Here is a 138,385-nt window from a genome sequence, read left to right as displayed (position 1 = left end):
CCCAGAAGTTCAGAAAGTTTATGGTAAATTTGCCCTTGGTGGTTGGTCTCATTACAGCCCTCTCTGAGGAACTGCAGTGATCAAAAGAGAAAGGAATTATTCAGAGGAGTGTGTAACAAGGAATAATGTAGCAGAGAGGGGAGATGAGAAGTGAGAGGGTAGCAGGAATAATAATGACTATCTCTAAGTGAGTCATTTACCCAAGGGTTTGCTTTCTGGAGTGAAAGACTCAATTGCTGATGGGGTACTGTAGGAGCCCAGATGATGGACATGGCTTTGGGATGCCCCATGCAGGACACTGGTGCAGAGCTAAGCACTTTTAGAGGTGTCTACAGATGCCTGCTGCCAAGCTGTGCCACCTGGCTGCTCCCAGTCCTGGCAAGAAACTGCCTGAGAGCGTGGGGATCAGATTTGGGCAGTCTCCAGCCATCCCCAGCACAGCACCAGAGAGCAGTGCTTGTCTCCACAAGCCTCCTAGAGGGTCTGATGCTGCTGCCTTGCTGGGGGAGCTCCACACAGGCCCTGTTCCAACCCAGCAGCTTTGCTGTGACTCCATTAACAGGCAAGCACAGCAGCTAAATTACATTTAATAAATACCTAATGAGAAGATGACAGCCACTTCTGGACTCTCAGCAGTCCCTTTGGTTATTCACAAGCTCAGAAATGTACAACTCAGCTTCAATAATTGATAGTCCACTAATGCAGAGCTCAAGGGTGGAAGAGGTCCCATTAATTACTACTGGGCACCAAATGCCACCAAGCAAGAGCTAATAAATACAGCAGCTCTGCAGGCTGCAGAGCAGGAGCAGGTCCTCTCTGCTCCCTCTGGAGATGGGGCAGTGGTCCAGAGCTCAGCAGGAGACTAGAGCAAAGTGTAACTAAAATTAAGGTGGTTAAGGTAAACTAACCTGGCTGCTGGCTCTGGATTTGCAGTGAATTCTTGGAGGCAAGGAGGGCTTGGGGCCAGGCGAGCTCCCTCCAGCCCCAGGTGTCCAACCCAAAGCCATCTGCTGCTGCACAGCCTTTGTTCCAGGGTGGAAATGGGTCTGAAAGGGCTCTGTGGCATTTTCCTGTCTTAGAGCAGGGTAATCATCTTCCTGTAATGCTTTTAGAGCCACTTGAACTATGGCCAGCAGCAGGTTGTTGGCATTGCTCTGGGTCTCCAGGGTAGGTTTCACACAGCCCCCTCCATGCTGGCTGCAAGGTTAGGGGGGAAAGGGAACACTGCAGAGTAGATGATCCAAACAAAAGGAAAACAGAGGTGGAAAGAGGGGAGCTGCTCTGCAAGCCCCCGAGGTGACTGATTCCCTCTTGCCTGCTCTGCTCCCCCAGCATCCTCTGTCCAGCATCAGCCTTCATCTGCAGGATGGAAATGGTGACGTTTCCATCTACAGCAAGGGAGGAAGAGGGATGGCTCCCAAATCTGGAAGGAGTTATAGAGCAAACGATCAAAGAGTCATTGTAAATCCAATCACATTAAACCCTACCCTTCAGAAGTGTTCAGGCATCCTCCTAAAGCCTTCCCCTGCTGTGGTAATGAATCTCAGGGTCATTTGCACTGCACCTGTCAATGAGACCATTTTCACCTTTCAATGAGCTTTCTGGAACGTTTCAGTCAATAGGATTTTCTGGGAGTAAAGGGGGGAGGGAAACGTGGCAGGGGCAGAGGCTGCTGATGAGCCCAGAGTGCCTCAGGTGAGCGATGGGCTCCTGGCTAGCCAGCACCAGCCAGGGTTGTGATGGATGTGTCCTGTCTGCCCCGGAAAAGCCTTCCTCCCCCTGCTGCCGAGAAGGGCTGCTCTTGTGTTTTGGTGGAAGAAAGCAATGTCTGCAAGAAAAAAATGTGTTGAACAGGAGAGGAACTGAGGAAACAACAGCAGGTCTGGAGGGGAGGGGGCTCAGCACGTCCCCACGGAGGCTGTGGGTCCCCTGTCCCCTCGGCGATGCTGGCTCGGGAGCTCCTGTGTCCCCAGCACCTCCCTGCTTGCTGCCCGTGCTCCCTACCCGCCTCCTCCCGAGGGAGGATCTGCCCAAACAGAGGCCTTGGCAAAACAGCCTGGTGTTTGAAGATGGGAAAGCACAGAGGAGCAGAGATTAAAGGCAAGCAAATAGTTCCCACTGCGTGCCTGGGGCTGGCGCAGCGCCGGGGCTGCCTCCAGCACCGCCGAGCCCTGCAGCAGTTTGCCAGGAGCGTCCTGCTGCCAGCATGTGCTGGGGCTCTGCAAATCCAAACAGCTCCTGCAGGTCTTGTCTGGGCTCAGACGTTTGCTTGTCCCTTTAAATCATAGAGTGGTTCGGGTTGGAACGGACCTGTAGAGCTCATCCAGTCCCACCCCCTGCAGCCAGCAGGGGCATCCCCAACTAGAACAGGTTGCTCAGAGCCCCAGCCTGACCTGCAACGGTTCCAGGGATGGGGCAGCTCCCTCTTCTCTGGGCAACCTGGGCCAGGGTCTCACCACCCTCAGTCTCAAATTTCTTCCTTCTCTCGACTCTAAATCTCTCTCAGTTTCAAACCACCGCCATTTGTCCTGATAAAAAGTCTGTCCCCCAGCTTTCTTATCAGTCCCTTTAAGTACTGAGAGGCCACCAGAAGGTCTCCCTGGAGCCTTCTCTTCTCCAGGCTGAACAACCCTAACTCTCTCAGTCTGTCCTCACAGCAGAGGGCTTCCAGCCCTCACATCACTGCTGTGGTCTCCTCTGGACCTGCTCCAACAGGTCCACATCTCTCCTGTGCTGAGGACTTCAGAGCTGGACCCAGCACTGCAGGCTGGGTCTCACCAGGGTGGAATAAAGGGATTTTAACTCCCTTAAAACCAAACCCAGAAGTGTCTGACAGCAACCACTCAGACTGGAGCCAGGCAAGGTATCCTGGAAGAGAAGGATGTTCAGTAAACAAGCTCTGCACAGGCACTCAGGTACCCCCCAAAGGTTAGGAAGGAGTTATGAAGGCATGTGAATAAAAATGCCATTTCATTAGGAGCCCAATCAGACCTCGGGCCACATGCAGCTATATTTACCATCCACAGGTACAGCACAGCCCTTGCCAGCTCTGAAAGCTTCTAGCTGAAAAGAGGGTGGAGGTGATAATGGATTTTCAAAGAGACAATTATTTGCTGGCTCTGTTGTGATTGGAAGATCAATGGCAGATGTTTCTGCTGCATCCTCACCCATTTTTTTGATCCTGAAAACAAGAAGGTGTTGGGGCTGCCTGTCCCATTCTCACCCATTTTTTTGATCCTGAAAACAAGAACACGTTGGGGCTGCCTGGTTCTGTACAGAGCTTGCAAAGCCAGTCTGGGAATCAGCCCTTTCTCCTGGTATTTGCAGCTTTGGAAGGGACAGGAGATATTTACTTGTAGCAGGAACAGAGTAGGTGGCACTGCTGGGACTGGTCCAAACTGATGCCCCATCCCTGGAACCACTCCAGGTCAGGTTGTTTGGGGCTCTGAGCAACCTGCTCTAGTTGCATATGTCCCTGCTGGCTGCAGGGAAGTTGGATTAGATAAACTTCAAAGGTCCTTCCAACCCAAACTATGATATGATTTAAGGTTCCACCAAGTATCTGAACCCAGGTAAGATGTTTGAACCAGGAGATGTTTGAGTGGCATGAGGGGGATCCAGAATCCCTCCAGCAACAGGAATGGGGCTGTGGGAAATCCCACCCCAACGGGAAACATCCTGCTACAGGCTGGCAGGTCTCTGGCATGAGCTAATGAAGAAGAAATGCAGCAGTTCACTTTCTGGGACTGTTTCACATCTGGACTGAGAAAGTCTTTCCTGGCTTCACTGTGGATCAAGCTTTAAATAAAAGTTTTGGCTGAAAAAACCTCTGATCACAGCCCTCATGGGGAAGCTGGGCTGCCCAGGGGGTATGTGTGTGATGGATGTGGATCCAGACATGTGCACACACACCTCAGGCAGGGAGAGAGTCTGATCCTTTCCTTGGGAGGTGAGGCAAGGGACTGGGTAAGGGTGAGGAGCTGTGGAGACCTCCCTGTGTGGCTTAGCCCTGGGGCTGTGGAAGTCCCTCCCCAGAGCAGCCCAAAAGTCACCATCTTGCCCCTGGGGTGGTGTCACTTTGTGGGCAGAGTTTTCAAGTGGCTCCAGGCTGTGTCCTGCTTGGATGCTCTTTAAATCTCCATCCAGCTGAGGAATGTCACAACCCATCTCCCCCAGCTGTAAGAGAAGAGATTTACAAGAAAAGCATTAGAAGGAAGAGTAGGCAAGGCAGAATCCTCTGCCCACCTTTGGCTGTTCAATTAAGAGGGCACAACTCATAAATTTGACAAATCCTCCTCCAGCCCATGCTCAGACTCACCTAATGCCCAGCTGAGCAGCTCATCTTTGGCTGGGGGAGGACAGCAGCTCACAGGTCACTGCTCTGGGGAGAGATAACAGCAGAGAGGTGATTCTGGGGCCAGGGCTGCTCCTTAAATGAGGATAGAGGAAGCAATAAGGCACCCCAAGCCCCATGCAGGCATCCCAGCAGATACATCACCAGCTCCTCCCCATGCCACCTACACCACAGACCTGGGGCTGTGCTTCCTGAGGACCTCACACCCCTGCCAGGCTCTGCAACAGCAAACTTTGTCCATCCTTGCAGGAAGAAAGGGGTCCCTTAGGGGATATGGGTGACAAATCCCTCCATGGATGCACCCAGTGCTGGGGTAACAGCTCCTGGACATCTCCCAGCACCTGCAGCCCCTTGAGGGAAGAGTTCCCTGCCTCACCCCCAACCCCTTGCAGGAAGCCCTGTCTGGGTGAGCAATTCTTAAGCATCACACTGAGGTGCCTTGGGAGATGATGGCAATTCAGACAAGCAGATGCCTCCCTAGATCAGCTTCCTGCTAAATTAGCATTAGCTTTTTTTCCAGCACCAACAAGCTGTTGGCTGCTCAGAAGCCCCATTCCCAAGGCACATGATTCTACTGGGCTTTAAAAATGACTCTGCAGTGCAAAAAAATGGCCTGCATCACCTCCAAGGACAAATATTTGGGGTTTAAAGAGCCCAGAGGTGCTGTGTTTAAAATGGTTAAGGAATGTAGGACAACTGTGGAGAGCAAACAGCTTCCTTGGGGTCTATATCTATATCTATATCTATATCTATATCTATATCTATATCTATATCTATATCATATCTATATCTATATCTATATCTATATCTATATCTATATCTATATCTATATCTATATCATATCTATATCATCTATATCTATATCCATATCATATCTATATCATATCTATATCATATCTATATCATCTATATCTATAACTATATCTATATCTATATCTATATCTATATCATATCTATATCATATCTATATCATCTATATCTATATCTATATCTATATCTATATCATATCTATATCATCTATATCTATAACTATATCTATATCTATATCATATCTATATCATATCTATATCATCTATATCTATATCTATATCTATATCTATATCATATCTATATCATATCTATATCATATCTATATCTATCTATATCTATATCTATATCTATATCTATATCTATATCTATATCTATATCTATATCTATATCATATCTATATCATCTATATCTATATCTATATCTATATCTATATCTATATCATATCTATATCTATATCATATCTATATCTATATCATATCTATATCATATCTATTATCTATATCTATATCTATATCTATATCTATATCTATATCATATCTATATCATATCTATATCTATCTATATCTATATCTATATCTATATCTATATCTATATCTATATCTATATCTATATCTATATCATATCTATATCATCTATATCTATATCTATATCTATATCTATATCATATCTATATCATATCTATATCATATCTATATCTATATCTATATCTATATCTATATCTATATCTATATCATATCTATATCATCTATATCTATAACTATATCTATATCTATATCTATATCATATCTATATCATATCTATATCATCTATATCTATATCTATATCTATATCTATATCATATCTATATCATATCTATATCATATCTATATCTATCTATATCTATATCTATATCTATATCTATATCATATCTATATCTATATCTATATCTATATCTATATCTATATCTATATCTATATCATATCTATATCATATCTATATCATATCTATCTATATCTATATCTATATCTATATCTATATCTATATCTATATCTATATCATATCTATATCATCTACATCTATATCTATATCTATATCTATATCTATATCTATATCATATCTATATCATATCTATATCATCTATATCTATAACTATATCTATATCTATATCTATATCTATATCTATATCATCTATCTCTATCTCTATATCTATATCATCTATATCTATATATCTATATCGATATCATCTATATCTATATCATCTCTATCTCTATCTCTATCTCTATCTCTACCTCTATCTCTATCTATATCATCTATATCTATATCTCTCTATCTCTATCTCTATATCTGTATCATTTGAACAATTCACACCAGGGCTTCCAAGCCCACACTGTGCTGCAGGCTTGAGGACAGAGGCTGGGGAGGGGAAATTAAAAAAACCCAAATGTTTGATTCAACACAAACCAAACTGTTTGACTTACAAAGCAGAGCCACAGGAAAGTTTTGAGAACTTCAGAGTGTTTTCCCAATGCCTTTCACCCTCCATCCTCTTCCTCTTCTCTCCTCCCTCCTTCCTCCTCTCCTGGAAGGGAAATATTGAGTGAGGTAACGCAACAGAGCTGATCTTTCACCAAGAGCTTAGTGTATTGCTCCAGGATGCAAATTCATCAGGAAACAGAGTCCATAGTTCCAATTCCCTGGGTTCTCAGGAGCTGGTTTGGCTTCAGAGGCTAATGGAAAATCACTCCTGTTAAGAAGTCAGACTGCACACTGGTGCTGACATTCTCAGGGTATTGACCAAATAGCCAATGCTCCAAAAACAAAAATATTCCCCCAGGGTTGGTTTCAGCATCCAATTAAAAAAGATCCCTGCCAAACTACCAGTCCTTCTAAAGCTGCAATTACAGAGGCAGGGGATCAGGCAGGTGCTGATGTAGGGACAGGTAAGGTCAGCTGCTAGGCAAAAATGTCTCCTTAAATTTACTCTTTTGTCATGAAATGAGAGAGAGATGAGGCAGAGATCAGCAGTGGGAAATAGCAGTCAGTTCACTTGGGAAGAATAAAAAGGTCTCTGAAGGTTTGCACTTAATCAGCATCCTCAGCTAAGGAGGAAGGAAGCTTCTCCCCAGTGATGTTAGGGCTGATTCTGATGCCATGGCCAAGGTTAAGGCTGATGCCAGCACCAGTGGTGATGCCAAGGTCAGCTCAGCCCTTGTGACCATCACTCTCCTGACAGAGCAAGAAATCTCTCTCTTTTTTTTTTTTTTTTTTTTCCCAAGGAAAGCCAGAGTTTTCCTTCTGCATCACTGCTTTGGGAGCAGGGAGGGTTTCCATCCCAACCACGTCACCTCCTCTGGATGACTGCTGCCTGCAGAGGGGCTGCCAGTGGTGTGGGGACAAGCCAGCAGCTCACTCCCTGCACCATGAGCTCACCATGAGCTCACCACGAGCTCACCACAAGCCTCCAGAGCTGATGGCCTTTGAGGAAATACACAGGAGGAGCCTCACGGCCAAACCAAGGCTGAGCTGGATGTTTGGATGTGAAATTACTCTGCCTGTCAACACATCTCAGCACAAAGTGAGTGGGCTGCTTCCCAGCTCTTTTAGCTGTGACCCCCTTTTTCACTGTTTGAAATGTCTGTTTGTGTATTTGTTCACAGTTCTTTTCAAACCCACCTCGAGGGAATTTGCTTTCCTCCTCCCATCCCAGCTCCAAGCCATCATGCTGCAGCTTCAGCACCACATCTGTGAAGGCAAAACCAGCAGCAGAGGCACTGCCTGCATCCCGAGGTCCAAAGCATCCTGAGGGCAGTGCTGGGGATGTGTTGAAGGTGTTGTAGGTTCTCTCCCTGGGGGTAGTTGACCATGCAGGAGGGGAAGAAGCATTTGTAGTGATGTTTAGTTCTCCTCTGATTTATCCAGTGCTAGAGCAAAAGGGGTCTGGGGTGTCCAAGGCCAGGCTGGATAAGACTTTAAGCAACCTGGTCTAATGGGAGGTGCCCCTACCCACTGCAGGGGGGTTGGAACCAGATGGTTTTTAAGATCCCTTCCAACCCAAACCATTCCATGATGATTTCTGTGATATTTCCTTCGTTTCCATAAAGGAAAAAAAAAAATCCCTGCAGGTTGCAAACTGCCATGGATGTCTTCAGCTGAGGAGTCTCCACTGGGAAGTGATGAACTTGCTGGGGTTTGACAGGTTCATTTGGGGAAGGAAAAAGGCATTGAAATGGTGTGGCAATGCCACCTGGTCCATGGTATGGGATGGTTTGGACTTGGCAGTGCTGCTTTAATGTTTGGACTTGATGCTCTTTCTCCAACCTAAACGATTCCATCGTTCTGTGATGTGGTTTAGCTTTTTGCTGTCCCTGCCAGCAGCCCATAATGTGCTGGCAGCTGTGATGCCAGGGCCAGTGATGCCTCTGCTGTCCCATCCCCTACCCCCAAAGAACCTTCACTGCAAAGAGCATTGAAATGATTAATTGGAAAGAGAGCAGGATGGAAATTGTCACCACCGCAGCAGCTGGAGGATCAGGAGGGCTGTTCATCTCCTGGGAGCAGGAGAGTTCTATGGCCACTGTGGTTTTGGGGTTTATTTTCCATTTTGTTTGCCTGCAATGCCTGGAGACAGCAAGAGTGAACATCTGGGAAGGAGGAATCTTGATAATTCATATTCCAGGACCATCCTGCTCCCAGCCCCAGCAAGTTTCTCATATTTAATTAAAAACTGTAAAATATTTACACCTATTGAGCACGGTGCTTTCTCTCCCTCCCCAGCCCCTCTCCCCATCTGAGAGGGAGGGGGAATGGAGCAGGGCAGTGATATTTGTGCAGGATCCTTCACTGAAGTACCTAACACACTACAACAAATCACAGCCTGGGACTTCATGGCTGAGTCGTTTTTCCTGCTGGATGTTTCCATCACTGCTGCTGCAGCTCCAGACTTTAACACAAAGCACAAAGCAAAGGGAGGTTCCATGCAGTGCTGGAAGAGTTGGGGCTTTAGCAGGGGAGCTCTGCAAAGCTGGGAGAAAACCAAGGCATGGAAAAGGCAGTGGGTGTTCCCTGTGACCCAGCTGGATCCAGAAGGATGAGGCTGTAGGATGTAGCTGGGACACAGCACAGGAGAGGCAGCTCAGGAGCCCCATTCCAGAAGCTTCCAAGTGCAGGGTCTGGGTTACAGCATTGTCACTCAGTCATTCCTTCCCAAGTTTCCCAGGGCATGGAAAACTGGAGAAAACTGGGACAACTTTGGGTTTTCCCCTTCTTTTCCACTGTTTATTTTAATTAGTTTAGTAAAAAAAAATGTAACATTTCATCAACTGAGCTTTTCTTGTGGGAGAAGAAGATTGCTGAAGACAAATTTATTCTGCAACAGAAAAATTCGTTTGGAAAACTGGGGTGGGTCCATTCCCAGACCCTGGGAAGAGGCTGCTCTTGTTCTCAGCTGAGTAAATGTCACCAGCTGCAAGCTCAGTGCTGGCACAACCTGGCTCTCAGGGCCAGACTCATCATAGAATAGTTTTGGTCCCCAGGAAAGGCTGTGCTGGAACCAGGGGCTCAGGAGCACCAGTGGAGAAGGAGCTGGGTGACTCAGGCTGACCCTGGGTGCTTTGATGGAGACATCTTTCAAGGAATCCTAAAGAGCCTTATTAGATGTTTTATTCAGTTTCTCTAAGTATTCCTTGATGTAAAAGAGTAAATGAGGAATCCTGGGGCAATGCCAAGGGGTCTCTTTTTGTTCCTCATGGCAGTGCTGCAGCTTTCAAATGATTTTTGCCATAAGGATATATCAGATGCAAATTCAAGCCCCTCTCCCTTTTATCTCCCCCTCCCCTCTCCACCCTGCAACCACTTGCCTCTTCCTTCTGCAGATTCCCCCTCTTTCAAATGCAGATCAGCCCTGACACTCCTCATTCACTCTCTCCCTGCCGTTGGGAGGGGGCAACAATTGTATTTTTCCAATTTTCCTTCCTCCTGACCTTGCTTTTCCCACTGTAGGCTGTGGGGAAGGACCTGGCACACGAGCAAGGCAAAGAAGTCACCAAAATAAGGTGGGGGTGATGCATGCCTGACACCCTGCATGGTGTGATGACTGAGCCAGCCTGGTTATTGTCGGGGGGGTGGATTTCAGCTGCCAGAGTTTAACTTAGAATCATAGAATCAGTCAGGGTTGGAAGGGACCACAAGGCTCATCCAGTTCCAACCCCCCTGCCATGGGCAGGGACACCTCACACCAGATCAGGCTGGCCAGAGCCTCATCCAGCCTGGCTGCAAACACCTCCAGGGATGGAGCCTCAACCACCTCCCTGGACAACCCATTCCAGGCTCTCACCACTCTCATGGGGAAGAACTTCTTCCTCATGTCCAGTCTGAATCACCCCACTTCTAGCTTTGCTCCATTCCCCCCAGTCCTATCACTCCCTGATGTCCTAAAAAGTCCCTCCCCAGCTTTCTTGGAGCCCCCTTCAGATCCTGGAAGGCCACAAGAAGGTCACCTCAGAGCCTTCTCTTCTCCAGACTGAACAGCCCCAACTCTCTCAGTCTCTCCTCATAGCAGAGCTTCTCCAGCCCTCTGCTCATCCTCCTGGCCCTTCTCTGGACATCTTCCAGCATGTCCATATCCCTCTTGTAATAGAGGCTCCAGAACTGGATGCAGTACTCCAGGTGGGGTCTCAGCAGAGCAGAGCAGAGAGGGAGAATCACCTCCCTTGCCCTGCTGGCCACACTTCTCCTGATGCAGCCCAGGCTCTGGTTGGCTTTCTGGGCTGCAAGTGCACATTGACAGCTCCTGTTGAGCTTCTCCTCCACCAGCACCCCCAAGTCCCTCTCCTCAGGACTGCTTTCCAGCCAGTCCCTGCCTCAAACAGCATGACCTGCTTGAATCCAGCACCATGACCCAAGCAGGTAGAGGAAATAATTGCTGCCCTCAGCATGCCAACAAGGAGGGAGAGCAGGGCTTGGCTCTGTGCTGCAGGGTAATAAGCAGAGTCAGGCTTTCCACTGATGGAAATCCATCCCAAACATGAAGTCCTGCTCTCCAAAGCACCAACTGTGTTTCCCTGAGAGCACAAGGCTGAGAAACCCTCTGCTGCTCTTTTCTTCACCTGTTTGAAAAAGCCGTTTTAAAATAAAATAAACTGCAGACATCTATAAAAGCTTGAATAAATCATAAAAGCAACAGAAGGGAAAGGCAAAGAGGAAAACCCCTCAGTGGCTGGGAGGTGGAAATGAGCTCCCAGGGCTTGCAGCAGCCCCTGGCTCTCTCCCAGTTATGTTTGAGATGGGACTCACCTCTCCATCTCTGCATGGCTAAGAAGGCTTTGGGTAAGATCAGATCTTCTCTTCTGATCCTGCCTGGAGAGCCTGAGTCAAACACAAACATTTCTCAAAGCACAGCAGGAAGAACCCAACCCATGAGCTGTCTGACAGCCTGGTGGTGCTGTGCCTGGTGGGACTGCACCCCAGACTGCACCCACTGCTGTGGGTGCCTGCTGACAGCATCCCAAGCTCCACAACATGCTGGTGCAACCATCCACATCTGAGCTGGGATTTGAGTCTCCTTCCAGTATTTGAATTCCCTTGAAACCCTGAAGAGTTAGCAGCAAATCTTTCCTATTTACCCAGGAACCAGAAGAGGTGGGAGTGCTGCATCCCCAGCACCAACCCTCCCCTTGCCCAGTAATTTCCAGTGCTCAGCTATGGTCAGGCTGGGAATACATCCAGCACTGAGCAGCTGGGTGGGTGGCTGCAGCATTAAACCAAAGAGCATGTTCTTGGCACCCCTGGGTGGCTGGGTGCTCTGGGGATGGAGCAGGATGGAGGCTGGAGGATTGTGACCTTGCTGTGAGCACAACCATGGGAACCCCAACCCTTACACATTGACTGTGGGAAGAGGCTGAGTTTGCAACCAGCTTTGGCTCAAAGTTGTGATTTCTGAGCTTCTCCACCCTCCAGCCTTCCTTTCAGGGAGCTGTAGAGGGCAATGAGGTCTCCCCTCAGCCTCCTTTTCTCTAGGCTGAACAACCCCAGGTCCCTCAGGTGCTCCTCACCAGCCCTGTTCTCCAGACCTTTCACCAGCCCCTCAATGTCCTTCTTGGAGTGAGGGGCCCAAAACTGAACCCACTATTCAAGGTGCAGTCTGTTGAGGGCTCTCAAAGGACCCTCACTGGTTTTTGTCACCCTGTCCAGGCAGCATCTTGGCCAGCCTGTGACCAGTCAGCCCAGGTGGGCAGCGAGATCACACACAAATTCCCAAGCCCAGGAAATATCCCTGGAGTCCCTGTGGTGCACTGCTCCTTCCAGGGCCAGTTTGATTTGCAGTTTGGCATCACAGGATCTGCCTGGGCAGGTCAGAGCAAGCTCTCAGCTCCTGGCAAGAACTCCTCCACTGCTCTTGCATCAATACCAGCCTCAGCACAGTCAATTGGTTTGTGTGTCTCTTCCCAATGCACTGCAGCACATGTACAGACACATAAAAACACAAACCAGGATAAATTAGCTTCCAGGCAAAGCCTCAGGACTTAGAAACTGCTTAAAAATCAAAGCACATTCCAGGGGGGGGGAAATGTGCTCAATTAGAAGGGGAAAAACGTTCCTATAAAGGCTTTTAATACAAACAGTGTCATGGAGGAGTCTGAGGGTCCTTTCAAGATGTTAATTGAGACAATTCCAGGACACTTCTTCAAGGTAGGGAAGAGTTAATGCCCCTAAGCATTTTCCAGATGGATGTGGACGTCAAAGCCTGCTGAAACTCCCCATCCCACGGAGGGGGGAGCACCCCGGGGAGCTCTCCTGCAGCACTGGAGAAGCACTGAGCAAGACAAGAGCTGAATCACAGGATCCCAGCGTGGTGGAGGTTGTACCTCTGGAGATCATCCAGTCCAATGCCTCTGCTCAAGCAGGGCACCCACAGCAGCTTGCCCAGGATCACACGTGGGGTTGGAAGCTCTCCAGACAAGGAGACTCCACAACATCTCTGGGCAGCCTGCTCCAGGGCTCCAGCACCCTCACAGCATTTGAGTTCTTCCTTCTGTTCAGGTGGAACCTCCTGGGTTCCAGTCTGTGCCTGCTGCCCCTTGTCCTGTTGCTAGGTGCCAGTGACAAGAGCCTGGCCCCATCCTCTTGCCCCCCACCTTTTCTATATTGATCAGCACTGAGAAGATCCCCAAGAATGCAGCTTACCCAGGCAATGTGAGCCCACAACAGCTTTGCCAGGGAAAGGAAATAGGATCAGAGGGAAAATATAGTTTGGAAGAAAAGCAAAAGTGTCAACTGGAAAAAAAAATAAAATCTAAATGAAAAATATAAATTTAAAGTGCAACCCCAGCTTTTCTCATTTCAAAGTGATTAGGTTTTAATGTTGGAAGCTGGAAGACAACCAGCAAGTGATGGAAAGGAGGTTGAGCCTGAATATCCCTGTTGGGAAAGCAGAGACCTTCACAGTGGCTTGACTTGAGGAGCTGGAGCTGTGATCAATACACCAAATATTGCAAGCTGGGTGATCATTAAACATTTGCTTTAATTACTCAACATCCTGCAGCAGGAACAGGCTGCCCAGGGAGGTGATGAAGTCACCATCCCTGGAGGTGTTCATGAGGTGGTCATGAGGATGAGCAGAGGGCTGGAGCTGCTCTGCTATGAGGACAGACTGAGAGAGTTGGGGCTGTTCAGTCTGGAGAAGAGAAGGCTCTGAGGTGACCTTCTTGTGGCCTTCCAGGATCTGAAGGGGGCTCCAAGAAAGCTGGGGAGGGATTTTTAGGATATGAAGTAGTGACAGGACTGGGGGGAATGGAACAAAGCTGGAAGTGGGGAGATTCAGGCTGGATGTGAGGAAGAAGTTCTTCCCCATGAGAGTGGTGAGAGCCTGGAATGGGTTGTCCAGGGAGGTGGTTGAGGCTCCATCCCTGGAGGTGTTTGCAGCCAGGCTGGATGAGGCTCTGGCCAGCCTGATGTAGTGTGAGGGGGGGGGGTTGGAACTGGCTGATCCTTGTGGTCCCTTCCCACCCTGACTGATTCTAGGATTCTGAATGTGTGGCCATGGCACTTCAGGATGTGGTTTAATGGCCATGGTGGTCTTAGGTTGATGGCTGGACTCCATGATCTTGGAGGTCTTTCCCAATCAAAACAATTCCATGTTTCTATAAACAGCAAGCCCAGATGGAAGACCTGCAGCCTCTCTGGAGGTGTTGGTGGCAGCCTTGGGAAGAGTCAAAGTGGCTTTGCCAGGCAGCCCCTGGCCTGGACACCACACAGAGGGAGCAACACAGGGCTTCTGCAGTCACCATGCTGTGTTTTGCTGCCATATTCACCCTGGATCCAGCCTGCTGCTGGCTTCCCCAGCAAGCCTGAGTGTTTTCCTGGCTAATCTTAGCAAAGAGGGCTGGATGTGTGAACTGGAAGGTGTTGAGATATATTCTGAATGTATAGCCTGGAGCACTTCACGACGTGAAGCCAGCAGTGTCTCTAGCAGTGTTTTGGTTTTTTTCCCCAGCCTCAATCCTGGCAGACTTTGGCTTTGCCTCCCAAGGAGCCATTAGTCACTGCTCAGAATACAAACCAGGCTCTGGTGCACGCAGCAAACCCCCTCCCAATTCCTTCAGTCCCTCCAAGGCTCCTCACATTGTCATTCCCAAATAACATCAGGCTTCTTTTTAATGATCAATAGCAATTACCAAGTCATTTATATCCAATAAAGGCTGCAGCAGGAGGTCTGTGTGATACATTGCTGGAGGAACTCACACTATGAAACAGATTAACAAAGCATTATGAAAAGCAAGCTTATTATTTGCATGAGCACGAGGCTCAAGAGCTAATTGAAGCAATCCAGCAAAATGTCAATGACTTCTTTTTTGGGTATGAAATATTCATTAAAGACCAGCTCTGATGTGTGAGCAGTTGTTTATTTATACCTTTTCATTTGCATTCTGCTGCAAAAGCTGCTGCCTTCCTGGTTAGGACACAACCACCTTCCCTTTACCTGGTTGGAAATGTTGGGGCTGAAAATTGCCTCTTGTCTTGGGAGGGAATTTGTTCCTAAGCAATGGTTCTGCCAGCTGCATCAGGGCTAGGTGAGGAGGGAAGGGGAGCAGCTGCAGGAGTTGCTGGAAGGAGGTTGGAGTGAGACACTGGAACAGGTTGCTCAGGGAGGTTGAGGATGCTCCCTCCCTGGAGGTGTTCAAGGCCAGGCTGGATGAAGCCTTGAGCAAGCTGGGCTGGTGGGAGGTGTCCCTGCCCATGGCAGGGGGGGTGGAACTGGATGATCTTTAATGTCCCTTCCAACCCAATCCATTCTATGGATCTGTGAACCACAGAACACCAGCTTAGAAGGGACCCCAAGGATCCTCTGGTCCAGCTGTTCTAGGTAATTATTTAGACAAAATGAGCTGGCCCAGCACCCTGGCAAACTGAGTCCTAAAACTATCCCATGCAGGGGAATCCACTGCTTCCCCTGGGAGATGGTTCCAGTGTGGTGAGCCCAAGGCTGGTGGGTGCATGGGGTGCAGAGGTGAGGCTATGCTCAGCCTAGAAAGAGGGACAATTCCCCTTCCCTCCCTCCAAGCCCACTGGAAACGGCTGGTTGGGTTTCATTGCTGCAAGCTGTGGGGCAGTGAGTGCTGAGCATGGGGTTGGGGAAGGTCCCACAAATCCATAGGGAAAAACATCCTACAGAAAGGGAGAAAGCTGAAGGCACAGCCAGGGTTTTATACCCCCTTGTGCCATGTGTCCCCAGGGAGGTCAGGCTGCAGGGTCTGGGCACCATGCCCCCTCCCCACACTTGCTGATTTCTCCATTTGAAGTCACAAATGAAGTTTTTTCCAAGCCCATCTGTTTGGGAGGACAGCTCTCAGCCTACAAATCAATGAGCCACCCTATCTTATTTGCTCAGCAGCCAACTGAGCAAAACAATGTAGCACCAACAGAGACATGAATCTCCTCCATTTATCTTCCCTCTAGAAAAAAAAATCAAGGCTGAAGCTTTTATTTTGTTTGGGCTATCTGGCAGCACTGTCAGGAGTGTGATGTGTTACAAATGGCTGGATGGAGCCTTTGGATTTGTTTTCTCCCTGTTTTCCTTGGTCTAAATTGCAGATTTACCAACACAAGTCCCCAGTTACCAGAGAGACAAATGTTTGACCAATAGCTTAGGACAGGATGGGAGGATTAGTCTTGCAGCATTTCTTGGAGGGAAGCTGCAGAGGAGGTGAAATTATAACTATCCTTAATAACACCAAAGGGAAATGCACCAGCAGAAGACCTCATGGCCAAGGGCCAGCTCTGAGAGGCCCAAGGACCTGCATGGTGCCAGAGGGTCACACAGAGCAAGTTGCCCATGATCACAATGTCCAGGGAGGTTTGGAATTTCTCCAGGGATGAGGTGCCCTGGGGGAATGAGGCTTGGTGCCCTGTCCCTGAGTAGCTGGTGCTGCTTAGGATGTCCTGGATCCTCTGAGCTGTCCTGGATCATCTGAGCTGTCCTGGATCATCTGAGCTGTCCTGGACTATCTGAGCTGTCCTGGATCATCTGAGCTGTCCTGGATCATCTAAACTGTCCTGGATCATCTGAGCTGTCCTGGATCATCTGAGCTGTCCTGGATCATCTAAACTGTCCTGTATCATCTGAGCTGTCCTGGATCATCTGAGCTGTCCTGGACTATCTGAGCTGTCCTGGATCATCTGAGCTGTCCTGGATCATCTGAGCTGTCCTGGATCATCTATACTGTCCTGGATCATCTAAGCTGTCCTGGATCATCTGAGCTGTCCTGGATCATCTAAACTGTCCTGGATCATCTGAGCTGTCCTGGACTATCTGAGCTGTCCTGGATCATCTGAGCTGTCCTGGATCATCTAAACTGTCCTGGATCATCTGAGCTGTCCTGGACTATCTGAGCTGTCCTGGATCATCTGAGCTGTCCTGGATCATCTGAGCTGTCCTGGATCATCTGAGCCATCCCATCCCATCGATGCCTCACCTTAAATTCAACCTCAGCTGTGGCTCTGGAGGTTGTTTCTCCTGCAAAAGTGCCCAGGAGGCATTGCAGGGAGCTTATTGTCTTCCAATCTGAGAAACAGAAACAACATAAAACTCTGCAGCTGGCCCAGGCCACCAGCAAAATATCATCAAAACCACTGTTGAGGTGCTGGGCTGCTCTTGTGCTGCAGCTCTCCATCTCCCCAGACCCCAAAACACCCCACTGGAATCACAGAGTCATAGAATAGTCAGGGTTGGAAGGGACCTCAGGGATCAGCCAGTTCCCACCCCCCTGCCAGGGGCAGGGACACCTCACACTAGATCAGCTTGCTCAGAGCCACATCCAGCCTGGCCTTAAAATCCTCCAGGGAAAACCCCTGCTGGACATCAACTTCTAGGCTTGCAGCCACAGGCATTTGCTGCTCCCCTGAGCTCCCTCTCCCGTGGAGTGGGGTTTGCCCAGACTCCATCCAATCACTCACCCTGCACCAGGAGCAGGCAGGCTCTTGGCTGGCCCTTCCCAGAGCTCCCAGCACCTTAATGGACCAGCATGGGGACTCTGGCCACGTTGCACAGACGTGCCTGGTCCTCACAGGTGGGACTACAGCTTCCATTTCTTGAGCATCAGCAGGAAAGAGCAGACAGAGACAGGCAAGAAGCCACTGGTCCCACAGCCCCCACACACCCATCCTGCCACTAACAGCAGCTGGTGTTTTTATTGCCACTTTATTAGCACAGATACCCAGGGGCAGAGGCTTCATTTCCTTTCTGAAAGAACTCAGCAAGTCCTGCTCCATGCTCTCCCCAGAAGGGGAAGGCAACAAGGAAGAATGTGATGGAAAATTGCATGTCCCTGTCGTGGGAGCCAAGCCCTGAGTGCTGGAGTGAGCGTGAGGATGCTCTGCATGAGCCCCCCCAAGGATGCAGAGGATGTGTGCTCAGGAATCAAAAGATGAGGATCTGGAGAATGAAAGAGATGAAGGCTGAGAGGGGATCTGGTCAATGCTGATCAATACCTCAAGGGCTGGGGGCAAGAGGCTGGGGCCAGACTCTTTTCAGTGGTGCCCAGAGACAGGACAAAGGGAAATGGGCACAAACTGGACCCCAGGAGGTTCCACCTGAACATAAGGAAAAAAACTGCTTTGGTGTGAGGGTGCTGGAGACCTGAGCAGGCTGCCAGAGTGGTTGTGGAGTCTGCTTCTCTGGAGAGATTCCCCCTGGACATTGTGATCCTGGGCAAGCTGTTGTGGGTGACCCTGCTTGAGCAGGGTTGGGTGCAATGGATCCTCTCCAGAGGGAGATGCTGGGATCCTGTGAAGTGCCTGCTGGTGTAGGAGGCAGGAGGTGCCCACACCGCAGAGCTGTGGGAGGGGAAGGATCTGGGAGCTGCTGAAGCCACAGCAGTGAGCAAATGGCTTTTGCAGCCACACAGCCCTGGGAAAGTGCTGACACCAGTGTGCTGGCTGGGCTCTTCAATGGCTTTTAAATCACAGAGCTTCACCTGGGAAAACCCAGGCCCTCATGTTTACTCACACTTGTGCAGTCCCTTATTTGCATGTAATTGCTTCTGCTCACAACACACAGCAGCCAGCACTGCCTTCACTACAGCAAGCAGAGCTGCTGCTGTGCTCTGCAGTGCTGCCAGACCACTCCTCTGCTGCCCAAGGAGCCATGGCCATGCCCTGTGACAGTGCAGGGCCTCACATGGACACAGAATCATAGACTCATGGACTGCTTTGGGTTGGAAGGGACTTTTCAAGCTCATCTTGTCCAACCTCCTGCAGCCAGCAGGGACATCTGCAACTAGAGCAGGTTGCTCAGAGCCCCAAACAACCTGGCCTGCAATGCTTCCAGGGATGGGGCATCTCCCACCTCCCTGGGCAGCCTGGGCCAGGGTTTCACCACCCCCAGTGTAAAGGATTTCTTCCTTCTCTCCAGTCTAAATCTCCCCCTTTTAGTTTCAAACCATCACCCCTTGTCCTGTCACAATGGGCCCTCTCAGAAGTCTTTCCCCATCTTTCTGATCAGCCCTTTGAGTACTGAAAGGCCACCAAAAGGTCTCCCTGGAGCTTTCTCTTCTTCAGGCTGAACAACCCCAACTCTCTCAGCCTGACCCCACAGCAGAGGTGTAACACTGCAGCAGGGGATTAATTATAGAGAGGAACTCAACCAAAAACCAAGGCAGGTGCAAACAGGGGATCCCCTTTTGCTTTTGACTGACCCCTATCAATGGAGGGGATCTCAGGGACACCCCCTGCCAGCACCTGAGCACAGCTCACTTCTGCAGCAGACTTTTTTCCTTGCTCTTTACCATGCAAACCTCTATCATTGAACTTCAAAAGCAGATAGACACTCCCCAAGCCTCACACCAATTTGCTATGATTACACAGAGCTGTGACCCAGCTCAGCCCCTCTCTGTGTGCACACCCACTGCCTCAGCCCAGCCCAGCACCCTCCAGCCCAGCACCCCAATAATGGCTTTGATGGTCCTTTGCTGGTGACCTCAGCCCAGCCCAGCACCTCAGTAATGGTTTTGATGGTCCTTTGCTGGTGGCTTCAGCCCAGCCCAGCACCTCCCAGGCCAGCACCTTCCAGCCCAGCACCTCAGTAATGGTTTTGATGGTCCTTTGCTGGTGGCTTCAGCCCAGCCCAGCACCTCCCAGGCCAGCACCTTCCAGCCCAGCACCTCAATAATGGTTTTGATGATCCTTTGCTGGTGGCCTCAGCTCAGCTCATCCCAGCCCAGCCCAGCACCTCAATAATGGTTTTGAAGGTCCTTTGCTGGTGGCCTCAACCCAGCCCAGCACCCCAATAATGGTTTTGATGGTCCTTTGCTGGTGGCCTTAGCCTAGCCCAGTACTTTCCAGCCCAGCACCTCAATAATGGTTTTGGTGGTCCTTTGCTGGTGGCCTCAGCTCAGCCCAGCACCTTCCAGCCCAGCACCTCAATGATGGCTTTGATGGTCCTTTGCTGGTGGCCTCAGCCCAGCCCAACCCATCACCCTGCAGCCCAACACCTCAGTAATGATTTTGATGGTCCTTTGCTGGTGGCCTTAGCCCAGCCCAGCACCTCCTAGCCTAGCACCTTCCAGCCCAGCACCTCAGTAATGGCTTTGATGGTCCTTTGCTGGTGGCCTCAGCCCAGCTGAGGCTTTTCTGCTGCTTGTGTTTCTCAAATTAGAAGACAAAAAACCTCCCTGCAGTGCCTCCTGGGCCTTTTACAGGAGAAACAACCTCTGGAGCCCCTGTTGGGTCTGGATTTGAGGTGAGGCATTGATGGGATGGGAGAGTTCAGGACTTCCCAAGCAGCAGCAGCAGCCCAGCCCTGGGTGGGGGGAGGAAGGCTCGTGGCACACTTCGTGCCTGTCCTACTTTCCAGCCCATGTGATGGTGCTGATGATGATGATGCACTCACGATGCATTTTTTAAAGCCCCAAGCCTGTCTGGAGGATTTCACTCCAGAGACTTTTGCTGAGGAGGATGTTAGAGATGTTGGAAAACATCCTTTCCAGGGAGGGCTGAGAACCAGCTGAAACCAGACCTCTGTGGATCTCTGAAGCTGTTAATTAGACAAGAATTAACACCTGGGGAAACATCTGATTCCTAACAAGGGCAAATCTCTGCTTCCTCAGGATTAATGTCACCTGAGCTCCTCAAGCTCAGCAACATCCTCCAGTACACAGATCTGCTTTTCTCCCTCTCCACCTCCCTCAACACATTGACTTAAGAGAGATTAGGTGGGGTTTAGGGCTTTCAATCTCCCTCTTTCCTTTCCCTAGAGCATTTGAGGCTCAGGGAGAACGTGGAGAGAACAGTGTCTGTGGGAGGTTGCTCTGGCCATCAGCCTGTGAGATGGAGGAAGGACCCCAGAAGAGCAGAGGATGGTGCTGGGGACACTCTGTGATCTCTGTAGTCTTGATGGCCTTACTGCACAGCATGGAAAATGAGTTTCTCTTAGGATCAGCACAATCCTTTTTCTTCCAGCAAGCAGCAGGAGGTCTGCTGGCCTCTCCCTGCAGAGGGGAATACAACCCAGCTCCTTCTCAGGCCGATTTTGTCATTGATTTTCACTCCTATGCCAAATGCTGATGCACATGAGCAAGCCTTTGATTCTGCCATTGAATATTCCCTTCTGCCATGACCACCTGCCCCTCAGATGCACTTGCAAGGCAATCAGACACTTAACTGGAGCAAGCTTCAGCTCCATGGCACAGCCTGTTGAGTTTTAGAGCATCTCTTGCACAAAGTTTTGAAGGTGTGCTGCTCTCTGCCTCTCATTTCCAGCAATCCTCTAGCTCTGGGGAGAGGCACCACAGTCCCAGGACTTCAGTGTTTCACCTAACTCTGGTTGTGCAGAGACCATGAAATTTGCAGTGAGTGCTGCTGGTGGCTGAGGCAGGCTCCTGCTTGGAAGGGAAGGAGGAGGAGGAGGGCACAATGGATGGGCTGATGAGAGCCAAACCAGGGCACAGATTTGGGCTGCTGTGTTACAGGAGGTTGAGATGAGCTAATTATTTCCCTGACAAAAGCTCTTAGGGGGGGAAAGTGCCTTGAATTGGGTTTTATTGCATTTTAATTTGCCTCTCTCCTAGCCCCCCTTCCCTCCCTGCACAGACATCCCTGGAAGCCAGCACACATGTTAGCTCCCATGATTTATTCAGGAGCCACAGCAGCCCTGCCTTCCACTCTCAGGATCTCAATATTTCATATGGAAATCTCCAGCTCTCTGCCCCTCTTCCCACTTCCAGCTGCTGGGTTTGCACACTCATCTCCAGGGTGCAAAATCCCTGCAGCTCCTCTGCTCTTCCCAAGTTCTTTTTTCAGAGTTTTCTGGATGCTTTTGAATCTCTCCCTCCCTTTGGTCTCTCCAGCAGTCCATCAGCAGTGTGACAGACTGTGTGAGGAAGCCAGGATGGCACCCTGTCCCCTGCCAGTGCCACCCTGTCCCCTGCCAGTGCCACCCTGTCCCCTGCCAGTGCCACTCTGTCCCCTGCCAGTGCCACTCTGTTCCCTGCCAGTGCCACTGTGTCCCCTGCCAGTGCCACTGTGTCCCCTGCCAGTGCCACTCTGTCCCCTGCCAATACCACTCTGTCCCCTGCCAGTGCCACCCTGTCCCCTGCCAATGACACCCTGTCCCCTGCCAATGCCACTCTGTCCCCTGCCAATGCCACCCTGTCCCCTGCCAATGCCACCATGTCCCCTGCCAATGCCATTCTGTCCCCTGCCAATGCCACCCTGTCCCCTGCCAATGCCACCATGTCCCCTGCCAATGCCATTCTGTCCCCTGCCAGTGCCACTGTGTCCCCTGCCAATGCCACTCTGTCCCCTGCCAATGCCACCCTGTCCCCTGCCAGTGCCACCCTGTCCCCTGCCAGTGCCACTCTGTCCCCTGCCAATGCCACCGTGTCCCCTGCCAGTGCCACCCTGTCCCCTGCCAGTGCCACTCTGTCCCCTGCCAATGCCACCATGTCCCCTGCCAATGCCATTCTGTCCCCTGCCAATGCCATTCTGTCCCCTGCCAGTGCCACTGTGTCCCCTGCCAATGCCACTCTGTCCCCTGCCAATGCCACCCTGTCCCCTGCCAGTGCCACCCTGTCCCCTGCCAGTGCCACTCTGTCCCCTGCCAATGCCACCGTGTCCCCTGCCAGTGCCACCCTGTCCCCTGCCAGTGCCACCCTGTCCCCTGCCAATGCCACTCTGTCCCCTGCCAATGCCACTCTGTCCCCTGCCAATGCCACCGTGTCCCCTGCCAATGCCACTCTCTCCCCTGCCAATGCCACCCTGTCCCCTGCCAGTGCCACCCTGTCCCCTGCCAATGCCACCATGTCCCCTGCCAGTGCCATTCTGTCCCCTGCCAGTGCCACCACCCCCATTCTGTGCCTGCAATTCATCCCTGAGCCACTTCTCTGGGATGCAGCAGCAGGTTGAAGCCAAGCAAGATGGTGCCTGGAGTTAAGAAGTTTTACCTGGCAGTCACCTCCCCTCACTGTGCTCTGACTCTTCTCTTTTGGGTGAAGAAACTCCCTTTCTTGGAGCTGAAGAACTGACCCTTTCCAGAGTGGGTGCAGGGGGTGGAGGGCAGGTTTTGGTGTCTTCTGCACTGACATTCAGTTGGTGGCTGGTCGCCAGTGGCAGCCCTGGGGCTTGGTACAGGTGCCAGCTCTCTTTAATATCTATACCAATGATCTGGATGAGGGCATCAAGGGCATCCTCGATGACACCAGGCTAGGCAGGAGGCTGATCTACTGGAGGGGAGGAAGGATCTGCACAGGGACCTGGACAGGCTGGATCAGTGCCCCAGGGCCAGTGGGATGGGGTTCAACAAGGCTAAGTGCAGGGTCTGGCACTTAAGTCACAGCAACCCCTTAAAGGGGCTGCTCAGAAAGCTGGAGACAGACTTCTTATCAGGGCCTGTTGTGACAGGACAAGGGGTGATAGATTTAAACTAAAAGAGGGAGATTTAGACTGGAGAGAAGGAAGAAATCCTTTGCACTGAGAGTGGTGAGACCCTGGCCCAGGTTGCCCGGAGAGGTGGGAGATGTCCCATCCCTGGAACTATTCCAGGTCAGGTTGTCTGGGGCTCTGAGCAACCTGCTCTAGCTGCAAATCTCCCTGGTGACTGCAGGGGGCTGGGCTGGATGAGCTTTAATGGCCCCTTCCAACCCAAAGCAGTCTGGGATTCCATGACATTTGGGGTTTGGTTGTAAGGAGTGAGGGATGTCAACCAACACAAGCAAAGCAAACCAGGAGGTTCAACAAACTGGAATCTCTTAAAGATAAGAGGGAGTAGGGAGGATGTCCCTTCACTGGGGACACACAGCTGATGTCTGCTCCATATTCACATCCCACAACATCCCTCTGAAACAGGGTCTCTAGAAAGGGAGGTGAGAGCAACCAGAAAGTTATGGTTGAATTGGAGAGGATAAAGGAAAGGACCAAGAAGATAAATTAATTTCAAGAGGGAAAAAAAAAAATCCTCTTTTTTACTGCTCTCCCAACAAAAACATAAACCACAAACAAATCAAAGGGCTGCAAGTGCTTCTAGTCTGGGACATGACCTGACTGAGCAACAGGCTTTAATGTGGAGGGAGCTCCCAGGTGGATGAAACCCCTGCTAATAAATTATTGAGCAATATTAGGTGACAGAGAGGCCTGACACCAGATTGATTCACTGCAACGTTTGCAAAGAACAAATGCAAAAAAAAAAAAAAAAAAAAGGCAAAGCAAACCCAAAATGAAAGCAAAAACAAAGCAGTGACAAGAATGTGAGCTTTGAGAGGAGAAAAAAGGAGCAAAAGCCTCACCCAAAGGCTCTCCTGGGACACAAAAGGGACCTGGGCAGAGGTTTGTGTTTACATGGAGGATCTCCAAATGCCCAGGGACACAAAGGGGCAGCAGAGCCTGAGATTTCCCCCATCCTCATCCTCTCTACCATGGGCAGCTCCAGCTTTGCTCCAGGGCTGGTTGTTCCCAGCTCTGAGCTCTGGATTCTCCTTGATTTGGCTTGAAAAGGTGCCAAGGGGCATGAAAACTGCTGGGTGCCTACACTGCCAGGTGTAGGGGGTAAGGGGTAAAAGCATCCCAGGGGTAAAAGCATCCCAGGGCCATGAGTATCCCAAGGGCACTAACATCCCAAGGGTAGAAGAATCCTGGGGACAGGAGAAAGAAATTCTTTCCAGTGAGGGTGGTGAGACACTGGAACAGGTTGCTCAGGGAGGTTGAGGATGCTCCCTTCCTGGAGGTGTTCAAGGTCAGGTTGGATGAGGCTTTGAGCAACCTGGGCTGGGGGGAGGTGTCCCAGCCCATGGCAGGAGGGTTGGAACTGGATGATCTACAAGGACCCTTCCAATGCAAACCATTCCATGAATCTATGAATCTACTCTGAGCATCCCAGGGGCATGAGCATCCCCTGGGTACAAGTATCCTGAGGGCACAAGCAACCCAGGGTCACAAACATCCTGAGGACATGAACATCCTGAGGCACCCAAGCATCCCTGGAGGCAGAAGCACTCTGGGGGTGTGAGCATCCTGAGGTCATGAGCATCCCAAGGATATGAACATCCTGGAAGCTTCAGGCTGACCCTGCCTGCACCCTGGCTGCCTGCTGTAATGAAGGGAACAAAGAAGCCCCTCACAGACACAGCCATTAAAGGCAGCTGGATGAATTTAATTTAATTTAATTCTTTCTTCTCTCTCTCTCTCTCTTTTTTTTTCTTTTTTTTTTTTTTCTGTTAATGTTGTTAATCACCATAGGCTCACATCCGAAGCCTTATGCATATTTAAATTGGGCCAGGAGCCAGCAATTTCTTGTCTGCAATTTCCTAATGTTAATAATGTTTCCATTAGCCATATTCAGGAAATCTGCCTTTTTTTTTTTTTTTTTTTTTTTTTTTTGGTCTCCTTCTGGCCCATCCTTTTTTAGCTTTTAATTATGACCAAGTGTCAGCTATTGAATAAGTTGACACATTTGAAGAGGCTGCAAAGATTTCTTTTTAATAATGCAATTTCTTGGCTCTAACAGCCCTGTAAGTTGGGTAATTAATGAACCATGCAGGCAGGGTGCTCTCAGATGCTGCCCATTCCTTTGCACCCAAACTTGCTGGTGCAAAAGATGCTTCAAACCAGGAGAGATCCAGCCAAAAAAAAAAACAAAACCTCCAACAGGGACTGTTGCTCCCCCTTTCCTTGGAAAAGCAGAGCTGAGTGTCACTAAAGCAGCCTTGCAGATGATGCTCCAGCTGCAAATGGGGGTCTCACCCCTCTCCCCACCACTTCTTGTCCCAGAGGATGGCCTGGGAGTCTCTCTTCCTGCTCCATCCCATTGCAGCAGGGGATGGCAGCGGGGGGACAGAGTGGAGGGACACCCTGGCAGGGCTGCCCAAACGGTTTCTGGTGGCTGTGCTGAACGTGGAGCATCCCAAGGAGTAGGAAATGGTTCTGGGCAGTGGGTGGCACAGTGCCCACTGCCGCCCAACCACCGGTGCCAGCACTCCTGCCTCTTGCACCAGCATCCCCCAGCAGAGGGAAAGCAGCCCCTGCTGCTGCTCCAAGCTTCTTGTGGCCACAGAGGGGGAAGCTTTGAGCCATCCTTGTGTGTTGAAGGGACACTGGCAGCATATGTCCTGTCCCTGGCAGCCCCAGCGGGGTGGTGAGGGCCGTGCCAAGGCAGCCAGCCGGCCGGGTGATGTGTCACCAGCCCCTGGCACACGGTGTCCTTTCCTCCACAGAGCTGCCTGCAAAAATTCACCTTGGTGCATGAGGAGGCTCCAAAATGGGAGCTTGTCCTTCCTGACTCATGCAGTGTCCTGCTGAGCAATGCTCCCAGCACTGCAGGAGTGGGGATGCTCCTTGGGGCTCCCCCCATCAGCCCTCACACCTCAGCTCCCCTCAGGTTCTCCTTCACCTCATGCTAGAGGCACCTCCAAGCTGCCACCAGCCCCACAGGAGGGACTGAGGAGGGATTGAATGATGAGAAACCTTCCCTCCTGGTTTTAAAACCCATGGATTTGGGCTTCAGGAAACAATTCCCTGGGAGCTATAGGGGAATGTTTAATTCATAGCTGTGTCCCAGTTGTCTGATTGCATTGCTTTGCACCACGGACTGAGGTCTGGGGAGGAGCTGGGGAGGTTTAGTGTTCTCCATAGCCTCAGTCCCTTCGAGCCTTGGTGCTTGCAGCTCTCAGTGCAGCTTGTTTCAGAGCTGCTCTTTACACTGCCCCAGCAGAAGCTCTCACTGAAGGAAGTTGTGTAAGGAAAGGAGTGAAGGAAAAATCTATTGCTGAGTGTATTGATCTGCACTTTTATTTTTGAGGCTGAGATGGTGGCAGCTGCTCTCAGTGTCTGCAGCACTTGGGACTGCTGGGGAGGAGGTGGGAGGGAGAGAGACTCTGGTAGAAATAGCAGCAGGCAAAGTGGGACCAGGATGCCAAAACACAGCACCAGGAGCTTTCTCTGCCAGAATCCCAGAATCATAGAATGTTCTGGGTTGGAAGGGACCTCCAAAGGTCATCCAGTCCAATCCCTTCCTCACTCAGCAGGAGCATCCTCAACTAGATCAGGTTGCCCAGAGTCCTGTCGAGCCTCACCTTGAATACGTCCAGGGATGAGGCCTCAACTACCTCCCTGGTCAACCTGTTCCAGTGTTCCTCTACCCTGCTTGGAGCCAAGGGACAGTGGCCCTTGGAGCAGTGGGGCCTTGTGTCCCTATTGCCATCTTTGTCCCTGTCCCCACCTTTTAGGTACAAAGCATTAGAGAGGGTCTGCTGGGTACACTGCATCCTGTGCAGCCCCTCAGTGATAACCTCAAGCCCCTCAGCTTCAATGATAACCTGAGGCCACCTTCCCAACCCCCTCCCAGGCACACCAAAAAAATCAAGGCTCAGGTAAAATAGGGCAGCAGGAAAAAAAAAAATGAAAATAGTTCATAGGGAATTGCTTCCCCATGGCAGGATTTATCATTTATTTTGTACTGCTGTGGCAGTTCCCTGTGCTGGTGGGATACAAGGGATTTCACCTGGCACTTTGCCACCTAGAAAAATGTCCACGAAAGCAAAAAAAAAGGAAAAACAATTAAAGAAGCCCTAAAAGGAAAGGCCTGGGGGCTCAGAGGGGGTCTCACTGTGCTGAGCAGGAGGGTTTGGGCTTCAAGCTGCCAGCACCATTGCTCTCTGCAGTGTTAGCACACAGCAGCTTTCTGCTTCCTCCCATTTTTCTCCTGACTGCTCAGCTGTGTGAGACAGCTCATTAGAGTGGCCACAGATATGAGCAGAAGAGATGATCAAGTTGTAGGAAAAAAAAAAAATAAAAGAAAATAAAAGAAAAAAGACACCACTTAAAAGTGGCTGGGTTTGGTTCACAGCTCTCTGTGGTGTTAATAACATCATCACAGGCCCTGTCCCCACTGCCCAGGCACCCTGGGGGATGGGAAGGAAAATTTGGCTGTGCCCAACGTGATGCAGCCACATCTGGGGAAGCAGCTGCAGGAGTGGCTTTAGGGAATTACACTGAGTTTTGAATGGTGGAGAGGAAGGTTTGGACTGGGGATATAAAATTCTTTCTCTCCAGGGCACTTTCTAGTCTGTGGAAGGGCTCAGGAGCTTGAGCCTCAGCTGCACAGTTCGGACAAGACTCCAGCAGCAGGGATCAGCCAGCAAACTCAGCCCCCAGCTCCCCTGCCACTGGGCATGGCTTGGTGTGGAGCTGGGCTCTGCCTTGGCAGGCAGGGATGCAGCATGTCCCTTGGCTGGCTGCCTGGGAAGCACCAGGGAGCCAGGCTGGTGACACCTCTTGGCTGTCACAAGAGGTTGGGATGTCCTAGATGAATTTTTAAAACGTAGGGGAGGAAAGCAAACAGCTCCTGTTGGCTCACATCTGCTTCAGTGCTTTACCACTGAAGCCCTGGGGACATCCAGCCCAGGGTTGTGCTGTCATTGTTACCAAAGTCACCATCTGAGGGGGAAAACAGCCACCAGCACCTGGTGGGCTGGTGCCTTCCCTGGTACTGCACCCACACTGGCATCTGGAAGCACTGTCCCTTCCCAGACCTGTCCCTGCTCCCAGCTGATGGGCAGAAGAACACTGATAAAGCACATCAAGTGTGGGGAGAGGCCAGTGGAGGCCAGGGCTTGTGGGTGAGCATCCCACCAGGCCCCTCCATCCCACCAGTCCCTGCAGCCATCAGTTCCTCCATCTCACCAGCAACTCCATCCCACCAGCCCCTGCATCCCACCAGCCCCTACATCCCACCAGCCCCTGCATCCCACCAGCCCCTACATCCCACCAGTCCCTTCATCCCTCCAGGCTGCTCCATGTCATCAGCCCCTGCATCCCACTAGTCCTCACATCTCACCAGTCCCTGCATCCCACCAGCCCCTGCATCCCTCCAGGCTGCTCCATCCCATCAGCCCCTGCATCCCACTAGTCCTCACATCCCACCAGTCCCTGCATCCCACCAGGCTTCTGCACCTCCTTGTCCTCATCACCAAGCCCACATCCCTAGGTCTGATGCAACATGACAGCAAATGTAAAATTAGGCTGTAGGGAACCAAATGGAAGTTTTGCAGCACAGAGTCATGAATCAGACTCCTTGTTGGGAGCTTTCTAACTTGCCCTGTCTTCAGACACTCCATGCTGAATGTCATGGCAGGACACACCTTGTATGTGTGTTACTAAACCAAAGGAGCCAAAACCCACATTAATAAATAATCAGCTCTCCAGTCCCCTTGCCTGGCTTATGTCTTCAGAAGGAGCTGGGTGTACAGAGCTGGGGTGTGTAATAAAAAACCATTTTTATTACCATGTCCTTCACCCTCTGCCCCCTGAGCCAGACCATGGTCCCCAGCAGGGCCAGGGCTCCTCTGGATGAGCCATTTGAATGAATCAGGTAATTTGTCAGTGCCTCAGACATGGCAGCACTTCACTGATGCCCCAATCCTCTGATCTAATAAAAGCTGGTGTGCTTGCAGGGATTCAGGTGTCACCAGCAGCAGTGGCAGCATAGGGACAGCTGAGGAGGTGCCACAGGACTCTCACCCCAGGCTACAAACCAGGAAGTTGCTGTTTCTTCCCCTACCACAGTGAGTGGCACAGAGATGTGGGGAAAGGGGAAAGACCTCTCTCCCCCTCTATTCCACTCCGGTGAGACCCCACCTGGAGTACTGCATCCACTTCTGGAGCCTCTGTTGTAAGAGGGATATGGACATGCTGGAAGATGTCCAGAGAAGGGCCAGGAGGATGAGTAGAGGGCTGGAGCTGCTCTGCTATGAGGACAGACTGAGAGAGTTGGGGTTGTTCACTCTAGAGAGGAGAAGGCTCTGAGGTGACCTTCTTGTGGCTTTCCAGTATCTGAAGGGGGCTCCAAGAAAGCTGGGGAGGGACTTTTTAGGGTGTCAGGTAGTTATAGGACTGGGGGGAACAGACCAAAGCTGGAAGTGGGGAGATTCAGGCTGGATGTGAGGAAGAACTTCCCCCTGAGAGTGGTGAGAGCCTGGAATGGGTTGTCCAGGGAGGTGGTTGAGGCTCCATCCCTGGAGGTGTTTGCAGCCAGGCTGGATGAGGCTCTGGCCATCCTGATCTAGTGTGAGGTGTCCCTGCCCATGGCAAGGGGGTTGGAACTGGCTGAGCCTTGACTGATTCTATGATTCTATGATCTCCTGTGCCAGGGAGGATGGAGAAGCTGTTTCTGGGTGGTGCAAGTTGGGGCATCACACTCCATGCTTGGTAGGAAGTTTGTTTATCTGAAATGCAGGCAAAATCAAGGAACTCTCTTCTTTTCAGCAACCAGATTCCAAATGGGCAATGTTTCACTGTAAGGCTGAAAAAACCTACATGGCCTTGGCAGTGCAGTGCCCAGGGAGCAAGGACCATCCTTCACTGCAGCAGCATCTGATGTGCAGGATGGAGAGGAGGCAGGGGGGTAAATCCCAGCTTCTCCAAGCAGCTGGCTCTGCTCAAAGCTGATATTAAAAAGAGAGGGAGAAGGGAAATGAAGAGACCCCTGAGAAGCCTGAAAGGTAATTAAGGTAGAACTCATTAATATTTCAAGCCAGTGCTGTGCCTGTTCCAGCAAAAGGCCTGGCTGAAGATGGGGAAGTGACGGGAAAGGGCTTGTCCTGTTGCATAACAACACATTATGGGATCAAAGCACTCAAACTTAAGAAACCTGCTGGAAACCCTTGGAGGGTGAGGGTGGACAGTGCCTCTGGAAAACTCTGGGAGAGCAGAAAAAAAAATATCAACCCTGCCAGATCTTGTTAGACTCAAACAATTCCGGAGAAAAATTCCCCCGCGATCCTCTTAGCACTTTGCTAAGTCTCCCCCAACTGAGAGAGGAGCCAAGGTGGAGAAGGAGGATACTGCTCCTGGGCTGTGATAGTTTGGGGATCTATTGGGATGGAGCTTGGCTTTGGCTGGTGAAGGGGGTGGCCCAGGGTGAGGGCAGAGCTGGAGGAAGCAGCCAGCTCCTCCCTGAGACCTTCTGTGCCCCCCAGAGGAGGAGCTGCTGGGGCAGCCCAGCCTTCAGCAATGTTGGTGGAGATCAGTTATACATGAAGGCTGAAGGGGCTTGGTGAATTATTTAGGCTGGAGGGGCTCAGTTAATTATTGGAGCTGGAGGGGCTCACTAAATGTCAAGATTGGAGGGGCCCAGTTAATCACTGGGGTTAGAGGGGCTTGGCTGAATATCAGGGTTGAAGGGGTTTAGCTAAATGCCAGGGTTGAAGGGACTCAGTTAATTACTGGGGTTGGAGGAGCTTGGCTAAATATCAGGGTGGAGGGGACTCAACCTATCACCGGTGTTGGAAGGGCTCAGTTAATTGTTGGGGTTGGAAGGGCTCAGTTCATTATCAGGGTTGGAAGGGCTCAATTCATTAGCAGGGCTGAAGGAGCCCAACTCATTATCTCTTGCAGTCGTTGCTATTCCGTGGCAGTGGTGAGGGCAGCTCAGATCTCCTGAGCAACTCAAGCTCTGTTTTAATCTCCACGAGGAGGGGAGGGGAATGTGGCTTTTCCTCTGCTTTACAATTTGCCAGCAATCTCCCAGTCCCTGCTGTCAGCACAGGCTGCTCACCTCCTCCATCACCCCCAGGAGGGGAGGTGGCAGCAGGTCCTGGATGTCCCCAGCCCCTGGTCAATGCCTGTCCCCAGGACTGAGCCCACTCCAAGGGAAAGTTCTTTTTTTCCAGAGGAGAAGAAAAGCCCACCAAGGCCCAGTGCTTTGGGCTTCCTGGAGCCACCACAGGATTTTTCCAGTGGCAGAAGGTCCCACAGAAGGGTTGAGGCTGGGAGCAGAACCCAGCACCTCCTGGGATGGGACTTTCCCACAGGATGTCCCAAAATTCAGCTTCATCTTCCTGTGCAATGCTTTCAGCACAGGCTGTCCCCCACATATTGGCTTAGCAGATAGGAGAGCAGGGACTTGCCAAGGTGTAGAGTGGCTTACAGGCACTCCAGTGCTCTGCTACCCAGTAATTAATGTCCAACATTTGCCAAGAATGCATCAGCAAATGTTTGCCTATTAAGCAAACAAACTAAATAAATATTAATCCCCCACGCCCTGCATCTCTGTGCAAGGGTCCTGCTGACGACAGGCCAGGGGCGAGGGATGCTCACATCCATCTCATGCCATGCAAAGTGCTAGGCAGAGCTGTGAAATTCCCAACTTGCCATGATTTATTGATGCCAGAGATCTCCACTCCCCTCCTCTGCGGCTTCTCTGAGCGGAATGATTCCCAAATCAAATTGCAGCATTTTCTCCAGCACCAGGCTCCCCTGAATGCACAAGGAACGAGGGGCAGGCAAGGAAAACAACACAATCATCGTGGAGAAATTACAGGATGACTTCTTTATTTGTGCCTCAAAACAAGGGGCTGGTCTCATTCAGCTCAGGAAAGGAGCATGGTGCTGCAAGGATCAGCCTTGCCAGCCACAAGGAAAGAAATGTGGGAAGAAACTGAAGAGGCTTGGAAGGGGATGGGGCTGGGGGATCTTCATAGGATCATAGAACCACAGAATTGCTGGAGTTGGAAGGGACCTTAAAGCTCATCCAGTTCCAGCCCCCCTGCCATGGGCAGGGACACCTCCCAGTAGCCCAGGTTGCTCCAAGCCTCATCCAGCCTGGTGCTGAACACTTCCAGGGATGAGGCACCCACAACCTCCCTGGGCAACCCATTCCAGTGTCACACCACCCTCATAGTAAAGAACTTCTTCCTAATGTCCAATCTAAATCTGGTCTGCTCCAGTTTTTCTGGGGGAGTCTTTAGGAATGGAGAGAAACTTAAAATGCATTGAAAATATATAATAATATAGAACATAATATAATGTAATGTGATATATGATATAATATGATATAATACAATATAATGTAATATGATATAATATGGTATAGTATGATAGGATATGATATAATATGGTATAATATGATATAATATGATATAATATGGTATGATATGATATAATATGGTATGATATGATATAATATGGTATAATATGATATGATATAATATGATATGGTATAATATGATATTATATGATATAATATAATATAATATAATATAATATAATATAATATAATATAATATAATATAATATAATATAATATAATATAATATAATATAATATAATATAATATAATATAATATAATGTAATATAATATAATGTAATGTAATATAATATAATATAATATAATATAATATAATATAATATAATATAATATAATATAATATAATTAATATAATATAATATATATGTAAGTTTTAATAGCTGGCAAACTGGTGGCATAATGGCCATGGTCCATGGTAGGACTCAATGATCTTAGAGGTCTTTCCCAACCAAAACAATTCTATGATTCTGTAAGTGATGGCTGAGAGCCAGCAGCAGGGCAGAAGGGAAAGTCTCTACACTGGGGTGTCCTCCCAGTCCTAGCCTCAGCTAGGCAAAGCACAGCGAAGGATCTGGCCCCTCTGCATGAGGTGAGGAAAGCAGGGAGGTGATCTTCCTGCTGCACTGGAGATGATACCCAGAATATTCTGCTTGGATCCCTCCAGCCTCCGTGAAAACCAATTTCCCTTGCACCAGCAGAGGAGGGTTTTATTAACAGCAATTTGAGCTCCCCGATAAATCTCAGCACGGCACAATTTCTCTGCAGATGGCATGGCCGCATCGTTACTGCCTCCTGCTCTGAACCATTTAGGACAATACTTGCTGAATGGAGTCTATTAAGCAGGATATTTCGGGGGATGTGCAACAACTGCTGTCGTTAAACCTTCTCAGGGCTATTCATTCACAGGGCAACGGCTCCGTGTGCGCTGGAACCGGCAGGAGGATGTGCACTCATCCACCTCGGGGGAATGGGAGAGAGGCACAAAGGTGCCGAGGAGATCCTGAAGCATCTCTCTGAGGAGGAAACACTGAGAGACCGGGGGATGTTTAGCTTGGTTCCAATCTCCTTTCAGTGAGATGCAGACAGCCAGAAGGTCTCCCCTCAACCTCTCTTTTTCCAAGTCTTGACTTCCCTTCCCTTCCCTTCCCTTCCCTTCCCTTCCTTTCCCTTCCCTTCCCTTCCCTTCCCTTCCCTTCCCTTCCCTTCCCTTCCCTTCCCTTCCCTTCCCTTCCCTTCCCTTCCCTTCCCTTCCCTTCCCTTCCCTTCCCTTCCCTTCCCTTCCCTTCCCTTCCCCTCCCTTCCCTTCCCCTCCCTTCCCTTCCCTTCCCTTCCCTTCCCTTCCCTTCCCTTCCCTTCCCTTCCCTTCCCTTCCCTTCCCTTCCCTTCCCTTCCCTTCCCTTCCCTTCCCTTCCCTTCCCTTCCCGTCCCTTCCCTTCCCTTCCCTTCCCTTCCCTTCCCTTCCCTTCCCTTCCCTTCCCTTCCCTTCCCTTCCCTTCCCTTCCCTTCCCTGACCTCCTTGGACCAGCCCAAGCTCCCAGGGGATGATGGCTGCTGCTGCTCAGCCCTTCCCCAGCAAATGCAGCTCTCTCAGGAGAGCTCAGAGGCCACTCCAGGCAGTGCCATATATCTTTTTTTAATTTGAAGAAGGAACAGTTTCCAGGAACTGCTCCGAAGTTAGAAACAATATGATGCTGCTGGTGAATAAGTCATGAGGGCTGGAGCCTGAATCTACATATTTATGTGCACACTCCCTCATCTGAGGGGATGATTTATTTAATTTATACAAGTCAGAAGGCTCTGATGCCAAACTGCAGCCCTCAGAGCTGCCCTGACAAGGGTCCCACTCGCACCCAGGCTGGGATGTGCCCCCCAAAAGCCAAGCTGCCCCTCCAGGATCCTGCTTTTAAGGTTGGCACTGGCCCCCTTGCTTTAACCCTCTGCCTGTGTGGCAGGAGATGGTATCTGTAAGACCTCACACTGGAAGTTTCCACCTCCCAGTAGCGGAATAGGAGGAGGAGTGGAGAGGAAAGGAAGGGCATGGAGAGGAGTGGAGTTTCCACCCTTCCAGTGCCTGGAGAAGAGAAGCCTGAGGGGAGAACTTTTCACTCTCTAGAACTCCCTGAAAGGAGGTTGGAGTGAGGCAGAGGTTAGTCTCTTCTCCCAGGTAACAAGCAATAAGAGGGAATGACCTCAAGGTGCACCAGGGGAGGTTCAGGTTGGAGGTGAGGAACAATTTCTTTCCTGTAAGAGTAGTCAGGCATTGGAAGAGGCTGCCCAGGGAGGTGGTGGAGTCACCATCCCTGGAGTGCTCATGTGTGGACATGGCAGTTCAGGTTTAGTGAGCATGGTAGCATTGGGTGATGGTTGGACTTGATGACCCTAGAGGTCTTTCCCAACCTTAATGATCCTGGTACTGCCAAAGCCACCAACTAGAGCTCCCTTATCAAAGAAATGTAAATTATTGCAGCCAACCCTATGGCAGAGCAGGGAATTCAGCAGAGCTCCATATTCATTTGCATTCCAACATTTATTATTTCCCCCCCTTTTTTTTTTCCCTTTTTTTTTTCCTTTTTTTTAATTATTGAACATTTCTGCTTCAAGAAGCTCTCCCATACTCAGGGAGGGAAAAAAAAAAAAACAATCACAATAAAAAGAAATTAAAAAGGCTTTTTGCTAATCTCTGCCTTTAATGTGTGGTGGGGTTGTGCAGTTATCCTTGGGAAAGCTTGCCTCCTCCCCCTCTGTTTTCAGCAGCATCAGGAAGTCCTGTGCCTAAGGGGTTTGCTTGTCCCACTCCCCACCATGAGGGAGAGCAAACCTCATTAAATTGCAAAATTGCAACTGGCACTTTTCCTTTATTTTTGCTTTTTTTTTTTTTTTTTCTTTTTCACTCAGTGCTTGGCTGTGCCTTTAATTACCACGTTCAATTACTTGTCACTTCAAGGCCCAAATCCCACCTTTGAAAATCTTTTTGCTTCAGCCAATGGGAAAAAAACTGTGGAAAGCATTGGGGTTACAGCAGGGGATGGGGGGAAGACAGCTCTGATGGACCCCCTGGGCACTAGCTTAACTTAAGCATGTGCTTAAGTGTTTCAAGTGCTTTGCAAGGCTCAGAGCATCTCCTTGCTTCAGTCCCCTCCCATCACCCACAGCAGGCTCTGTCCCTGGGGCTGGGTTGGTTCTTTTCTCTAGGACTGGAGCCATTGTCACCCCCCTGCAGGGTATCCCCTCTCACTGCCCTGCAAGGACCAGCATAAGCAGCTGGAACCCTGACTGGGGGGCACACTAGAGTCCCCTCAGATCATTCTGTCCTTCTGGCAGTGCTGGAGCTGGTGCCTCTGTTTTCCTGCTCCAGTGTCAGCAACAGAAATCACAGAATCAGACTGGTTTGGGATGGAAGGGACCTTTCAAGTTCATTTTGTCCAGGGATGCAGTAAGCAGAGACATCTGCAGCTAGGTCAGGTTGCTCAGAGCCCCAAACAACCTGACCTGGAATGCTTCCAGGGATGGGGCATCCTCCACCTTTCTGGACAACCTGTGCCAGTGTCTCACCACCCTCAGTGTCAAAAATTTCTTCCCTCTCTCCAGTCTGAATCTCCCTCTTTTAGTTTCAAACCATCACTCCTTGTCCTGTCACAACAGGTCCTGCTCAAAAGTCTGTCTCCAGCTTTCTTCTCAGTCCCTGAAGTACTGAACGGTTCCCAAATACTTTTTCCTTCTCCAAGGACCCCCCCAGGACCCCACCACAAAGGACAGCCTGCAAGAAGGATGTTTAAAGCCAGCAGAGAAGTATTTCTCCTGGAGAAGAGTTTCCTGAGCAGGCAGCTTCAGAAGCATCTCAGGCAAGAGATGTCTCACCACAATCACAAAAACATCAAGAACTTGGTTGGAGATGAAACACCTTCCCAGTCTGCTTTCAAAGACCACTTGGGGTAGCACTAAAAGCCTGGGCTTTCTCTCCCAGCAAGTATCCTTCCCTCCTCCATCCTTCTGAAGCAGCTCTGTGCTTTCATGTATCCATCAGAGCCCCCTCCCTGTGCTAGCAGGACTGGGCAAAAAAAAAAAAAAAATCAAAAAATGGAACTACAACCTCTCTGAGAAACTTGTGGGCTCTTGAGCCAAGCCCTGGCAGTTGCCAGACCTGTCTGCAGGCTGCCTGTCCCTGCATGGCACAGAGAAGGATGGGGAACAGCAGCACGGTGGCATCTTTGGGGTAGCCTTTGCCACTCCAACCAGGGGGTGCCCCAAGGCTCAGGCATCAAGGGATGCTGAACAGCAAAGGGCTCAGGGACCATCAGGAGCCCAGATTGCTGTAATTCCTGGCTTGGAGCAGCCTGGGGAGCTCCTGGGTGAGGTGTGCTTGGATACAAGGAGCAGCCTGGCTCTTCGTTGGCCTGTGCTGGGGAGCAGGGTTGAGTGCCTGCAGGGAATTGTTCCCCCCTGGTGCCCCTGATGATTCCCAGAATCACAGAACAGCACACTGGAAGGGCCCTCAAAGATCATCTGGTCCATCTTTCTTGAGATGCAGGTGTTTGGCATGCTGGGGTTAGGGGGTGAGAGCTCACCTCCCTCTCAGCTCCCTCCTCTGCAACAGTAGGAGATGTGTTCTCCACCCCAACCACCTTCCTGCACCTCCTCTGCAAAACAAAGCCCCCCCCCCAACCTAAACACTGCCTTTGAGCCCTGCAGGTGGGCAGCTTCTGGTTCCATCTCTTCCTGTAAGATCGGGGGGGGGGGGACAGAAAGAAGGAAAAAAGAGCTTGTGCAGGGAGCAGGGAGGAAGAGGAGGCATCTCCTGGTAATGAATCCTTTGCATCAAGTGAGGAAGGAGAACTACGAAGGATTAGCACAGAGAGGAAAATTAAGAGCCAAAAGTAATTAGCAGAGCCTGGATCACTGCTTAGCCCCAGAGGAACCCCTGATAAGGGTGTGGGTGCTCATTAAAGAGATATAATTAGGACTCTGAAGCCACCAATGAGCCATTCTGCATCCCCAGCACTGCAGCCTCTGCACAGGCAGCTCCCCCTCCTCCCCCTCCTCTCACAGGCCCCTTCACTCCATGGGGCTGAGGCACAGCTAGTCCCTCCACAGCCCAAATCCTGCAAGATCCTCCTCAAAGGCAATAGGAAGTGAGGAGCAAACCTGAAGTATCAGCACGGTAGGACACCTCCCTGCCTGCTCTGCCCTACATGGCTACAGGGTCGCTCCACCCATCTGCATTTTGCTCTTTGCAGTGAGATGCCAACACCACTGCAAGGACTTTGGCTGCCTGGGGGAGGTGCAGCAGTGAGCAGGAGCAGGGATGTGAGAGTTATTCCTTGGAATGATGGCTCCCAACCACACCCAATGGCAGCAGAGCAGGGGCTCATCACCTCGGGCAGGATGCCACCCCAGCTTTCATGGCATAAAGGGAGTGCTGGAGCTGGCCTTGGCAATGCCAAGGGGGCAATTTGTGAGGTCACAAACCCCACAGAGCTGAACCATGGCCGAGTGAAGCTATTTTGGTGCTTGCTGAGAGGTTCAGCTGAGGCTGCTGAGGTTGGTCTCGGGGAGCTGCTGTGCCATGAGCTCAGCCACGCAGCTTTGAGGTGGTCTCTGATGAGGCTCTAAGGATGAAGTATTAACCCTGAGGGCAGCCCAAAGCCTGGCAGGAGCAAGGCAACACATGGCCAAAATAATTGAAGGGGTCCCACTCACGCCCTAGCTGGACACGACCCTCGGTCTGCCGACAACTGACAGCACAAGGATGTGATGAATTGTTTGAACACAGGATGAAAACCCTTGAGTGAGCTTAAACTCAACAGGATGTTGTGAGGCTTGATTAATTTATGTCCAAAAGCACTTTGAGGGCATCAGATGAAAGAGGTTGTTAGAGAAGTGCAAAGAGATCCTTTATCCAGCAAAATGGAAGCAGGAACAGCCCTGGCCCATGTCCCTTTTTTAAAGAGCAGAGGCTATTAGCACAAAGGCCACTGATGAATGGGAGCTGGTTTATTTTTTTAGCTTATGGAAATGATCCTGCAGCTTCTTGCGATGACACATCATCCTGGCACAAGAGGGCACAGAGAGGGAGAAGCTCCTGGTGAAAATCAGAGAGCTAATTAGTTCTTCTTCAAAACCTGCAACCAGCAAATGCTGGAGTTTGGACCAAAATTCTCTTTCTCACAGAGCAATTGCCTCTAGCCCAGCATCCCACTGAGGTGACTCAGGGTGTTCTGAGGGGGGCCTCACCACCTCCAGCTCTTTGAGGGGGGAGAAAAGGATCCTCCAAAAAGTGATGTGGAGCTTGGTGGGGCTCTGCCTCGCCAGCACCATGTAGCCTAAGGGAGCCAGGCTCGTGCCTCACCCAGGGTCCCCTGAGCTCCCACAGCCACTGACTGCCACATGCTCTGCTTAGATCCCCCCATCTCTGTCTTCTCCTTTGTGGTTTTGAGGCAAAAAGCTATTTTGAGTGCCCTGGACTGGGGACAGTGGGTGTCACCTCTCAGGAGGTGCCAGCAGGCATTTGTTGGTCGGTGGGGAATGAGCAGAAATTGGATGGGCAAAATTAAATCAGTCCTGGTTCCACCTGCACAGTTGTTTTTCTCTGTCCCCTTCCTCAAGCTGGTGGCTCTCTGGCTGCCAGGGCAGGATCAGGCCCTTTTATATCTTACTGGTGTGGCTGTAGATGTGGGGAATTGAAACCTGCAGGACAGATTCCTTCCCAATCACCCTCAAAAAAAAAAAAAAAAAAAAAAAAAAAACATGGGAACTAAAATCACCCTCACACAGCAGCCCAACACACACACAACCCTCTGTGCAAGCCTTCACACAGCTCCAAGGGGTCAGCAGCACCCATCCTACCCTGGGGAGCTCAGGGTATGGGGGAGCTGGCAGAGGGATGAGGACAGGGGCAGGAGGCACAGTGGGGCAGGAGCTGCATGGTTTTTCATTACACTGCTACTGCAGCAGAGGCAACTTTAATTGCAGCTCCACAGCAGAGATCCTTTGTAGGGCTGAACATCATCCTTGGGGGCATTCATTTTCCTCACCTGTTTATGTGAACAGAGCTTCCAGGTTGATACTTCCCAGCTGCCAAGACAGCACGCTGGAGGCACACATCCAGCTAGGAACACCATGGGGAGACCACCTCAGCCACCCCTGCACCAGGCAGCAGCACAGAGATGGACTTCAGGGATGGATCCTCCTGCTTCTGCTGTCAGTGGAGAAAATCCCCTCAGAGACATCTCTTTCTGCTGTGTTGTTGGGAAAAGTCCCCCCAAGGACAGGCTGCTGCCCCAACCTCCCACATTTGTAGGGCAGGTGCTTTAGCAGGGAGCTGGTCCTGCTCTGAGCTGAGCTGGGTGCAGCATGGCCCTCCAGCACCTCAGCACAGCTTAGGTCCCCGTGTGGGGTAGTCTTGTGGATGCAGTTGCCATGGAAAAAGAAAACCCCTCCTCAAGATGCAGAGGAAGCTAAGGAAATAATTAACAAGTAAAAGAGAAGGATCACTGAGGTGCTTCTGTTGAGTTTCCCATGGTGGGTAACTGTGGAGGGGAACTGATCCTGAAAGCAAAGCAATAGCAAAAGCAGGGAAATGAATCTCACCTAAATCTGAGCTGGACCAGAAGGAGCTGGGATTGTTCTGTCCCAAAAGCAGAAATGAGAACTCCAGGAGAAACTGTGTCCACACAACAGAGAAAGCAACAGTACAGCCCTCTTCTGAAGCAGGCTTGCAGTGCAGGTGGTGAGGGACACTGGCCTGGGACTTGGCAGCCCCCAGGACAGGCCCAAGGGATGGGAGATCTCTGTGACTCCATGAGACCTTCAGCTGCAGCTGGGACAGGGCTCCTGAGAACCAAGGGAGGACACTGGGATGACCCACCAGTAGCATTCAGCTGAGGCAACTGGGAATTGTTACAGAAGGAGCAGCTTTTAGAAGTGAGGAACATCCCCATGGCAAAAGGCACCAAGAAGAAGACAAATGCTCTGCCTGTCCGAGGGCTCAGCACGGGGCTCGAGCAGGGCACAGCCCGGACACACCACCACCGCCGTTAGCCCAAGGCTTCTTTCCACCCTGCTATGAAACACAGCCTCAGATCTCTCTCTGCACCAATTTATGCAGCATTGCAATGTGCTCCTTCCTTCTCCCCTAGACACCATTTGGCAGATCTGTGCTGTGAATGTCAGAGCAGTCTTTCATAAGAACATCTCCCACCATCCCGTCAGGCGCAGTGAGACTGGTGGACCATCTGCTGAGCACCATGCTGCCATGTGCACAGCCCTCTCTGGAGAAACCCTCCAACCCTTTCCTGCTTTCCTGCTTTCCCACACCCCCACCCCATTCTTTCTTTCCCACTTCTCCAACCCTCTCCTGCTTTCCCAACCCCCCAACCCATTCCTTCTTTCCCACCCCTCCAACCCTCTCCTGCTTTCCCACCCCCCCACCCCATTCCTTCTTTCCCACTTCTCCAACCCTCTCCTACTTTCCCACCCCCCCAACCCATTCCTTCTTTCCCACCCCTCCAACCCTTTCCTGCTTTCCCACTCAGCCTGTCTCAGGGAGTAACAGATCTGCACTTAAGGAGTCTTTGCATTTCTCCCAGAGGGGGCAAGCAGTACATTTTTTGTTCCCCTTGCAGATTCATAGATCCATGGAATGGTTTGGGTTGGAAGGGACCTTAAAGATCATCTAGTTTCAACCCCACTGCCATGGGCAGGGATACTTTCCACTAAACCAGACTGCTCAAGGCCTCATCCAACCTGGCCTTGAACAGCTCCAGGGAGGGGGCATTCACAACCTCCCTGGGCAACCTGTTCCAGTGTCTCACCACACTTACTGATGTCCCTCATGTCCACAGCAACAGTCCCATGGGTGAGAAGGTGACCAGGTCCATGGCTTAAAGCACCTTCTCATGTACATCTTTAGCCCTAACACCATCTCCCAGGGTAAAACATTAACAAGGGCATCTCTGTCTACAAGACTCCTTCCCTGAAACAAGTAAGCAGCAGCACTCCAAGCCATCAGGGATCAGAGATGCTGTAATCTGCTTTTCTCAGGCAGGAGCATGTTGTTCACCAGGGGAGAAGGATTTGATAACTTTGCTGAGACAGGTGCTCTGCTCAGAGTGAGTGACCTCTGCCAAGGAGGAAACTGCAAACCTGGCAGGGACAGGGAGAGGGCAGCTCACCTGGGGACAAGCCTAGCCCTGGTCCCATCACCCATCACCTCTGCCAGGCCATATCAGCACCGAGGCTGACATCAGACAGGAAACAGTGCAGGGAAAGGGAAGGGTTTGAACCATCAGTGGCTGAGGGTTTATCCCAGCTTGGAAAAGCAGACAGAGCAGGGAGCAGCTGTTAATTCAAGGAAAACAGGCTTCCAAGAGCTGATTAAAAAGTGTTCTTGAAAGCAAGCACCTAAACGAGAGTGTGGCTGGCTGCAGAAGCACTGAGCATCACCACAGAGCCCTCCTTTTGCTTGAGCTGTACAAAACCACAAGGACAAGGTGATTTATACCTGTGTTTGCACTGGGGGGTAGGAAAAGCCCAGCCCAGAGAGGCAATTAGTGCAGGAGAGGAAGATCTCAGAGTGTTTTAACGTGAGCCTGTGGCTGATGTTGTTGTTGACAACGTGGAGGTTGGCACGAGCTGGGAAAGGTCACTGTGGTCCTCACCCCTGAGAAGCTCATGGCTTCAGCAGCGTGGATAATAAGGGGGGGAAAACATGCTTTCTGAGAGAAAAGAGGTGAAGTGCTTCCTTTGCCATGAAGGGCTGGCTTTCTTTAGGCTGCTTCCAACATTTCTCATAATTAAAATACAGCTGTAACGTCACCCAGTGCTTTTTGATGCTTGCTCTCTCTAAAAGTATGATGTGGATCAATGAAAATGTCCTAGGAGCTTATGGCAACAACCTTGCTCAGCAGCTTTTTCACTTGAAAGAAACCCAAAGGGAAGAAAGGTTCAGGGCTGTGCAAGAAGAAAGATTTTCCAAAGGGTTGCTCCTCCACCCCAGAAAAAAAAAAAAAAAAAGCAATAACAACCTCACACCAGAGTTTCCCATCGAAGTTAATTTGCATAATTAACACTAAAATCAGTCTTAATTTTGCCCTAGCAATTAGCAGAGCTTGCAAAGGGAGCATGGCAAGAGCAGAGCTTCACCCAAAGGCAAAACAGGTCCCCACAGGGCTGTCCCTGGATCCCCATGGGGATGTCCCAAGGTCCCCAACACGGGTGGCTGGCAGAGCCAGCACTGACCTCATGCTTGGCAATGCCCAGCTCCGAGTGCAGCCCCAGCCTGGCGTGCCCAGACACTCTCACAGCGCCGAGAGCAGTGCTAATAGCAGTTAGATTTGATTTTGCCTTGAAAATGCACTTTTAATCAAACCTTATTGGATTAGCACTGAATTCCCAGCATTGCTGGAGAGGAGAGCTGCTGTTTCTCCACTCCAAAGTCCTCCTGGCTTTGCAGCTGGGATCTAGGGTTTTAACACTCTTCCTACCAGCAGCAATTGTGCTCAGAGCTGAATAATCACCCCAAAAAAAAAAAAAAAAAAAAAAAAAGGGAACTTTAGAACCAAAGCAAGAAAATAAGAACCCTCAACCCCAGCCTCCAAAGCTGCGAAGGCTCAGCCGCGCTTCTGCTCCAGCGCCTTCAGCATCACAAGGATTTGCTTTCTTTCTCCCCTTCACCCCACCCCTCCCAACAAAATGTCAAAAATGCACTTAATGAGAAGTTCTCCTCTTACAAATGAAGCAGTAATCTGTCAGAAGGGAAGATCTGCTGTAAACTTAGAGCTCATCCCCTGATTCCTCGCCAGCATTACAGCTCGCTGGCAGCCAGGCGGGGTGGCAGGGCCGGAGTGCCACCTACAGTGGTCGAGGAGAACTAAGAAATCCAAAACCCTGCAGCAGCTCCAAGCTTTGGGGTGCTTCCCGAAAATTAGAGTGAGGAGATGGATGGCAGAACAGCAGGGATTGTGACAGGGATGCAAAGCAGGTCATAGAATCATAGAATGGGTTGGGTTGGAAAGGACCTTAAAGATCATCCAGTTCCAACACCTGCACCGTGGGCAGGGACACCAGGTCTAGACCACATTGCTCAACCTGGCCTTAAACACCTCCAGGAAGAGGACAGCCACTGCCTCCCTGGGCTCCAGCAAGTTAATCAGCTCTGGCAAAACCACCCCAATAATAAGTGCTTATTTTGCAACCCGTGCTCACAGCAGGGACTTCATGAAACACGTTGGTGTTTGGGCACAGGGGTATGGGGAGTCCCAAACGTGGCTTCCTCAGTGCTGCAAGGAGGAATCAGGGCACAAGGCTCTGCTCCAGCTTTGGCACCGTGGGTGGCACAGCAAAACACAGCCAGGCAAGCCGACAGTGCAGGGAGGAGGAGATCCAGTCGAGAGCCACGCTGCAGCAGCTCCCAGAAAGATCCACAGGAGAACATATGGTGTGGTTTTAAATGCACCCATAACATTTATTTAAAATACAGGCTCTAAAGCTTGCCAGCAAAGCTTAACAGGAGCAAATCTTGCTGTATGCTGGAATCTCTCCTATTGTTTCACTCAAATCATGAAGCTCGGATTTATGTGGGGTTAGCCTAAACAAATGGGGAGTAGAGAGAACCATGTCTAGGATCTCCCTTTGGTCTGCAGGGACCCAAATCCAGTCTGCTCAGCTCATGGATGGCTCTCCTCATCTACTCAGCAAACCCAGCCAGTCTCACTCTGCCCTGATGCAATCCATAAGCCAGAAATGCCCTGTGGCTGCGAGGAGATGGACCTGGAGGAGAACATCTCTGCGTGCATCCTTCTTGCTGCCATCAGCTGGGTGCAGAGGCAGAGGGCCCAAGTGGGACAGTGTGGTTCAGTGTGCCCCAGTCTTGAGCTGCCCATTGCAGAGGCTGTTCTCCTGCCCAGCCCTGCGGGTTTGGCAGCCACATCCCTCCTCGTCTGGAGGTGAGTCAGGGGATGGCAGGCAAGCAGGGAGTCTAACAAAAGCCTGTGATGATGGCATTTGCAGCTTCACACCCAGCACGAAAGGAAACAACCTGACTGCACCCTGGGGTCACCCCTAGGATCTGTCCCATCTCCTCCACCTTCCGCTGTGATCTGCCAGCATCTCCCCCGGGCACTGCCAGGGACATGTTCTGCCAAGGACAGAAATGCCAGGAATAGCAGGAGACAGATTTCTCATCCCCTTGGTTCCACACAGCCCTGTGCCCACGGCTAGAGGAGGGATGATGCTCCACAGGTATCTGGAACAGATCCTCAGGTGGAGAATCTGTGAGGGTCCTGCCAGTATGGGAGAGACCTGGAATGAGTCGTGGGGAGCTGGGGACAGACACTAGGGCTTGCTGCACCCCACATTCTGTCGCGGGGGCTGGGGGCTGGCTGCAGCTCGGTGCTTTTTTTGGTGTTCAATGGCAGTTGCACCATCTAGAGGAGAAACGGGAACTGGTCCCAGAGCAGAGGCCAAATGCATGCAGACAGAGAATGAATCCTTTTCCTATGACCCACAGGAAAAGGATGAGCAGAGCAACCTGGTCATGAGGAAGATGCAAATCTTCCAGTGAGGCAGGGTGTGAGGGATTTCAGGGCATCATGAACGAGCCCTGGTGGCCCATCTTTGCCCAGAGAATGAGACCAGGGGGACCAGGATTCCAAACTGCTGGCCCTGCCTGCTTTACATGTTACCGATCTCTGCTGTCTGCAAGGAACAGGGCAAGGAAGAGGAGAACAAAATAAATCACAAATCCCCAGCCTGCAGTCAAGCTGACCGCACACCCCCAAGCTGGGAATCAGCAGCTCTGAAAGCAATTTCGTGGCTCAGCTGGACCTGGATTACTTCTCTCTCTCTGAACAGATGTGCCAGTGACACTTCTACGAATTACCACGGCAGAGATGCGAGTGGGTGATGAAGAGCCATCCCCTCCTCCCTCCCTGGCAGCAGTGCTGCTCCTCTCTGTGCTCCCAGCTCCCCTTTCCACAGCGTGCTGAGGCCAAGCCACTGCCCAGAGCTCCAAACAAGTACAGCAGCTCTTCCCTTATGGAATCATGGAATTACGGAATGGGTTGGGTTAGAAGGGTTCTTTCAAGGTCACCTAGACCAACCCCACTGGTATCCAGAGGAAAAGGAGGCTGCACACCATGGGGTTGGCAGCACCCATCAGCCCTGCGTGCCCCAGCTCCCTGCACAGGGGGACTGCCCACTGCCACCCACCAACTCACCCAACTCTTGCCCCCATGGCAGCCAGAGGAGCCCATGTTCTGACTTGCATTGCCCTTGCACAGGGAGTGAGGGCTTCAGCCTCCTTTTTGCAGCCTCCTTTTTGCAGCCTCCTGCAGCATAAGAAGATGTAGAAGCTGCACTCCCACTGATTTTTATTCTTTTTTGTACCACTCAGGCCCCTGCAGATTGTGCAAGTCACAAGGAAACGTTGATCATATCCCAAATACAACCACTAACACATCTCAGCTCTCAATCTGCTGACACCCAGTTTCCTCCTCCTCTTCCTCCCACGAGCTCCTTGCAGCCTGTTCCTTCCTCCTGGTCTGCAGCATGTACGTCTGCAAGCTGCTCCGGCTTCCCCAGCCCACGCCTGGCTGCACGCTCAGCTCACCCGAGATGCTGCTGGGAGCTTGGGGTGCTGCCTCCACTCCTTCCTTTCCACACTCCTGGGCTTCCAGAGCCTCAGCCAAGCTGGACTGATGGCAGGGAAGCCTGCACAAGGGTCAAACCCAGCCCTCACCCTGCACTGTGTGGTGTGCAGCAAGGAGCAAGAAAAAGCAGAGCAGGGATCGAGCCAGGTACTGGTGCATCTTTGGACCTTCTCTGTGAGCCCCAGGTTGGGTGAAGTTTGTAGTCCCACACTGTCACCTCAGCTTGGCAGCTCCCAGCCTCCTGGTGCCATGAAGCCAGCTGCTCTAGGGGTGCTGGATGGATCAGAGAGGTTTTGGGTCACAGAATCATACAATCACAGAATCATAGAATGGTTTGGGTTGGAAGGGACCTTCAAAGGTCATCCAGCCCAATCCTCATTGGATCATTCTCCAATGGTGATGTTTAAAAGATGTTTGGATGAGGTGCTCAGGGCCATGGTCTAACAGTTGTGTACAAGGAGATGTTAGGTTATGGTTGGACTTGGTGATCTTAAGGTCTTTTCCAACCAGGCAATTCTATGATTCCAAGGGGCTCAGACCACTGTCAGAGAATTCAGGACCAGGGTGACGAAACTGTTCACAAGGGCTCTCTGTCAATGCCAGCAGCACAAGCCCCACCCAGGAGAAAGTTCCTCTCTAAATACCATGTTTTTCTTAAGCAGAAGGACAGGATTTGATCTCCTCCTCTGTTTCCAAAGCTGTTATGGATCTGTTGCATCAGTCAATACTCCTCCACTCCTGACAGCTCTGCAGGGAGAATCTGACACTGCACTTAGTCCACAGTTGCCATCACTGGACAGATGCCATGGCCCTAAAAACCCCACGAAACACCAGGAGTGTACATGGGTCTGATTGTGGAGTGTGTGCAGCTGCATAGCAAGGGTGGTCGGGACTCCTGCCCTCCATTTCTTCCGAAGCACTGGGAGGTGACTTTGGCCCACAGGGAGAGCAGAATAAGGACTGAGGAAAAAGAACTAATCCAAATAGCTACTAACATGCCTGCCAAACACTGATTCAACGAGCCTGAAACCACTCCTGGGAGGTCCCTTCACCCTGCAGAGCAGCAGGAAGGCTTTTGCTCTGCCTGGCTGTGCTGCTTGAGGGTGATTTGTTCTGTGCTAGTTTGCTGGAGAAGAACCCAAGGCAAAGGATTGCAGGGACTCTCTCTGGCCAGCATGGGTTTTTGTTTTTTTCAGTTTGATGAAAATTCAGAGCAGTGGTGATCTTCAGTTTGATCCAAAACTCATTTAAGGAAGCATTTTCACCACTGAACCAAGCAGCAGCGGTTTGGAAACCCTTAATCAAAGCCTGCTCGAGCAAAGCACATTTTGCAGTAGCAAAAGTGTGGGAAACCTGCTGTGCACCATGGCTGTGGCCCCTGCCCTCCCTGCTACCCACCTCAGGATGACCAAGCAGGCAGTGTCCCGTGGTGGCAGCGTGGACTCAATCCACTCCTTGGGGACAAGTCAGTCCCTTGGTGGCAGGCTTCAGCTGGAGAGTTTGAATACCAGCCAGTCGCCCTGTGGTGGATTCACTGCAGAGAGGTTTCGCTTCTTTGCAGCCCAGAGAGTCCACAAAGGCTAAAAATAGAGTGCTCCTTGAAGGTGATCTGAAAAGCTGTGAAGATGCCTTTTAAAAACACTGGCTTAAAAAGGAATGGAGGCTGGGACAGTGCTCAGGATGGCTCAGCTGGGAATTGGAGATGCTCCACGCTTGTGGTCCAGCAGCGTCCTGCCTCACGGGTGGCTGCAAGGATGCCCCTGAGCAAGCAGCCCGGTCAGAAAAGGTGCTCTGCAAACATAACATGTGCACCTTGCAGATGGACAAGTCCTTGGCTGTGCTGGGACTTCTCAGCAGAAGGGTTGGAGGAGCAGTAATGAGGGGAGCTGGAGTGCTGTGTGTTTTCTTCTCCTCCCTCAGCCCCCTTAAAGCTCTCAGCAATTGCCGCACAGAGTCAAAGCAGAAGCATTTCCCTTTGAAACACAGCAAGCACAGCATCTCAGTTTCATTATGGCTTTCCTTGGTGTAGCAGGGAAGGAGGCCATCCCACTGTGCATCTTTGATCTTGCCCTTTAAATAGGCCATTTAAAAGCTCACAGACCCCTTTTCATCACCCTCTACCTTGCCTCATGGCACCTAATGCCCGTGTTTATATCCCAGCTTGCAGATGAAATCAAAGTGTTGCTGCAGGAAACTCTGCACATGGTTCATTAAAGAAGAAAAAAATGGGGGGGGAAAGCCTGACTTTCCACCTCTGAATGAATCCCAGTGTGTTCATCAGTGCTCCCAAGCCCTGAGATGCAGGAAATACCTGAGCTACCCCAGCAGCTTGTATTCATAGTGCTGGCTTGGCTTGGCACCAGCCTTCAACACTCCACTTCAACTGCTCATCTCCAAGGGGTGAGGGATGAGGTGGAATGACACCTGTCACTGCTTTGGCAGTGCTTCACTGACCCTACAGACCTGAGAGAAGAAGGAAGGAGCTATTGCAACAGGACAAGCTGATGTGAGGAATGCAATTACATGTGATCTAAAATATAAACACCTGCAAAGCCCTGCAGTATCGGGGCAGGAGCAGGATGCTCAGTCTGCAGCTCCAGAATCTGCTGGCAGTGGCTCCAGAGGAAACCACAGATAGTCAAATCTGGGAGAAATCCAGCAGTAAGTCCCTGTTTGGTGGCCCAGGGAGCACCACACCACCCAGTCTGCTCGTTTTGGGTAGGACTCATAGGTGAGCATGCAGCCAATGCCCTAAACAAACCAGCCCAGCCCCCGGCTTCTCAAACTCGCCTCTTCTCCAAACCCTAAAAACTGGAGAAGACTCTGCCGATAAGAGTCTGACACCTAATGGGCACAAGCAGAACTGTGACAAGAACAAAATCCAGCTGGAAATGTCCTCATGGGAGTACAGACAGCATTGCCTGGCAGCAAAAGCCCACAGAGCTGGATGGAAAGGGAAGGCTTGTGCAAAGAACACTCTTCAGGGCCCATAGGACACATTCCATGTTTGTACACGTGGGAAAAATGTCTAATTTAACTGAGATGGGAAAGAGTTAGAATCACAGAATCATTTGGTTGGGAAAGACCTTTAAGGTCATGGTGCACAACCGTTCTCTAACTCTACCAAGTCTGGTGCTAAACCATCTCCCTCAGCACCACATCTCTCTGTCTCTTAAATGCCTCCATTGGGGATTCAATCTGGGGAACCTGTTCCAGTCTTTAAGAACCTTTTCAGTGAGGCATTTTCTTCTAACATCCAACCTAAACCTTCCCAGGTACAACTTGAGGCTATTTCCTCTTGTCCTATCCCTTTTTACTAGAGAGTAGAGACCAAACCCCACCTCTCTCCAACCTCCTTTCAGGGAGTTGTAGAGAGTGAGAAGGTTTCCTCTGTACAAAAACTATTCAAAAGTTCCAGGCACAGGATGTGAAAGAGGTGCCTCATTTCCCTAGACATTTCAGAGGTCTCTGCCATATAGATAGCAAGGAAAGGTCAAGGTTGCAATCAAGCCTCTGGGCACAAAATATTTCTCAGGATATGTTTTTATGCCAGATACACTGGGAGTTACCACTGAAAGGGGACCTTTTATATAATGGTCAGTAATGAATGGGAAGTTCATCAGATTTGACTCAGAAACATCAAACGGATTCTGTAACGTAGCCTCTGTGCTGTGCTTTCCACTTGATGTGCTTCACAGAGCTGCTGGGTCTCTTTTCTTAACAAAATCTGACATCCAAAGGTGCTTTACAGCAATGATGTCTTCTAAGGCAAGGCACAGCAAAGCATTCCAGGAGCTAGCTCCACTGAGAACTGCTCCTGGATCTCCTCCTGCCCTCAGACCTCCTCCTGCCTCAGATGCTGCTTCCCCAGGCAGCATGAAGCCCTGCTGTGAAGAAGCTCACATCATTTCTGCTCTGTTCAGAAGGCAAATAGAAATGTTCAACACCCAGCACTGTTTGCTGGCAGCTTTCACGGGTATCTCTGCTCCTTTTTTTCTAAATTAGATCTTTCTATTATAACTTCAAGGCCTCATGAGTCTCCTTGGCATTTATTAAATAACAACTAAACTCTTCAATTTACCATGTTACTACATGAGCCAGTTGTACTCCATCTATTTCACTGCCTGTGATCAACTAGAAGGAGCTAAATGGGGAGGAAGATGTAGGAACAGGGCCACCACCTTGACCTGCTGCTCCAAGAGACCTGCTGCATCCCAGGAATGTGCCCTTAACCTGCTGCTCCAAGAGACCTGCTGCATCCCAGGATGTGCCCTTAACCTGCTGCTCCAAGAAACCTGCTGCATCCCAGGATGTGCCCTTAACCTGCTGCTCCAAGAGACCTGCTGCATCCCAGGATGTGCCTTAACCTGCTGCTCCAAAAGACCGCTGCATCCCAGATGTGCCCTTTACCTATTGCTCCAAGAAACCTGCTGCATCCCAGGATGTGCCCCTGATCTGCTGCTCCAAGAGACCTGCTGCATCCCAGGATGTGCCCTTAACCTGCTGCTCCAAGAAACCTGCTGCATCCCAGGATGTGCCCGTAACCTATTGCTGCAAGAGACCTGCTGCATCCCAGGATGTGCCCTTAACCTGCTGCTCCAAGACACCTGCTGCATCCCAGGATGTGCCCTTAACCTGCTGCTCCAAGAAACCTGCTGCATCCCAGGATGTGCCCTTAACCTATTGCTCCAAGAGACCTGCTGCAACCCAGGATGTGCCCTGTGCTCACTGCAGCTCTTAACGTGAGCAAATTCATGCAAGAGGGAAACAAGTGCTCAGGCCACACCTGAGCCCTGCTTTGAACCAGAAGAAGCCTGCTTGGTTTATTTTAAAGCCAACACTGGCACTGCTTTTCCCAGAGGAGTTTGGAGCCTCCTGAAGCTAAGTGGACCCACGTAATAAACAGACCTCAAATACTGACTGAGCTCAAAGTTCAGGCTGGGCTGCACCCACAGCCCTTTCCCTGCTGCTTCTTCCCCAAATCCCCTCAATGGTCATAGCAGAATTTCACTTTCGTGGATTGTTTTGGCCCCAAAACTCAAAGACATGCTTGGGGAATGCAAAAGTGGCACCAGCAGAGGAAAGGGTTTGCAGAACCTGAGGCTATCGACCTCCCTCATGTCCTGGATGTGGCTGTGCCCGCAGCTGGCATCAGCTATGACTCATATCAGTGTGGCAGGAGAGCCTGGTGTTCTAACACAGCTCCATGTAGGAACTGTAATTGGCCACGAAGCCACAGGTTACCTGTCAAGAAGAAGATCTGTGAGCTGAATCCTTTCATTCTCACTGTTTTGATTTTAATCTTCTCCTTTTTCCTGCTAGAAAGAAAAAAAAAAAAAAAACACCATCACCTGAACTCTTGATTTCAGCCTCTGATAACCCACAGCAGCTTTTGCCTCTAATGTATCCAGAGCCATGTCTAATGAGTGCCTGTTCCTACCCCCTGCAACAAAGCTGCAAAGGGGATGAACAGATCCTGAGGTTGGGGAAGATGTTTCCCTGCCATTCCAGCCACCCTAACGAGGGGACCAATTAGTGCTTGTGACTTTTGTCATCTGTCCAGTGGGGACACAGGGACCACTGCTCTCATTTCCTCCAAAATCGTGGATCAGGAAGACAAATCATCCCTAATGGGACCTCAGGGAGATGCTCTGCTCTTCTTTCAACTCAGGAGCTGAACATAGAGGCAAGTTGCCCTGCAGAGCCACAAAATGCCACCTGCCCTTCGCTCTCTAGCAAGTCAAGTCTCCCCTCTTCCAAGCAACTGCATGTGCACAAAAACATTTACCAAGCTTCTAGACACAGCTTTGACTTTAATTTGATTTTTAAAGAGCATTCACGTGTAAATTGACTCGGCCCAAGGGTCTCTGTGAATACAAGAGCCCTTTCTTTCCTCCAGAGTAGCATTAGGAGGAATATGGTGAAGGGAGCAAAGTTTCCTCACCTCCAGGCTGCAGTTCTGCAGCTAAGGAATAGCGAGTTCATTGTTTCTTCCTGCACACAGATGCTGGCTGTGCTGTTTTCAGCAGGTTTGTTCAAGCAAGCCATTTTGGAATATAAAAGCACATCACAGATCCCAGGGACATGAACACACAGTCAAATGTCTTATTGGCCTCTGTTTTATCTACTGTAAAATCAGGAGATAAATCAGGGCGTCTATAATGTTGTCTGACCTTTTGAAACATGGTCCTGTCCCACACCCCCAAGGCCAGGCCTGGTTTGGTAGGTAGAGGACTTGTAGGGAAACAAAAAATTAGAAGGTGAGGTTGGAGTCTAGGAAAGGACACAATTCTCCAGGGCAGGAAAGCACACATGCTCCTCAAAGCAGACACCTCTGCAGTAAAAGCAGGTGGAAATCTGTTCCACAGCACTTGGCATATGTCAGCCTCACTTCTTGTGATGTGTTACCACAGAGTGAGCACAAAAATATCTGAAGGGGACCTACGGAAAGGCTGGGGAGGAACTTATCAGAAGGGCTTGTAGCAACAGGACAAGAGGCAATGGTTTGAAACTGGAGCAGGGGAGATTTAGGTTGGACACTGAGAGAAAGTTCTTCACAGTGAAAGTGGTGAAATACTGGAACAGGTTTCCCAGGGATGTGGTTGAGGCCCCATCCCTGGAGACATTCACGGTCAGACTCGATGTGGCCCTGGGCAGCCTGATCTAGTTGGAGATGTCCCTTCTCACTGAAGGGGAGGTGCACAAGATGAGCTTTGAGGGTCCTTTCCAACCTGATGCAATCTGTGAATCTGTGAAGAGGCTTGCAGCTCAGAGTCACCGTGTCCAGCACCTATCCTGCACCAATACCGGGAACAGGGACAGGGCAGGTTCAGCCTAGCCACTCTGCCATCTCTTTCTGCAAGCACAGAACAGATTCACCTCAGAGACAGGCTAGATTCTCAGCAGTGTTCAACACTGCATTGGGAAACTGCCCTCCAACTTTTGAGTTAAACCTCTGAGCTGTGCCGTGGTGCTGAGATGTGCTGTCAAAGCTGTGGCAGAAACAGCAACATCACTGAAGCAAAGCGTCTGGAGCTTTGAATGAAAAGTGACACAGAAAATGAGTAATTGCATGTGAGAACATCTGTTAAGCATAAGGGGCCTGATTCTGACATCCACCACATTCTCATGCACTGGCACTAGCTCTCCTTATGGCAGAGGTGCCCAGTGGGGTATGAGTAGTGTCTCACCTGCACTCCCAAGAGCTCTCATCCCATTTTCAGCCTGAGACCCTTTAGTACCTGCTGCAACCCATTGCTGTTCACCTGCTATTTCCTAGCCTGAATATTTCCCCTAGGATTTTGGCAACACCCCAGCCTAATGATGTAATAGTACCCTCTGCAGCACCACAGGTGTTCAAGGACCATGTGAATAAATAAGCAACTCACTAAATAAATAAATGCATGGGCAAAGCAAAAATAGGCAGCACTTTGGGTTAAGGCACCAGGTTTTCCTTTGCCAGAAACTAGGAATGGGAAACGCTTGTGAAGATTTACAAACCGAGAGTTATGACTCACTCTCTGGTTTCTAGTGAATGAGCAGGTTGAAACGAGTGTCCCAAAAGGAAATTACTCTGCAGCTTGGCTCAGCTCTAGAAGCAAAGAGACAGTCGGATGCAGCTGGCAGTGCACCACGGGGGAGAAGCCTCCTCACCAGCAGAACAAGCAAGAAGCAGCACTAAAAGTTTATTGTTCCTCTACACGAAACGTCCATCGTCCTCCTGAAAACTTCAGGAACCAAAGCACCAAACGCTTCAGCTTCTGGGGAGAAAAAAAAAAAGGAAAAAAAAAAAGCAGAGGCCTCGGCTCTCTTAACATCGATTGTAGTTTTGCATCCCCAGACTCCGGGTTTGGTGTGTTTGGCCCATGCTTGGAGTTTCCCCACACACCTTTTCATCCCCAAGGGAATGAGACAATCTCTTCTCCTCCCATGCCTCGCACTCAACTCTTGCCCCAAAAGTAAACTGTGTGAACACCGGCTACGTGTGTTTGCAAAGTCCCTGCCGGGTCCGAGCCGCTCAGAGTTTCTAGAAGCTGCCTTTAGGGCCCAGATCTTGCCCTGGGTCTGATAAAGGCCTTGGCTTCACACTGCCGGCGGGGTGCCCCTTCCTCCCCGGCGGACAAGCGTTAAACAGGCTCCAGCCTCCCTGCTTCCCTTCCCTCCCCTCCGCGCCGGCTCCCAAGCTCCGGCGAAGCGATCGCAGCCGCGCCTGCCTTTGTGCCCCGGCGGCACAACCGCCCGGTCCGGCCCGGTCTGGTCCTCTCCCCTCTCGCCCGGCCGCTCCCTCGGGCAGAGCCGGCGGCCGCAGAGGCCGAGCGGTCGCCCCCGCCTCCCCGGCGGAGCCCTGCGGCGCATGCCTCCCGCTCCCCGGGGGCAGGGAAGGAAGCGCCGCCCGCCCCTGCACCAGCGCGGCGGGCAGCGGCGGAGCGGAGCCCGGCTGGAGCGGCGAGCCCGGGCCGGTAGCCGCCATCACCTATCCCACCTCCCGTTCTCTCTCGGCCTCCCCCCGCGGCGGCGGCGGCGGCAGGTGAGCGCCGGGGCGGGGGGCGGGCGGGGTGGTGCAGCGGGGACCCACCGGCGCCCGAGGCTGAGGCCCAGGTCCGGGCCCGACGCGGCCGGCCGAGGGCGGCGGAAGGCGGGAAGGGGGAGCCATGGCGGCGCGGGCAGGGCCCGGCTGGCCGCGGGCAGCGCAGGGCAGCGGGCGGGGCGCCCCGCGGCGGTGGGACCGTGTACGGCGGCTCCGGGCGGCCTGCACGGGTGGGTGTCCCCTCATACAGCCTCTGTGGGTGCCCCCCGAGTGGGTGTCCCCTCGTGTCCCCTCACACAGCCTTTGTAGGTGCCCCCCAGGTGCGTGTCCCCTCACACAACCTCTGTGGGTGCCCCCCTTTGTGGCTGTCGCCTCGTGTCCCCTCATACAGTATTCGAGGGTGCCCCCCAGGTGGGTCACCCCTCGCACAGCCTCTCTGGGTGCCCACCGAGTGGGTGTCCCCTCGTACATCCTCTGTCTGGGCCCCTCAGGTGGGTGTCCTCTCGTGTCCCCTCATACAGTATTTGTGGGTGCCCCTCGGTTGGGTATCCCCCAATATCCCCTTACAGAGCTCCAGTTAGTGCCCCCCTGGGTAGGTGTCCCCTCATTTTCCCTCCTAGAGCTCCAGTGAGTACCTCACCCCAGAAGGGTGTCCCCTCATGCCCCCACATAGCCATTATGAGTGCCCCTGGTGAGTGTTCCTTCCTGTCCCCACATACAACCCTTGTGGGTGCCCCCCGAGGGGACTCTCTGGGTGCTCCTCAAGGTGGGTGTCCCTTCACCCTCTGAGGGTACTCCCCAAGTCAGTGTCCCCTCGTGTTTCCTCACATCCTCTCAGGTTCCCCCCTCTGAGGTGGGTGCTCCCTCACACCGTCTGCTTCCCTCCAGGTAGGTGTCCCTTTGTGTCCCCTCACTTTCCCTCACAACCTCTGTTGGTGCCCTCCCTGAGGTGGGTTTTCCCTCACACCCTCTGGATGTCCCCTGGTTTATGTCTCCTCACATTCCCCCTCACACAGCCTCGACGTGTGCCCAGGTGCTCCCTCACGCCCTCCACGAGTGCCCCCTCAGAGCCTGCACCCCTGGCTGGGTGCCCTGTCCTGAGGCAGGAAGGTTCATCCCAGTCCTATCCAATGTAATCCATGCAGGGTGACTGCAATCCTGGCATGGGGTGATGGGAGGTACCTGCCTCTTTCCCAGAAACTGTGGAAATAGGTTAATAGGAAATAAGTTAGGATTTGTTTAATGAAGCTGGGAGCTTAAGTGTGTTAATTGCATTTCTTCAGGATAATTAGGTATTCTAATTTCTGTCTTTTTGATCCTTAGATGCTTATTACAAGGAAAAATGGTTTTAATTTTACGTTTGCCCCAGTGAATGTGTTGGAGGCTGCTTTAGATACTGTGGGTTTATTCAGGTGTTTCTGAAAGGTGAGGTTCAGAGCTGTGCTTTGAGGTGCTTCCCCAGGTTGTTCATGGCTGAGTTCACGAGTGGTGGTGAGCACTGCAGAGCACAGGTCGGGCTAAACCGCCTCCAGTTGACCAAAAGGCGGAGGTTAAACAGTCTTGTTTGGGTTTCTCTGGGTACCAGCCAACGAGGAGAAATGTTCTTCTTCACTACACTTACTTAGTTATGCAGGAGTGACGTTTTGAGATGAATTATCACTGAGGACAAGTAAATCAGAAATGGATGTCCAGAGCTTGGGTTGAAATGTCTTCTGCCAAGATGTTCTGTGGCAGGGAACCAGTGAATAAAATGGCAAAAGAAATATCAGTGGCGTGTCCAGAGCTAACTGCTCTGTGGGCATCATGTTGACAACCATCTGAACATGAGCCAGCAGTGTGCCCAGGTGGCCAAAAAGGCCAGCAGCATCCTGGCCTGTGTCAAAGTAGTGTGGCCAGCAGGACTAGAGGGGTGATTGTCCCCCTGTACTCAGCACTGGTGGGACAGCATCTTGAATACTGAGTTTGAGTTTTGAGTCCCTCACTCCAAGAAGGGCATTGAGGTGCTGGAGCAGCTCCAGAGAAAAACAGCAAAGCTGGTGAAGGGTCTAGAGAGGATCTGCTCCTATGAGGAGCAACTGAGGGAACTGGGGTTATTCAGGCTGGAGGAAAGGAGGCTGAGGTGAGACCTTTTTGCTCTCTACAAGTCCCTGAATGGAAGTTGGAATAAAGTGGGGGTCAACATCTTCTCCCAAGTAATAAGGGTTAGGACAAGAGGAAGTGGCTTCAGGTTGTGCCAGGGAAGGTATAGGTTGGACATGAAAAACAATTTTTTCCCCAAAAGGGTTGTCAAGCCCTGGAACAGGCTGCCCAGGGCAGTGGTGGAGTCACCACCCTGAAGGGGTTTGAAAGCACTTGCAGTGATGAGGGACGTGGTTTAGCAAGAGACTTGGTAGTGTTGGTTTAATGGTTGGACTTAGATGATCTGAAAGCTCTTTTCTGGCCTAAACAAGTCTATAATTCTAAGTGAGACATGTTCAGGCTGACCCTGTCTTGGTCAATAAGATTTCCAGAATATTCTACTCTGCTAACAAGACAGAAAAACCCTGCTCCCAGAGCACAGGTCCCAGAATAATTTTGACAAAGGCATTTGTCATGGTCTTGGTTGGAGCACCATGCTCTTCTAAAAGTGAGAAAGAATTATCTTCTCCAGTTCTCTGTTGTTTTATTCTCAGTAGCAAATAAATCCCAGGTTTTAAGGAGTTTAGATTCATTAATTCTTTGAAATAGTTACTGCCACTGATTAATTTGAAACCAGAACTAGAGAATAATTCACAAGGTCAAGGTTGGAGAGGATTCAGAGGCAGAAATAGTAGATTGGTGAAGTCCAGTGCCATGCTGTGTTTAAAGCCCACTGGGTTTGTGTTGGAGACTCTGAGCTGGGCTTGAAGAACCATCCAGCTGCTCTAGGTTTTTGTTGGGGCTGCTCCATGCCTTGTCAGCCAGCTACAGTTTTGATCCCACCAGATGATGCTGTAGGTGAAACCTTCAGCTCTCATGGGACTGTGTGGAAGCTGTGAACTCTTTGGGGTGTCATCTGTTGATGAAAGAGTTGCGAACTCTTCGGGCCCGGAGAGGTTGTGGAGTCTCCTTCTCTAGAGACTTTCAAGACCCATCTGGATGTATTCTGTGTGACCTGCCCTAGGTGGTCCTGCTTTGGAAGGGGGATTGGACTCGATGATCTCTAAAGATCCCTTCCAACCCCTACCGTTCTATGATTTGGAGTTTTCTGGATGCCTTTTTTCATTCTTGCACAAACCAGGATTTCATTCTGCTTTGGTTTTCTACTATAATACGAAGACTAGTCCATAATCTTCATCCTGCTTTCGCAGACTTCTAAAGTTTTCTCTTTTCCAAGAACTTTTACCCTGCAGAATGGCTGCTGTCTCAGGGTTGTTGCCGTGGAGTGTGTTTCAGCAAGAAATAAGCTCCCTTTCCTCCTCTTTGAGCTGCTGCAGGCCCCTCAGTTGTGTGTGCTCAATGCCAAGCCAGAGCTGGTAGCAGTCTTGGGCCAGCGTGTGAGTCTAGGCATGCTAACCCAGCTACTCTGCTCTTGGAATAAGGGTTGGTTTGTGTTCCACCATCCCAGCTCTTGGGCCAGCTTGCTCTGCATCCACCCGTTGCATACCCTGGGGACATAGCCAACATTGTTTGCCTTGTAAAACTGAAACACTGAGCTATGCGTGGCAGGAGTCCTTTAGAAAGGGTAGCTATGCCAAAGGAAACACAGGGAGTAGAATGTTTTGCAGGGTCCTTCACTCCCACCAACTCTGCTTTGCTAGAAAAGTTTCCCTTAAATTTGTTCTTTCTCTTTTTCCCAAGAAAAATACTGTGCAGGTGCAGGAGGGGATCTCACGCTCCTGCCCCCTCAGATATCATCAGAGTGGTTCTTGGTGGGTCTGGACAACCTGTGGTTATTTAGGACTGTGCACCAAAGAGTGCAACCTTCCTGGAAAAGGCAGGAAGAGCTTTGGAAGTGAAGATAATGACCTGAATTGGATGATGCTTGTGCCCGAAAATCCTGAGAACCACAAATGCTGAGTGCCCTCTGGCTTGGCCTTAATGAGACTAGTGACTGATTTACCCCTTAAAGTAACATTGTGAAGTAACTCTGGGGATTAGCCAGCACAGGAGGTCTGAGTGTTAATCATTTACAATTTATATTACCAGTATTAGTAGGTGGAACTTGTAGAAGGTAGATGAATAATAAAGAATATTTTCCTTTTTTTTTTTTGTTTTGTTTTGTTTTTTTTTCCCTCTTGTTGCAGGATGAAAGACAGACCAGTCTGAAAGCCTGTTCCCCTGTGGACTTTGCTGTTGCCTGCTAGAATGTTCCTTATGAATGCTTCTCCTCTGGTAGCTCTTCAGACAAAATGGGAGTCCTTTGGACCAGCAAGGAGTTGTAGATACCCCGTTTGCTTCTCTGAATCTGAAGAAAACGTCACTAGAACCTCTGTAAGTGCAAAAGTTCAGATGATCATCAACAACCTGCAAAGCCAAGAGCCTCCCCTGGGTATGAACAATGAGTATGATTGTATTATGCAGAAGAAACCAAAGGGAGAAAAGGGCTCAAGCAATAGAGTCTCATCTAGCACCACACTGCTCCGGAAGCATCCTCAATATGCCAAGTGTGGTTGCCCTGCTGATTCGGACAACACTGAAGTGGAAGAGAATGTGGGGTTTAGGCCTCTCTTGCTGGATTCTGATAGTGATGATTCTGTTGACCGAGGTATAGAGGAAGCCATTCAAGAGTACCTGAAAGCAAAAAGCAAAAGTGACCAGTCCCTGCAGAGGAATGCAGAGTGTTCTGAGAGCAGAGACAAAAGGTTTAAGAGACAATTCTCCCAGAACAAAATGGCTGGTAACCTTCTTCCTGTGAAATTCCAAGCGGAGATGCTCTCTGAAGAGTACCTGTCTGACCACCTGGGAATTGGGAAAAGGCTCCAACCTGCTTCTCCTCAGAGCATCAGCAGCGACGACTCCTTCGAGCAGAGCATACAAGCTGAAATAGTGCAATTCTTGAACGAGAAGAAGCAGCAAGAAACCAGTAAGTGTGTGATGGATGAGGATAAAAAAGATTCCCATGTGAGGTCGGTCCTGAAATGCAGCAAAGAAACAGCGAACAAACCCAACTGTGGTTCTGTAAAGCAAGGCTGCGATGGGCTCCTCTTGAGACACCACCCTAAGCTGCAGAAAACTGGCATGCAGGCTGAGTGTTTGCAGCCTCAGGTGCTGGAAGAGCCTGGTGACTTCAGCCAAGTGAACCAAGCATATCTTGACATGGCCACTGCCAGCCAGCCCTGGTTATTGGAGCGAGATGAAGGAAGTGGAACTAATTACTGGGAGACCAGAGGAGGCCTTCTCAATGCCAGCACACACACGTCTGACTCCAGTAGCGACGATGGCATTGAAGAGGCCATTCAGCTTTATCAGCTGGAGAAAATCAGGAAGGAGGCAGGTCGTGCACCAGGCTGTGTCCCTTTGCAGAGGGAACAGTTTGATCCCAAGGGAATGGCAGACATTTCTGCCAGCCTGACGATTAGCTCTACAAAAAGTGCCTCACCAGAACTCCCTAAAAACCCCACAAGCAACAAGAGAAAAGAAATTAACTCAAAGTCAACAGAGGTAGAAAGCACCAGCAATGAATTTAACAAGCTGTTCAAACCACTGAAAAAAGCCAAGCACTTTGCACCCCCAGAAAACAAGATCACTGCTTGCGAGCTCACCTTGCAGGCCTCTTGCAGAGCAGACACATCTGCAGAACTCATGTGTGCAGAAGCCATCCTTGATATTTCCAAAACAATCATGCCATCCCCAATGGGAAGTGATAACAGATCACTGGCTGCAGACTCCCTGTTTCCTCCCCAGCTCCTCTCTTCCCCACGTTGTGAAAGCGACAGCAGCCTTGTGGACAGTGATGATAGCATAGAGCAAGAAATCAGAGCTTTTTTGGCTCTGAAAGCACAGTCAGAGAGCCTTGGAACAAAGCCTCCCAGCCTGTCCCACTCAATCCAGATGCCTTTGCCTTCTGATAAAAACAGCCTCACTGGTACCCTTGAGCCTTCCCTTCCGAAAACACTGAAGCTGTCACTGACTCGTAAAACGAGACTTAAAAGGGAAGGTGGAATGGGGAAGCAAGGTGCATCAAAACCACCTGAACAGCTGGAGTCAGGACTTTTCCAGCCAGGTAACTATTCAAAATCTGTACTCCAAGAGGAGCGTGCCCTGAGCAGCTCCACAGAGCTCTGTGATGCTCACAGGCTCAGTAGCAAAGAGACTCGACAGCAGCAGCTGATGTCTTCCAAATTGTCTGGATCTGATGGCAGATGTGTGGCCTTGGACTCTGAAAATCCTTTTGTGCAGGTTCAGAGCAGCACAAGAAAGCTTACAAAAAGTGCCATCCAAACTCAAGAGAGGGATGGTTCAGCTGATGAGAGCAGCTCTCTGGATAGTGATGAGGACCTTGATAGTGCTATCAAGGACCTCTTACGGTCTAAAAGAAAATTAAAAAGGAAGTCCAAGGACCAGAAACCTCAGTACAAAAAGAGAGCCAGATTTAACGAGACAGAAACCCAGCTGCTGGATGAATTTAGTAGCCTCCAACAAAACGAGTGGAAAGGCAAAAATCCCATGCTGGTGAAAAGCTGCCCCTCAAAGCCCAGGAAATCTGTGAAGGAAAATGTGATCAGAAGTCCTCCAGACTTTAATGTCAAACCTACCAGTGAAAAACCAGAAACTATGAAGAACTTGGAGTTTAATGTACAGCTTAAAAAAGGATCTAAACCTAAAGCAATTTCAAACCAGAGCAACCTGCAGGTAGCTAAAATCAGCCAAGGTGCTTTCACAGCACCATCAGATGCTGATGACAGCAGCTCAGTGGACAGTGACGACAGCATTGAACAAGAAATCAGGAAGTTTTTAGCAGAAAAGGCTAAAGACTCTGCAAGCAATCTGGAGATACAAAAAGATGTTGCAAGTCTGGACCTATTGAGAGTGACCAAACAAACTCCTAATAAAGGGAAAGCGAAGCAACAGCCAGTTGAGCTTGACCTGATGCTGGCTCAGAGCAAAAACACTGAGGTGTCTCAGCAAACTGCTGAGTGGAAGGACTCTCAGAGAACAGAAGGGAAAAGTGCAATGTTACATGGCAGTAGGAAATCTGCTTCCTCTGCAGAGAGTGTTTATCTTCATACTACTGGTCAGTCAAAAGCTAAGCAAGGAGTAGTTGGGGTTGCAGGTTTTGCTGGTGGTAAGTCATCTGCAAACCCAACAGGGAAAAAAGATGTTTCTCATGCAGAGCCTGTGCAGAAAACACTTCCACCTAAAGCTAGCAAAAATGAAGGTTGTAAAGTACAGAAAGGAGTTAACACAAAGTCTAGAGCTAAAAGGAAGAACACCTTTCACCTCAAAATTTCGAGTAAATTTATTGCAGGTCTAAAATATGCCCGGGACAGGAAGAAATCCATGCTTCTGAGCAAAAGGCAGAAAGCAGAGGGTTTGCTTGCCCAGAACAGGGAGTTAGGAGCAGGGCAAGTTTCCCAGGATACAGATGTGCTTAACCAGGGAAGAAAAGGCCCCTCCCCAAAAGGTGAATTTAGTGGGGAGAGTACAACAGCAATAGAAGAGTCTGATTCTTCTCAGAAGATCGCTGAGGAAGGGTCAAGTCCCTGTGTAGCAGAAACCTGTGAAAGACTGAAGCCTGCTCCTTTGCATATCAAGGAGGAAGCAGGAGGTTGCAGAAATGCTTCAGGAGACCAGTCAGATCCACACACGAGTCTCCCCTTGCAGGAGCCAGTCATGGCAGCTGTAAAAGCAGATAAGGTTTGCAGAGGAACATCCAAAGCTGAGAGCACCCAGATGGGGACTGAGGAAGGAGATATCCACAAAGGCAGCTGTGCTGATGCAAACATAGATCACTTACACCCTGAACACAGTATGGCAGTGGTAAAAGCAGATCAAGTTAGCAGAGACACATCTCAGCAGAGTGTAGATATGAGCAGTAAGGGAGAGGATAACCAGCAGGACTGGAGGCCACATCTAAGTTTAGTTTGCCCGCTGCAGGAGCTAGGTGTGCCAGCAGTAACACTGGATAAAACCAGTGGAGGAGCATGTACAGAGAACAGTGTGCAGACACTCAGTAAGAAGGAAAAACTTCAGTGCCAGGACAGTAACAGGCAGGAAGAAATTCAGGTATCCAGCTCCAGTGTGGAAGGAAAAACACATGTCCTGCAGAACAGGGAAACTGCTTGTGAAGTGGGCCAAGGGCAGGAAGTTCTAGTCAAAGCCAGTGCAGAATTTACTGACAACCCTGCAGATTCCCTCTTGAAAGGAAAGGTTTCAGATATGTAAGTAGACTCTTTTTGGGGGTTTGTTGGGGTTTTTTTTGTTTGTTTGATTTTTTTTACAGTCTTTTTAGAACACAGCTCTCATTGTTAATTACCTTGATAAAACTTGAGGCATGAAAGGACAGACAGTGGGAGATGCTGGTAGCTCTATGTCAAATACACACTGATGTGAAAAAAGAATCCTTCTGTTTAACAGGGATGTGGTGGACACACACACACACACAAGTAGCTTTTGTAGAATTTTGTAAATTATTTAAAGTGCTCTAAGGAAATATTTTTTATAATGGTTTTTAGGGCTTGGCATTACTACAGGGTGCTGTAGTGTGACTGTAGATAAGATGATACTGGCTAATCATGCTTTAAATTATGAGGCCTCTAATCACATAGCAAAAGGAAACCTGTTTGCACACAGAGTATGTTTGGCAAGCTGTTAAGAGATCCTTGGAAAACACCCTGCTTGGTAGCAGTGCTGGGCTTCTGAAGCAGGTTACCTGACACCTGGCCACATTTGAGCTGCCTTAGGACAATCCTTATGTTGAGCTTTTATGCTGGGGGATTTTGTTTCTCCCACCCCAAGGACTGTTGAGTGAGTTCAGTAAGCAGAAGTCCAGTGGAGTCGGAGCAGGAGATCCCTCCTTGAAGATACAAATGCAGATTCAGGTAAATAAAAGTCTGGCTGCAGAGCCTGTGTAAAATGATCTCAGTAGCTGCTGAAAGAACCTTTTGAAAACCTGAAACCTGCTGGCAGATGATTCCAAGCACAACTGCAATCCGAGGAAAGTGAAGGAGTGCCTGTTCAGACAACAGGATTTCTGGGGATTTCTCTAGGTTCATGTACTCTTGGGCCTGCAAGGCTGAAGTGATTCCTCCTCGTTACTCCCAAGTCTCATTTTGATGCCCTGCAGTTACCCCAGAGGTGGCTTTTGGTTTCCTAAATGAACTTTTCTTGAATCGAGTGCCCTTAACTTTCCTCTTTCAAGAGTGGTTTGGAAAACGTTAACATTTCTGTGAACTTTTCTTTTTTTTCACCTGCAAGTTTTGTGCAATAGAACTGAGCTGAGTTTGCTGTAGGGAGGCCCTCATGTCAATGCCAAGGATATTTTCAGCACTCTTCTTTCATACTGGTAGCTCTTTCTGTGCCTCCGTTTCCAGCAGCCAGAATAAAGCAATTTTTTCACTACTATCTTTTTATTTGTACTAACTTTTAAGTGGGATTGAAGGAGCTTGTTTATATCACACACACACACACACACACAAAAGTAGCCCCCACTCTGTTTTCACTGGAAAATCCAAACAGTGGGAATTGAAGCTGTTGGGCTGGTTCTTTCCTTTTCCTCTGTGTGTAGCAAAGTCCTTTGAGTAGTTTGTTCTTGCATCTTGTCCCTGTGAATTGATCTGGTTTCTCAGTCATGTACAGAACTTCTTCTCTCAGCCAAACCACCACTGGTTTCTCAGTCACTTCAACATGCTTCCTGGAGGCTGGCCTTAAATGGAGCAGGCAAGAAAGGCTCCAGTGTCATGGAGTGTCCCTTGGTGTGATCCCATTTGCAGAACACTGGCAGATGGCAGCGTTGCATAGAGTAGAACAAGTAACTGTGGCATGTGGAGAAATAAACAACATCCTTTGTGTGTTGATGCTGTTGTGCAGTTACATTTTAAACATGTTTATAGTGGTCACTTGACATTTCTTACTGTCCAGCCACCTTTTTTATAGCCCTTGGGTGGGTTGGTTGGTTTAATAGGTCAGTGTGTTAAATCATCTCATTTTTGTGGTGGGATACATTGGGAAAGTGATTTTTCTGTTTGTTTTCTTGTTTTTTTTTTTTTCCTTAACTTCACTCACGTGCCTGCAGCCAGTCTCCACAGGCATGGATTTTTGTCTGCCTCGATTCAGCTGCAGGGGTTTGGGGCCTTTCGTTTGGAATAGGTGAATAGGCTGATATTTTAAAATAGAAGCTTTCCAAGTACCTTGCTTTCAGAGGGTTAAACTGTATCCTGAGTTTGAATAGAGGTGATGGCAGCACTATGTACTGGTTGTATAAAATAAGCTGAATGTTTTCTGCTCCAGAGTTTTTTTAGTAAACCAACATTAAGACTTCCAAGGTGTCTTGTGCCCCAGTCGATGTGTCTGTGTTCTCTCTCAGTGCTACTTGTGGACTGATTCACTTTGAGTTTAAGATGCAATTCCCATTTCTTTGTGCTTTAAATGAAAACCTGATTTCAACTGGCACTTTTTTAAATTGATAAACTTGATTTGTATATAGCAGATGGTGTACATTGAGTTTATAATGTTTAATAAACTGGTTCTGACCATGGACTGCGAAACCAGAGTGCTCCTATGGTTTGTGTCATCGTCTTCAGCCAGCAGCTTCTCTGTGTTAGTTTGCTTTCCCTCCTGACTGTAAGCTGAAGATGGAATTAGTGTGTTATTAGGTGTTTTGAGTGAGGGATGTCACCCTTGCAGAGGATCATGATGTTTCCTTGGAACAGGACCTCAGTTCCTCTGCTTCTCCTGCTTCTGAAGACCCCAGTTCAAGTCTTTCTTTTCTAGATTTCTGGCTGGGTTTGTGGGTTTTTTTCTTTGGACGTTCTCCAGCTGGCCCACAGCTCTTCAAGGTGCCCAGGGTTAAATGTGTCACTCTCATGCTGTGTGGAGGAAGGATAACCTTGTGTGTGTTCAGACTGTCATCTTCCCTTGGATGTCCCACTGTGGTGTTGGCCCTTCGGGGGTTTGGAGGTCTTTTTTGGTAGCATTGTACCCTTCAAGGTCAAACTCAATGTGGCCCTGAGCAACCTGATTTATTTCAAGATGTCCCTGCTTACTGCAGGAGTGTTGGACAAGGTGACTTTTGAGGGTCCTTTCCAACCCAATGCATTCTATGATTCTGCTGTTACCTTATGTGTGACCATGACCTCTAATTTCCTTCTAACCCTGAAACAGAATCCAGATCATTAGAGATGTGGATTCTTAATGATAAAAGAAATGAAGAAGGAGAATCTACAAAGTGCACAGGAAAAAAAAAAAAAAAAAAAAAAAAAAAGTCCTGGCTGTTCTGGGGGCTGAGAATGGTGCTCAGCATTTTAGCAAAACCTTAACAGCAGTTTTCTTTGCTGGTGGTTGTGGGCAGGAAGTGGAGTCTCATCTTGTCCCTGCCTCTCTCCATTAGCAGCAGAGTGGTTAGCAAAAGGGTTCCTTGTTTGCTGTGCAGTTTAGCAGGTGAGAGCTGTGATACAGTTGCAAAGCTGGTGGATTCCTACATGGCATCCTCTGAGCACAGCCACCAGGATTAGCTGGTGATCCTTTCTGCCCATCCATCACAGACTGGTGGTAGTGATTCTGGAGTGGAGGTGGGATTGAAAAAGTTTTCTTGCTCATGGAGCACATTTTGACACACAGCACTGAAGTTCGAAAAGGCAAGGAGTCTTCAGGGTGGGAAGGAGGGAGGGAAACTGCTATTTTGATTTAAAAAACCATCCTGTGACCCTTAGTGTTTCTGTACCCATATGCTCTGGGTATTCCCTTCTCCCTCCAAGTCCTCCCAGTCATTTCATGTTGGCAAGTGGTTTTTTCAGAGTTTATCCCATGGGAGTTGCTGGCTGGCCAAGGAGGAGCAAGCACCAAAGGGGATGTAACTCCAAACAGGGTGTCAGCAAACATCTGTGAGGACAGGCTGAGGGAGCTGGGGTTGCTCAGCCTAGAGAAGAGAAGACTCTGAGGGGAGCTTAGGGCTGCCTTCCATTACCTGAATGGAGTTGTAGAGAGCAAGAAAGGTCTCCTCATTCAGGTTTCTGTCTTCCCTCAGAGGTTTGAAGAGCAATCTTCAAGAATCCTCAGGGGACTGTGAGGACTACCTTAATTTTTCATAAACAGCTCTTTGCTGCTATTTTAGCAAGATGTATTGAGATGGTGTCACTGCATTGTACCCATCCTTGCACACCCTTTCTGCTGCTGTTTTATTGATGTAAATGCTTTTTAAGAGCAGCAGTTTGTCTGGATTTGACAGTCCAGCCTCACACCATTGTGGCTGCAAAGGTGAAAATCTTCCTTTCAGACTACAGAGCAGACAGAGACTGTTTCAGGTGGTTTTTCTGCAGTGAAAAGTGCCATTTTTAGGGTGATGCTTGGAATTTGTACAGTATCTCAGGGTGACATGAGGAACACTGTGCAAAACTGCTCAAAGGAACTGCTTAGGAGACCCCACCTCAAACACTGCATCAAGTTCTGGTGTCCCCAGCATAACACAGAGCTGTTGGACTGAGCCCAGAAGAGGGTCACAAAAGGCTGGAGCACCTTTTCTATGAGGACAGGCTGAGGGAGCTGCCTTCCAATACCTGAAGGGATCCTCCAGGAGTGCTGGAAAGGGACTTTTCCTAAGCAATAGGACAAGGGGGAATGGTGTGAAGCTGAGGGAGAGTCGTTTTAGACTGAAGCTTAGGAAGAAGTTCTTCAGTAAGAGAGTGGTGAGACTTTGGAACAGGCTGTCTGGGGAGGTTGTGGATGCCTCCTCCCTCAGGGTGTTCAAGGCCAGGCTGGATGAGGCCTTGAGCAGCTGAGTCTAGCTGAGAAGTGTCCCTGCCTGTTGTGGGGAGGTTGGAGTAGATGATTTCTGAGGTCCCTTCCAACCTGAGCCATTCTAGGATTCTATGAATAAAACAAAAAGGAGAAATTAAGGCAAGGAACAATAAAGGTGTTCTTAGATGAAATATGAAAACAGGTTGGAAAATAATGTGACAAAAAGCAGTTACATTTATGTTTGTAAAAGGCAGTTTTCTCCCTAATTATTCCACCTGCAGAAAAATCTGTGGATACATTCACCATGAGAGTGGTGAGAGCCTGGAATGGGTTGTCCAGGAAGGTGGTTAAGGCTCCATCCCTGGAGGTGTTTGCAGCCAGGCTGGATGAGGCTCTGGCCAGCCTGCTGTAGTGTGAGGTGTCCCTGCCCATGGCAGGGGGGTTGGAACTGGCTGAGCCTTGTGGTCCCTTCCAACCCTGACTGATTCTATGATTCTATGTAAAATTATCACAACTGTTTATATTAATTCAGCACTTTATGTTATCTTTCATTTCAGATGAAAGGGAAGCTCTGAGAAGCTGAAGTTGTTATCTAGAGTGTACCAGAAGAACAGCAGTGAATGATAGAGGGTCACCTTTTTATTTTGGTATGTTAAATAGTTTAAAAGTTAGCTTTTCAGGCCCACTTTTGCTTAGTGTATTTATTAGTTCCAGTGTATTGGGTGTGTTTGCAACAAAGCTGAAGTTAGCCGCTCTTCTGTTTGAGGTAATCAAAGGCACCAAATAAAAAACAGAGTGGTTTGGTGGGTGTGAGTGGAATCTTGCTGCTGGCTCCAGGAACATGATGCTGGCTGGGGTTTGAGTGTTTATAAAAGCATAAAAGCACAGACCTGCTTGCTTGCTCTTCAGTGTTTTGCTTCTTGCCATCACTAACTAAAGAAAATACCTTTAATTACACCGTCCTCACCCTCCCTGAGTGGATTGTAAGGTGATACAGAACTGATACAAATAGGGAATATTTGTAACCTGAAGAAGATCATTTCCAGTGGCACTTGGACACACTATTAAACTAATTTCCTCTAGCATTAAGCTCATTTTTGGCACACTTATCAGGATGTTACACCTGTAAGGTAGGACCATTGTTCATCCATAGTTTCTCTTCAAGCCCAATTTTTAAGCCAAACACACTCAGATGTTCCTTTTAGTGCAGTTTCTGTCTGAATGATGCAATTTCACTGGCTGGATGACTCCAGGAGTTGCAATAAAACTTCAGAAAACGTTCTCCTGTTTTTGACCACTTGCCTTTATTTGAACAATTTCTTAAACCATTGTCATTTTGAGAGGTAAAAATGATAAACATGCTGTTGACAAGGCACCCAAAGGCTTAATGAGTCCCTCTGGAAAGCAGCCACTTTGGTTATCCAATAAATAGTCCAGACACAGGTTAAAAATCTGAATCTTAATGGTCTGTCTTGCATGAGCCAAGGATTTAAAGCATCGGTAGTGACAGAGAAGAGGTTAAAGGAACAAAGATGTAATGGATATAGTTCTGATAGTGATGACTCTCTGCTGCCCAGGAAGTAAAATGGTTCATAAGAGCTGTTGAAGTGACAGTGAGCCATGTGAAACCTTTATAAATTATTACTCCTAATAACAGTCATTCTGAATATAAATTATTTCCAGCTAGTACCAAAGTGGCTGGAGGTGTTTTTTCCTAATTAATGACTGAACTCAGTTTGGATAAGCACAGATTTAAGCTGTTTGTCTCCCCAGAAAACTAAATTTATCACCTTGCTGGTAGAAAACCATACCTAAGGCAGTTTGGCTTGCTTTTAGAAGTCTGCTGTTACCTTTAACCTGTTGATTTTGTGGCTGGTCATCACACTGCAGTAGCAAGGCTTACATTACCAAGCTGAAATGTTGGGTTTTCTCCTGTGTTCAGGAGAAAAATTGTCCTTAAGTCTTGCTTTGGGTGGTTGTGTGTTACCTGCTGCTGATTCTTGTGCCACATCAATTGTTTTCTTGATGCTCTATGGGGTTTTAATTCTCCTCGGTGATAACGACTGTGACACAATGTCTGCAATCAGGAGAGGTGACCTGGGGCTCTAATTAGAATCCCTGGTCCCAGCAAAGGACACAACCATAACAGAAACTTGCTTGGTGTGTGATGAACCAGCCTGTGCCCTCACGCAGCCCCTGCACTGACCCGGGGTGGTGCCTCCTGTCACACTTTGGGGTGGGGCCCAGCAGCAGATTTAGGATAAGGTTGGTGCTGTTGCCTGCTTGGTCACATTTGAGGGGGGGGTCTGGTTTTAATCTAGGCAGCCAGCAGCAAACTGAAGGTTGTGCTGCTGTGGGTCTAACAGAAGGATGGGCCATGGGGGCTGTAGCTGGGGTGGAAGTTGAGGTGGTCAGAGGTGGTGATGAAGTTGGCTGTGCCGGTGACTCGGCTCTTCTCCAGGCAGGTGTTGAGTCCGTTGTCCCGGTACATGCCACACTGTGCCAGGGTGTCCGTGAAGGCGTGGGAGGTGACGTGAAAGGAGGTCTGTGAGAGAAAAAAAAGGCAATGAGGATGCTTCAGACATCAACAGTAATAACACCTGCCCCATGGGGAAGGTTGGTGCTGTGAGAATCATGGAATGGTAGGGGTTGGAAGGGGCCTCCCAGAGATCATCTGGTCCAACCTGCGTGCTAAAGCAGGTTCATCTAGATCAGAATGCACAGGAACATGCTCAGGTGGGTTTTGAAAGTCTCCAGAGGAGGAGATTCCACAACCTCCCTGGTCAGCCTGCACTAGGGTTGATGGAGTCACACAGAATCACAGACTGGTGGGGGTTGGAAGGGTTCTGGAGATCATCCAGTCCAAACCCCTTGCTAAATCACCCACAGCCACTTGCTCAGGATCACAGTGTCCAGCTGGGTTTGGAATCTCTCCAGAGAAGGAGACTCAACAACCTCTCTGGGCAGCCTGCTCCAGGCCTCCAACACCCTCACAGTAAAGAAGTTTTTCCTTATGTTTAAGTGAAACCTCCTGAGTTCCAGTTTGTGTCCTTTGCCCCTTGTCCTATCACTGAGCATCACTGAAAACAGCCTGGCCCCATCCTCTTGGCCCCCGCCCTTTAGCTCTTGAAGAGCATCAATCAGATCCCCTCTGGGGCTGCTCTTCTCCAGGCTCACCAGCCCCAGGGCTCTCAGCCTTTCCTCCTCAGAGATGCTCGAGGCCCCTCAGCAGCTTTGTAGCTTCTGATGGACTCTATCAAACAGTTGCTTGTCTCTCTTGACCTGGGGAACCCAGAAATGGACACCAAGCCTCCAGGTGCAGTGTCACCAGGGCAGAGAAGAAGGGGAGGAGAACTTCTCTTGACCTGCTGGCCAGACTCTTCCTAGTGCACCCCGGGATGCCATTGGCCTTTTTGGCCACCAAGGCACATTGCTGGCTCGTGGTGAACTTGACGTCCTCCAGCATTCCCAGGTCCTTTTCCATGGAACTGCTTCCCGGCAGGCCATCACTCACCCATACTAGTGCAGGGAGTTATTTCTCCCCAGGTGCAGGACTTGGCCTTATGGAACCTCATGAGGTTCACCTCCACCCATCTCTCCATCTGCCTCGGGGAGGTCATCTCCAGGGGATGGCGCAGAGGCCAAAATTTGGGAAAGTGTCCCCAAAGCCCGGGGGTGCCGCCGGCACCTCACACCCCTACCTACCGGCACCTCATGCACCGTGGGGGCTCTGCTGCCGTACTCGCCGTTGGAGGTCCGGTACAGGGGGTGAGGCTCGGGCTGCCTGCGGGGAAGAAGCACAGATGGGAGCGGGGAGGTGCCGGGGGAGCTCCGGGGACCGAGCCCCACCAGCGACGGGACCGGAGCCGCGCTCACCCGTATCCCTGGAAGCAGGAGGGCTGCTGGAAGCGGCCGGGCAGGCCGGAGCTGGTGCGGTACCAGTCGCTGGTGCGGGCTCCGGGGCTGCCCGCGGCCTCCGGGCCGGACATGGCGGTGGGGACCGGGCCGAGGGACCAAGCGTTGCCCGGAGACGGGACGCTGCGGGCGGGCAACGATCGCTCTCAGCCCCGCCCCGGGCAGGGCGGAGGGAGCGTGCCCGGCCCCCGCCGCGCAGGAAGCGGAAGGTACCGTCTGACCTTGCTCATCCTCCTCCTCCTCCTCCCGCCCTGCGGCCGCGGGATCCGGAGTATGGCGGTTCCCCGGCTCTTGCGGGCAGGTAAGCGGCACCTGCCCGGTCCAGCCCAGCCGTGCCCGTCCCGCTCTCCCCGTGTAACCTCCGTCTTTTTCTCCCCGCAGCAGCCCCGCGTCTCTACAGCACCCTACCCGTACCGGCCCCGACACCAGCCCCGACAGCGGCCCCAGCCCCAGCGGCCCGGCCCCGTGGTGAGTGCTGCCTGCACCGGCCCCTTCGCGGGGGTCTCTCCCTGCACCCCCTGGCACTGCTGACACCTGGGCCCTGGAGCAGGCTGCCCAGAGAGTTCGTGAAGTCTTCTATGGAGAGATTCCAAACCTACCTAGACGTTGTGATCCTGGGCAAGCTGCTGCGGGTACCCTGCTTTAGCAGGGGGGCTGGGCTGGTCTCTTCCAGTCCCCACCGTGCTGGGACCAGGGTCCTTTCTCCAGTCCCAGCTCATCCTCTGCAAACACAGTAAGAGGAAACTGGTTTATTTTTCTCTCCTTCTCGCAGATGTGGATGACAGACTGCTCACTGTGCCCCTCAGCAACCCAGACTACTTCAACGTGAAGGAGCTCTTCTCCCTGAAAGATCTCTTTAATGCTCGTGTGCACCTGGGACACAAAAAGGGATGTCGGCATAGGTGAGCGGAACCCTATTTCACGACCCAGTACTTGTTGGCATCAGGAGCTTTCCCTAGACCATGTCAGCATTTAGGGGCTGTGATAAATCAGCTGCCCACACAGGCCCCCATTTCTGCGTGGGCATGGCTACTGCCCTGCAAAAGAGACCAGCAGGTGGAGAGAAGGGGATTCTGCCCCTCTGCTCTGCTGAGACCTTACCTGCAGTGCTGGGACAGCTCTGGAGTTCTCAGCACAGCAGAGACATGAACTTGATGGAGCAAAGCCAGAGGAGACAACAACAATGATGTAAGGGCTGGAAGCCCTCTGCTGTGAGGACAGACTGAGAGACTTAGGGTTTTTAACTGGAGAAGGCACTGGAGAGACCTTCTGGTTGCCTTTGAGTACTTAAAGGGACTGATCAGAAAGCACCTCTGGTATCAGCAGTACTTAAAGGGACTGATCAGAAAGCAGAGAGCACCTCTGGTATCAGCTGTACTTAAAGAGACTGATCAGAAAGCAGAGAGCACCTCTGGTATCAGCTGTACTTAAAGAGACTGATCAGAAAGCAGAGAGCACCTCTGGTATCAGCTGGAAGTTGGAGTGTGGGAAGGATTCTTTGGGGCCACAGCACACTGAAGCCCTGCTCGATGCCTGTAGCACCTTGTCCCCTTGTCTCACCCTTGCTCTGTCCCTCCAGGTTCATGGAGCCCTACATCTTCGGCTGCCGGCTGGACCAGGACATCATCGACTTGGACCAGACCATGGAGCACCTGCAGCTGGCCCTCAACTTCACCGCCCACATCGCCTACCGCAAGGGCATCATCCTCTTCGTCAGCCGCAAGCGGCAGTTCTGCCACCTGGTGGAGAGCACGGCGCGGGAGTGCGGGGAGTACGCCCACACCCGCTACTGGCAGGGCGGGCTGCTCACCAACGCCCACATCCACTTCGGCACCGGCGTGCGCCTGCCCGACCTCCTCATCTTCCTCAGCAGCCTCAACAACGTCTTCGAGCCCCACGTGGCCATCCGTGATGCTGCCAAGATGAACATCCCCACAGTGGGGGTGGTAGACACGAACTGCAACCCCTGTTTGATCACCTACCCTATCCCTGGCAACGACGACAGCCCCTCTGCCATGGAGCTCTACTGCAAGCTCTTCAAGATGACCATCATCCGCGCCAAGGACAAGAGGAAGCAGAATGAGGCCTTCGAAGAGCTGCGCAGCAAAGCGGAGGGCAAGTAGAGCCCACAGGACAGGCTCAGGCCATGCCCAGTAGCTTGGTGATGGGCATCCTGCTCTGCTCCCGTGGGTGCTGCAAGACTGACTCTGCACGCAGAGCACCGGCATTTGGCAGAGGAAGGGAGCCCTCAGCTCTGCTGCTGCGCAGGGATCCCATGGTGGTCACAGCAGTCTCTAGCTCTAAAGAAAATTGTCCAGAGTGACGTGAGGGGAGAGGAGCCAGGCCAGAGCCAGCTCCTGTCTTTGTGTTTGTCCTTGTTGCAAGGAGGTGCCTCTGTTCTGTGGCCTTCCTATTCCTGAGCTTGTGACCTCACATAAATCACCTGTATCTTGCTCCTCTTGACAAATAAAGGTCCTTGTGATCCTTTCTCTTCTTTTGCTTGTGAAATGGGGAGGTACAGGGGAGGCTGGCAAATGTTTATGGTTATGGAATGTGCAGTGAAGGGTGTTTGAAACCTGGGGACCCTCGTGGCATCACAGGCCCAGGGGCAGGGTGGGATGCAAGGCTGCCTGGTGTGGTGACACAGGGTTAAAGAGTCACTGTTTTGTCCCAGGGTCTGACCTCTGCCATCACCATGGGAAGCAGGCTGTGGGATGCAGCTGAGAAAAGGGAAATCTAACCCCTAACACGCCTTGTGTCTCTAGGGAAGAGCTTAGAGCAGTCCTGCAGGGGTGGGAGTCTGGTCCAGCGTGGGGAAGAGGTCTGGTGTGGAGGTCCCTGTCCCATGTCACCGTCATAGGTCCACGGCTGGAATCTCAAGCCCTGGCTGTTCGCTGTTCTGAGTCCTCCCGTCCAGCAGGGGGAGTAGGCGGGGGGGGGGGGGGTGGGGATTATGGCCTCGGCGCTTCCGGCCGCCCGCCCTATATAAGCGTAGGGCGGGAGCACTGCGGCCTTTTGGGCGCGGCGTGCGGCGTGCGGCGTGGTGAGCAGCTGCTGCGGGAGGGTGCTGCGGTCCCGCTCCTTGCTGCCGCTCCCCTCAGACGGGGAAGGCCCGTGCTGGCCGGACAGCACCCATGCCTCTCACACCGCCCATGCCTCTCAGATCGCCGGCCGCTCTCCCCAGCGCCTCTCCCCGCGCCATGTTGCGGCGAAGCCTGTGCAGGCTGGGCCCTGCTGACGGCTGCTGGGTGGCGGCGGCGGCGGCGGCCGGTTCCGTTTCTCCTCTTTCGCCCTGTCGTTGAACAAGGGAAGGCTGCGGCGTGAGGACGTGGCTGCGGACCGACAGCGACCCCTATGCTGAGAGAGGAGGAGAAAGGTGTGAGTGCAGGTGCGGGGGGTTGCTGTGTCCAGCTGGCTGTGAGGGGCTGGTCTTTGCTGAGCTGGGTGAGCCCCAGGGAAGTTGGAATTTAGTCCCTAGGTCTCCCTCGGGTCTGCCTCCTCACCTTGTCTGGGCTCCCTGGCTTCACACGGGACAAAACGCATCAGCCACGTGGCTGGGTACCGCAGGAAGGGGACCCGCAACGGCCCCGAGTGCCCTCCAGGTTCTGCCCTGTCCAGTGTAGATCCGGAATAGTCTAAACTAGGTGTGGGAATGCATTAAAATAAAGGTAACTAAGGCAAGGGAAAGTGTTTTGCGAGAAGGAGGGGAGAAAAATGGGAAGCTGCCGCCTTTTAAGGTTGTTTTGACTAAAGTGAATCTCTTAAGCAATTTGATTTAATATTTTAAAATGCTTTAATCTGGTTTTCTGGGAAGTGGTGCAGTTCACAAAACTATGCAGTCGAATGGACACTTAAATGCATTCTTCTAACTCTTCATTTGTCTTTCCTCAGCCTGGCAGAGGGCAGGAGTTGATGTGCAAAGGATGTGGGGTCTTGAGAAATGAGAGGTAAGTGATGCTTAACGCAGAGGTCTTCTTGCTAACTCTCAGCCTTATTGCACATCGAGCGGCTTTGTAGTGCTGCTTCCTGGGTAGGTGATAGAATCTTGTTCTTGCAGGTACCTGCAGTTAGCACCTTTTTCACTCTCTTGTGGGCTGTTAGGGTTTGTTTTTCGTCCTGCCACTGGCGTTGCAAAGGTGGCTGCTGTGGCATCTTTGTGTCATTAGGTGGCAGAGAGAGACAGGCTATGTTCTACGCTCGGTTGTTCAGAACCCCGTGAGCACTCAGAGTGATTGATAGCCTGACATCCTTTATAAATAGACTGATTCGTAGGGGGCTCTTCCTATTTATTTTTTTTTAATAGCTTTCTTTGGTTTTCTAATTGCCTTAAGTGCTGCATGGACTGGAACAGAGAGGTTCCCTGTTCGGCTTTCCTAATAACTTAGAGCTTTCTACTCATTTCACCTTGTAAATGGTAGGATCCTGTTGATACCTAAGTTTGTGTTTCAGGAGATTAAGTTGATCTGCCTGAAGCCATGAGGCAACTTGGTGACATCACTGGGAGCATGTCCTGGGAGTCTTCTGCTTGAAGCCCTGACCCTGTTCCTATCTGGAAGTAAAGGCATCCCTGTGCTGTGCATTTATTTAGCTCTGTTTTTACTGGGCCTTGCAAGTCTGTCTTGCCAGTGAAACAATAACCTCATGACCAGGCTTTGAAGCATGTCTTAAGCATTTATAGGTCATTGTTGGACTCTTCAGGTGTTTTCCAACCAGGCAATTCTATGATTTTATACAATAAATGCTATCTGTATTGTTTTCCACTTATTTTTCAGAAGAGGCTGTGTAGCGTGGCAGACCCAGGAGGCTTCTCCAAGACCTGAGGTGAGCAGCAGTGGACTCTGGTTCCCCTATTGAGTAGCTCCCTGCCCCATCGTGTTGCAGACGTGGCTGTTGTGCCTTGTTTTGTGTCATTAGGTGGCAGAGAGCAAAAGGCTGTGTCATTCTTTGCTAATGCTCTGGAACTTGTGAGCACGTGGGAATGATGAGCAGCCTGACAATTATTTCTTCCTGTTTCTTTTTCCTTTAATGTTAATCTTAGATCATGAAGGATGAACAGCTGTGGAGGGACAGAGTGAGTCCTTCGCTGGCAGAGAGCCACTCTCTTCTTGAATTCCTTGTTTATGTGACAGAGAGGAGCTGATTTTTCTGCCATGTTCAAGGTTTTAGAAGTAAAACTAATGTTTTGCTACCATGTGATGATGAAAGCTCATTCAGGTTTCTTTCATCTTTTATTTGTAATGAGGAATCACACATTGCACTATTCTTCATCCTAATGCTCCTGAGGCCTTGGGGAGATTTGTTGTCCTGACATGTTACTATCATTAGGGGTGGGAGATGAAAGGGTTTCCTGTGTTTGAAACATGTAACTCTCAGAGGTCAACAACCTGACATTGTTTCCATGTGGGCCTCTTCTCTCCAGGGAATCAGGGGAAGGTGGAGTAGAATTCCTGTGAAAAGCAGTTAAAATGATGCCAATTTTAACTGCACCAGAGCAAGGTCCTTCCTTTTATTTGCAAGGACAGCTAGAAGTGACAGCTCTGTTCTTGAATTCTATTTTTATCTTCAGCAATTCTTTATGGGCTGCAAGATGTCTCTGCCTGCTGTCTGAAAAAGCAGCTTTTGAGTTTTGCAGGGGATGACATGATGTAGATACCAAGAATCCCACCTGGGAGTGGAGGAGACAACTGAAGGTTGTTTCCAAAATATTGACATATTCTAGAAGCAGTTGGGTGTGGAGAAAATTGCACCAACTTCCCAACACCAATAAAACATTCAGCTAAGATCTGGACCTCAAGGGTGCTGAGGAAGTTTTTACCAGAGGGTACAATCAGCAGCCTTCTGAAATGTGATTTTTGGAGAGGAGGGGAAATAAAATAAACCCAAACACTTCTTCCTCCTCTATAAAAAAGCCAAACTGAAAGCTTTTTTTTCTTTTTTACAGCTGCTTTTAAGAACAAGACTGAGGTTGAGAACTTGTCTTCAGATGCTGAAGGTGAGTGTTGGATCATTTATTGGAAACAAGCTAAACCTCAGGGTGTTACCAAGACAGGGGGTGGGGCTGTGGATTGGTACATCTGGTCCTGACTCAGAGGACAGTGACAAATAAAAAAGGGGGTGAGGGGGAGATTGCTCTTAGTGTACACTTGCAAAAAAAAAAAAAAAGAACTTAAAATTTTCAGTCTTTATTCTTTTTTTGCTGACAAACCAATGCCCAGGTGGAGTGCTTTCAGCTTCCTCTATTTTGCTCATGGATTAGGTTTGCAAATGATTCTTCGGTGCTCTTCTGATTAACATTTTAATTTCACTTCCTCAAAGGGCTTTTCTCAGTTCCCAAAGTGTATCCTTTGAAGGGCAGCTGTCAGGCAGAACAAGACACTTTGGAGAGCTCACACTTCTGTGTTACCAAAACAGGCTCTGATACTGCTGCAGTCTGGCACAAAGTGCTGCTGAAAGTACTTTTTATTTGTGTCACAGATGTGCAAGATGATGAGATTGTGTCTTGGGCACAGTGAAGAAAGAGATAAAAAGATGGATTTAAGCAATCCAAGTGAAAGTTTAATGCTAAAACACTCGAAGCCTTTTTAAAGTCCTTTCAAACTGCTTTCAGACAGTGCAGCAGTGAATTGTTGCTCAAGATCAAGCTCCCTTGTGCATCATCTTCTAGCAGACAAAAAACAAAAATACAATTGATCTCAATTTGACTTTTGTAGTGAATTTCTGCTTTTTGTGTGCTAGTGTGATGGCAGAGAACTTGACCTCCAAAGGCAGTGAGCTGCTAAAGAGCTCAGATACCAATCTATCCTCTTTTGTGGGTGATCTGGTGCCAATGCCATTAAAACAAGTGGTGAGAGAGGCTCTGGCTACACATTGATAGCTTTGTGAAACTCTAAGAGGCTTTGCAGACAAAATCTGGCAGTGCTAAATGGTGGAAAATGTCCTCATTAAATGAGCATTATGAGGGCCAAAGGTGCCATTAACCAAGCAGGGAGCTGCTGGCTGCAAAATGAGCCATTTAATTGGGAGAAGTCAGTGCAGAGCAGCAGTGGCTTTGGGAAGAGAATGCTAATAGGGTTGTTGGGGTGTGGGTATGCAAAGAGGTATGCCTTGAGCTGGGACTTCTTTGCATTTCCTGACTTGTGTTAACCCAAACATTCACATTGTGGATTTTTGCACCAGACTTTACCCACATTAAGGGTCCTCTTCTGGTAGTGAGTGCCTGTTGGGTCTCCTTAGAATTTGGCTGTGTGAGGCATGGAGAGCTGTTGGCATTTCCCTGATAGCTGCTAAGCAGCTTCTCAAGGCTGTGAGTGTCTCTTTACTGACAGAATTCCCTGGCTCTCAGCTGTGGAAGAAATTAATACTCTGTATTAAAGTGGTTTTCAGATAAGTTAAAGGCATCTTTCTGCACATTAACTTCACCATTTAGACCTGGTCAATGTCATCTGAGCTGGAATTAGCCCAGCTTTTCTTTCTCTGCACTATTAATAGCTTGGCTCTGCACTGAGGCTGGCAAACTCACCTTGGATTTTTTGAGAGTCTGAGATGGAGCAAGCTCCAGGTATTGTTCTGTTCAGACTCACCACAGTGCTCTCTGCCTGGCCAAAAGACTTCTCCCAAACCATTCTGATCTTAGTGGCAAAGAGCTTCTCCTAAATTAATTTTAATTAGTGCCATTTGCCTTCTGCCACTACTTTGGGTCCTGATCCCCTCAACCTCATTTTCTCCAGACTAAACACCCTCAGTTCCCTCAGCTGCTCCCCACCAGACCTGTTCTTCAGACCCTTCACCAGCTTCCTTGCCCTTTGGACACAACAAGCTGCAGCACCTTAGCTCAGATCCTGCTTCCCAGTGAACAGCAGGAGCCTGGGTTGGTGCTGTGGATTAATTAGCTGCTTTTTGCTAACTTCACTGCCTGTATTTGAAGCTGTCTAAACATCCTGGGCCTTTTCTGTTTGCAGATCTTGGTTGGAGATGTAGAAGCTCTGTCAAACCTGGCTGCAGCAACAGGAATGGTGGCAGCTTCTGAAGATCTGTAGATGGTGGACAAAGCCTACTGCAGCCAGTCCAAGTGCCTGTGATGCTGCTTGATGTTTCCTTCAACCTCTGTACCCTCATGTCTCTTTCAAAACCTTTTTATGTGTCCCTGTCAGAGACATGAGCTGTCCCCTCACCCTTCTCCCAGTCACCTCAGCTCAGACACTTTACACAGCCATATTCTAAAGGGTTGCTGTAAAGAAAACTGGTACTGAAAGATGGTTAAGAAAGTTTAAAACCCCAACCTAAATAAAGATGCCACCTCTAACAAGTCTGAAATGATTGTTGTGTCCATTTTTTAACCAGTTTAGGATTTAAGACTTCATGGCTACGAGAACTGGGGTAGGTTTTTCCTTTTAACACTGAATGGCAGATGTTTTGTTGCTCCCCTCCATCCCCCTGTGGCACAAATCTACCCTAGCATCTGCTGGGGTCAGGCTCAGTTGCTCAGTGTTCTGCCTTTTCCTCATTTTTTTCCAGCTAATGTGGGAAATCTGGAGAAGGCATGAGTGTAAAATCTCTTTGCCTTGAGTCATTCTCTCCCATATTGCAGTGGAGCTTGTAAACCATGAGCACGTGGCTGCAAACAGTTGTCCTTTTGTTAGTGGTGAACAAAAGTTGGGTGTTTTGGGGGTGAGTAATTCCTGGGAGTGTCCCCTGCTCTTTTGGGGTGTGCAATTTGTAATGTGGGCATGTGGCAGTCCTTGGCTGGTCTTCACTTCAATAAAGCTGGCTCTGGCTGCAGTATGGGCTTGTCTCAAACTTCATCTTAAATGGCAGTTTCCTTAAGCACTGAGGATAATGTGGGGCATCAAGGAACACGGTGGTTCCCTAGGTGTCCACCTCCTCCTCTGGCTAATGCTACTTTTGGGGAAGGAAGCAGAGGGAGTGAAGGGTGGAAATGCCACTTTCTGGATCAAATTTACTGGTGGAGTTCAAACATGCAGAGAAGGGTGAAAAATGGCTTTCCTGCAGAACTGCAGAGAGGATTGGGCATGGCTGTTAGGTTCCTTTTCTTCTACTAGCAGAAGAAAATTAATTTGTCAGTGGAGCTGGTTGCCATGGGGATGAAGGACAATAGCTGGGGTGGCTGCGTGGGGCCTCTTTACCCAATTCCAGTCCTCCAAACGCTCCCACCTGCACCAGCACCCACCAGGGCATGCCTGGAGGTGGGACTTTGGCTGCCTTCAGAGTATCTGTCCAGAATTATTGGTGGCTCCAAGGTGCTGAGAACTTGCCACCACCCTTCAGACACAAACCTCCCAAGCACTCAACCTTACTGTGGATGAGTTACGAGGTGAAGCCAACTCCTCTGTGGGAAGCCAGCGACGCTGCTGCCTGCTAGATTTAGAGCACTGTTGACACTGAAACATCTCCTCCATAAATACCAGTGAGAGGTAATGATGATCCTATGGAACTAATAGAAGGAAATACCGGTCCAAAGGGCTCATAAATTCCCAGCCATGACACTACCCATTGCCACCAGAGGTTCCACATGCTGTCAGATAAATTTTTATCCTCAGTGATTGTACCTCAAGACAGATTCCACTCAGCCATTGCTGGATTGTGCTGGGGACAGGACATGCTCAGGGTGGTTTCCATGACTCTTCCTCCCTACCTGTAGCCTTAAAAGGTTCCTACAAACTGAGTGTTTAAAAGGAACAGGGCATAGTTGGAGACATGGTAGAACTGCCATAGCCAAATCAATATTGCTGAAAGCTTGCCTGGAAAGTCATTTTAGTGATGAGTGAAACATGAGGTTATTGTGGTATTCCTCTTGAACCTCTCCAGTGCAAGCCCAGCTGTGTTTTAGGGGAATTAAACCAAGAGGTTGGCTTAGACCTGCTTGAATATTGCGGGCAGTAACTCAGAGATCACAAATGGTAGGGGTTGGATGGGAACTCAAGATCGAGCCCAACATCCCTGCCAGAGCAGGATCACCTGGGGCAGGTCACACAGGAACATGGCCAGCCAGGCCTTGAAAACATCCAGAGATGGAGACTCCACCACCTCTCTGGGCAGCCTGCTCCAGTAATGAAGTTCCTTCTGTTTAGATGGAGCTTGCTATGTCCAAGTTAATGCCCTGTCACTGGGGACCACTGAGCAGAGACTGGCCCCACTGAGAAGAGACTGGCCCCACAGAGCACACACATTAACCCATCAGGGTGGATCGTGTTTAGCTCTTTTCCTTTAAGCTATTTTTGGCCTTGGATGCTTCCAAAGCTGACACAAATGAGAGGGAATGGCCTCTGCTGCCAACTGCAGACTGTGGGCAGGAGCCTCACACAGCATCACTAGGGGTCAGGCATTTAGGAATGGAAGAACTGCCAGGATGCTCCACTGTGGAAAAGACAGCTTAGCTGCCTGCTAAACCACAGCTGGAGCTGGTGGTGGGGGTGACTCAGACACTTAAGGAGAGATTTGTGAATAGGGGACTCTGCCTTTTCCTTCCCATTTCTATCACAAGCAAGCTGGCACTCGATGAGCTGCAGTTTGACTGCTGCTGTCCTGGTGCGCTTCACGTAAAAGCTGTTTATTTACATCAGAGACCCTCATCAGAAGGAGATGTGACAGGTACAGCATGAATGAGTCATCCTCATCGCTCTGCACTGCCTTCCTTGCTCATCAGCCAACAGTTCCATGTGGCCAGCTGGGCTCCACTTCCTTAGCACCTCCAGCTCATCTTCCTCCCCCGCGCCCGCTCAGCCCAGCTCCAGCCGACTGCCTCGATGATCCTGCTGGGCAGTGGAAGTCATGAAGCTTGGATTGCCATGAAAGAGAAGGGGCTGCAGCTATGCTGAGCTCCCTGTGTGGGGCAGAGGATGGAGAACCAGGCCTTCAGCCCTTGGACTTCATGCCAAAAAAAATGCAGCTTTTAAACCCCAGGGCCATGCTTCCCCACCCTACCCCCCACTCCCCCGGGGGTCATTAAGAATATTTGGTGTTCGAAATCTTTTTCCAGAGCAAGGTCTTGAGGTTGTTGAGCACGAGGGAGTGGTGCACCTCCATCTGGCTGGCCAGGCCACTGAGGGTCATGCAAGTTCGGAGCTGTTTCTGCAGGTCTTCTTTCAGCTCCAGTGGTGCTCCATACAGCAAGTAGTCCTGCAGCAAGCCGCAGACCTTCGCCAGGTTGGGCTGCACCACGTCGCCCTTGCACTGCTTCAGGAGTTTGTCACAGGAGGCCGTGCAGTCCTTCCCGTAGGTGCAGTCCCCGTTCTGCTCACAGTGACGGCCCTTGAGGAAACCTCTGATTGTCATCTCCGTGGCCACCTTCCTCAAGTTGACCATTTTGAAGTCGTATTTGTCGTTGTAGCCCACGTTCTTCAGGCTGCCCTCACAGATGTAGAAGTTTCCGTAGGTCCCATGGAAGATCTCCTCCACGAACTCCAGGAGGCCGATGGCGATCTTCGCCCGCCGGGGCCACGCTGGGGCGAACCACTGGTGGATGACTTGGTGGACCACTGAAGGCAGCATTGACTGGAGGAAGGGAGGGACATCCACTCCGTAGAGCGAGGTGTGGGGGATCTTCTCAGTGACGTAGAGGTCCCCACAGTGCCCCAGCAGCTTGGGAGTGTGCTCCTTCTCGTGCAAGGAGAGCATGAGGAGGAACTCGTTGAGCTGAAGTAGTGCCCAGATGGATTTGGCCTCTGCTAAAGACACTTTCCCATCCCGGTTCACATCTGCCATGGTGATGATGCGGCTCACCAAGGCTGCAAGAGATGGCTGATCTCCCAGGTTGGACTGCAAACAGAACAGGAAGTGGCATCAGACTCTTGTAGATCTCTGCATTTGGGCTTCATGGCACAAATCTCAACCTGGGAAGTGAAGAACTGAGCTTGGGAGAGGAGGAAACAGCTACCCTGCTCCAGCAAATCCAAGTGAGTATGGCTGGATGGATTCAGCTCCAGCAGAACTTTATCAGCTCTAGACCCTGGTGGGAACAGGCTTTTGAGAGCGAAGGCCAGGCAGCAATTCTGTCCTAGCACTGCAGTGAGGTAACTGCTGCAGCACTGTCAGGGCCTCCTGTGGGCTCATGAAGAAGCTTTGCCACCCACAGCAATGGTACAGAAGGTCCAGGGTCACTGGAATTGCTGTGTGAGCTTGCAGAACTCTCTCAGCTAACCCAGTACTTGCTCTGCAGAATATCTAAGGAGCACCTAGCAGCTGATGGGTGGGGGCATGGGCCAGAAGAGCTCTTAATTAAGGGGAAGGAAAGACACAATTAGCCTTTCCAGCTCTGTGGCATTACAGACCCACAAAATCCCAGAGGAACCCTCTGCACTGACCTTCAGGAAGTTGAGGAGCATCTCCTTGAACTCATCCATTGAGGTCCCTCGTGTCGGCTTGTCAAAGAGGACCATGTCCCTCCTGGGCACAGAGTCTGGATGGTGGTCTGCCTTCAGGGCTTCTTCGATGCTGCATTTGATGATCACCTCCCTCCCCCTCCAGAGCCCACTGTAGACCTACAGCAAAGGGGAGGGGATGTGGCTGTGAAGGGGGAAAGCCACAGCCAGTGCAGAGAACTGGTTTCTGGCTTGGTTCAGGACAGGTGCCAGGGATGGGGTGAGGAGCAGGTGTGCGGGGGGCTGGAGGAGGACACCCCACCCAGGGGTTTCCTTGCTGGGCCAGAGACCTTACCTGCTGGGTGGGAGAGGAGGAGAGGCAGTGCTGGAAGATAAGGCTGCGCTCCTCACACAGGTCTTTGCATGTGGAGCCAGAAATGATTCCTTTCTTGTACTGGTCACACTGGGGAGAGGAAGGCAGAGAGAGGAGCTCAACATGGGCAGCTCCTTGTTCACCTGAAGAAGCCTGATGGAGGCCTTGTAGTCCCCACTTCCCTTGAGGAGTTGTAGTGCCAGTTGCTTGGATTCCAACCCCTTCTAACACCACCAGCTCCCCACTCTCTCTCTTCCAATGAAATCCTAGACCAAAAATCTTGCCTGCTCTCAAACCCAAAGATTTCTACTGGCCCTGGAGGAAGGATTTTCACAGGGGAGATAGAGGGAGAGAAGCATGTAGGCTGAGAGGGGAGCAGCTCTGGGCAGAGCCCTTTGGGGTGACTTGGGCAAGGTGGGGCTGGGCTGGCCAGGATCCCCCTGTGCTGCCGGAGGAACCTTAGGGGAGCTGCCAGGGCTGGAGGAGAGTGCAGCATGGCGCTGGGTGAGGATGAGGATGCAGAAGCTCAGGCTGCTCTGCAGAGCAGCAGCCCCTGCTGTGAAATGAGCTGGCCCCGGTCCAAGCAGCGGTGGGGACAGGGACGGGCGGTGGCTCGGCTCCACAAGCCAGGCAGCTCGATCAGAAGCTGGAGGCATCTCTGGGCAGGAAAGGCTGCAGCTCCGCAGCTTCTCAGCAAAAGCACAACAGCCTCAGGGCTGGAAACGGGAGCTGCAGATATTCACTGCCTCTTTTCCCCCTTTATTTTCCCTCGACACGGATGGGAATTAACCCTTGGACCTGCTCACAGGGGACACGGCCGGAGACGGCATCCTAAGCCCCGAGCTCAGAGCAGGAATTAGTGGCCGAGCCCCCGTGGTCAGAGTCATGCAGAAAATCAAATTAAACGATCGGCGCTGTTGTTATGGCAATTCCTCCCTCTCTTCTCTGCTGAAGGATGGATGAACGAGGCGCCAGCAGCCAGAGCCTGGCGTCCCCTTCCTCTCCTGGGCTGGGCAAGAGCTCTGCTCCCCTGCCAGGGGGCACACACAGCAGTTCCAGGGGCGTTCTGCTTGGTTGCTGGCCCCAGGGATGCTGCAGGGAGCAGCCTGCACCCCACTGCAAACCCCAGGCAGGGGGAAAATGCACCAAAGCAAGCTCCCACGAGGGGCCTGCTCTTTGTGCAGGCTGCTACTTTGTTTAGGGCACACCACCAGTTACAGAGAGGTACCCCCAGACTGTCTGCTCCCCTTTATTCTCTGGTTCTGCAGAGCTCAGGGAGGCTGGGGTGATGCTCTGCCTGCCTGCAGATCCTGCTCTGACATTGCAACTTCATCTCCACAGACATTAATCTGCCCACGTCTGCCCGGCCTGCCCTGGCCTGCTTCCCTCTGACATCTCATTAAATTTTTTCCCAGTCACCCTGTGGCAGGATAAGGTCACATCTCCCGCTCCCAGCTCCATGTGATGCCACAGAAGCAGCTGCCAGGAGGGCTCCTCGGCCCAGCTTCTGTGCAGGATGCTGCCCTGGCAGTGCCTGCCCAGCTGCAAAGCACCACACAGAGACTGGGGAGGTAGGAATGGGGCTCCTCACTCACACCAGCACCCCTGACTGGGAGCAGTGTGTGTCTGCAGGGGCTGCTGGCCCCCACTCACGATTATCATCCGGCAGACGTGGCCACGGCAGAGCTCAGAGTAGGATGAGTAGTGCATGTATGCCACCCAGCTGCCCACGAAGATGCCCAGCCACACCACCAGCAGGTATTTCACCTTGATGCCCGGCAGGCGACTCTGGAAGGAAAAGAAAACACTGGTGAAGGCTGGGGCTCTGCACAGGTCAGCAGCGGGTGGGCAAGGCCAGCTCCTTCTCCCCAAACCAACCTGAGCATTGGTGCAACCTTCAGCCTTTTTTAGATATAGCCACCAGCATATTATGCAACTCCTGCTGCAAGTAGGTCACTTAAAGTTCCCTAAAAGCAGGGAGATTACAGCACTGGGCTGTGAGGAGCTGGTTGCCACACATCCCTGTGCTCAGGAGATGCAGCCACGTATGCCCACTCTCCTGCCAGCACTCTCCTGCCAAGCCTGAGGTTCACCAGCAGGGCTGTGAGAGGCTTTGATCCTGCTTGGGGAGACCCTTTCTGGCAGACCCCTCTTGCAGATCCCCATGGACACAGGACGCTGCTGCTGCCAGCGTGGGAGCGGGCGAGTAACAAACCTGGCAGTGCAGGGCTAGCACTCCCTGCAAGCAGCTCAGAGCCTCCCAGCATGATTTTCTTTTCCTGGCTTCATCTCTTGCTCTCTGTCCTGCTAAGAGCAGCACTGATGCCATCAGGCCTCCCCACAGTGGAGGTGGTTTACCTGACTCGTGTGGCACAGCACAGCTCCCCGGTGACTCCTGAAGGCAGGGAATTAATCTTTGTATCAAACACCCCATTCCCTCCAGATCCTATAGATAATTCCTCCCTCATGCCAGGCCAAGAGAGCCCTTGGCCAGTGGCCACCTCCAGACCCTCCTCTCTCCTTGCACTGGATCAGCCAGTGAGCCCACAGCCTGCTGCTGGATCCCAGTGGCTGTCCCACCATTGTGACCTGCCAGGGATCCAGGCTTGGGTCTTGTAGCCCAAAACCTCTCCCAATACTGCCCCACAGCAGGAAGCAGAGATGGTGGAGCCTCCTGCCCTCCTGCTTGTCCCAGCCCTGACCAATGAGCTTTGCAGGGGTGGGCAGGTAAGGGTGACAGCAGGCAGGTCTGCCTGGTAGTCATGGTATTCTGCATGTCAGTTGGAAATGCAGAGTGGCCACGATGCCCAGTTTGCCCATCAAGCAAGGGCACTGCTAATTAGTGCCTGTTGAAGAGAACCCAGCCACAGGGAGGACTTGGCAAAGACAAAGGATGGGTGGCTGCTCCTGAGAGCCACAGCCACAGACCAGCTCATGTCCCTGAGGTCAGACACACACCACACAGACCTCAGTGCAGCAGTCCCCACACAGCCTGGCCAGTGGTGAGTACATGATCCACCCCTGCCCTTAGCAAAGGGGCTTCTTCCATGGATTTCCCACTAGGGACACGTCTTGGCACGCCAAAACCCTGCAATGGCCAAAATATCTCTTTTTGCTTATTCAGAGCTAGAATCCATCACACTCCTGGAACAGGAGGTGGGGGTCAGGACTGCGACCTGACACAAGAATCCAGTACTGAGTTCTCACCTCATCATCCCCTACATGGTGGAAAGAAACAGGAGGTGGGGGATGCATTGCTACAAGAGGATCCCCTGGGAGTATTCTGGATTCGTAACTGGTGCTAAGGTTTCCTCCAGGGGCTCAGCCTCAATGCACAGGGGCACATCACCTGTGCCAAAGGGTGTCACCCCTTCACCCATGCGAGGCTTAGGGTGACTCTGGAGGACCTGGAAGTGAGTTTGGTCCAGACCTGACTTCAAAGGCAAAATGGATGCAGCATCACAAAGTCCTGCTCCATCCCCACTGCTCCCTGCAGCACCCTGGGAAAACAGGGAGTTGTTTCATGATGAGTCCCAGTAGTGGGGACTGTGTCAGGGCTGGTGTGCTCCCAGAGGTGGCCTGGCATGGCTGTCACCTCCCTCCCATGGGGGATCCACACGTGTGAGTCCAGCACAAGGGCTACCCCCAGCTCCCACCCACCCTCACTCTGCACCCAGTTTCGCCCCCACTGCCAGACCCAGTCCCCAGCCCCTGCCCATCACCGTGGCTCCTCACAACTGCTTCTCAAGCCTTTTGTCTTGGGAGAAGACAGCAGCCTAAGGTCCATCTCCCCTGGGAATGGAGCAGCACCCAGCCAGTCCTCAGCTGTCCTGGAGACCTACAGATGCTCTTAACACTCCCCTCGGCCATGCAGCCCTCCCTGTACCCGGCAAGCCCAGGGCTTTGTCCCAGCTTTGACCCCACCTCCTGCCAGCATCCCATGCCTGACAGATATCCCCTTCCGTGTCCCCTCCAGCGGGATAACCTCTCTGGTCCAGGACCTTCACCAGAAGCTGGGTGTCTCATCCCATGGCTGCAGGGAAAACACCCAGGCCAGCACCCTGGTTCCAGTCATAGAACCCCAGAGCACTGAGATAAGTCCCCAGTCCCCTCGACAGCTCAGGGATGGGAAGATAGGGGGAAAAGGAAACAGAAAAGAAAGAGAGGGAAGGATCCATCCCTGCCGCTGCAGCGGCTCCTTCGCTCCCCGGTGCGGGCTGGCGGAGGGTTGGGCTGCCCGGATGCTCCACGGTCGGTGAGGCTCCCCCAGCACCGGTTATGCAACGGTCTGCGGCTCCCGGTGCCGACCCGGGTCCCTCCGGTGCTGCTTCAGGTCCCCGATGCCGGTCCACGGCCCCCGAGCCCCTTGCACCGGTCGGTGTGGGGACCGCGGCGGAGCATCCCTTTGTGCACGGCTGGTGCCAGGATGCAGGGACGGGCACCACCGAGCCCGGCTCGCCACGCATCACCCCTCCTTCCCCGGCTCCGGACCATCCCTCCGAGCCCCGGTGCATCGCCCCCGGTACCTGCAGGCCCTTGGAGAGGGGGCAGAACAGGACCAGATGCACCAGCCGCCGGATCCTCCGCATGCTGCGGGCACCCCGCGGCCGCGGGCCTCAGGCTCCGGGGGGCATGGCCGGGACTCCCCCCCCCTGCCTCGCCGCCGGGGACGGGGGTGGGGGCAACCGGGATGGAGGCCGAGTCGCTCCGCCGCAGCTCCCGGCACGGCTCCGCCCGGCTCGGCTCTTCCCGGCTCGTCTTGGCTCCGCCCGACTCGGCTCGGCTCCGCCCGGCTCCTCCCAGCATGGCAAAGCACGGCTCGGCTCGGCCCGGCACGGCTGCGCCCCGAAGCATCAGCACCTCGCCACCCACCCCACTGGCCCCGAGGTGCTGCGTGGGTGGAAGCCACTCTGGGTTAAGCAGACCTCGAGATCCCATCCGAGGTCCCACCCCAAAGCCTGGGGGTTCCACCCCTCCAAGCATCCCACTCCCCGAGCACCCCAACCCTCTCCAGGCATCCTACCTCCAGGTTCAGCAGGAGGCCCATACAGGAGCTGGCAGGTGGCAGCTTCAATCACAGACTGGTTTGGGCTGGAACCTTTCAAGCTCATCCAGTCCACCCCCCCTGCAGTCAGCAGGGACACCTGCAACCAGAGCAGGTTGCTCAGAGCCCCAACCAACCTGACCTGGAATGGTTCCAGGGATGGGGGCATCCACCGCCTCTCTGGGCAGCCTGGGCCAGGGTCTCTCCACCCTAAGTGTCAAACATTTCTTCCTCTTGTCTAGTCTGAGGCTCACTCTTTTGGTTTAAAGCCATCACCCCTTGTCCCATCATTACAACCCCTCATGAAGAGTCCCTCCCCACTTCTCAGCTCCCTTAAGTACTGAGAGGCCACCAAAAGGTCCCCCTGGAGCCTTCTCTTCTCCAAGCTGAACAACCCCAGCTCTCTCTGCCTGTCCTCACAACAGAGGGCTTCCAGCCCTTGCATCATTGTTGTGGTCTCCTCTGGGCCTGCTCCAACAGGTCCCTGTCTCTCCTGTGATGAGGACTCCAGAGCAGGACACAGCACCTCTCACAGTGCTGCTGACCCTAGCAGAGAATGGTTCCTGGAGATGCTCAACCCCCTGAGCACAGCATGCACAGCAGCTCAGGTTTTATTTAAACCAGTTTTGGGTGTCAGCCTGGAAGAGCTACCCCAGGTCTGCAAACTGGGGGCAGAATTTCCCCCTCAGGGCTGAGATCAGCCATGGCTGCTGCTTACCTCAACCTCAAAGCCCAGCAGCAGCTCCTGTGCTCCCTGTTTCCATTGCTCTGGGAAGGGAAACCTCAAGGCAAGAGAGTGGCTGCCGTGTGTCAGGCAGGGAGCACACAGGCCAGGGACAGCCTCTAGTCCAGGGAGGTTGCAGTATATGGAGGTGAGCTACAGCAAGGAGGAAAGAAAAGCAAAAATGATGGGAAATGGTCTGGGAGGGTCAGTCATAAGGTCAGTGTTAAGGTCATCCCTCACTCACTGTTAGTCAATGTTCAGTTTATTCATTTGTCCCCTTTCCAGGGTTCAGATTGCTTCCTTAGAGTTGAATCTGGACCAAAATGACCTTTGAAACCAAGGTGCTCACTTCATCCTCACTGGTTGCTACTCACTGTCAAGCATCAAGTGCCCAGGGACTACTTACCAAAAGCCTTTGCCGGCCTCATCAGAACAGGGGCAATAAATAATGAGCATCAGAACAAAATGGAATCAACACACCCCAGCTCTGTGGCTTGTTTGCTGCCTTTTCTCACCATGGAGGTGACCCCTGCTACTCTCACACCAGGCAAGGCCAGCTCAGCACCATGACCTCTGTGCTCACCTCCTGCCCAGCCAACACTGCCCACAGCATTGCTTTGGTACCAGGACCAGGTTAATGTCACCTCATCCTCCTCCAGCTCTTGTTTGTGCAGGTTTTTATGTTCTGCTGAAGCCAGGGTGGTTCTCTGGAGCTTACACAGCTTATTTTTAGTTTTAATTAGCACAGTAAAAGAGTCAGCCTCTGTGTTTTTTATTTATTTTATGGTGGGGTTGGTAATTTGGAAAACAGCAGGGACAGGAAGATGCATTGCTGGGTGCCTGGTAGCTGAGCCAGCTGTGAGGATGAGGAGGGTTCCCAGAGGGCCCAGTGCTGCTTCCCTTCACAGCTACAGTAAAGCAGCTCCTCTGCTCAAGCACTAATAAATCCCTTACTTCTCTCCCAGCCAGAAGATGGTGATTTGCACGCTTGCCTGAGCCTTCCTCAACGAGATTTACCTCCCAGCACCTTCAGTGCATCTCAGAAGGCTGAGCAGCAGCTTTCCTGCCCTACCCACCCTGGATCCTTCACCTCCACCTCAATTCCTGCCTGCTGAAACTCAGCAGAACTAAGCACAGAAGATGCCTTTTGGTAGCTGTCCTGCTGGGGCAGTTGTCTGTAGTAAAGACACACATGGCCTGGGCTCAACAGCAGCCTCCTGCTGCAGTTCCCTGTGCCTTGAGCCCTGATCTGGGGGTGGGGGGCTGAGCACTGTGCATGCAGGCAGAATGAGTCCTTCATAAGAGACAGGAAATGAGATGCCTGGGCCAAAGCTGAGAGAGGCCTGAAATGCCACGATCTCAGCTGCAGGGCTCTGCAATGTTCAGGGGTGGATTGTCCAGAGAATCTAATTAGGACTGAGCAGACCTTCCCGAGCTGTAACACACCAAGTAATTAAGTGATTAGTATTGACCACTGGAATGCTTGACGAGCAGTTATCACTGAATGATTAATTAATCCAATCAAAAGAGTAACACACATTCTGCAGGTGTGATTCTATCTTATATTCCATGTGCACAGGCAGGAAGATCTCTCCCCACAGTGCCCATCTCCTGTTTGTATCCCAGGCACGTGGAGGACCTGGCACCAGAGAAGCTTGCATTGCTATCCCCCTCCTGCAGCCTGGGCTGCCCTATGCCAGGGGTCTCTCCCCTTCCCAAACCCTCCAGGCACTGCCAGGCTGGTCTCCCAGCAGCAGGCAGGCATCCAGAGCTGCTTTGTGTGGTGTGGAGATGGGGACCATGGTCCCCCAGCATCTGTCAGCATCTAGAAGATGCATAAAGCAGTCAGTGCTGATCTCCTTGCTGGGGATCCTTCACTTGCTTCCTTGATGAAGTCTCTTCAGTTTCTCCTGATCACTCAGCCCACAGAAGCCCTGCTAATGTCTGCTAAACCCACAGCATGCTGCACACTCACCTCTGATCACTTCTCGGCCATGAGGTTGCTCCGCCAGGGCACAGGAGCTCTCAGGGCACCCACAGCCCTGTAAGGGCCATTTGCTGGCCCATAATATCCACCCAATTACACAATAATGTTTTCTCTTGCCAGCTAGTGCTAGCAGCAAGGCACAGAGCAGCGCTGACCTGTGAGCAAGGACCTCCACCCAGCCAGCCCTTTGTGCCCTCCACAGCACCTTCTACCACCTGCCTTCCTCTGGGCAGGATGCCAGTGATGGGGGACAGCTGGGGACAGCACAGCCCAAGGCCCTGTGCGCAGGGCCACCACCTGCAGTGCACAGACCTGCTGTCTGGCAGTGGGGTGCAGAACCCAGAACCAAAAGAGGGGCCCAAGCTCACCCCCTCCCCACGCTCTCCCCTCTCCGAGCGATGCCGGCAGAACCAGCTCCATGGCCCCGGTTCCTGCCCTGGGGGATGTGATGGCACCCGGCACTCCCAGGCGCTGCCGCAGCTCAGGAAATGATGGATCCAGGCTCTAACGCTCTTTTCAGTGCGTCCTTTAAGGATCTGAGGCTGATCGCCCGAGCTTCCTGCTCGGCACCCGCAGCTGGCTCCGCACAACGCCGCAGCTGCCTCTGCCGGGCCCTGGTGGGGCTGAGCGCAGCGGTTATAATTAGAAATGCTAATCAGCTCTTGTGTTTCTGGCTTGATAGCCCTGCCACCCCCAGCACGATCTTCCCTCCAATCTGTCCTATGCTCACCCCCTCGGCTGCCTCTCCAAATCCCAGCTCCACGTAATTAAACACTATGGAATTAGGGCGGGAGGCAAAAACTGGAGCTGCTGGGGCTCCTCACATGCTTTGGGCCAGGCGTGCAGAGCTTGTTTAGGATGGTTTGGGGGTCTCACTCTCCATTCACCACCAACCACTGGGCTGGGGACACCTCAGGGACACCCCTGCCTGTCACCAAGAGCCCTGGCACTGAACCATGGGGTGCAAGGGGGGCAGCCCAAGAGGCAGTGCTGGGGTTAAAGGCAAAGGATGGTGGCTGTGGCTGAGAGCCCTGCAGCTTTGCCAGCCCAACAGCTCTGGAAGGAGAGCTGCTCTCATTAGGATTTCTGTCATGTGCCAGCCGTGGGCTCTTCCCAGCTGAGGAGGAAAAGGAGCTTGCAAAGGAGCACGGAGGCTGAGCAAGCAGATCCCTGCACAGGCTTAGCTGGTTGCAGAGTTATTTATCATCAGAGCTTGCACTAGGAGACACAGCCCAGGGGATTTCTCCCTCTCCAGTGCCTGCAGGCAGCTCCTGACAGCCCCCAGCCCCTCTGCATGGCTCCCTGCCCTGAGGCAGAGTGATCCTGTTGCTGCAAGAGCCAGGACACAGCCTTCTTTTTTTCACTGAAACAGTGGCCAGGGAGTGGAACAGGCTTCCCAGGGAGGTGGTGGAGTCACCAGCCCTGCAGGTGTTCAAGAAATGTGTTGCCATAGCATTTTGGGACATGGTTTCATGGCTATGGTGGTGTTGGGTTGATGGCTGGACTCAATAATCTTAGAGGTCTTTTCCAATTCTGCTTCCTGGGCAGCCTGTTCCAATGCCTGACCACCAATAAATCTTTCCTAATATCCAACCTAAACCTCCCCTGGCACAATTTCAGGCCATTTCCTCCTGTCCTATCACCTGATATTAGACACAAGAGACCAACCCCCACCTCACCACAGCCTCCTTCCAGGGAGTTGCAGAGAGCAGCTTGGCCTCCTCTTCTCCACACCACATAACCCCAGATCCTTCAGCTGCTCCTCACCAGACCTGTTCTCCAGACCCTTCATCAGCTTTTTTGCCCTTCCCTGCACCCCCTCCAGCACCTCAATGACCTTCTTTGAGTGAAGGGCCCCAAAACTGAACACCTCCTCCCCACACACCATGACTTCTGGAGCAACAGAAATAGTAGAATCAAGAAGGTACCACAAGAAGGGGGCCAGGAGGGACAGAGCATGGTGGGTGCAGTGGTAACAGCCTCCTGAAAAGGCCCTGGCAGCACTGGGAAAGCTCCAGGGACAAGTGGGATTGGATTTGTCATGACTAATTGAGTCCCTGCAGCACTGAGGTGCAGGTTTCACACATCATGTGAGCAGGGTCCCAAGCATCCAGGAATTAACGAGGGTCTGACCCTGTCTGTGCAGCCACCTGAGTTCTACCAGCACAGACAGCTGGGCTTAAGAGGCCCCTTTATTCTTTACATATCAGATCAATCCAGATAGTTATCATCTGCTCCTTGTGAAATCTTGGAGCAGACTTTGCTACCTGGCTAGCTCAAGGGGGGAAAAAAGCAAGCAAGAGGGAGAGGTCATGATGAACTATTGATTGAGTGCTGCTCCCAGAGATGGCTTCTGCAAAGAACTCACCCGGGACAGTTTGCCTCTGTATCTCTCACTAATGCTGCCCCATTGATCTTCCCTGACAGGCAGCAACTACAAGGTTTTTTTTAGCTGGAGTCATTAAGAGGCATTAATCAATAACAAGGGAAACAGAGAGAGAGAAACTGTTTGTTTCATGGAGATATATTCCCCCTGTGGATCTCAGCCCATTGGTGTGTGTGGTTTACTTCCAGCAGCCACAGAAACCTGCCAGGAAAAGAATTCACCTTCTGTTGGACTCTGGCACTTGGAGGAGATCCTGAGTTTGCTGCAATATGCTGGCAGCTGTGCAATGAGAGAGGACCAGCTGTTGAGTTCATGACATCCAATTCCAGGTACCCCAGCATCCTACCTGGCACTCTGAATCACCCAGGCCCTCTGTTCTCACAGAGTATCCCAGGAAGAGCTAGGTACTGATTTCACGTGCCCAAAGTGCTGGATACTGGTTTCACATCAGGCTTCTGCCCAGTCCACCTCGCAGTGGTGCAATGGTTGAGAGCAGCTTGCTGAATGATCCAGCCCCCTGTTTGAGCTCAGGTTCTGCCCAGTGGCTCAGCCCACAGTGCTGTAGGTAAGACCTGGAGCCCATTCCTGTGGCAAGACTGGAGCTTCTTTGTGAGGGAAATGGTCCTCCTGCTCTTTGCCATTGCTTCCTGCCCTGCCCCAACACTGTCAGTACATTTCCATGGCTGGGTGGCAGCAACAACCATTTTTCCTCTCCAAGCAGCTCCTGTGCTCAGCCCCAGCAAGTGTCTGTGCAGGTGCTGGAGCCCATTTTTTCCTTGGAGAGCTGGAAAAAGGAGCTGGTCATGTGGTTAGGAGCGGGAGGATGGGATTGCCTTCAAAGCCAACCACCTGCTGCAGGCAAAGCAACCAGCAGCTTCAGGGCATTCTTAGGTCATGGAGGTGCTGCAGGCTCCTACATGGGCTGAGCTCAGCTTGGGGAACAGCCTGTGAGGAAGGAGCTGAGCTGCTACTTAATTGCTCTTGTGGACTTAGCCCAGAGGACATGCAGTACTGCTGTGTCCCACGGCGCTAGCACACCCTGTGGCACTGCACCAGCAGGTCTGGCAGCCTGGGAATGCCATGCTCAGCATGCTGCTGGCTGCCTACATACTGCAGGGAGCACAGGGAAGGAGCACAGCTCCTGTGGACAGGGTCTGCACTGATGCCTCAGAGTAAAGGAAATGCTCTTCTGGAGGCAGGAATGGAGATCCCAATGGAGACCTGCTTCCCTTTCCTCCCTAGGGCACATCTTGCCTCAACTCCCGAAGTTCCAACCTCCTGCTGCTCCAGCAGTAATTAGAGCAGCTCCCAGGGAGAAGGGGATCTCCATCTTTGCTGTAATTACAGCTCCATGTCCACAGCACAGGGATCAGAGGCAGCAGAGGAGGAGAGGAGGATGTTGCTGTCTCAGAAGCAGGTTGCACCGCGGTGCACGCAGCAGGCACGATCAGACACACACTGGCCATAAGCACCCAACAGAGCCTTGAGCATGCTCAGAGCTCAGCACCACCACCTGAATCTAGCCCAGATAGAGCAAGCTGTACTGCTGCTGGCTGCTGACTCCCTTCCATGGGAGTCTCTGATGTGGGACGTGTAGCAAATGCCTCATCAGTTCCAGGCTGCCCATCAAGAGAAGACCTTGGCCAACAGCTTTACTTTCCCTGTTCAGGCCATCAGTCTCCAGGTCAACCACCCAGCCCCTTCCACCAGCACAAAATCCGTTAGAAACAATTTGATTTCCTTTATTTACAGATGACATTTGGGGAAAAGCCTAATCCTATTGCAACTGGAACAAAACAACCAACAGTCATTCCAATTTTGTAACCTTGGGGCTGCAGCCAGACAAGATGCTCTTTCCTAGCCTGTGTCCTGTGCTTGGTACACTCCCATTTCACCCAGAGCCTCTCCTGGTGAGAGATGTCTTGGAGGGCACCTCAGGTGCAGAAGGATTTCCAGTCATTGCTGATGATGGCATTTCTGTGGCTGATCATAAAGCCAAGAGTGTTATCCTTGACCTTAATTTTCTGATATCTCACAATAACGTGGCAGTATCTTTTATCTGTCTTAATTTATTACTTCCTTTGGAAACAACTTGTGACCTCACTCCTGATGCCTAGCTCCTGACTGGGAAAGAAACAGAGCCAGGGAGAACATCTCCCACACATGCGGGGAAGGGATGAGAGGGAAAGCACTCAGTGGGAAGGGAAGGGAAGGGAAGGGAAGGGAAGGGAAGGGAAGGGAAGGGAAGGGAAGGGAAGGGAAGGGAAGGGAAGGGAAGGGAAGGGAAGGGAAGGGAAGGGAAGGGAAGGGAAGGGAAGGGAAGGGAAGGGAAGGGAAGGGAAGGGAAGGGAAGGGAAGGGAAGGGAAGGAGAGATGTGTCCATCGCCTGGCAGCAGCATGCAGGGCTGAGCAGGTATGGAGCAGCAGGAGGCTCCAGGCTGGGCAGGTGGGTGTTCAATGAGGACCCCCTGTGCTGAAGGAGGGCTGGCTCCATTTCACTCCCCATTGCCTCACCATGCAGCTGCCCTTGACTTCCCGTGGTGTCTTTGGCAGCTCTCCTCAGCACCCTGCTTCTCTTCACCTCTGCCAAAGGACATGTGTTGAAAGCAGCAGCTGGGTTTGGTGACATTCAAAGCAGGGGCAGGAGAAAGCAGCCAGCCAAGCTTCTTCATTCTGGGCCATGTTGAGGCAAGCATGTGAGTGGCTTGTGAGCCCACCCAAACAGGGCTGATAGTGCAGGCAGCATGAAGCCCTGGCTTGCTCAAGCTCCTAGACAGCAACCCCTGCTGCAAAGCAGCCTTGTTTGTTGTAGACTTGGGGACAGTAAGATGAGCCAATTTCAGACCATTTCCTCTCCTTCTATCACCTGATACTAGGGAAAAGAGACCAACCTCCACCTCACTCCAACTTCCTTTCAGGAGCTGTAGAGAGCAATGAGGTCTCCCCTCAGCCTCCTCTTCTCTGGACTAAACAATCCCAGTTCCCTCAGCTGCTCTTCATAAGACTTGCTCTATTTAAAGGCAGCCTTTCAAGGTCCCTGCTGAGGGTGCTGGAAGGCACTGGGTGCCACATGCACCTTCAACAGGCAGCACCTGCCACAGAGAATTTACTGCCTGGGTGCTTGCCCCTGCCAGCATTCCTGGCCCCCCTCAGCTAGACAACCTGCAGGGTACACTTGCAATGCCTCTAAATAATTCAGTCAGAGGTTTTAACTATGCCAAACATGCAGCACAATCTGGTAAGCTGGTGGGGTTTTGAGGAGAGTTTGGAACAGCTTCTTTCTGGCTGCTGGAGCTTGGGAGGGTAGGGAAGAGGTTACCTTTGCCTCTGCCCAAAAATGGCTGAGTTTCAGGGGTGATGATGCACTCCCTGGTGCATTTTGCAGCATGCTGAGGCTTGCAGGCCCTCTTCCATCAGGCAGTTTGTTATGATAATGTTAACACACAGGCTGTCGTCATCTGGCAGCGTAACCATCGGCCTCATGAAATAACGCAGTGTGACAGCTCCGCTCGCTAGCGGGCAGGCCCCTGTCTGCCTTCTAATCTGGCATCAGAAATCACTCCCCTTCCTTCAGATACAGCCTAATATTAAAGGCTTCATTTGCATTACTCTGGATAATCCATTGGGAGAGCGTGGAGAGAAGGGAATTACAGCCAAACTCCTTTAGGAGCCCACACAGCAAGCAACCACACAACCACCATCCCCACACAGTACATTGCAGCCATGCTGGCAGTTGCATTGCATTTTCATAGAACCATAGAATTCTTTTGGTTGGAGAAGACTTCTAAGATCATCAAGTCCAACCATTGACCTAACACCACCATGGCAGTTAAACCATGTCCTCAAGTGCCATGTCCACACGTTTCTTGAATGCCTGCAGGCACTGGGACTCCACCACCTCCCTGGGCAGCCTGTTCTGATCCCTGACCACTCTTGCAGCATAGAAATTTTTCCTAATCTCCAACCTAAACCTCCTCTGGCACAATTTCAGGCCGTTTGCTCTCATTTTATCACCTGAAACCAGAGAGAAGAGACCAACCCCTACCTCACTACAACCTCCCTTCAGAGTTGTACAGAGCAATGAGGTCTCCCCTCAGCCTCCTCTTGTCCATACTAAACAACCCCAGCTTCCTCAGCTGCTCCTCACCAGACCTTTTCTCCAGACCCTTCACCAGCTTTGTTGCGCTTCTCTGGACACACTCCAGCAATTAATGTCTTAACGTCCACCAATGGCATTTGCAAGTGGAGTAGGTTGGCTCAGACAGACAGATGGAACAGAACAGTTTGCCCAGGGAGGTGGTGGAGTGACTATCCCTGGAGGTGTTCAAGAAACCTGTGGCCACAGCACTCTGGGACATGGTTTAATGGCCCTGATAGTCTTAGCTTGACAACTGGACTCGATGATCTGAGAGGCCTTTTCCAACTGAAACAATTCTCTGATTCTATCTCCAGTGACTTTCTTCTCATGTCAATAGAAGCAAAAAATCACGAGGATAATGCAGAATTGCTGCAGGCCAGCGTGTGTTCAGCTGGAAAGGTCTCAGTGACTTCCAGGCATATGCTGGCTGGCACAATGCTGGAGCCAGGCTCTCTGAACAGCCTGCACGACGTGGGCCAGAGGGATTAATCTAATGCTGTGTCGAGATGCTAATACAATAAAGGTTCTTTGTGGCCTTAGCTGGAATCATGAGACCAGCTCTAAGATGTCATTGCCTGGCAGCTGTAGGGAGTGCTGGCCTCCAGCTCTCCAGTGAGAAGCTTGTCTCCTGCTTCAAGCATTAAAGCTGCTGAGGAGCAGTAAAAATGCAGGGATCCCACCTCTGTTTTGCTGGCAGCTCGTTTGGGAGCAGCCTCCACCTCTGTCATTGAGTCTAGGGAGAATCAAGGCTTGTTTGTAAAGGAGCAATTCCTTTTCCTTGAGTTTTCCAGCTGCAAAGAGGCTCATAGACTCACAGCCTGGCTTGAGTTGGAAGGGATATTTAAAGGTCATCTTGTCCAACCTGCCTGCAGTCAGCAGGGGCATCTGCAACTAGAGCTGGTTGCTCAGAGCCCCAAACAACCTGACCTGCAATGGTTTTAGGGATAGGGCATCTCCCACCTCTCTAGACAACCTGTGCCAGGGTCTCACCACCCTCAGTGTAAACAGTTTCTTCCTTCTCTCTAGTCTAAATCTCCCTCTTTTAGTTTCAAACCATCATTCCTTGTCCTGTCACAACAGGACCTTCTAAAAAGTCTTTCCTCATCTTTCTTATTGGCCTCTTTAAGTACTGAAAGGCCACAAAAAGGTCTCCCCAGAGCTTTCTCTTCTCCAGGCTGAACAACTCCACCTCTTTCATCTTGGCCTCAGGATGTTCTGGACTATGGTCTCAGGATCACACTGTACCCTGGTGAAACCACCACCACCATGGGCTGGGGCTTTGGTATAAGAAGTGTTGCAAAACCTGCTGAGGCCAGGGAAACATCAAACAGCTTGTGTCAGTTTCTGTAGATGCACTTTTATCTCCCTTGCCAGTTTCACACCCACATAGCTGCTGGGCCTGATCCTGACCTAATCCCAGTGCCAGTGGGGAAAGCTCCATCCCACTCAGCACATTTGTGCAAGTGGAAAACCAGCACCAAGCTCCAGTGGGGAATATGGGTGAGACGAGGGGCAGGGAGATGTGGTGAGTGGGGATCTGTCACAAAAATTTGCAGCTGACCCATGCTGATCTTAGTCAGTTGTGAATTTTTGTGGCAGACCCAAAAATGCCTCACCATGCCAAGAGGGACCCAAAGAGCTTACATGGCACCATGAGGGGACCCAGAACCCCCACATAATGACAAGAGGGCACCCAAAATCTCCACCTAAGGACACCACATGGCACTGTAAAGGTCCCGAAGACCCAATGCAGCACCATAAGGGGTTCTACAGCCCTCCTCATCGTGCCATGAGGGGACCCAGACACATAGCACCACAGCTCATAGAATTGGTTTGGTTGGAAAGGACCTCCAAGATCATTGAATCCAGCTGTTGACCTAACACCAGTGTCGAGCACAGGGGGACAGTCACTTCCCCATTCCTGCTGGCCACACAAGAGGCAACTCAAGCTCCCGCGGGGCTCCGTGCGGGGACCCAATTCCCTGCTCTTCGCGCCATGAGGATCCCCCAAGCTCTCCGAGGGGAACGGCACACGGAGCAGAGGGTGGGGCGGCAGGGGAGGGGCGGGGCGGCAGGGGCGGGACCCCGCCCACATAGGCGGGAGCAGCCGGGGCCGCTTGGCGCGGCAGAGGCGGCCGCGGGGTTTCCTCGGCCGGGCCGCGCAGAGCTGGGCAGGGCCGGGAGGGGTAAGCGGCAGCATGGAGCTGGGATGGCTGCTGTGGGGCGCGGCGGTGCTGTTGCTGCTCCATCTCGTGATGGAGCTCAGCCCGGCCGTCAACTTCGCTGTCCGCATCGGCTTCTACTGCCTGCTGTGCTTGGTCAGCTCGGTGCTGACGGTTCCCGTCTGCCTCATCGTCAACGGCGGCCGCTCCGTCAAGAACATGAAGTAAGAGGAAGAGGAGGGAGGGGAGTGCAGCCGAGGAGGGCTGGGGGTGGGAGTAGTGTCAGAGCTGAGGCGCGGGAGGGTGAAACACAACCTGGGGAGATCGGTTTCAGTGCCAGCCTCAGCGCGGCTGGTTGGGGACGGGGGGGGTGATGGTGGCCTCCTTTACCTCGGGTCTGTGATGGCAGAAAGTGGAGGCAGCAAGGTGGGCTCTTGGCTCCTGGAGGAGGCTGGGCGATGTGGTAAGGGGCTGCTGTAGCCCACGGCTTGTATTAAGATTAGCATGGCCAGAAGGGCTAGAGCTGGGATCGTCCCCCTGTACTTGGCACTGGAGAGGCCACACCTTGAATACTGGGCTCGGTTTTGAGCCTCTTGCTCCAAGAAGGACATTGAGCAGCTGGAGCAGGCCCAGAGAAGAGCAACAAAGCTGGGGAAGGGTCTGGAGAATAGGGCTGGGGAGGAACAGCTGATAAACCTGAGGTTTCTCCTTTCCTCCTGGAGAAAAGGAGGCAGAGGGGAGACCTTCTGGCTCTCTACAGCTTCCTGAAAGGAGGTTGGAGTGAGGTGGGGCTCGGTCTTCCAGGTAACAAGTGACAGAACAATAGGAGACAGCATATGGGTACACCAGGGAAGGCTAAGGTTGGATATTAGGGACAATTTCATCCCCAAAAGAGCTGTCAAAGCCTGGAACGGGCTGCCCAGGACAGTGTTGGTGTCCCCATCCCTGGAAGGATTTAAAAGCCAGGTGGATGTGGTGCCGAAGGACACAGTTTAGTGGTGACCTGTCAGGGCAGGGTTAATGTCCTCACCCATGGCAGGGGGGTTGGAACTAGATGATCCTTGAGGTCACTTCCAACCCTAACAATTCTATGATTCTGTAATGGTTGAACTTGATCTGAAAAGTCTCTTCTAACCAAAACAATTCTGTGGCTGTGCACTTGCCTTTGGAGAACCCCAAGTGGGGCTGATCACCCATCAGAGGTGTTTAGAAGTTTCCATGGTGGTGGCAAGCAGCTGTGCTTCTGTGGCCACACAGGTTTGGGGGAAAGCTGCATGACAGCAATGCCTGTCTGGGGCATTTTTCCCCCTCCAGCCCTGCCTTGCTGGCAGATGGTGTCTAATGTGCTGCCTTCAGCCTGGTGCAAAGAGCCAGGCAGCTGCCCAGGGCACGCTTGTTGCTGTCAGGCCTTGCTGTGTCTGTCCTTCAACAGGATGCCTGGAGCAGTGGCTGAGGAGCTGCTGGCGAAATGCAGCTCTGCTACAAGCAAAGGCACGTTTTAAGGGCAGAGCTGGCAGCACAGGAGAACGTGGGCTCCTTGCTTTGCTCTCCATTAGGCAGCTTTTGACCTATTCTAACTGCCAGTGTCCAGGTCATATTGTATGGGTGTGGGGGAAAGGGGAGCCCAGTTGCCTGAATGCATCATTTGAGATCAAAGGTTAGGCAGTGTCTCATACAGTGGAGCTGGACTTTGTTTTGTGGTGCAGCTGCTACAGGCAGGGCTCAAGGTGGAGTGAGTGGGCCTAGGGCTCCAAGGTGTTGCCTTGTGGGCTCTGCCCTGCCTGCCCAAGCTGATGGTCTGTGATCCACTCTGATGCCCTGGCCCCAGGCATTGGAAACAGCAAACTGCTCTGTAATCTCCAGCCTAGTTCTATCTCCAGTTTTGGGATGCTGTGGCTTGCTCAGGAGCAGCTTTGCAATGCACAGCCAGCTTTGCAGTGGGGGAATTTATGATGTCAGTTAGAGAGGCACTCTCTTGTTTGGTTGTGTTTTCTTATTTTTTCATTTCCAAAACTTTGCAAATCTCCTGTAAACTTAAAAGGATTTTTTTGGGAGCAAGAACTTCTTGGACTGGACAACTCCTTGTGTTGAAAGTCAGAGATGAATGTTGGCCAGAACCACCCTTTTCCTGTAACTTAAGCCCATTGCTTCCATGTGCTTGGCACTGGCTGCTGATCCTGGTTGTGTATCCCAGTCCCTGGGAGGTCTGTGGCAGAGGTGATGCAGTGAGCTCCTGATTTCTACAACATCCCAGTCTGCTTAGTCCAGCTTGGGGAAGGAGATTGGAGCAGAGCATATGCTGGTGGATGGACAGTGATAACAGCCTCACTGCCCAGGACATAACACTCTGTCCTTGCTGTGCTCTTGGCTCCAGTGCTAAGCTGGTAGAACTTGGAAGAGGTTGCCTGCTGTGTCTGATGGAGATAGAGCTGTTTATCTAGTGGTGAAACCTCTTGCAAGAGCTTGCAATCTGTTAATCATGCTTCATTAATCTGTGAAAATCAGAGCATCCTAAAAAAGCCTCTGTCACAGGCCGTGGAGCAGGGCACTGTGAAGCTGGGGGCTGCTGGCTTTCAGGCTCTGTCTGCTACAGATGCACTCAAAAGTCACGTTCTCTCCCATTTTTCTGCCCCTTCCTTGTGTCTGGCAATAAGTGCATCAGGTTTCCATCTCTCTGCAGCTGTGACTGCACCAAGTCAGGACCATCCACCCTGGTGGAGAAGCTGCTTGCTGAGTTGGAGGGGGGTAGGACCCATCTGCTTAACCCTGGGGATGACGTGGCCAGCTCAGCAGGGCTGCCAGGCACTTGGTGGTTCTTAATTTGATCTGAGCTCTGCCCCTTCACCTCTTTCAGTGGCTCAGGCCACAGCTTGTGCAAGGAGATACTGGTTTCTTACTGGCAGGAGGAAGTTGGATGGTTGCTCTTGAGTAATGTGTAACCAGCCTCTCCCGGCAGCTGCCGAGCGGTGTGACTTCCAGAGCAGTGACCTCTTTTTTTGGTTGGCAGTCAGAAGGGAGGAGAAGTGGGATTTAGGTCGGTCTGGTGGCATGGCATCCATCATGACCTCACTGATTTGTCACCCTGCCCCTCTTCACCTGGAGTGCACTGCCACAATCTCCGTGCAAAGCTGTGGTGCTCAGGAGCTCTGTGACCTGTGGTGCACATCCCTGTGTCCTGCCCCTGGGTGCGGCTCTGACCTTTGCTGCAAGCTTGAATGATGGCAACTGATGGCAGTGGTGACACTCAGCTGTCACCTGCAGGCATTGGCCTGGCCTGAACTCCAGGGTCAAAGCCAGTGCCTGGGTGGTCTGCATGGTGAGGCACCCCACAGAGGTATGAACCCCACTGTGGGTAGGAGCAAGCTGTGGAAAGTTGTGCTGATAGAGGTGTGAAGAGCTGAATGCAGGAGTGGGGATACTCTTATAGAGCAGATGTTGGGAGCTGCTGCTAAGCCAGAAGGAAAAACTGGCTGGGTGCTGACCACCTGCCCTGGATGACAGGGATGCTTCCCAGGCTGGTGGTGCCATGCAGCTCTCCAGCTAGGCCCTGTGGTGGGGGAGAAGCTGACGCTGTCCCTCAATCTCTTCCTGCAAGGAGGAAATCTCCACCCCCTGTGTGTCAGGGAGAGAAGACAGGCCCTGAGGCAGGGCATTCAGATGCTTGCTGGAAGGGCAGGTCAGCTCCTGAATCTGCTGCAGGGGAGAGCAGAGCTGGTGGCTGCCTCTGGGAACTTTGTTTGCGTGCAAGCTCCTCTCTGTCTCCTGTCCTAGCAAACGGCTGCCCAAAATAGCCTCTGTGTGCTGCCAGCTTCTGACTGTGTCCTTTGGCCGAGTTGGAGGGTCCTCAGCTCCCACCTGTCTGGGGGTGGTGTAGATGGGCCCTGCTCCCATGGGCTGGCTGGGTCTGGGTGTGCTCAGCAAGGGCATGGCAACCAGCTCGATGCCTTGGCAGGGCTGAGTGGAGCTGCTCCTGTCTCCTGCCAGCTGGACCCCCAGCCCTTGAGGGGAAGGCTGGGAGCGTTGTGGACAGACCTGTAGATCCACTGAGGAAGAAGCTACTTGAAGATGGCTTTGCTTGGGGGCATGTGGCCTCTGCCAAGCTGCATGGGGAGCATCCCACATGCTGCTTCCATCCGTGTGTTGTACAGGGAAATGCTTCTTATCTTCATCCTCCTCCTTTCTGGAACTCCCATGGGGTAATGCAACCCCATGCTTGTATTGGTAGGCAGCACCTTCCAGCAGTGCAAGGAGCAGAGCTGGCAGAGCCTGCCTTGGGCACAGAGCAGGGAGGCCCCAGTTTCCATGTGCTGAGGAATGGCAGCTCCTGGAGCAGCTGAGCAACTTATGAGGCTTCGACTGTAGGAGGAAAACATCACTAGCATGGGAGCAAACTACAGCTGTGGCACAAACAGCACCCAGTGAGTGGGACTGGCAGGAGGAGGAGTGGTCCTTGATCCAATTTAAAACCAGCAACTCTCCCTGCTGGACACTGGAGGGATTCCAGTTGGCCCTCTGTTTGCAGGGTTCTCACATTCTGTGATTCTGTGATTCTGTTCCTGCAGCTGCACTAGGCTGGGCTTGCCTATTCCAAAGAGCTGGTGGTGAGCTGCTACTGTCAGCTTGAAGGAAGAAGCATGAACCATGGGGTCTGGCTGTGTGGCCTTCAGTTACAGTTGGCTTCCCCCAAGCTTCCAGTGAAATTCCTGCACTGGGAGTGGACAGGGCTCAGCATGCAAATGAAGCACCCTGAGCACATGGGACCATGCAGGGTGGATCACAGGGCAAATCAAGCTGGAGGCTCTCTGTCCAGACAGCTGCTCTTGTCTTCCCCCTCCCCTGGGTATAGCAGACCCTGTCACCTCCCTGTCCTGCTGCTGTCTGACTGTTCCTCTCTTCTGCAGAATCATTAAAACTGTGCTCAAAACCTTCAAGTATTTACTTGGCGTGAGGTTTGAGGTGAAGGGACTGGAAAACTTCAACATGGATGGTCCTGCTATCATTGTATCCAACCACCAGAGCATCCTGGACATGATGGGTGAGTTGCTGGTGGGAGGGAGGGAGCAGGTCAGCTGGCCACCATCAGAAGTGCTGCTCACAGCTGCTGCCCTGGCTGGTCTGTCCTGCTGAGCCAGCTGCTCCAGCTGCATCAGTGCTGGCTGCAGGGAGGGTGTCCCCTCACCCTGAGCAGTCACAGCCCCCTGGTACTGCTCAGCTTTGGGTGATTCTTGGCTCCCTGTTACCTCCCTGCTTTGCTGTCAGCCTGGCTGGCCCAGGGCTGTGGTGGCCCTGCTGTGCACCCAGCAGGGAGCTGTCTCTTGAGTGGTCCGCAGGCGCTGCAGCCACCCTGCCCCTGGGATCCTCCTGTGTGCTGAGTCTTCCCCTGCTCTCCTGCAGCAGAAGCCAGCAGAGAAGCCCCCACTGGCCTCTCCCTGTTAGTCCCCTCCACACCTCAGGTCTGCTCTCTTTGTCCATCTGAGTGCAGGCTGGGGGTGGCTGCTGGTTCTCACCCTCTGCCATCCCATTAGGCCTGATGGAGATCCTGCCTGACAACTGTGCCCAGGTGGCCAAGAAGGAGCTGATGTACGCTGGCACCGTGGGGCTCGTCATCTACCTCGGTGGAGTCATCTTCATCAACAGGAAGAGCACCAGCAGTGCCAAGATGGTGATGTCAGAGGTGGCCAAGACCATGGCAAGTGACAAAGTGAGTGTAACTGTGACACTTGGTGGGTGGCACGTGCCTGGGCATCCCGGAGGGAGGTGGAACTCCTGGCGCTGGCTCGCCTGCAGTGACTGCCACCTGCAGCTCTTGGTGGGGCTGGCTGGTGGCTCAGCCAGCAGGAAAGGGAGCACTGCAGGTGGGTTGCTGGAGCAGAGCCTTCTCTCCCCGTGTGCAGGTGAAGGTGTGGGTGTACCCAGAGGGCACGAGGAACTGCACAGGGGATTTGCTGCCGTTCAAGAAGGGAGCGTTCCACCTTGCTATCCAGGCACAGGTAACAGCAGTGCTTGTCTGCTGCTTGGGGACCCTGAATGCTTTTGCAGTGGTGCTGCAGGCTGCTCAGGCAGTCATGTGGTTTATTTGCTCTCAGGTGTTCTCATGTCACAGCTCAGCTCCTGAACTAAACCACCTTTAGGTGTCACGAGTGCTGCCCAGCACAAGCCCAGAGTCTCTCCCATCCCTGCCAGGAGTGGAGGAGTGACTGCAGGCAGTGGAGCAGCTGCTTCATTCTCAGTCCTGACTGCCCCAGCACGGCATTCCTCCTGCATTCCCAGCTGGAAAGCAGAGCGTGGGGGACAGGGACAGTTGACCCTCTAGCTCTGGGCTGTGCAGGCAGCTGCCTGGCAGTGTCTGTGCCCTGCTTCTGGGAGCATGGCTGTGGCACTGAGCTCGCTTCTGGCAGGAAGCCCAGCAAGTGCTGCACTGTGGGCTTGCCTGGGGAATTCCAAAGCTTTGCTGGGATCCCCAGGTGGCAATGGTGTGGTGTGGATTTGGGGTTGTTAATACTGATGATTTAGAGCAATATCTGGGCTTGCTCAGTGTGGGAATGGCTGCTCCCTCCCAGACAGCCATGTGGCACTTCCTGGGATGTCCTAAGTGCCCTCTCCTCAAGGTGACAACATTCACAAGCAGTTAGCGGGGGAGCAGACAAACTGTCCCTCGGTTTTGGACAGCCAGAGCTGCTGGCCCTCCTGAAGGAGGGATGCTGCCTGCCAGGGCATTGCTCAGGGGCAGTGTGCCAGGGATGCTGGAGACCTGTCTGTGCTGCTCGTGCCCAGGTTGTCACTGGAACCTGAGCCACCCAGCTCAGGGCATCTGGGTGGAGGTGGATGCCTTCCCTTCTGTGCATGCTCTGCTCTGCTTCTGAGGACTGGGAGGACTCAAGGCCTGAGAGAGAAATGCCTTGACTAAATGAGATGATGCTAGAGAAGGGGGTGGGTGCCAGATCTGACCGGGTTCAACTGGCCAAGCCCAGGGTGTAGCCTGCATTGTGCCATCCCCATTCCTGCTGTGGTGATGCAACCAAGGCAGGAGCTGGCAGCTGCTGGAAGGAGGCACAGAGCTCTGCCAACACTCCCTCTGAGTCACCAGCTGTAGATCATGTCTGTGTTGTCAGCAGCACTGAGAAAAGGAATCTGTGCCTGCCCTCCTGGCTGTGTCTCTGCCTGTCTGAAGCTTCCCTGGGAGCAATGGATTACAACTGGTGACTCCCTTCCTTAGGGGCTGGAGGCACAGCAGCTGGCCTGCCCCAAACAAGTGCTTGCACAGCACAGCAAAGCCTGTCAAACAGGCATCCTCCAATGCTTGCAGGTCAGAAAGGGCCTGAGTTTGGAGGCCTGGCTTGGCATGAGAAGCCCTGAGAGGTGGTGCTGACCTCAGGCTGAAGTGTAACTTGGCCCTAATGCCTTGAATGTCCCTGTGCCTTGAGTTGCTGGGGGGGAGTTTCAATCCCATTGGACTCCTGACTGTCCCAGCCTTGTGTGTGCTGTGCCAGGTCAGCTCCTCTGCGTGGGGTTTGCTGCTTGCTTCTGGCCTGCCCTGAGCTGCTGCAGTACAAGTAACTCTTCTTTCTTCTTCCTCCCCAAGGTCCCAGTAATCCCTGTGGTGTACTCCTCCCTCACTACCTTCTATAACCCAAAGAAGAAGCTATTTACATCAGGTACCAAAGAGCCTGAGGGTCTTCACAGTCCCTTGGAGATGGGGTGATGTGGAGATCTGGTTCACAAGGGTGTGAGAGGGAAGCAGAGCTGGGGTGAAGATGAGGAGTCTCTCTGGGAGGTGTGTGGAAATCAGTTCCAAGCAGTGGGCACAAGAGCCTGGGCTGGGTTAGCTCAGGAGTGAATGTAGTGAAAATATGGTGAGGGATGTTTACTTTAAATACCTGAACACTGCTTCTCCCCCTTGGAACTGCCACAGCCCAGGTCACTTGGTGAGGGTTTAAGGGAAGAAGCAAGCATGCTCTGCCTCCTGACCTCTCAAAGCTGGGGCCCCTCAGCAAGCAAAGCAAGGAGTCTGGCTGTGCCAAAGCTCAGGAGTCTGTCAGTACAAATGCTGGGCAGAAAGTTGGCTTTTGGTCAATTCAGAGCAGTAGTTTTCACTTTCAGGAGGACGCTGTGCTTGCCATGCTCCCTGCCTGGGTGGCTGGAGACAGCCAAAGGTTGGAGGACAGAAGCAGATGGAGGGAGCTCCTGAGTTGGTCCTTAGCCCTGGGCTCCTTCTACTTTCTGGCCAGCAGTTGAGTGCAGAGCAGTGACACTGGCCTTGAAGAGGGACAAGCTCTGGCTGAGGTGTCAGTTTGGGCCACAAGGGAAATGCTCTGCTTGCTGCAGCTGTTTGAGGGCAAGATCTAAACCCCAGAGCAATCTCTTGCCCCTGAGACCAGGGGAGCTCCACCTGCACTCCAGAAGTGGACGCTCGAAGCCCTGGGCTGTGCTGGGAGTGGGGAGCAGGGTCTTGGGAGGGCAGAGAAGGTGCATTCCTCACAAGCTTTTGTCCTGCTCCCCCAGGCAAAATCAAGGTTGAGGTTCTGCCTCCTATAGAGACCAAAGGCATGACCTCAGACGACGTCACTGCCCTCACTGACAGATGCTTCCACACCATGAGGGAGACCTTCTTCAGGCTCTCAGGCCGTCCAAGTGAGGCCAAGGACTCATCCTAGATGCTTCTCTGGTGGTGTCACCGTGTGGTGGTGGACTGAAGGGACCTGTCTGTTGCCAAATACCAAAGGAACTTTTCTTCTGCAGTGACTTCTGACTCTGGGAACCCCACGGTCTGGCCCCTGGGGTGCGGAGCCAGCGCTGACGTTCCCCATCGAGTGGATTTCTCTTATGGGTTCCTTATCTCACAATGAAACGTCTCCTTTCTCTGCATTTCTCAGGCATCAAACTTATCCTACCAAAGGGCTCAATGACCAGAGAGGTGAGTTTTCCCTCAGCTCAGGCAGCTGGTGTGGGGTGGCAACAAAAAACCTGGCTGGGGGCAGAGCTCTGCCCCATGGGAGTGTCCTTGCACCAGGCAGCCAGTGCTGGCCCAAGGGGGGAGCCACCAGGCAGCAGCTTGTATCTGCACAACCTTGATGCTGCCCAAACAGGGATGAGAACCAGGTGAAAATCTAGCACCTGGCTCTTCAGTAGCACCTTCCCTGGGCAGCTGGGAGCCATCAGGCACAGTGGAGCTGTTTCTGTGGCAGGGCCTATCTCCCTGAGGGACAGCCTTGGGTCACAGCAGCATCTTGTGCTGGAGCTTTCTGTTGCCCAGGTGCTTTCTCTTCTGAAGGGAACACCATGGCCCAATAACCTCAGCTGAGTTGCAGAGGGGAATGTGTGGAGCCAGTCAGCCTTTGGGCTTGATTATGTCAGAACAAGCACCCCTGAAGGGTGCAGCAGTGGAGGGGGGAGTGGCAGTCTGGCCAAGCCAGCAAAAATGTTCTGAGCAGGGTTTAGCTGTCCAACCCTGCCAGTTCAGTCATCTTCTGGACAAAACCTCACACTTGTTCCTACATTCAGAGCCACCAGCTTGATCTTAAAAGCTTCTCAGATCTGTCAGAGTCCTGGGCAAACCTGTCCTCACGTGTGACCTGTTTGTGGCACACACCCTGCATGATGAGCACCTGGGGTGGCTCAGAGCTTGCTTTGGTGTTGGGAAACCACTGCCAGGAGAAACTTTGCTGCCAGCTCCCTGCCATGGTGGTGGCTCAGCCTGCTTGCAGCAGCCTCCTGGTGTCTAGGGCATGCCTGGCAGATGCAAAGGGCTGTGTGGTGCTTGTCTTTCCACTTGTCATGGTCAGCACTGGCCAAAAGATGGTGCCTGTCCTGCATGTCTCTGCTGATCTCAGTGGAGCTGCTGCTCTGCAAGGCTGTACAACTCCTGCAGAGCTGCAGGGCGGGTGAGCTGCAGCTGGAACAGAGCTGGGAAGGCCTCAGCTCTCCCTTTAGGGAAAACTGGCTCCTTCCCCACTTCAGATAAGGGAGTTTTCCCTGTGCTCTGAAGTGATGGACCTGCAGCACTCCAGGAGCCCTCACTGGGAGCTGCAGAAGTGTTGATGCCCTCTGCAAAGAGCAGGGTTGGCTCAGGCCAATGGTTCCACTGGGAACCTTCAGCTCTAGCTTGGGTTCAGGGAGGCTTTTGCTCTCCTGTTCTGGGCACAGGATGTGTCACCTTGAGATCACCCACCTAGGGCTACTGGGGTACCCATCACAACTGTCTTTATGTTGGTGGAATTGTGATCATGGGGCATTTGGGGGTTAAAGCCTCCACTGGCAAAGGCAGGGAGTTCCCAGAGAGCCTCCCCATGAAAGGGAGCTCCTGGGCTGGGGAGGGCCAGGGGGCTTTATCAGAGTGGCCTTAAAATATAGACTCAGGGTGAGACCTGTCATGGGACAGGTCAGGGTGGGAGGATGGGAACTGAACCAGCACTTTGTAGGAGTGGCAGATAAAGGGCTGTCATGGAGGCTAAACCCAGGAGGGGCCTGGCAGGGCTCCTGGCTGGGGGGAATTAACCACATCCATGGAGTGATTCCTGCAGTGTCCTTCCCTGGGAGGAGGGAGCAGTTCCTCTATGTGCAGTTGTCTGCTATTCACTTTTAATTGGGTTGGGAAATAATGTTATGTGTTTTAAAGAAACAAACAAACAAACAAAAAAAAACCTAACAAAGTACACCTTTGGTTATTTAAAGGAGACTCCTGGTCTTGTGTGGGAGCTGGGGGAGGAGGGCTGCTGTGGGAGGAAGGAGGGTGATGACCCTCAGCTCTTGAAGGGGGTGGGTTTGGTGGTCATGGGGCAGTGGCAGGTCCCTGTGCCCCACAGGGCTGTGCTTCTGCACCCCAGCCTTGCATTTGAGTCACAGCTTGGCCTGAACTGGGAGCAGTACCTGCAGGGACCTCTTGTAGGGGAAGGGGGAGGTGGTGCCTGTGTGAGCGAGAGCCTGTGTCTGAGCAAGGCCCTGGAGCAAGCCCCTTCCCAGCAAGGATCTCACAGCCTCAGGGTGTGCAGCAGGGGGGGTTACTCTGGCACAGCCCCTGCAGCACCCTGTTGTGGGGTGGGAAAGTGTTGTCCAGATGGGTGACACCTGCTCTGCTGCACCAGAGTCCTTGGGCTTGAGCAAACAGTGCCATGGGGGAAGCAGGGACAAAGTGCCACAGGCTGCCAGTGCAGCAGCTGCTGGCTCCAGCACAGATTGGCTGGCCCAAGAGCTGCTGCCTGTGCCAGTGTAAACACCTGGGTTTGCCAGGCCTAGCTCCCCAGTCTGGGGGTGTGGAGGACTCTCCCTTCCTCCTTAGCCTCACCCTGTTGGCACTGAGTGGCACAGGTTTGCCCCTGGGTGCTATGCACTCATGATGGATGAGAGGAAATGGCCTCAAGATTCAGCAGGGGAGGTTTAGGTTGGACATTAGAAGAAACTTCTTCACTGAAAGGGTTCTGAAACAGGCTGCCCAGGGAGGTGGATGAATCCCTGTCCCTAGGGGTGTTTAAGAGAAGCAGAGCTATGGTGCTGAGGGCCATGGTTTAGCAGCAGCCTTGGTAGAGTTAGAGAATGTTTGGCCTGCATGACCTTAAGGGTCTTTTCCAACCAAAATGATTTGATGGGAATGTCTCAGGGAAAGGTTTTCTGTTAAAGCAAGTGAAAACAGACTCAGCACCCTCAGGTAAGAGCACCATCCCAGTCACTGCTCTGCAGGGCCCAGGGGTGGTGCAGAGGACTTGGGAGCAGGAGCAATGAATCCAGAGCACACTGCTGCAGCTGCTGTGATAAAAAGCAGTGAGGCACAGCTCACCTCCAGTGCTCCTGGAGGGAGGCTGGGCCAAGAGAGCAGAGCAGAAGCTGCAGGGCTGGGCCCTGCTCCCTGTACCCAGCCAGGGACCAGCTGCACCCATCCCCTGCTGTGATGCCCAGCTTGGGGCTGCCCCTCTGCCACAAGCTCGTTTTTTTTTTTTTTTTTTTTTTACTACAGTCCTCCAAACACAGGACTTGGGACTAAAGAGTCATAGAACCTTTTTGGTTGGAAGAGACCTTTCAGATCCTCAAGTCCAACTGTTAACATAGCACAACCAAGTTACCACTAAACCATGTCCCTCAGCACCTCATCTGGCTGCCTTTTAAACCCCTCCAGGGGCAGTGACCCTACTGCTTCCCCTGGGCAGCCTGTACCAGTGATTAATATTTTTTCCCAATATCCAATCTAACCCATTCCCAGCACAACTTGAGGCCACTCCCTCTTGTCCTATCACTTGTTAACTGGGAGAAGAGTCTCATCCCCACCTTGCTACAACCTCCTTCCAGGTCTTCCCTGAGCCTCCTTTTCTCCAGGCTACACCAGCCCAGTTCTCTCAGCTGTTCTTCACAAGACTTGTTTTTCAGACCTTTTGACAGGCTCATTGCCCTTCTCTGGACACACTCCAGCACCTCAATGTCCTTTTTTCAGCAAGGGAGCCAGAACTAAACACAGTTTAGGTGATTTATCCCCACCCTGTCTGGGTGGCAGCAGGTGGGGCAAGCTACTGTCCTGCCCAGGCCAGGTCTGTGCTCCACAGGGCAGGCAGCACACCCACCCCTGTGCCCTGGCAGATGATGTCCCAAGGTAATGGTGACTAAAAATCAGGCACAGCCAAGCAGCACAGGGCTTCACATACAGCCAGTCTCTGGCACAGCCAGGTGGGCACTGGTGGCAGGGGGGGAAGGCATTTATTTGCTGCCTCTCTAGCAGGAAGGGAGTTGAGATGCTGAGGGCTCAGAGTCCAGTTTGGAAGTAACTGTGTGACCTTTGGTAAGGTGAGGTGGAAGAGAAAACAATGGAGATGCTGATGGGAAACCAGCCTTCTCCTGCTACCCTGTGCCTTCCTGTGGATGATGGGCTTTGTCCCCAGCCTGAGGGTGGAGAAGGAGATAAGAGCTGTGGATGCACTCAGCTTGCTGCAGCTCCTCAGGCACTTGGTTAAAGTTCATTCTTGCAGGAACCTGGGAAGATGGAAACAAAACCAAAACAGAACTCAATCCAGCAATGCTGTTAGCCTGGGTTTGGTTTGTCTCCTTCCTCAAGAAGGATGAGTTTCACATCAACCTCTGTGAATGCCACCCTGCTTTCTCTTTGGCCAACAACCCCAGGCTGGCTCTGTCCTGCCACATCTCATCTAGCATGCCACAGTCCTCACCTGGGCAGGAGGGGGCAAAGACAATAACATTGTCTGCCCCAGGATGGGAGGCTGGGCCCAGCCTGTCCCCACATCAGGCACAGCCAGTGGCTCTGTGTGACAGCAATCAGGAGCTGCTGCTCACCAAAGCCTGGGGAGCTGGGGAAGGGACCCCAGGGGACAACTGTGGCACAGCCACATGCAGTTGTGTCTCTGTCATGCTGGTAACTGTGTCACAGCTGAGCAGGGACAGCCTGTGCTGAGCTGGGGTAATTCAGACTTAGAGGGACTAAGATCTTCTGCCTTCCCTGGTGGGTTAGAGAAGAGAAGATGATTTGTAGTCCTTACACACATCCCTGCTGGGCAGCTAATTGGAGGGTGCAGCTGTATCAGCACTCAGTTGGGAAATGCTTCGCAAGGCACAGAAGATGAAGGACTACTTAACTCTCCCTGGGATGCCCTGCAAGCCCCACTGCAGTACAGGACAGTCTTGTGTTCTTCAGGGACTTTCAGGACCATGAGAAGGACAACAAACAAGTTTTGCTTGCCGGAAGAGGCTTGGCAGAAGTTAATTTCAGGCCTTTGGAGTCATCCCTTGGAATAAATCCATGTTACCTTGTGATACTGCTCACATTCCTCTGTGCTGTCACTAATAATATGTACAGAGCAATACCAGGAACCTTGGTCTGCTGGAACACTCTGTAGTTCTGATGATTGCCCCTTTCTGAGATGTTTAAGTGTCTATTTGCAGCTACTTAAGTCTCCAGCCAAGCTCTTTGAAGTCTTTTATGTCTAAATCGTTACTGGAGGCAGTGAACTGGGACTGGATATGCCCTGAAACAGTTTGCCCTGAAGTCTTTCCAAGCACCCTCACCTCTCTGCCTTGAGCACCAGGCTGCAGCTGAGCACCAGCTCCTGAGCACCAGCACCTGAGCTGGCCCAGTTCCTCAGACATGTTTGACTGGAATTATTTCATGGGAAAACAAACTGCAAAGAGCTTCCTATCAAAATAAAGTGCTCTTATGTTTTGTGCTTTGCTTTGAGTCAAGCTGTAGTGCTCCAAGGAGAGGAGACACACCTCAGGGACCTGACAGCAGCCCCCCTCCCCTCTTCCAGCCCTTTCACACTTGGTGGCCCTCTCAGTGTCTCTTCTTCAGAGCTTGCTCTTTAAGAGACCCCTTCTGGTCCAGTGCTCAGCAAAGATCTGGTATGTAGACTTCAAAAAGAAATGCCTAAAACTTCCCAGACTCATAAATCTGCCAACTTCTGCATGCTCCCTAAACCTTCCTGATTGACTTTTTGCACTGTTAATTTCCCAAGACCTTGGGGTTTCTGGCCTTAACAGTGCAGGAAGGGAAGGCAGCCGGCGAGGGTGAGACCTGTGGCTCTGAGTGGGCTCCCTCTGCTTCTGCCCCACAGCCACGTTTCCATGTGCTGATCTGATGATTTTTGGCTGCTAGAAGGGCAGTCAGATGGTGCAGCCATGGAAACAGCTTGGAAATGAAGCTAATGGGCTGTTTGTGTTCAGCTTTTATTAATTACAGGCTGCTGAGCTCGAGGGAGATACAGATTAATAGTGGCATATATGTTACTGATCTGGCTGGCCCACATCTGCTCACCTTGGCCAGTGTGGGTGGAGTGAGATACTTCAACCCTGCCTTGTTTCCAGGCACTTACATGTCTCCAGTCGCTCCTCAAGGAAGGAGATCTGCTCACTCAGGGAGTCGATTCTGTCCAGCTGCTGGAGGGAGTGGGACAGGCGGCTGATGGGGTCTGTGCCGACGTCCTCCGGTGCAGAGGGCATGAGGTCGTGGAAGGGGGCCAGCACCAACTGGAGTTTCTGTGGGGAGCAAAGGAGGCATGAGCATGTCCTCCCCCAGCCAGCAGGACCACCCTGTGGCATGGAGCACGTTAGGCAGCTCGTGGGGCTTTGGTTGCCTTCAAAGGGCTGCTGGAGCAGCGTGGAGCACAGCTGGGAGCGCTGCGGCGTGAGGCCAGCGTGGTGTTAAAAATAGAGCTGGGGAGGAGGGAGGGAAACCCTGGCTGCAAACAGCCTGAGCATGGCCTTGAGATGCAACAGAGCAGGGCAGAGATATGTGCTGAAAGCTCACCTGCTCCAGTGCTTCCACTCTGCTCTTCAGGTCTTTCATTTCTTCCTTCATTTCACTCCGGGGACCTGGAAAAGTGATCAAGAGAAGATCAGTGAGTACAAGCCCCCTGCCTGAGCTGAAGTGGAAGGTGCTGGGAAGAGACATCGCTGCAGGGGGCAGGCCAAGCTCTGCTGCTTTCCACTCCTTGCTCCTAGTAAGCCCCAGGAGTCTGTCCTGATGGGACCAGGCCTGGGAGCATCAATGGGATCCAACATCTGCTGGGACCAGCCCTTGGGAGCATCAGTGGGATCCAACACCTGCTGGGACCAGCCCTTGGGAGCATCAGTGGGATCCAACACCTGCTGGGACCAGCCCTTGGGAGCATCAGTGGGATCCAACATCTGCTGGGACCAGCCCTTGGGAGCATCAGTGGGATCCAACACCTGCTGGGACCAGTCCTAGGAGCATCAATGGGATCTAACACCTCCTGCAAGCACTGGCATCTAATCCTGCTGCTAACACACACAGGTCTCTCCTTGCTGCTGCAATACCTGCAGGAAGTGTGGAATTCCAGGCAGTGGAATGGTAAAACATCAGGTGAAGCCTGGCCTTGGTGTAGTTAGCACCTAGGTCTGCTCTGTCCTGTGGTGGGCACGAAGGGTCCCTGCTGAGGGCCCTGGGCAGGGGATAAAGGATGGTGGCTTGTGGGGCACGTAGAGAAGGCGCTGTGCTCTCCGGGGCAGGCGTCGGGGTGCTCGATGCCTCTGCTGGCCACAGCGCATTATTACTCACGGTACGAGTTTGAAGTGTCACAGCGCGTACCAAAAGTAATAATGAGCCGGCGCCGGCGCTGACCGCTGCCCCTCGTGGCTCCAGGCTTGTCCTGCGGGAAGGAGGAGGAGGAGGAGGATGGAGAGAAACCTGCACGTCACAGCCAGGCTCTGTCACCCTTCCACTGGAGTTGTGCACAGGGGAAGTCGTTTGGGTCACTGGCAATAAAGCTGAGGGGTTGGGGCTGGTGTCCCCTCTCCTGTCCCTTGCCACTCTTGCAATGCTCAGTGTTAATCCCAGCTCTCGCTGAATACTCCAAGCAGCCAGGGCTGTCCTGCAGTAGGGGGCACAGGTTACCTGCTTGGTTGAAGGTTTCTGGCTCAGGCACTGGCACCAGGGGCTGGCACGCTCTGTGGTCGGCAGCGAGGCTGAAGCCATCCTGGCAGGCACAGTGGTAGCTCCCGGCGGTGTTGATGCAGAGCTGATGGCACCCGTGGCTTTGCCCAGCACATTCATCCACGTCTGAAAGCACAGGTCCAGCTCCGTGAGGACAGGGCTGGTGGGGAGGTGCTCCCCAGGGCTGCAGAGAGCTCAGCCCTGCAAGCAGGGGTCCTGCTCCCCTCACTCGAGCCGTGCAGGCTCGCACAGGCTGGGGATGGGATGGGACCCCAGGCTGAGCTGGAGCCTGCGCTGAGCTCAACTCTGGGTGCTCTCAGCGCTGCCTGGTGTAAGCACAAAGGGACAACCGTTCCTCCTGCACCCACTGGAGTAAACCTGGGTTAACCCCACAGGGAGGATCTGGCCTCTTCCCTTCTGCCTGCCACAGTGAAAGCTGTGGTCAGAAACCTCCCAGCTCTGGCCAGGCAGGCACGGGCAGTGCTCGGCTCTCATCCCGGATTTACGGCCGGGGTTTTGGTTCCAGCCAGCCGTGGCGAGGAGCTATCAGCCTTTCAAGTGTGTACAAAACCCAGTAACCTCTCCTCACACGGGGGAGTTATTAAAGCTGTTCCCACAAAGCAGAATGAGCTGAACTGCTTCCCACGCCCGGGCAAATCTGTTTTAGGCAATGGGAAAAATCCTCTCCCCCTGCGCTGGAGCCGGAGCTGTCAGCGATGCGCTCAGCCCTGCCCAGCGTGGGTCAGTGCCACCCGCTCCTCCTCTGCCTTATGGGAGGGCAGAAAGCTGGGAAACACCGTGGCAGGGATTTGCACCACCCTGGTGTGCACCAGGCTGCCTGAGTTCCCTGTGGGCTGGGGTTGCTCTCATGCTAGAGAGAGAGGAGCTCGGTGGTTGGAGCTCACCCGGCTTCCACTCCACCCCCAGATATTTTTGGTTTACAGATTTAGTCTCTGCAGTAAATGGATTTACTCTCTCTTAGTTTACAGGGAGAGTTTACAAAGCCTGGGAGAAGGGTCATCACCAACACACCACCTCCAGCCCACCCCAGGAGTGTGAGGGCTGCTCTGCAGAAAGCCTTTTGCTGGCTGCAGAGTCATGGCAGAGAGCAGCTTCTGCTCACATGGACCCAGCCTGGAGCAGCAGCAGAGAGAAAATGTGGATGTCTGGGCTGCACGTGAGAGCTGGGAGCACTGGAGCAGCCAAAGGGAGGTCAGAGCTCTCCTGGGAGCTGAGCTTCCCATCCTTTCCTGGCCAGCCTATCAGGCATTGCTGCCCTGGAGCAATGTGGAGGTGTGTGTGCAAGGGGGTGACACACTGCTTCTGCTCCATGGTCTTAACAGCATCAGGCCTGGGGAGGAGCCATGGTGCTGGGCTCTGCCTGCCATCAAGGGGTCATTCTGTGGGCTAAGCCCCATGGAAGCCCTGCTGCTCCTCAGAGGAGCTCTCCCAGCAGCTGTGGGACAGGCCCAAGGCAGCTAAGCTGGAGGGGAATGTCATGGCCAGTACCTGTCTGGCAGGCTCTGCCCATCCAGCCAGGTGGGCAGGCACATCTGCCAGGGAAGGTGCAGCTCCCACCGTTCTGGCAAGGCATCCAGCAGAGAGCTGTAGGACCAAACAGAAGCAAAGCATCAGTGAGCAGCTCTGGGGGTCCCAAGCTCCAACCCCTGCCACCATGGATGAGTGTACACAGCCACACCCCCAAAACACAGACCAGTACCAGCCCAGGATGCTCTGCCCCAGCCTAGTGGTGGGGGTGAGCTGGCCAGGGTGCAGAGGGCACAGGATGGATGGGGTGAACTGGCCCTTGGTTCTGCAGCCTGTGAAGAGGCCAAGACACCTGCAGCCAGCAAACTGGGAGAGGGCAGGGCTAAGGGGCAGCAGCAAGCCCTGAGAAGCCCTCAGTGCTGTGCTCTGAGCTCATCTGGGGACCAGCTAGCTGCTGATGTTTTGCATTTGGTTTGTGCTGTACATCACAATTGCCTCCTGAAAGCATTCCTCTTCCATTACTGCTGATTTATATGGAAACTACTTAGTCATTTTATTTATCCTCTGGTAACTATAAAGTTAATAAGTGATCCCAAAGGAAAAAGGCCTGGGAAGCAGCAGAGAAAGGCTGGGAATTAATCACAAATTGAACCACATTTGATTGTGACGTTGAAAATTTAAATGCTTTCCTGCAGGGAGAATCTGCCTGACAGGCAGAGTGCTGGGAAATGAGCAAGCTGGCTGCTGGGGCCTCATCCAGGAGCTGAGCTACCCCGTCCAGGAGGTCTGGGGCCAGGACAAGAGCTGGCACCAGGGTGACACAGCAGCTTCTTACCTCTGTTGCAGCTGAGTGCATGGCTGCCAGCTCTGCTCCAGCCAGGACAGCATGAGGCCATGGACTGGGGCAGCTGCCTGTAGGTCTGCCGGTAGGCAACCCTGTAGATGGTCCTGCAACACAAGGATGGGGCTGAGCTGGGTGAAGGACAACCCACTCCAAGCTCTCCATCCCACTCCCACACCAGTGGGGCAGACCCGGGAGCCCCTTCCCTATAGATCGAGGCAGGACTCCCCATTCCCACGGCCCCTACGGGTGGCTCCCCTCCGGGAGAAGCAGGCAGCTGCCCTCACCTGTAGGTGCTGCAGAGGCGGTGGCCCTGGCAGGTGGTGAGGTAGGGCTGGTACACAGGCTGGACGTGGGACTCGGTGCGGGCAGCCAGGCGGCTCTGCGGCGGCACAGCACAGACCCTGCGGCTGCGGAGAGGGGAGCAGCTCAGACTCCAGCCAAAAAACCCAACCCCCTGCTTCTCCCTCGGGGGCAAAGGGGCCGCGGTGATTTACACCAGCCCCTCTCTACAAAGGGCCATTTAAACAGCAGTGGCTAATTGCCCGAGTGACCCAGGAGGGCTTCAAGCTGTTCGGGGGCAGCGACACAAAGCCTGAGCTCTGCAGGGCTGCTCTTCCTCCTCAGCCCTTGAGTGAAGGCACTGACGCCTCCTCGTACACTCACCCCATCCCAGGGGAGCAGTTGGGGCCCTGATTTAGGAAGGATTTACTCAAAGCAGTTCTTCCATTCATCACCTTCCTTCCCTGCTCACTTTCTGGGTGGATTTTTGCTTTCTGAGACATTTGCACTCCTGAAACAGATGTCCCTGTGATCGCTGAGAAATTAATGGTTTCACAGGAAGGGTCAGGCTCATCACACACACACACACAAAAAAGTCAAGGCCAGATGAAAGTCACCCTAAGATAGCTGTGATCCAGCCAGAAACTTTCCCAAGGTTAACAACTAAAGTGGTCCTGTTTAAAAATTCTTCTCTTTTTCAACATTTTCCAGCCCAAGCAGGTCAGTCCCACTGAGGAACTCATCTACTTGCCCCAGCCTCCCAGCCCAATTAGTTAGTAGAATAAAAAGCCTGGGAATTAGCATGGACATCAGATGGCTTCCATTAACTCCAGCACACTCCTCTCAGCCTCACTGATTAGTGCCACAGGAGATGCAATTTTTAAATGGCAATTGTTTGCCTGGCAACATTTAGAACAAAGCCATAGCTGCAGCCTGCTTGTGTGAGAGAGGAATTCAGGCTGTGCTTTCAGTGCCCACCAGAATGCAGGAGGTTTGATGCCAGAGGAGAGAATTTCAGTGTAAAAACAAACTTTGTGCAAAATGTGAGCTGTGTCTGAGGGCTGGGCACTGAGCTCCAGCTCCTTTTGGCTGGGGAAGAAACTGAGGCACTGAGCTCTGGGCTCCCTCTGACCCTGCAGGAGCTGAGCAGTGCTGGGACGCAGGGTGTTAGCCCTGTTTCCCAGGAAGGGATGGGGAATTGCTGGAGCTGCCAATCCCAGGCTTGCAGGACCATGGACTGCAGCATCCTGGGGGCTTTCCATGCCTGCATCCCCTGGATGGTGCATCCTCAGAGCTGGGAGGCTGCATCCCCCTCTGATGCCTTGTTTGCAAGGATTGATCAGTGGGATAGCAAAACTGGATGTGTATTTTTGTGCCAGGAGATGCTTGAAAGAGGCAGTAATAACACAGGTAGAGATCAGGGCTTGGTCAGCCCTTGACTCTCCTGGACAAAAAGCCCAAAGTCTCTTTGTGACCTCTGCATGGAGCTAATGGAGTCAGGGCATTTTCTGAGAGGCTTTTTCACTTCAGTGACAAAGCAAACCACCAGTGAAGGGCTGCTGAGCTCCAGCTGCCCCAGAAGGCCTCAGCAAAGCCTTTTCACACCTCCTGACCAGCCCTGTGAGCTTCTCACCCATGTGCAGCCAGTTGGCTCACCAGGGCTCTTCACCTGGAGAGGATGCACCTGGCTGTGATGTGCAGATGGGCACCACCTGAGAGATGCAGGCAAAAAGGAGCCTTACCCTGCCTGGGCAAAGCCACCCATATTGGTGATGCTGAGGATGAAGAAGAGTCCCAAAAGGAGGCAGCTGATGTGGTGCATGTCCTGTCCCTCCCGTGGTGCCCAAGGCTGCCTGGCACGACTGAGTCTCGCTCTGTGGTGGGAAGCACTGGCTCCTACTGCATGTCTCACCCTTCAGTGGGCAACCCTGCAACAGAGAGAAGAGAAATGTGGGCACGTGGCATCTATCCCCAGCTGGTGACATCTGAAGGAGCCATGGGGATGGGGGCAGCCCATTCTCCCTGGGGGAATCAGAGGGATGATGCTGGGTGTGCACAACCCTCCTGAGGGCAGTGCAAGGGGCTGGGGCAGGAGCACACCTGCTGACAGCAGAGCAGTGTGGTGTGCCAAAGCACAGGGGAAGAGGGGACATGAGGGACCTGTGAATCCCTGGCAAAGTGAATGCTCCTCCAAGCCTAAAACCACTTTGCCCCACTCGTTTCACTGGTGTGGCAGTGATCTACCCCAGAGAATCACAGAATGCTATGGGCTGGAAGGGACCTTTAAAAGTCACTAGTCCTCAGCAGTGAGCAGGGACATCTTTAAGCCCCATCCAACCAACCTGACTTTAAATGTTTTCAGGGATGGGGCATCTACCCCTTCTCTGAGCAATAACACCCAGAATGCCTGGCTGGCTACTCAGGAGATGTTCTGGTGACACCAGGGGCCACACAGTTGCTTGCTGAGTGGCAGGGAAGGGACCTGTGGCAGATGAAATATGCTGGCAGTTTCAGGCAGCAAGGGAAAAACAATGGCCCCTAATGTCTTAATCCATACAGCATTGTAAAACTGTGTTTTCCCACCAGACAACCCACTGAAATCTGATCTTCTTCTCTATAGAACACAAGTTCTTGCCAGAAAAGTGCTGTGAGGGCCACATGTACCGACTGCAGAGTCAGGACTGGCCAAGTGGTGACTAAGGAGGCTTTGATTTTCTAGCAGAGAACAAGGCTGGAGAAGGTCAATAAGAATATCAATATCTAATCCAAACAATACAGTTGGCCTCTGGATGGCAGCAGTTAAAGGAGGAAGGAATAAAGAAACCCACCTTCAATGTCTGTCAGTTAAAGAAAGAATCAGCCCTGATTAAGCCTTGGGAACAGCTTTATGGGGAGGCAACACAAGAAGAAGCATCCTTCTCAAACAGCAAATATGGGGAGCTGCAAACAAACTCTAAAATCCCCAAGGGATATAGGATTGGGAATGCAGCTTCACCTCCAAACCCTTTTGGGACAATTCCTAACTCCAAGCTAAGTTGTTAGGGATAACCATCCCAAACCTGTAGCCCCTGCAGGTCTCAAAGCACTTCACCAAGGCACTCTGTCAACTTATCCTTTGTGCAAGTGAAGAAATGAAGGCATGGAGAGACTTGCATCTGGAGAGGAACGAGCCCTTAATATCAAAGGTTTTGTGAATGTTTCCATGCCCTGATAACACTGAACTGGCTGAGCAGCCCCTTCCCCTCCTCACCCAGCCAAGGATCCAGCCCATCCCATCAGCAGGGCACTCAGCTCTGCATGGCTGAGCTATGGGGAGGTTTTGTGTCACAAAAAATTGACTGTATTGCCGTAAAATGCCATGGGGACATCACCTCAGCCCTAAACTTAGCAGTACTGCAGAAGATGAAGGTTTGGCTTCAGACAGCAAGGGACAGCAGTGTGCTCACCCTGCCCAGGCTCATCAGGGAGGTGGTGGAAGCATGGTCCCTGGAGATGGTCAAGAAATGTGTAGACACTGCTCCTGGGGACATGGTTTAACGGCCATGGTGGTGCTGGGTTGATGGCCAGACTTGATGACCTTAGAGGTCTTCTCCAACCAAAAAAATTCTGTGATTCTATAATCTTAATCTCTGTGCAAGCCCAGCTCTGAGGATGTGGGGTGCACGTGGGTTATACCAAGCCTGTAGTCCTCCACTCTGCAAACAGCAATAAATTTAATCTTCTAACGACTATTATTGATATCTGCACCAACAGGAAATCAAATCTTGGTTGACCTGCAGGGAAGTTTAAGAAAATATAGTGAAGAAACCTTGTTTCTGCCCAGTCCTCCTGGAGACATCCCAGGGACACTGGTGTAGAGAGCTGTACAAACTCTCCACTGCTCAGCCAGCCAGCTTTCCCCAGGGCTATGCTGGGACAGATTATTTCCTTCCAATCACAGCTCTCTAGCTTAGCTTTGCTTCTCCAGAAGTCAAACCCTGCCAACCATCTCCATCCTCCCACAGCATTCCCGTGACTGCTGTGGGAGCTTTCCCTGTGGGGAAGGCAAGAAAACGCAGGGCACGAGCTTTAAAATACAGAGGGTTTTGTTTGTTCACTTTGAAATGCAGCAGCACTGCCCTACCTCAAGTGGTCAGAGAATCCCTCTGGGTCATAAAATCATGGTTGCTTCACACACAAAAAAAAAAAAAGAAAAAAAAAGGGAAAAAAATGTTTCAAAAGTGGAAAATATGATGGTTTAAAAAATCAGCTTCCTTAAAGCTGCTGAAGAACCTCCAGCCTCTTGCCACTGCCCATTCTCATTCCTCTCTTTTAAAGCCCAAAACTTAAAGAAAATATTTTCACTAGGAACAAAAAAAAAAAGTTTCTGTCACTGCCTTTTCTAGCCTCTCAGCTGAAGAGGTGAAGCTCCACGGTCTGGCAAGTGAAACTACGTGGATGCACCTGAGCTTCTGCTGCTTAATGGGTAGCAAAGTCTCCTCAGCTGGCCATGTGCTCCTGTGAGTCTGGAGGACTTTCTCCCACCAGCCAGAAGCATCTCTGTAACTCTTCTAAGTCTGTTCTTACCTAACAACGAGGAAAATACAACCCACTGGGTAGTGAGCAGAGCTTCATCCAGCTCTGCCCATGGAATTAGGGCTAAAGCACCAGCTGATGGCAGCAGCAGGAACTGGGGACTGTCTGCAAACTGGTGGAGGAGAATCCAGACCCTCAAGAGGATGGAATTACCCTCACGGGAAGAAGGTAGCAGCACTTTTTCAAACAGCCTGGCCTGCGTCTGCAGGTGAAACCACTGCTCTCTGGACCTGGTCTGTGCCCTCAGAGCCAAACCCTCCTGGAGAGGGGCAGCAGCAGGGAGATGAATTTTCCTTGCCAACCTGTTCTCTGCATGGGCTGGAGTGCAGGTACCACGGAGCGCAGGCACAGGGAAGTGAGTGTGATGGAACAGGGCATGGGGATGTGGGCATGGGGGCATGGGCACCATGGGGCTGGGCTCAGGGAGGGGGACAACGTGGAGCAGGCTGCAGGGACGTGGGTACTCCAGAACAGGGCCAGGGACATGGGTATCATGGAACGGGGTGCGTGGAGCAGGGCACAGGAGAGTAGAGCAGAGCAGGGCACAGGGATGCAGGTACCACGGAGCAGGACACAGGGACATGGGTACCGCAGAGCAGGCCACGGGGATGCAACTCTCACAGAGCAGAGTACAGGGACACGGGTACCATGGAGCAGGGCACAGCGAGACGGATATCACGGAGCAGGGCACAGGGACACGGGCACGGCGAGCAGGCAGCAGAGCCGCCGGTACCGCGGTGCCTGGCGCAGGGATGCTCCCCCCGACTCGCAGCAGGCCGAGCTCCGCTCCCCAGGTCGCTGCAACCCCGTGGCAGGCAAAGCCCTGTCCGCCACCCCGGGCACTGCCCGCCGCCGCCACTGCCCTCCCGGGCCGCCTTCCCCTGCCGGGCCGCCCCCGCTGCCGCAGCGAGCCTCGCTCCGCGAACCATCCCCCGCTCCGCCCGTCCCTCCCCGCCGAGGGATGCGGCCGCGGCCCCCCGCCACCCCCGCCTCGGGCAGCGCCCGCCGGGGACTCACCGGGAGCGGCGGCGGTGCCGAAGCCGCCGAGTCGCCGCCGTGCCGCGGCCCCCCGCGCATTTCCTCCCCCGGCCCGAGCCGGTCCCTCCGCCCCGGCCCAATGAGCTCCCGGCGGGGAGGAAAGCGGAGCCTCCCGACCGGGGGGAAGCGACGGGGCCCGGGGAGCCTCCGCCTGCCCCCGCCCCGCCGGCCCCCGCCAGCCGCCACCTGCCCCCGCGCCCCCACCGAGGTGTCCCGGCTCCCCCGGGAGACGGACAAGGCAGGACCCTCGGAGAAGCCTGGTCCTGGAGGGATATTCAAGGACAGGACAGGAACCCCCTGCAAAAGCCTGGTCCTGGAGGGACCGCCAGGGAAGCTCGGTCATGAGGAGACATGCGGTGCCTCGGCAGGACCCTCCGAGAAGCCTGGTCCTGGGGGGACATTCAGGAACAGGGCAGCACCCTCGGAGAAGCCCAGCCCAGGGTGGGGGGGACATGCTGGTGCTGTGCCCTAGATATTGTTGCTGCTGTGCTGACCCCGATGGAGATGGGGTTGCAGAGGAACCCCTACCCTGGCATCGATCCGGACCTGTACCTGCAGACCTCCCTAGCGCGGGCTGAGCCCCCAGCCCCACCAGCCTGTTCCTGTGTGCTCTATGCTTTGAGGACACAATGTCCCTCTCCCTCTCCCAGCTCAGCTCACCTGGGTGGGCAGTGGAGTAGTGATGAGAGAGGGAGATCTGTGCAGACCCCCCAGCTACCCATCCAGGGGTGTTCAGCTGAAGTAGTCCATCAGCAGTGCAGCAGACAGGGCAAATTTGTTTGTCTTTGCTGAAAAACACTGCAGCTGGGTCTGCACTCCCCAAGAGGAGAGACATCATCTTTTCCAAGGTTAGAGACATAACACACCCTGTGGTCCATAGCCTCTGCCCTGCCTCGTTAATCCCCCTGAGCTCAGCACTACACCAAAGTCCTCCAGAAGCTGCTCAGAGAGGTTGTGGAGTCTCCTTCTTTGCAGAGATTCCAAACCCACCCAGACATTGTGATCCTGGGCAACCTCCTCTGGGTGACCCTGCTTCACCAGCAGGGCTGGACTAGGTGATCTCCAGAGGCTACTTCTACTCTGATCATGCTAGGATTCTGGGATTGATTGGGTCTTGAGCAACCTGATCTAGTTGGAGCATTGCAGAGGGGTGGACAAGATGGCCTTTGAGGGTCTCTTCCACCCCCTTGCATTCTATGATTCTGTGAGGCAGGCAATGAAGTGCCAGGATAGGGAGGCTGATTTCTCTAGTGGATGCTTCAAAGATTCTCTGGAGTCCTCCCCAGTGTGAAGATCAACTCATAGAGCCACCCAAATCCACCACCCAGACCCACAAAAGGTAAAGCTCCACCAGCTTGCCAACACCTGCCTGGGGATGGATCAGGCTGATCCCTCACAACTCTTGAGAGGCTTATTCTAAACACCTGGTTCCTTATCAAAGTGAATTCTGCAGCTCAGTTTGTGCCAAAGTGCCTCTTGTTTTGTCTACACTTTTCTCTGGGAAACCAGAGCACAGAGGTTTATTGTTTTTCCAAAGACTTAGGCTCCTGCCTGTGCACAGAGCCAGCCTTCAAGATAGCAGAGGTCTGATGTGCAAATGAAAAGCAGGCTACAACCCCCTGAGAATATTTGTTGCCATTAAGCTTTGCAATTTCTTTTTCTTTTTTTTTTTTTTTTTTTAAGCATAGAGGCATTTAAAGGAAATATTTACCAGTTAAACAATAATGGCTCCAAAAGAGCAACTGCAATCACTCTATTTCCTCATGGATATGCTGAGGCTCCTGGTTGGGCTGGAGCTGCCTCAGGTTTTGCTGCACCTAGCAGGGAGACTGGTGGGTGATAGATGGGTTGGTGTGGGGCTCTCAGGTGCACCCATGTAAACAGAGTATAAACTGCTTTGGTGAGATCCTCCCTGGAGAATGGAGCAAAGCAGAGGGGAATCAGCTCTGGGATGTGCTGGTGAAGATGGAGCTCCGATGCCAGGGAGATGGAGAGAATGGGAAATGGGATCCCTCTGGGGAAAGGCTGGCTGGTACTGGTGGAAGCTCAGCTCCATGTTACACAGCAAACAGGTTTGCTCATGCTCTCTGCATCCAGCCTTCCTCTGGGGAATGATTTCAGCTCACTAATCTCATCAGCACGAGGCAGAGGCAACTCTTCCCAAGAGCCTTGAAGGGGTGGTAATTATCTCATTATGCAGAGAGTGGTGCTGGCTTTTTCTGCTGTATGGGGGAGAGGCACAGAGCCTGACACTCAGCTTTCTCTCATAATTACAAAACACATTTGGAAGCCAATGAAAAGCTTCTTTACCTGACCACACTGACAGCAAAGGATCTCATTTCACAGCTGTGACACTCACCTTAGCTGCGGTGCTCCATCATTTGTCCTGGGCTGGGGTCCTTTCCTTAGGGAGCATTGTGGTTCCTTACTGTCAGAACAGCAAAAGCCCTCAGTTACACTCCCCTTGTCATGCAGGCAGAGACCAGACACCCAGCCCTTGCCCACGATGGACCTGATGTGGGGTTCCCTGAATGCTCCCAAAGGTCCTTGTGGAATGGAGTGGAGGGAAAAGCAGGATTGTGGCCACAGAGTGCCTGTGTCTGGCATTGGGGCTGAGCTCACACTGCAGAGAGTCAGTGGTGTGCTGGAGGGGCATGGACACTGTGATCCTGGTGGTACAGCACAGGAAGGCCCAACCCTTCCCTGCTCTGCAGTGCAGGCTGCACTGAGGGTGCTTTAGGAGCATCCCTTGGGTCCTGATCCTCCCCTCACTTACATGAGCTTGCAGTGCAGGCCACATTGCTGTGCCCCTGGTGGGAAAGGCCAGGCACACCCATGGTGCCTTTGTACCTTTTGGGCTTGAGCAGCTAATGGGTATGAGCAGGGCTTGAGCAGGTGTGGGTATGAGAAAGGGCTGAGCAGAGCACCTAATCCAGTGCCCAGGCTTGGCTGGACACCAGGCTATGCCCTCTGGCAGTTTCCTTAATGCCCAAGGCTGGGATTTTCCAAGAACCCAGGGCACACTGGTTTGTGATCCCATCTGCTGTACTCCAACATTCTATTTTACCATCCTCAGTACATACACATGCTCCTGTGTGGACAAATACCCCCAAGTGCCCAGGTGACCTTTGCATGAGTCCCCAGCATCCCCAGTGTGAATTTGATGGACTTGTGAACACTCAGCATCCCCTCCAGCACTCATTTTCCAGCTCCTCATGGGACACCACCACTCAGCACGGGACTAAGCAGGCCACCTTCCAGGGTTTCTGTTAGAGCCTCCTCAGCCATTAGACAATTCTTCCCTAGCAGCACTGCAGCATTTTGAAACCCTCCAACTGTTTTTTAACTGCAAAATGTTTGCTTTGCAGTTCTATTTACAGGGTCACATCTTTGCTCACCCAAGTGCCCGTGTCAGTGCTTAAGGACTGCATACAGCCCATTAGAAGAGCATTTAATCCTCTGCTCTCAGGGAGGGTTCGGTGTCTTACATGCTAATATTCATTATGCTGGGAAGAAATCTCCCAGGATGCTGCCTGGCAAAGTTCCCTGGAAAGCAGAGGAGTTATGCCTGCTCAGAGTGGGAGGATCAGATCTGTTGGCTGTGTTCATGTCGGTGTGATGAGCTCCTGACAACAGCAGTAAAAGATTTTGGCTGCTGACTGCAAGCCTGTCTGGGTTTGAAGTCCTCCCTGGACCGGTGTTTCACATGTTTTCTCCAAAGCCTTCTCCTAGAAGTGCACTCCCACGACATCTAATATTAATGCTTGTCTCCCAGCCAAGAAAGAAATGTTTCTTCCCAATCTCCCTCTTGGATTTAATAACGTTGAAATCTCCTTGTCTCCCACTGCTTTTACCACCAGTGTGAGCTCTGAGGCATGCTGAGTGCTGGCCCCGAGAAGGTCTCGGGCTGAGCACTGGGCTGGCTGTGAAGGTGAGCTGTTCACCCACCCTCCCCATTTCCTACAGCCCATCCTGCAGACCTCTGGAGCGCACCACACCCACCTGGGCAGTGGCACCAGATCTGGCATCACCCTGCGAGCATCCGTGGTGGATTGGGTCCCCTGAGCGGTAGGTAAGATAGGAGGGTGTGAGGGTGGCTGGGGCTGGGGGGGGCAGGACTCATCTTTGCTCTAGGTCTGCAGGCAAGAAAAAGGAATGAAAATCAGAAGAGAATTAATAGGAGATCAGCACTAAGATCGAGAGCCCTCTCCTAAGAGAGGGGTGTCATTTAATGGGACATGCTTGAGCACCAGAGCTTCCCCAAACTGGGGCTGGAGGTGCTGAAGAGGCAGATGGAGATAGATGGATGAGGAGACAGGCAGGAGAGTGACACACAGAGAGATGCAAAACTTTCCAGCTCCTACCAGCCACGGCTGACCCCATACCTGCTGTGTACAATGGGCTCTCACTGTCCTCCACAGGGGTCTTGCACAGAACTGGAAGCACTTGCTAAAGCATGAAGAATTTTTGGTACTTCTGGAAAAAAAAGGGGGGGAATGGCTTTTCCTGGTTTAGGACAAACTCTCCTGCCCAGGCTTTTCAGAAGGCTGTTTGTAAAGTCTACACTTAAAAGTGTAGTCTTGGGAGCAGCCCCTCTTCTGCAGAACTCTGTAGGGAAAACGACCTCCCACTATTCTGTTCTGTCCCATATTGTTCTCCTCACGTCAGCTGCAGAGCAGTTATCTCCGTGGAAATCTAGAGGAGTCCATTGATGTCAGTGGGATCAAAGCAGGTCAAACCAAGAAAAATACTTGGCCCACAGCTCTCAGCCTGTCGTCACCAGTTGCCCAGTGCTGTGCACATTAAAACCAAGATCTGATTCCCATGAAGTGATTTTTGTTTTAGCCTGAGGACTTCACAAGTGTCTCAGGACTGGTAGGGTATAACTTAAGGTGACCATAAAGACAGCTCAGCTGTAGCTATGCAAATACAATTGCATGATCAGGGCAACACCCTGCAGCCAGGTTTATCTTCTCTCATGTGCACACAGATGTGTTCTTATTTGCTTTTAGAGGAGGCAGCAATGGCTGCCGTATGAAAGATGAGAGATGATTCATCTCACCCAGGAATAAACTTAATTTCATGGCTTTCTGTGTAATTTCCCTGGCAAAAAAAGGGCCTTAGTCAGTGGAGAATGGTCCCCCACCTCACTGTCCCCTCTGTGTTTTCCCGGTGAATCACTCCCCTGGAAGTGCATGGGAAGCGTGGTGGGAATGAAGAGCTGCTGAACGCACAGCTTGGTCCCTTCATCACACCCATCCCAGCGAGCAGCTCAGGAAAGAGCAGTGTGCACAAGAGTGGGTTTTGTTCTGATTCACCTTCTCTGCCAGAAGAAGGTCTCCAGCTCCAGAAACCTGCACAAAGTGGAGCTCATCTCTGCAGCCACCTCCTGGGCTAAGGGCAGGATGCAAATCTGGATGCTTGCTTGGGGAGAGAGGATGGAGAGCGAAATGGCATTTCTGCTCATCCTCTTCTGTTTGCAGAGACCCTCTTCTTTCCCCTTCTGGTCTGAAACCTCAAGTTAAATCTTGCCTTGTGTTTCACCATGCCCTGCTGCTGGTGTGACTGAGAGTCAGGTTCGTTTACTCTAATTTGTTGCAGTTTGTAAATCTGTCTCCCCAGAGCCAGCCCCATCTGCAGCAGCAGAGCCTGGGAAATGGCTCAAATGAGCCTGCAGCCCAGATTCAATTTCTCTTCCTCACCTCTTGGGAAACTTGTGCAGAGCTGGTAGTACAACAACAGAGAGGAGCTGGTAGTTTAAAAGCAGAGAGAGAGACTAACTCAATCGACCCAACAAGTGCTGGATCACAGCAAATAACATTCAAACTGCCAGGGCAGACACAGCCTCTTCTGCTGCTACCCAGAGGAGAGAAGGGTTTTTGAGAAGGCTCAGGCTCCAGCCATCACATCTAGGCTTCTGTCTCTTACAGCATCCCAAGTGGTGGCAGAGCTTCCCAAACCTCTTTAAAATTAATTTTATCACTGACAAAGCCTTGTTATTTCTTCTTATGTTCGATTATATTTGATTGGGGGTTGGATTAGATGACCTTTAAAGGTCCTTTCCAGCCCAAACCATTCTGTGATTCTCTGCCCAGTGAATGTTAGACCCTGGGAAAAAGCAAGCCAGATTATTTCTACCGAGAGCCATTCACTGCTGTGGTCCTTCTCCGTATTTCAGCATAGCCACCCAGTGCTTGGGTATCCCTGCTCCCACCCACAGCCAGCCTCTTATCCCAAAATATCCCACTGATGTCATAAAATCATAGAATTTTCTCAGTTGGAAACGACCTCTAAGATCATTGAGTCCCACCATTGTCCTAACACCACCAAGGCAATTAAACCATGTCCCAAAGTGCCCCATCTATATGGTTTTTTAAGCACCTCCAAGGATGGTGACTCCACCACCTCCCGGGCAGCCTGTTCCAGTGCCTGACCACCCTATCAGTAACAAAATTTTTCCTAATATCCAATCTAAACCTTCTCTGGTGCAATCTGAGGCCAAATCCTCCTGCCTGCACTTTTGATGCCACAGATTAGGATGACAAGACCCACAGGTCAGCAGGTAGCTGCACACAGACAGCGTGCAAACCACCCAGCTCCACGGTTATAAATCTGAGAGGCTTCGCTGAGCTCCTGGCATGCAACCAGCAGCACGCTCCAGGCTCAGCTGTTAGCCAGGGGAAACCTCAGGTCTGCAGGAGAGCAGAGACGGTCACAGCCTGCAGCCCCATCCAGCTCCATGTCCTGCCCATGCCCAGGGACCAGACTCTGCACCAGTGCAGCATAAAATCAGCAGCACGGGGTCACAGCTCAGGGTCCTGCTGTGCAAAGATCGAGTGGCACCGCTCCATGTGCTGCTCAGAAGAGAGAGAGAGCAGGCAGGGGGAGTGCAGGTGGAAGGATGCAATACACAGTGTTGTATCAGTGGTGTTCAGAGAGCAGGCAGATGGAAAAAGGGCAGGGGTTGTAGAAAGAAAGGAGATTTGCTAAGGATTTCCAAACTATCTCACAGCTGTCTGTGCAAGTGTTTGCAGCCTTCCCCTACCTCTGCAAGGGTAACATTTACCCTCTGAGTTGTCTGCTTCTGGAAAACAGCCTGAGTGCCAGCAGGGTGACTTGAAAACAAGAGTGCTGCAGGCTGAGCTCTGCTCTCAGCAGCCCAGCGCTGGGGATGCTCCTCGACTCAACACGTGCGTGGCTGACAGCAGAGCCAGCCTCACGGGGAGCAGCTGAAGGATGCTTTCAAAACCCTCTTTGCTCCAGCAGCCCTTTGCCAATGCCAGGTGTTCAACCGGCCTCTGAGGTTGCCACCTGAGCCGGGCAAAGACCCACTCGGAGCCTGCAGGGTCTGGCCTAATGCAGATACACTCCCGCTGCCCCCAGCGCTACCCATGGTCCCATCCACCCCACCCCATCCAACCTACCCCACCCCAGCCGCAGTGACAGCTGTGACCCCTACGGTACCTGCTGCACCCCGCCGTCCCCCGCCGCGCCGGGAGCAGCCCCACCACCGCCATGCTGGCCAGCAGCTCCTTGTGCCCATCCTCGCCCGGCCGCCCTGCATCCAGAGGGCCCGGGCACCCCCCACGAGCCCCCAGCATGGCCAGCAGCCGGCCGCGCACAGGCAGGAGGTGGCTGCTGAGGTGCAAGGGAGGCTTTTTATGCTTTTCTTCCTGTATAAATCAGGCCGGGGATGGACAATCCCAGACAGGACTTCCTGTGTGTGTTGCACGCTGATAACGGCACTGCGAGGAGAACAAACACGGCTGGAGGGGGAGAGGGGCCGCGGGGCGGTACCCCCACACCGTGGCCACCGGGAACGGCCGCCGAGGGCCGAAAGGGACAGCAGGCAGCCATGCGTCCCTGGGGACTCGGGGATGGAGAGGGCTACCTGCCAGGGTTCCCCCCTCACACCTCACACCTGGCCTAAGATGGCTGCTGCCCACCATCCCCTGGCAGCCCCCACCTGTCTTTGCTCCGGAAAGGGGGCAGATTGGGGGCTGATGGGGACCCTCACAGCTCTGGGGCCTCCTTCACAGCCCCAAGGCCTCCTTCACAACCTACACCAATCATGGCAGGGCTGGCAGCCATCTTCTCAAGAAGAGGCCATGTTGATGGTAGGTGCCAATGGAGCACCTTCTGGGGTATTCGTGACCCCCTGGAGTGTGGGTTAAAACACAGAGGTCAGTCAGTTTGTTGGATGGTTTGTCACCCCCATGACACAGTCCCTGTGTTGGGAAAGAGCAAGGTACTCACAGTTTGGGCCACTAAACCTGTAGGACATCACCCCGCAAAGATGGGACCAGGCAGCAGAGAGAGGCACAGAAACAACCATCCCAGCAGCCTGGTTTTCAAGGCTGGTCTGGTGCAAAGCTGATTGTGATTTCAGATTGTACCTCTGTGACCTCGGTTCTGGGTAACCAAAGGAGGGATATTTCACTTTTCAACTGGAATTGGATGCTTTGACCCAGACTTTATGCCAGGAAAGGAGGCATTTTGGAACACAAGGGCTGTGAGGGTGGTAACTACTCTTGATTCCCTCCAAGGACATGACCAAGCCAGCAAGCCCCATGGCCACCAGACTGTTGCTGCCTGGCGCTGTGGGCAGCATGACCCCCACAGCATCCCATGCATTTTCCTCCTGTCCCAGCAGAGCCCATGGCACAGGTCTGGGGCTGTGAGCCATGTGAGGCTCCCCTGGAGCAGAGACATATCCCTGGCTCGTGCTGGGTCCTCCTGGTCTGGGGCAGCACAAAGCACTTGTGCGCAGGCTTACGGCGGGCAGAGGATTACTCCCACCCTTATTCAGCAAAATATTACTCTGGGCAAATCCCTTGGGACTTGCAAAATATTCCTGTGTTTATTTATATAAATGCATGGCTAAAGAAAGCCCCCTCTTGTTTTCCTTGGCAGACCTGCTGCCAAAGGCTGCTTTCTGCCGCCCATCGTTCTCTCCAGCAAGAGGTGACTTGAAGCTGCCAGCTTCTTGCCATGAGCACTGCCAACTGATGGGCTCCATGGGAGTGCAGCCATCCAGGGGAGTAGGCACCACTGTGTGTTTGTGCTTGGTTGTGCATGAAACGCTGTGTGTGGCTGTTTGTGCACGCTACATTAACCCACAGGGAGGGTCTGGCTCTGGATTTGTGCTCAGAGCAGAGCTGAGTGCTAAGCAGCAGCTCCCCATGGAATGTTAGAGGGCTTGCATGGATGGCAGCACTGGATGCTCCTTTCAGATCAGAGACACTGGACTCTGGAAACTCAGGTCCAGAGATGACAGCGTTCTCCACCATCCGCATAGGCTCAGTCCTGCAATGGTCAGAGCTTTCACAAGGGCTTCTAGCATCCTCCTCCAAAACTGAAACCCATGAACTTTGGGACAAACTCTATACACAAATGTTATCAGCTGCAGCAACCAGCACACACCCTGGTGCCATCCCTCCTGTGTTCTCTGCCCCGGGATGGTGGCAGATCCATCCTTCCCCTGTTCTCTGTCCTGGGATGGAGGCAGATCCATCCCTCTCATGTCCTCTGCCCTGGGATGGAGGCAGATCCATCCCTCTCATGTCCTCTGCCCTGGGATGGAGGCAGATCCATCCTTCCCCTGTTCTCTGTCCTGGGATGGAGGCAGATCCATCCCTTTCATGTCCTCTGCCCTGGGATGGAGGCAGATGCATCCCTCTCATGTCCTCTCTGCCCTGGGATGGAGGCAGGTCAGGGTGCATGGCTGGGACATCAGCCACCCACACCTCCATGTGCCCACGGAGCTGAGCACGCAGTGGGGCTGCTCTGGGCTCAGCAGTGGAGCCCCAGGAGTGAGAATGGATGTGTGGAAAACGCTTCCTGTTTACCCAGTCTGTAGTACCTCCAGTCGTGGCGGCTGGAGCGGGAAGTGGTCAGCAGGGGCCATACCAATGAGTATTTTTAAATTTCAAATCATGACTCCTCACCTTGCAGAGCTGCTGCTACCCTCCCGTGGAAGTTGGTGTTGGGGAAAACCTGGGTGTCAGCCAAGGCTCAGTCGTGGTGTGTGAGAGGGAAGGAAGGAGGGAGGGAGAGAGCTGCAGGGTGTTGGTGCCACACACCCGGCCATGCCCACAGCCCTGCCTCTGCCTGCACCTCCCCATCATCCCCCACCTCCTGCTGGCAGCCCCTCCAGTGCACACCAAGGCAGCCTCCCCAGCCCATCACAAGGTGACCTTTTGGGAAGCCCCTGGTGGCAGGTGGCAGTGGGACTCAGCAAAAGCAGAGCACACAGATGGGCAGGCAGCCCTGAGCTAGACATGTGCTTTTCCAGAGGCCATGCAGCCTGCTCCATCCCTCTGCCCCCATTGAGGCTCTGTCAGGCGTGAACTGAGTAGGGGGCTGGAGGGGGCTTTAGCTCCTCATTAGCACTAGCCAATTAGTGTGGCATGCTGCTCTCCTGTCAGCTGATGTGGCTGCCACTGAACACCTCCCTGCCCACGCTGATCCCTTTAAGTCTCAGGCCCTGTTTGCTTTATGACTGATTTTCCTCTGTGATTTTGCTGCAGGAGCTTTTAAGTCTGTCTTTTTCCTCTGAGTCTCAGCTGCTCCTGAGATTTAAACCCTGCCTGGTTTGTTTTATTGGCCTCTTTGGGCTGCTCTCTGCTAGCGTGCAGTCGGTCAGGGTTTAATCAGCATACGTGCGAGCACCAGGGAAAATGCTGTCCCCCAGCAACATTTGATACTTATTTAAATAATCAAGTCAATTACTAACCAGCAATCAAAGTCAGATGGCAAAAACTCCACCTTCAGTTCCTCCAGCCATTGCCAGAGCAGTGAGCTGAGGGCAGCCTGGTTGTGTGTGGTAGGGGTGTGCAGGCTGCCTGCACAGGGGGGGGATTGAGTCCTCAGCTAGGGTGCTGCTGCACACACACATCCCACACACCCCCCCCCAACTCCTCCAGAGGTGACCCAGACCTTTGTTGGGTCAGGAACACCATGCCAAGTGTTTCCAGGCTCAGGCCACGCCAAATCCCTGAGTCACAACTGCTTCTTAGGGAGCAGGGTGCATCTGGGAATGATCCCCAGCTGTCAGGCAAGGGCATGGGATCCAGCCTGCTGGGGTCCTGTTTCCAGCCACTTCCTGGATTCTCCATGGTTAAAGTATTTTACCATCCTTTGCCTGTTTTCTCAACAGCAGACAATAAAAATGCCAGTCCCATCACAGGGGTCTGGTGCTGCTTGCTCAGCTAACACCCATGAACTGCTTTTAGATTCCTGCACGAAACCTGCTGCATAAATTTAGCCTCTATGTTTTAGGTGCTGTGAACTTTCCACAGGGTTTAATCTTCCTCTCAGCAGAAGCAGCAGATGCTTCCTTGAGCCTCAAAACAAACCTGAACCTCTTCAGGGAGCAGGGCAGGAAAAGCAAAACCTTTGTGCTCATCTTCTGCTGAACCCAGGTTGCCACCTGCAAGCTTTAACTTTGATTAAAGGATAACCTTTTGATTTCTCCAGCTGCTGAAGATGCTGCACATGGGATCTGGAGCCACGTCCTGGCATTACTCTGCAATGTGCTGTGCTGTTGCCAGGGTGCTTAGAGCCACAAGTACAACAGCAAGACCTCCAGCAGCCAGGCTTCAGCACTGGGAGCCTTTCTTTCATGCCCCTTGCACCCCACTATCCTCTAGATGAGCTGCACCCCAGCAAACTCATCCCCTCACTGATATTTCATGTGAGGCACCACCAGATCTTGCCAGGCCAGATCTCAGGAGCTCCTGGGGAGGAGTGGCACCTCTAAACCCTACTTGACCACTCTGCAACCCACCTTTGGGGTGAGGATGATGAGGAAAACATCAGACAAGAGTCCAGCCCAGAGATTACGGTGTGCCTCCCGCACTCCAGGGCAGGACAGAGGAGTTTTGAGGGTGCCGTGGGAATAGGCAGGCAGTGCAGACCTCATTAATCAAGTTCAGAGATTGTATTCTTCATCAGAGCTTCTCACTGTGCAGGGAGAGCCTCAGGAGTCTGACAGGCAACCACAGCCTGCCTGGGAAACAAATCTGTCTTCTCCTGGAGAAAATCTTCTGCGAGATGGAATTTTATCTGTGTGTTTGCAGAGAATGTTGCAGATTTCAGAGAAATCTGAACTCAGGAGAAAAGTTCCTCTGAAACTATCAAACTCTCCCAGTTCAACAGTTGAGCTTTGAACTGTAGAGCCCCGAAGGTTGAAGAAGGATTAGTTGAAACTGTATTTTTCCCACTCAGATTTCCCTAAGAGTTAAAAAAAAAAAAAAAAAAGGCATTATTGTTAACACAAAACCTCACCAGTGAAGTATCTGGGAAGGCCACAAGCTGGGGCACACGATGGCTTGTTTGGGATGGGGCCATGCAGGGAGCTGGGGGTGACCAAGGGGGATGAGCTGAGATGGCCAACAGGCTTCTGCTTGCAGAGGGGTTTCGGGGGTCACTGTGCAGCCCTGTGTCCAGTGAGACTCTCCCACCAGGCACAGAGAAACAACACTGGAGAAGGCTCTTTTGGCAGAGCTGTTTGGGGAATATTTGTTCCCTCAGCTCTTTGATTATTTTTGGTTTAAACAAAAAAAAAAAAAAAAGATCATAAAGAGAGATAAAGAAAAGCTTTGGGATAGCTTCTTCTTCTGAGGTCTTTCCCTTGGTATTATTTCAGCTTGCCTGAGGCTTTCTGTGTCTCTAGATTTTTCTTTTTTATGTTTTTTTTTAATTTCTTATGGTAAAT

The 138,385-nt window shown here is 52.0% G+C and overlaps 6 protein-coding genes, 1 long non-coding RNA gene and 2 other non-coding genes across 9 annotated transcripts; 6 read left to right on the top strand and 3 right to left on the bottom strand.

Annotated features, from left to right (window-relative positions):
* The first annotated feature begins 59,487 nt into the window (after positions 1 to 59,487).
* PPP1R26 (protein phosphatase 1 regulatory subunit 26) lies at positions 59,488 to 63,507 on the top strand. The gene has a single exon (XM_054393250.1). It carries the CDS (start codon positions 59,488 to 59,490, stop codon positions 63,505 to 63,507), a length of 4,020 nt encoding a protein of 1,339 aa, XP_054249225.1.
* A 6,868-nt stretch (positions 63,508 to 70,375) lies between these two features.
* On the bottom strand, positions 70,376 to 72,005 carry PIERCE1 (piercer of microtubule wall 1). The gene is made up of 3 exons (XM_054393249.1): positions 71,893 to 72,005; positions 71,722 to 71,800; positions 70,376 to 70,561 (listed from the first exon to the last, which is right to left on the bottom strand). The coding sequence occupies exons 1-3, from the start codon at positions 72,003 to 72,005 to the stop codon at positions 70,376 to 70,378; spliced, it is 378 nt and encodes a 125-aa protein (XP_054249224.1).
* Positions 72,006 to 72,204: 199 nt separating this feature from the next.
* On the top strand, positions 72,205 to 74,397 carry MRPS2 (mitochondrial ribosomal protein S2). The gene is made up of 4 exons (XM_054393476.1): positions 72,205 to 72,232; positions 72,313 to 72,399; positions 72,704 to 72,833; positions 73,511 to 74,397. The coding sequence occupies exons 1-4, from the start codon at positions 72,205 to 72,207 to the stop codon at positions 74,052 to 74,054; spliced, it is 789 nt and encodes a 262-aa protein (XP_054249451.1). The 3' UTR covers positions 74,055 to 74,397.
* Positions 74,398 to 75,837: 1,440 nt separating this feature from the next.
* Positions 75,838 to 80,215, top strand: LOC128976300 (uncharacterized). The gene is made up of 4 exons (XR_008489368.1): positions 75,838 to 75,878; positions 76,704 to 76,752; positions 77,873 to 77,923; positions 79,890 to 80,215. It is a non-coding gene; the product is annotated as an uncharacterized LOC128976300 (long non-coding RNA).
* On the top strand, positions 76,047 to 76,179 carry LOC128976405 (small nucleolar RNA SNORA17). The gene has a single exon (XR_008489372.1). It is a non-coding gene; the product is annotated as a small nucleolar RNA SNORA17 (small nucleolar RNA).
* LOC128976406 (small nucleolar RNA SNORA17) lies at positions 76,793 to 76,929 on the top strand. The gene has a single exon (XR_008489373.1). It is a non-coding gene; the product is annotated as a small nucleolar RNA SNORA17 (small nucleolar RNA).
* Positions 80,216 to 82,893: 2,678 nt separating the features above from the next.
* On the bottom strand, positions 82,894 to 89,210 carry DIPK1B (divergent protein kinase domain 1B). The gene is made up of 5 exons (XM_054393513.1): positions 89,148 to 89,210; positions 86,275 to 86,409; positions 84,604 to 84,711; positions 84,252 to 84,428; positions 82,894 to 83,706 (listed from the first exon to the last, which is right to left on the bottom strand). The coding sequence occupies exons 1-5, from the start codon at positions 89,208 to 89,210 to the stop codon at positions 82,894 to 82,896; spliced, it is 1,296 nt and encodes a 431-aa protein (XP_054249488.1).
* Positions 89,211 to 101,098: 11,888 nt separating this feature from the next.
* On the top strand, positions 101,099 to 110,020 carry AGPAT2 (1-acylglycerol-3-phosphate O-acyltransferase 2). Its single transcript, XM_054393358.1, has 6 exons — positions 101,099 to 101,286; positions 105,964 to 106,097; positions 106,588 to 106,763; positions 106,957 to 107,052; positions 108,645 to 108,717; positions 109,565 to 110,020. Exons 1-6 carry the CDS (start codon positions 101,099 to 101,101, stop codon positions 109,714 to 109,716), a joined length of 819 nt encoding a protein of 272 aa, XP_054249333.1. The 3' UTR covers positions 109,717 to 110,020.
* A 3,002-nt stretch (positions 110,021 to 113,022) lies between these two features.
* EGFL7 (EGF like domain multiple 7) lies at positions 113,023 to 133,169 on the bottom strand. Its single transcript, XM_054393344.1, has 10 exons — positions 133,132 to 133,169; positions 128,027 to 128,095; positions 121,797 to 121,982; positions 120,060 to 120,182; positions 119,767 to 119,879; positions 118,953 to 119,048; positions 117,405 to 117,569; positions 116,298 to 116,362; positions 115,864 to 116,026; positions 113,023 to 114,013 (listed from the first exon to the last, which is right to left on the bottom strand). Exons 3-10 carry the CDS (start codon positions 121,874 to 121,876, stop codon positions 113,991 to 113,993), a joined length of 828 nt encoding a protein of 275 aa, XP_054249319.1. The 5' UTR covers positions 121,877 to 121,982; positions 128,027 to 128,095; positions 133,132 to 133,169; the 3' UTR covers positions 113,023 to 113,990.
* Between the last annotated feature and the right edge of the window lie 5,216 nt (positions 133,170 to 138,385).

This window comes from Indicator indicator, chromosome 28 (genome assembly GCF_027791375.1).
Source record: "Indicator indicator isolate 239-I01 chromosome 28, UM_Iind_1.1, whole genome shotgun sequence".
Lineage (NCBI taxonomy): Eukaryota > Metazoa > Chordata > Aves > Piciformes > Indicatoridae > Indicator > Indicator indicator.
The sequence above is the reverse complement of the archived record's forward strand: the minus strand, read 5'-3'. Positions and strand labels throughout refer to the sequence as shown.

What these genes read in the sequence shown, in the direction of transcription:
- PPP1R26 (XM_054393250.1), top strand. Translation starts at nt 59,488, where the DNA reads ATGTTCCTTATGAATGCTTCTCCTCTGGTAGCTCTTCAGACAAAATGG.
- PIERCE1 (XM_054393249.1), bottom strand. Translation starts at nt 72,005, where the DNA reads ATGTCCGGCCCGGAGGCCGCGGGCAGCCCCGGAGCCCGCACCAGCGAC. An exon ending in TCCTGCTTCCAGGGATACGG is followed by an intron (nt 71,801 to 71,892) that starts GTGAGCGCGGCT and finishes TCTTCCCCGCAG; the next exon opens with GCAGCCCGAGCCTCACCCCC. An exon ending in CCACGGTGCATGAGGTGCCG is followed by an intron (nt 70,562 to 71,721) that starts GTAGGTAGGGGT and finishes TTTCTCTCACAG; the next exon opens with ACCTCCTTTCACGTCACCTC.
- MRPS2 (XM_054393476.1), top strand. Translation starts at nt 72,205, where the DNA reads ATGGCGGTTCCCCGGCTCTTGCGGGCAG. An exon ending in CCCAGCGGCCCGGCCCCGTG is followed by an intron (nt 72,400 to 72,703) that starts GTGAGTGCTGCC and finishes TCCTTCTCGCAG; the next exon opens with ATGTGGATGACAGACTGCTC. An exon ending in AAAAAGGGATGTCGGCATAG is followed by an intron (nt 72,834 to 73,510) that starts GTGAGCGGAACC and finishes CTGTCCCTCCAG; the next exon opens with GTTCATGGAGCCCTACATCT.
- DIPK1B (XM_054393513.1), bottom strand. Translation starts at nt 89,210, where the DNA reads ATGCGGAGGATCCGGCGGCTGGTGCATCTGGTCCTGTTCTGCCCCCTC. An exon ending in CCCTCTCCAAGGGCCTGCAG is followed by an intron (nt 86,410 to 89,147) that starts GTACCGGGGGCG and finishes TTTTCCTTCCAG; the next exon opens with AGTCGCCTGCCGGGCATCAA. An exon ending in ACGTCTGCCGGATGATAATC is followed by an intron (nt 84,712 to 86,274) that starts GTGAGTGGGGGC and finishes TCCTCTCCCCAG; the next exon opens with TGTGACCAGTACAAGAAAGG.
- AGPAT2 (XM_054393358.1), top strand. Translation starts at nt 101,099, where the DNA reads ATGGAGCTGGGATGGCTGCTGTGGGGCGCGGCGGTGCTGTTGCTGCTC. An exon ending in GAGCATCCTGGACATGATGG is followed by an intron (nt 106,098 to 106,587) that starts GTGAGTTGCTGG and finishes CCATCCCATTAG; the next exon opens with GCCTGATGGAGATCCTGCCT. An exon ending in GAAGAAGCTATTTACATCAG is followed by an intron (nt 108,718 to 109,564) that starts GTACCAAAGAGC and finishes CTGCTCCCCCAG; the next exon opens with GCAAAATCAAGGTTGAGGTT.
- EGFL7 (XM_054393344.1), bottom strand. Translation starts at nt 121,876, where the DNA reads ATGCACCACATCAGCTGCCTCCTTTTGGGACTCTTCTTCATCCTCAGC. An exon ending in GGTGGCTTTGCCCAGGCAGG is followed by an intron (nt 120,183 to 121,796) that starts GTAAGGCTCCTT and finishes CCCTCTCCGCAG; the next exon opens with CCGCAGGGTCTGTGCTGTGC. An exon ending in CGCCTCTGCAGCACCTACAG is followed by an intron (nt 119,880 to 120,059) that starts GTGAGGGCAGCT and finishes CTTGTGTTGCAG; the next exon opens with GACCATCTACAGGGTTGCCT.